The following is a 144,179-nucleotide window of genomic DNA, read 5'->3' as shown; positions in this document are numbered from 1 at the left end:
GGGGAGGCCTGGACAGGGAGGCTACTAAGTGCCTCAAAGCTATCAAGGTCTCCGCCTCTTCATCTCCCCCCCTATTGAGTGCTTCACTCCACAGCACAGTTTCTGCCTCTGTCCATTTCTGAAGATCGTACCACCAGGCTTCCACTTTTGGTCTGTGACTGTCTTCGCAGTATATATGCCAGGTCTCTGACTTTATTCACATGTTTCAACTTGCAAGACCTGGGGAACCCCCCCACCATACATGCCCACAAAGATTCCACTTCCAGCCTAATCTCCTTTTCGGTGAAACGTTGGGCCACCTCCTGCCAGTATCTCCTTATTTCCGGGCATGCCCAGAACATGTGCACCAGTCCCACGTTTTCATCGACACATTTTGGGCATTTTTGTATCCCTGCATTCTTAAACCTTGCTATCTTCTGAGGGGCCATGTACGCTCTATGTGTAATGTATAACTGGATTTGTTGCAATCTCGCATTTCTGGACACTCTTTTATGGTATCCTTGTGTTTCTATGGCTGTATCCGGCTGGCTCGCCCACTCTATTTCTGACCAAGTGCCTTTTATTTTCCACATCAGCCTGTTATACGTGATATACTGTCTTTGGTGTAGTCCTGTGTTCTCTACTAGTGTGTCAAACTCCACCGGCTTCCCATCCTGCCACACATCTCCCAGCATTGCTTTAACAACCGATTCCCAGTGCTTCCGGACTATCTTCTTTAGTTGCTCATCTACTCCATTGAGTGCCACTAGCGGTATCTGTGGGGAACACGGGTACGGGTTCCGCATGGCTCTGAAAGCCCTTCGCCATATCTTCCATCCCAGGTCTAACATTTTTGTCCCACCGCCCTGCTGTGATTTTGGTGACCATATCCATTCTTTCAAGCAAAAAGGGGCACATTCAGTCCTCAACAACCTGGACTCCGATGTGGAGTCTTCCGATAGCCAGCTCGCCATATAGTGTAGTTGGCTGGGTAGATAGAAGATTTCAAAATTCGGCAATGCAATGCCTCCTTGTTCGTACATATTTTGCAATTTCCATTGCGCTATCCTATTCCTAGTGTTGTGCCATATGAACCCCTACATATGCTCTGGATTTTAACAAAGAATCTCCTAGATATCATGTGTGGTACATTCCCAAAGTAGTGTAACAGAATGGGTAACACCACCATCTTTAACAGTGCCACTCTTCTCAACATAGTCAGAGAGAGCTTGGCCCAGAACCTCATGCTGTTCTCAATGTTAGTTATGGCCTTCTCTGTGTTTTGTTTATGTTCACCACGCTGTGATATACATCCACCCCCAGGTATCTGAAGGACTGGTCTCCCACTGTTTTTGGAATACCGTCAGTTGCTCTCATGGTATCCCTTTATATATACCCAGGGGGAATATACAGGATTTCTGGGAGTTCACTGTGATGCCAGACAGCACTGCGTATCGCCCCATTACTTCCAAAATATATTTTAGGTTCTCTTCAGGGTATCTCAAGTACAACAGCATGCCATCAGCAGACATTGATATTAAATGTTGCCCTCCCATCATACTTATCCCCACCTCCCCATATTGTTGCCTCAGATATATCGCTAGGCATTCTAGTGCCAAAATGAACAGCATCGGGGACCACGGACATCCCAGTCTAGTACCCCTACTGAGTTGCCATTGGTCTGAGATGATCGCTCCCGTCCTCACTCGAGCTAGTGGTTTACTGTACAGCAGCTGGACCCATCTCAAGTACGTGGGTCCAATCCCGTATTCTTTCAGGGCCACTATCAACCAAGGCCATTTGACAGAGTCGAAGGCCTTTACTTCATCTAATGTAATTATTGCAACTTTCTGAGGGTCTTTTTCGATCTGTTCTATGACGTGATGGAGCCTTCTGAGGTTGTCGGATATATTCCTACACGGGACATACCCGGTCTGGTCAGGATGTATGAGTTTATTGATGACCGGTTTCAGTCTATTTGCCAGCACTGCAGTGAGTATTTTGCTGTCTTGATTAAGCATGGATAGTGGTCTATACGACCCATAGTCCAAGCTCGATTTGATTGGTTTGAGGAGTGGGATGATAATCGCCTCCCTCAGGGACTCTGGCAGCGCTCTTCTTTCTAGTACCTCATTTAGCATTGCTAGTAGTGGGGGGAGCAGCTCTGCCTTGTACTTTTTGTAGAACTAGCTAGGGAACCCATCCACCCCTGGAGCCTTACTAGTGGGCAGGAGCTTGATCACTGCTTCCAACTCCTCTAGCGTGATCAGGACCTCTAAGTCCTCCCTCTCTGCTATTCTCTGTTTGGGAAGGCCAATGTCCTTCAATGTTTCTGTCGCATCAATTTCTCCTCCCTCATCAACATCCTTGTACAGTCGCTGGTAGAACTCTAAAACCCTTATTCACCCCTTCCGGGGTATCCAGCACCTGTCCATCTATCCCTTGTATAGCTCTGATCGTTTGTCTGGGTGTCTCATTTTTATACAACCAGGCCAACAACCTACCTGGTTTATCTACCTCAGCATGCTGTCTCTCAACGTATCTTTTATAGTTTAGGTTGCATAATCTCTCCCAGTATCCCCTACAATCTTGTTGTAATTGTTGTATGGTTGTAGACTCCTCTGGGGCATGCTCTTCCGTGCGCATCATTGCCTCTAATTTCTTTTCTGCTTCTTGTATCTCCTGCATTATTCCACCTTGTAGGCCTTTAGATTTGGATATTGCTGCCCCCCTCATCACCACCTTAAATGCCTCTCATAATGTGCCAGCTGATTCTATGCTCCCGGTGTTGGTTTCAAAGTGTTCCACTATTTCTTCCCTCAGATTCTCTCTAAACCCGGTGGCTTTCAAAGCTTCGGCTCTAAGCCTCCATGACGGAATCCGTGCCTTGGGCGGCGAGTGCTGCCAAGTCACAATCAATGGCAAATGGTCCAAGAGGACTCTCGCTTTATATTCTGACTGCACCAGTTCCCCTGTCAGTTCTGGTGCCACAAATATGTAATCTAGCCGCGTGTGCAGGTTCTGTGGGGCCGAATAGTGAGAATATTGCCTATCTTGTGGGTGGTGCATCCTCCATACTTCCACCAGCTGGAAATCGCTTAGTAAGGGCTTCAGGGCTTTAGCTGCTGGGAAGGGCCTCTCCATTTTCTTATCTGACCTGTCTACCTTGGGATCCAGCATGCAATTAAAGTCCCCAGCCCATATAAATGCCCCTCCAATATATGGGCTGACCTTACAGTACAGGGTTCTAAAGTAGCTGGTAGCATCCCGGTTCGGGGCATACGTATTGACAATGCTCGGCTCTTTGTTTTCTATTAGTCCTTTTAACAGCACCATCCTCCCGTCTGTTTCTGTGGTGGATTGCAACAGCTTAAAGGGGACATGCAGTGCTATCCACAAAATTAACCCTCTGATGCCGAATATGTTGCTCCTATGGTGGTCCCTCTCCATTTCCTCCCCACAACTTCCTGTTTTTCTTTTGTCAAGTGAGTTTCCTGTAGTAAGGCAATATCAATTCTCTGTCTCTTCAAATACATCATGACCTAATTCTTCTTGAAATAACTAGAGTGTAATCCGGGTACGCGGTGATGATCGCCGATGCTCTGCATATCGGCCTCATTTGCAAAAATGAATTTCTCTGTCTTTATAGTTCAAGATCTTGGAGATGATAGGCTGCGGTGGGGCCCCTGGTGGCGGCCTCCTGGACAAGGCCCTGTGTGCTCTTTCCATTGCAAACTATTGGCTTAGCGCTCCGCTCAATAATTCTTGCAGCAGCAAGTTCTCGACATAGTTTGTCAGGTCTGATCCTTCTTCACCTTCCGGAAGTCCCACAATGCGCACATTAATTCTGCGAGCGCGCCCTTCCTCTACTTCAGCTCTATTCTCAAGATTGTGCATCTTTTGTTGCAACACGTGGACCTCCTTTGCGTTAGTCATGCATGTGCTTGTATTGGCTTTCACTTCCTTTTCTAGGATTCCTGTGTGCTCGGCCAATGCTCGTACATCTTGTCGCAGCAGATTCACATCCACACTCACTGCATCAATCTTAAACTCCAGTGAGGTCCTCAATTTCGAGATAGCTGTGCCCATCTTGCTTTCCCATGATACTTTTAGTTTGGCTATGGTGCCATAGTCTCGCTTTCTCGCATGCCTTGACCTTTTCCGGTGGCCCCCTCCAGTGACTTGGCAAACTCCTCTATGGTAGGTTGTTTCTCTTTAGTTTTGGGCAGCCTGGATGCCATCTTCGATTGTGTAAAGGTCCATGAGTCACATTCCGCCCCGGGCTAGGGCTCTCCCTGCTATTGAGGGCACTTTTTCCTAGTTCTGGTGGTGTTTGCACCATTTTATTCCCCATGTAATTGCTCTGGAGACCCCCCCAGCCTTCCTTGTTGTGGGGGTTTACTTATGGAGGGTTAACAGTGTTTGTTGCAAGTTATGTTTTGTGTAAATACTTGAAAAAGTGATAACATTCCTTTTGTTCTTGGCGCAGGAATGGCATGAGCCAACCCCCGCCGCCCCACGGCAGTTTTGAGACCTGCAAGTCAATGCTTATACAGGGCTTTGCAACCCCAGCAGGGAAGGAGGGTTAAGGTGATGATGGTTGGACAGGAAGGGGGAAGTAGTAAAACTGGAATAAGCTTTAGGGAGAAGTTATGATAGGTTGGAGATGTTAAGGTAAGTTTTTGACCAATGTGCATGGTTGCAGCGTGCTGTTACACTCATACACTCATACAAACATACATCCCTGCTTCTGACTCCACATACACATACAATATCACTATAGCAGTATACGAAGATACAGCAACATAAGAAACACACGTGAGGTGGTTCAGCACTTAGCTTGGGTAAGTTGTCACCCAGAGTGTCCCTTGTCTCCTGTGATTTCGTTGTTCCAGGATGCTGCAATAGAGTTCTACAATTATTACACATATCAAACACTGCTGCATGTTGCTTTTCAAATGCATGTACAGGGGATTTAGCAAGGCTGGACATGGCTATAAACATGCACAGTAGGGGCCGTATGTGTCTCTGGTAAGTGGTAACATGTTAGTTTTGGCATGCAGGAGTAAAAAGTAAAGCCTTAGGAAGGCATTTTGAATCATGTCCGTGGCTAGGGATCCGCCATCCAATGATTTATGATGCTGCACGTGGCTGGGAAGTGCTGATTACTGGAAAAACGGATGCACATTTTATAAGCGGACTGCACTGTGCTTTTGAGGGGCCAGTAGGGCTAGAGGAAGAATACATGTAGGGAGTGACTGACTCTGACTTGCATCACTGTCCAGACTAGTAGACTACACATATCTCAGAGACACTGGCCTGTTTCTAAATGGCCTCCCGTTAAGCCAGTTATCACTGCATTAGGCAAAGGACAGTTGTATCACACAGTGCCATTCGAGGGTGATGGCCCTGCTTTGGGAGCTTTCTGTGTGTTTTTCTGCCACGGAAAGGGGCAGACAGATGACAAATTGTGTGAGTCAGTTGGGGGGGTGAGGTGGCTGTGCACTCAGGATTCCCAGAATCCTCAGTGAATTCTCACCCACACAAACCTTTCAAACTTCAAATTATCAAACATATACATATAGGACAAATATGAAAAAATAACCATGCAGAAAGAAACTACCGGGTGCCTATTCCGAGCCCCTGTAATACATCTCCAGATTTCTCCAAAACTGGGGGGCTGATGTGAATCGAGTAAGGCAAAGCAATAGTAGAGATGGTGAATTCCAAGAGGTAGGAGAGAACATGGCATTGAGATTTGTTAGGCATTGAGACAAGAAGAGAGTAGGAGTCTGACACCTCCAACTCTGCCAGTCAGTCAAGAAAAGTGAATAAAGCACAGTTTGGAGTCGTGTAGGACTGCTGTACTGGAAGTGTCAGATGGAGAAATCCAGGTTTCAGAGATAGCAAGAAGGTCTAGGGGATTAGAGCTGGAGTGAAAGTCGTCAGTGATAAAGGAAGTTTTGTTGCATAAATACTGAGCATTCCAGAGTGCAATGTTCAGTTGATGCAGTAAAGAAGAAAAGAGAAGTTGAGTCTCAGAGGAAGAGAGGCGAGTTGGATATAAGTGTTAGAGGAGGCATGGCTAGCTTGTCAACTTTGCTTGTTGGAAGGAGGTGGAAGAGAGATGGAATATTGGGAGTTTCAAGTTGTGAGTTTTATAATAGGGATAGGGAAGGAGGAATTTGTAGTGTGTCTGGAGAAACTGTAAGGAGAAGTGAGTAGCAGGAGCAGCAGGAGGAGCAGGAGTGAATGCATTATGGGTGAGTAGCACAGTGTGGAGAGACAGCACAGTAATTAGGAAGTTTGTGGTACTCACAGGTGCAACAGAGAGGGAAGCAAAGGGTCATAAGCAAAGGTGCTGGTTAACAGCTTTTCATCAACCTTCACAGTTCTGCTCTTCACTGGAACGCCCCATGCTGGCCGCCCTTAGGGAGTTCTGAAGGGATGACACATGCTCTTGTCACCTGATCACATAGTCTATCAGAGGTTGGTCTCTCTGCTATTGTCCCTGGTCTTTCGGGAATTAGATGATTTCTTCGTGATTGGGGTTCCCAGAGGAGCCTAGTGTAGCCTTGAACTGGAGATAGGGCTGATCCAAGATATGGGACATAGGGCTAAAATGGCATTGAAGGAAGTAAATCTGAATTTTTCTGATAAATAATTATTAAGCGAATCTATATTCCTGTTATTACAGATGATAGGATTGCTCTGAAAATTGATCGGCAGATTACCACCATCTTAGATGTCACCTGTTGCTCCATAAACTGGATATTTGCAGCTAATAATGACAGATCACTATGAACCTGGGGGATATTTGCCAATGTGATGTTTTCTAGAAGCAGTTTACTTATAAATATATAGTTAATAATAATGCTTTGCTAGCCATTCAACCAAGTAGGCCTGTCAGCGGCACTCTGATGTGACACATCATTAAGGAATCCCAATCCATAACTGGCTATAGAGTTAAGCCATTTCCTGCCTTAGTTTAGTTGGGATTTCCAGAAAGCTTTACTTCTGTGGTGTTTACCACCCATGTGTATTTGGACTACTGATTCATAATATGCATTTAGATCCCCACAAAATATTATTTTTTTATCATTGTGTCTATCATTCCATTTGTTTATAATTTTAGAAAGACAACACATAAAATCCCCTTTTTCCTTACCCCCAGGAGAACCAAAAATATATATATGATTAAAATGTGATCTTTTTGAACAAATGGAGCGAGCGAGAGGGTGCACAGCTCTGTTCTCTGTGTTTTTGAAGAATTATTTTATGTAATGTTCTTAATTAGGTTTAAGATATCCACAAAATTGTGAATTGATAAATGTTTGTCATTGGTTAAACAGCACCAATTTACAGCTTGCTTTTTGGTAGGCAAATGAAAAACCCTATGGCTAATGCATTTTGGAAATAATGGTTTCCTTCTTCAGAGCTGGGTAAATCTATGCAAGATTGTTTAAATTATTCTTCCTTAATGAAGAAAATCAAAATCATGCAATTGGTGTTACAATAAACATGTTAGAAAGGCATTTAAAAAGACAGGGTACCCACAATAAACAAAGACAATTTACAAATAACACAAAAAAAGAGAGAAAAAAAAGAGAAAAAGCGCATATGTCACAATTAGTTGCAAAGTACTTGTTGGTTATTGCAAGATCCACATTTCAATTAATCAATGAACTCTCATCATTAAATGGTGAAACGTAATGCTCTTATTGCGACAACATAAAATGCAATAAACCTCTTATTCTGCATGTTCTCCAATATTGTTACTCACATTACCATAGAAGAAACTATACCAAAATGTAATTATAGTCACTCTTTGTGTTATAAATTTTCACCAATAGTTATTGTTATCAATTCTTGCTTTCCCCATACGAGCAATAACCTGCAAGGTGCTTCCATTATCCAGACGCTATCAGTGCTGGTCAACGTTGTAAGGTATGTTTGAGTAACGCTGTAACTACTGAAATGACACAAACACATACATTAGCGTGTTTGTCATGATAAAGCGTGGCACTACACTTATACGGTTGCTACTTAACCGTTACTAGTGCTTACCTATAAAGTTTTCCTTCGCAATCCGTTCGTGTAGTCCTTCCGTATGCATTCTACTGAACTGCTGACTATCTCGAATGTAACTGAAAAGTAAAACGTTGTCAAGGCAACGTATATATTCAAAATGGCCATTCGTGACCAGGTATACCGGCCATCTTGGTATGGGCTAATAGTATATGTTTAATGTGAATGTGCTTACACAATCTGCTGATATTGCTTGACTAATACTCGTTTGTTGTCCCAAGGGCGCAACGTAATAGTAAAGTGTATCTACGCGAATTAAATCAATGTCAAATATTAAGAGGTACATGTGTGGATCGTGTGTTGTGGTTATATGTACAATAAAGCTGTAATGTTGAAAAGATGGCTGAGCGATGCCCATGTGCATTCTGGTAGGTATGTAGTGGATGTTCACAAAAAATCTTCCTATCAACTATTTGCCTAGTGTGAACAACTAAAGTGTTGAGTGGTAGAGCAACTCTATTACTATCACCTGTAGAAGTGCGAATGCATACTACTCTGTTTGATGCTTGCTACTCTTTTCAATGCTAACTTACGGAGTGCTCATTCGGCCAGTGATTAACATAGTTAATAAAAGAGTATGTTCTAAACATGTGTACATGTAGTGAAGTACTTATAAAAACATGATTAATTACAATCACAATTCAAATTACAATCGAATGTACTCAGACGCATTATCAAAGGAAGCAATTAAGGTCAAATTCATCGTTAATTCCTTGTGGTGATAGCGCTTCAAGCCGATCGATCCAGTATGCCTCTCTCTGTTGTCTCTTCCTTTTTGCATCTCTGGAAGTATTATCAATTAATTCTAGCACTTGAAATCTAAGTTGGGAGATATTGTGCTTTTTTTCATTGAAATGTTTTGCTACTGCGGAATTGGTATTTTTGTTGCGTATACCTGATTATGTTCATTAATGCGTATACGTAGTTTCGGTCCTGTTTCACCAACATAGTATATGCCGCAAGGGCACCGTGTGCAGTAAACACAATTCTCTGTATTGCAGGTTGCATGGCATTTTAATTTTATCTGTTCGCCCGTGTAGGGATGTACCGCTATTTCTCCTTTGATTATGCTATTGCAATTCCCGCAATTTAGGCATGGGTAAGTGCCAATTCTCTTAGTCAAGGTGTTTCTTCTGGGTTTGTCTTTCCGTGTGTTAACAATCAAATCTCTCAAGTTGTGTGATCTTTGGTACGTGAATGTTGGGGGAACAGAAAAAAGATCTTTGGTTCTTTCATCCTTTGTTAGTATTTGCCAATGTTTATTTATGCATCTCTTAATTTACATGCTTTGTGTTGAGAATTTGGACACATATATCAATGGTGGTGATGCTGGTTTATCTTTTGGCGTAAGGGTGCTAGCCCTTGTTTTTGTCATTACTTTCTCTGTTGCCGTTAGTATATCTTCGTCATGGTATCCCCGATCCTCAAGTGTCTTGCTCAATCTGGTTAATTCTTGTTCGAAATCCCTCTGATCACTGATAATCCTTTTCAGACATAGCATTTGTCCGTAGGGCAAGTTATGAAGTGTTTGTTGAGCAGGGAAACTCATCCGATGTAGTACATTATTTCTGTCTGTTGGTTTAGTGAATAACGATGTAGTTATCTGTTGAGTATGTACATTGACTTGAATGTCCAAATAATGAGTCCCAGGGTTCCCTATCTCAGAGGTAAATTGTATTCAATGGTCTATGCTGTAGATGTAATGAAATAATTAATCCAAAGATTCTCTAGTGTCTTGCCATATGCAGAAAAATGTCATCTATGTATCGTATCCACAATTTGATCTTGTCTTTCCACTGCAAGTTTTGTAAAATATGTGACATTTCAAACTGATACATGAATGAATTCGCGTAAGCCGGTGCCATTGTTGCCTCCATAGCTGTGCCAGATGTTTGTATGTAGTACTCATCCTTGTATTTAAAGTACGAGTTAGTTGAGATGAACATCAGCAAGGACATTATGAATTCTTTGACTGCTCCTATATTATCTTCACGCAAAAGAAGCCATTCGACTGCTTCTTGCCCCAAATCATGTGGGATGCTGGTATAAGGGCTTGTCACGTCGATTGTAAAAAGTGTGTCGTTCCCTGTCAGTTTTATGTTCTCGAGTATGTTGAGAAAATGTGTGATATCTTTAACATAAGTTTCAGTTTTCTGTATGATGGGGTAAAAAAAATAATCAATGTAGGTTCCAAGTGGTTGTAATATACCTCCTGTGGCAGCGACGATTGGTCTTCCCGGTGGGTTTATTAGCCCTTTATGGATTTTTGGTAAAAGGTAAAAATGTGGAGTGATAGGTTTCTGTGTCAGTAGAAATACTTTGGTCTTATTAGTGTTCATACCTTCTTCTTCCGCTTTGGTTTAGAGAATCTCTAAGTTGTCTCGAATGTCGTTAGTAGGATCTTGTTCAATTTTTGATAAACTGCATTCCTGTTCATAATCATGGGTATTTTGGATCTCTAGAGCACCACCTTTATCTGCTGGTCTAATAGTAATTTTGTCATCAGAATAGAGATTGCGTATTATGGCCATTTCACTTCTACTTAGGTTTTTGTCTTTCGGAGCTCCATACTTGATTTTCTTTAAGTCAGAGATTACCATACGTTCGAAGATGTCGATAGCAGGTTCACTAATGGGTGGTGTAAAGGTACTTTTTGGTTTAAACTCAACTAGTTCTGTAGTACTTGCTCTTCTCGTTGGCTCAATATTCGATATGAGATGTTTACCACTAAGTTGTTCGGGCTTGGAATCGTGTCTGTACTCCTGGTCCATTTCCTCTTCCCCCTCCTTGTTCGCTTGCACTTGGGTGTCGGTCTGAAAAAGAAGAAGCCGGATGTGGCACTCTGCTGTTTGTACTTGATCTTTCGGTTCCTCCTGCTACACTCTCTGATTCTGTTGCTGCTTGTGATTGCTGTGTATTCTGTCCGTCTCTGCTAGAGTCCGTGTCTAAACTGCTGTTATCTGAGTTAGGATTGGGATTCCTCGGTCTTTGTGGTTGGTTTTGATATTTGTCCACCCCCATGTAGACTTCATCTCTTAGATAATCCAGTGTGTCCCGAATGAACGTTCTTATTTTTCTCGCTTCCAAATCTGTTTTGTACCCCTCAAGTTTATTATTGATGTCTGTTAATATATCCTTGAATGTTTCGCCACTTGTTAATTCTGTTATTTCTGTGGTGAGATCTTTAATTTCTTGTTCCAGACTAAGTAAATTCGCTGAAAGTTCTTTGATGGTCAATAAAATTAAATCAAGAGAGCACTTGTTCAGTATTTGTTCCCACTTATGGACACATTATTTGCTTTCCTTGCATAGGGTGGGTTTTAACCCAATTCTTAATGCCTGTAGTATTCTTTGAGCCTTGTAATACCGGCCTAAAGTTATTGCATGTAATTTGCGATTGATAGTTTTCCTGATGATGTACTCCAACTGTTTGATTTTCTTGTTTGGATCTGTATCTTGAGTAGTGATGTTAGTCTCCTTTATGAGACCTAGGATTGCATTTGCCTCTTCAGCTGAAAAGCCTAATGTAGTGGCTCTTAGTTCAGTTAGTTTCTCAATATCTTCATACGACATAGCAGTGTGCTACTCCTCAGTTATTTGCACAGAAGTGAAATTCCTGAAAAAATGGAGCGAGGGAGAGGGTGCACAGCTCTGTTCTCTGTGTTTTTGAAAAATTAATTTATGTAATGTTCTTAATTAGGTTTAAGTTGCTTAATAGGGTGCAGCCCACTGAATAGTGCCTCCGTGCTGGGCTCCAATAATAGACTGTAGAAGAGAGGACCTAGTCTAATTAGCCATCGGTGTGGGCCGCACACCTTGTAATTCCCACGAATGGTTAAATATTTTCGTACTTTACTTGGTCGACAAATGTATAATCATAAATACAAACAATTCAATTGATGTATAGATGATATTCTTTAATCCACAAAATTGTCAATCGATAAATGTTTGTCATTGGGTAAACAGCACCAATTTACAGCTTGCTCTTTGGTAGGCAAATGAAAAACCCTATGGCTAATGCATTTCGGAAATAATGGTTTCCTTCTTCAGAGGCGGGTAAATCTACGCAAGATTGTTTAAATTATTCTTCCTTAATCACGAAAATCAAAATCATGCAATTGGTGTTATAATGAACATGTTATAAAGGCATTTAAGAAGACAGGGTACCCACAATAAACAAAGACAATTTACAAATAACACAAACAAAAGAGAGAAAAAAAGAGAAACAGCGCATATGTCACAATTAGTTGTAAAGTACTTGTTGGTTATTGCAAGATCCACATTTCAATTATGGTTATTGCAAGATCCACATTTCAATTCATCAATGAACTCTCATCATTAAATGGTGAAACGTAATGCTTGTATTGCGACAACATAAAATGCAATAAACCTCTTCTTCTGCATGTTCTCCAATATTGTTACTCATATTACCATAGAAGAAACTATACCAAAATCTAATTATAGTCATTCTCTGTGTTATAAATTTTCACCAATGGTTATTGTTATCAATTCTTGCTTTCCCCATACGAGCACTAATCTGCAAGGTGCTTCTATTATCCAGAGGCTATCAGCGCTAGTCAACGTTGTAAGGTACATTCGAGTAACGCTGTAACTACTGAAATGACGCGAACACATACATTAGCGTGTTTGTCATGATAAAGCGTGGCACTACACTTATACGGTTGCTGCTTAATCGTTACTAGTGCTTACCTATAAAGTTTTCCTTCGCAATCCGTTCGTGTAGTCCTTCCGTATGCGTTCTACTGAACTGCTGACTATCTCGAATGTAACTGAAAAGTAAAACGTTGTCAAGGCAACGTATATATCCAAAATGGCCGTTCGTGACCATAGTAGTGTAATAGTAGAGTGTAAATGACTAACTGCAGGCATTTCTAAGTGCTGACGCGAATCGAGTTCTGAGGTTCGAGGATGATGTCCATATATGGTATAGAAGGGGCTTTGTCTGGTTCCAGAATGTACTTATTTAGTTATTGTGTGCATATTCGGAAATCCATAAAATATCCTTCCAATTGCTTTCGGTCTGGTGCAGCATGTAACGTAGGTACTGTTCAAGGGTCTGGTTGGTCCTCTCCGTCTGACCATCGGTCTGGGGATTGTGACTGGTTGATAACCTCACGTCGATTTGCGCCAATTGACAACATTTCTTCCAAAATTGTGAAATGAATTGACTGCCTCGGTCAGAGACCAATACGGAAGGACATCCGTGTATTCCAACAATGTTTTCGAGGAACTCCTTGGCCAAAATTGAAGCGGAAGGTAATCCTTTTAAAGGAATAAACTGGGCCATCTTGGAAAAAAGATCCACATTAACTAGGATGGTGTTAAATCCATTACATGGAGGTAGATCTGTAATAAAGTCTAAAGACAAGGTGTGCCATGGTGTAGGTGGAATATCCAAAGGTTGTAAAAGGCAAGCAGGTTTTTTCTTCTGGCTTTTGTTTTGGGTGCAAATGCCACAAGACATCACAAATGACTTTATGTCTTTTCGCCAAGTGGGCCACCAGAACTGTCTCTTAATTTTCGCTTCAGCGATACCTGGGTGCCCTTCCATCAGGGTGTCATGGTAATTTGAGATGACTAGTTCTTGTATTTCCTTGTGTGGTAGAAATAGTTGTCCTTGACAGTAAGGTAGTCATTGACGACTGAGTAGTCCGGGCCTTTCTTTACCCAGTCCAGGGTTGCTGGATCGAAGAGTTGTTGGATTTTTGAATGAATATCTTCTAGTGTCTTTAGAGTAGTTATGCCAAGAATTCTTTGCTTGGGAATTATTGGCACCGGTTCCGGGTTTGCATATGCTTCTCCCATCCCTCTTTGGGATAAGGCATCTGCTTTGCCATTTTTGCGGCCTGGTCGATAAGTGATCACGAAATCGAATTCGGCAAAGAACAATGCCCATTGAAGTTGTCGCGATGATTGGGCTTTGGCTGTTTTTAAATACTGCAGGTTCCGGTGATCAGTGATTACTGTAATGGTATGCCTGGCACCAAGAAGGTAGTGCCGCCATGCCTTAAAGGCGGATTTGATAGCTAATAGCTCTTTATCGGTAATCGCATAGTTTAACTCAGGTGCTGAGAACTTTCTGGACCAAAACGCTACTGGGTGAAGTTGACCGTTTTCAGGATCCTTCTGGGACAGGACAGCTCCAATGGCGAATAGTTTTCCCATGCTCCTTTAAAAACCCTGAAAATCCAGGAGAAGAGGATCATCCTGGTTGACTAACGGAATGGATCAATCCGCTGCGCTGACACTAAGATATGACAATACAAAGGCTACTTTGGCTTGGTCCTTTGGAAATTCCCGGTCTGCATAAAAAGTGCAAGCGGCATTGGTTCATAAACACGGTAAACCTTTTGGGGTCCCCAGCAAAGCGTTCGGGTGGAGCTAACGGAATATTTCCTGGTAAATCCACTTGCACAGGATTGCTTTATGAAACAGGGGTTGGGCTTCCCCCATATCCAGGTAGGGGCGCTTGCCCAGCTTGGTTTTGCAGTAGTTGCCTAGCCAGATCATCAGTGCGCTCCTTTGAGACAATCAGTTCTCTCCTGAGGGCATTAGTCTCTTGGCGAGCGGCATGTACTTCCGCCCTAAGTTCCCCAATAATTGGGCCAGTTGGTCAGTTTCTGAGGTTTCCATAACACCCGGGTGGGTATTTGTAGAGAGGCTTTGCGTTCTGTTACGCTCACCTGGACCCCACAGGGGTGTCGATCGCACCCGAACAGCTGCGTTCTCCGTCAACGTGATGCGTAGTGCAGAGATGACTGTGTGGACTGGCCCGCCTAGTCTTGTCTGCTGGACCCGAAGAAGTATTTTCCTGCAAGTGGAGACAGGGATTAGCCACCTGTGGGTTTTAGTGATGGCCTCCCAACTGTTCTCGCTCTCCCCCACTAATAACCTCCGATATCCCCTTAGTAACCTCACCTTATGTTTGTAAAAGATGAGCTCTCCATCCTGCGTGTCTTTCAGGGGCGCGTAGATACCAGTTACTTCACTGGTTTGAAGGCGTTGGGAGAGTTCCGGTAAATATTGACTCTGAGGTCCCAGGCGGGATTGGTAAGTATCAAGTTCAAAGAGTTCAATGTGCCCGATGTTCACTCTTGTCCCCTTCTTTCCTTAAGTTGCAACTGAGTTCGTGAGAAGAAGGTCTCGTAGCTGCTGCTGGTGTTCAGGTAAGAGTCTGTGTTACCCAACGCTGTCCGGTAACTATTGCATGCGTTAACGTGTTGTTTTTCTCCCTCTTTACAGATGCGGCATATGAAGATATGGAGAATAATACCGCCGGTGGTAAATCAGGTAAGTCTATGGTGGTAAGAGGTATTTGATGATTCCCTTGGCTCACCTTGTTATTCTTGTGCCCTTAGGTGCCGGAGTACGGCGAAGAAATGATGGAGACAGTGCCGGATCGAAAGATGCTGTGAGAACTGGTGAGTATGGCACCGTGCTGGAACTGGCGAAGCGACCCATGCAGGATTGATGTACTTTCCAGGTCGGGAGATGAAATGGATCCGGAATCAGGTGAGGAATTTGAAATAAGTTTGTTTTCTAACCTTGTCCTTTTCTTCCTCTTTATTCTAGGAGCTCCGGATTCGAGGCGGGCGTGGCAGAAGACTGGATGCTGGCTGCAGGCACGCAGGCGTGGCAGAAAACTGGATGCTGGCTGCAGGCACGGTGAGAGTCACGCTGCTGGATGCAGAATAACACGAAGCATGTGCTGCTGTTCGGGCGTGGTTTGAATAGCCTCCAAAGTAGTCCCAGGAAAAAGGTTCCCCAGGACCACACCCAATTAAAAAATAGTCCCTGTAGTAAAATAGTCCCATCCAGGCCTCACGTTGGCTTGGATTTATTTGCAGCATGGTCTGCATGAGGTATGTAATGTCTATGAGCCTGGCGCCTATGGCGCCAGGACTGATTTTTATTATGAGCCTGGTGCCTACAGTGCCAAGACTGAACCCAGACAGCCCCTAGCTGGGGCTGCTGGGGTTTTTGTAAATGTCTGGATGCCTGCTCCCGGGGCTGATGGGCTTGATCCGGATGCCCGGGGGTAGGCATCATGACACCTAGGTCCATTCTTCTAAAATGTGATCTTTATCAGCATCTGCATCCTGCATTTGGCCCATGGCACTCAGAATACTAGGATAAGCAATATCAGGCAAGTACTCAACAACTGAATAATAGGATTTAACACTAATGATGAGGCCACCCGCTGGTCTAACCATTTTCCACTTGGTTGCCATCCTTTGAAAGACACAATATCCATAAGATAGCAAGCTTATACTCTAACCATATTTCCTGCAGAGCAAATATATCCTACATGGTTAATGTGGCACGGCTCAAACTTAGGCTAACTAAATGGGTGTGGCCTTGTGCATTCAGAATTTGGAATAGTTCATTTGGGAGAGTGATGAAGCGCTGAGAGGAGCTATATCCAATCCTTTCTAGGTCAAATACAATTATTCAAATTCTTTCCTGAGGTCACCAATTCTACCCTTCTCCTCCTTCCATTATGTGTAATCCTTAAGCTATTGTTATCAATTGCGGAGGATGTTTGATTAACATATGTTGCATATGCAAACTCAAACCCCAATTTCAGACAATTTACAAGAAAATTACATGATTGCTTCAATTGTTTGTACAGTGGTAAAATGTCTGCGAGAAAAGCTATAATTTTTTATAGAATCAGCCAATTCGACTATGTCCAAGTCTTTAGAATTGATCACCCTAAGTTTCGGAATGTTATGGAGCAAGATCAGTAGAACTGATTGGCTCATAAATGGAATCTGTTGTGTGGCAAATAGGTAATTTACTATCAGAATCCCTGGATCCCTCTTTGGATGTACTGCTGGTTGTAAAGTTTGCATCTATAAGCCACTCAAAGGTATTTTAGAGACCTGCTACGACCCCTTAAGAAATTAGCGGTTTGGCTGACCATTTAGTGTATTCTCTGGGGTTAGGGGAGTTCTGTCAATTGAGTGCCATTTTCCAAGCAAAGTACACCCTCTTCAGGTACATCTTCTATTTTAGAAATCATAGCAGAAGAGTTAGGTTTCAATAACCAAGCATCCAAGGATCCTGCTGTGCATTTATGTTTTGAGCGTCTCTTCCTTGTTTTCTTGGGCTGATTGATAATTTTATCTATTTCAAATGTGTTTTCTGAGGTCTCCTGTATTTCATGGGGCTCTGATGAAGTAGTCCAGGACTGCTTGATTTTCCTCTGCGCTCTTCTTGAGGTAACTTTGTTGTTCTGCTCACCTTTCTTTTTTGCTTGATGGCTTTTTTCCCTTTCTTTTGCCGCGTTTCTTGCAGATGGTTTTGCTGCCCTCAGATCGATTTGAAATTAAGGGTGCCTCTGTGGGGCTTTCATCTAGCTACACCAAAATATTAGCTCCCCGCAGGGCTTCTTGTTGTGTTTCTACTACAGTTATTATCGGCTCCTTATAGTTTCAAAATGCGCACAATCACACCACAAGACAACTTAATAATGTCAAAATACCCCCCTAACCATTCAAACCTGTACCGAAACCACAACCCGCACCATGTGAATGAGGGCCAGATTCTTGCTTAGATGTTTTACAAACATTGTGGCTAGACGACATGGAATAATCATCAAGAATGGACACCTGGCAACAGCTACACAGCCAATTTGGTTGTCAGGATGATGGAAATGAACCACCATTCCACGCCTGTGTTACGAGTAGCCCATTGATTGCTATGGCTGTCACAACCTCTCCACTGTCTTCTGCCTCCGCTCCAGGTCTCTGACACCCCACTCCACTCTATGCTGTACTATCATTCACCAATAAATAAGGGAAACACCTTTTGTTGAATGTAGTGGGTTTAAAGTAAAATGTTTTACGTCAGTATTCCCAAAACTTCCTTATTTCATTCTTCTGATTTTTCCATTAGTTAGAGTACAGTCAATGAATAACTAACTATACATGGAACTCACAATCCAATACCACATATCTTATTTTTTGGTAGACTTTTCACATCTAGAATCTAATCTTGTTTCTGGTTTACATTTCCTTCTCTGTAAACATTCTTTTACTTTTCAGCACATCGTTGTCAGATAATTTCTTTCATACACATTTGCATTTTTATAAAATCCGTTTATACTAAACAAAACATGATATATACAACCTTATTCTGAACATAATATTTCTCTCAATCACCTTGTGTTGTGCTACCTCTTTGTCCTAAGCATCAATTTGTAAAATGTACATATAGCGCCAAATCGTTCTCCATCTGTGTACATATGCGCAATTATAAATGAACATATAACGGGGTCTACATCATGGAGATAACGTTATTGCAATTGTTCTTGTTTGATTGATGAAGACTAGCTGGAGGACCTAGCTGTAGACTTCAGTTAGTCTGACGTTTCGGTGGAATTGAAATTATACCACCTTCTTCAAGACCTCTTGCTACTACTCATCACTGAAAAAATATAACATAAAACCATGTGTAAGCTAAATCTGTGTTTCTCTGAGTAACGTTATCATAAGTGTAACATTTTGTTTCAAGTGTAAGTGTGTGAAGCACATGCCTTGTGACCTGTTGGGCCTCTCCCCTTCCAATCCTCCCTTGTTTTTCTTCTTCCCATGTTCAAGCTTCTGTGTTCTCATTTGCATGCTGTGCAAATTAATTAGTAAGGTCAGAGTTTGAGGGTACTGAAGAGTCTGCAATTAACCCCCATCTCCCCATCCTGTCAGCTTGTCTATCTAGACCTTGTGAACCTTGGATTAATAAGTGGAACTAATTGCTTACCTTTTGAAGGTTTGCGATCAGCTGTGTCTGTGCCATTCATGGAATGGAGTGTAAGCTTTGTCCATCCTCTACGGTCAGCTGTGTTTATCTTGGTGGCGTCTGGATTTTCAATAATTAGTGTATAGCCTGAAAGACATATGTTTTAACCATTTTAAAGGAGTTCTTTGTGTTTGTGCTCCCATCCGCCACTCGTGTCAGGGTATATTTCTAATGGTTTGATGGTGTCCATGGACTGTTTTTTTTCTTTTGAGGGATAATGTTGTCCAATGCCTGCTTATTGCTAGGCTCAAGCGAAAGTTTTCTAGCGGTTTGTAATTTTCCACATGCCGGAGTAGTTCCATCACCATGTTGGGTATTGTCCATTAGTTTTACCACAATTCATCCCCCTTTGTCTGCGGCTTTAATTGTTAAATTTAGATTTGCGCTTTGTTTTTTTGAGAGAATTGCATTCCAGATTTGTTAGGTTATTCTGTGTATATTGGTGGTTTTCAGAACCTCCATTTGCTTTAGTATGCATCTCTCGAAGGTCACTATTTCCTTTGGGGTGTGAATTTCTGTGGCAGTAAACATTGATTTTTCCCTTAATCCAGTGTCTTCGACTTGGGTGTGCTCGTCTTGATCTTTGAAGAACACCTTGAGTCTTATTGCTCTGAAAAACATTCTCATCTCAGAGTCTGTGTTGTACCAGTCAGTCGTATTGGTGGGGACAAAGGAAAGTCCCTTTCCTAGTATTGACAGCTCTTCCTTAGATAGGACCTGGCCTGATAGGTTGGAAACTGGTAATTGCAGGTTTGTCTCTACCATTTGCTGTGCCTCCTGCATGGTCTGGACCATCTGGCCCTCGGTTTCGACATCATGTCGTTCTGGGGGCACTGTGATATTCCTCTGGGGTCCCACAACCCTAAAAAAGGCCTCCATAGACATCTAGTGGGTTGTTGGGTACAGTCATGGTAGTCTCACTGATCTTCTGTTGTTCAGTTTGAGCTTGACGAAAACCAGAAATTGTTATTCACCATTTCAGTGGTCTCTGTGACTATTGTTGTGTGTAGGCATTGTCCTTTACTCTATTTTCTAAACAAACCAGCTCTCTGTTAGACAGGGAACAACTACATCCAGTTCAAACTCTTTGATGTCCTAGATGAGTTTTTTTGATTTTTTATTTTGTATGATGCTTTTAGATTGATCAATTTGCATGTTTATTTCTTTTAGTTTTTCTTTTGCATTGGTCAATGCTGTATTTTCAATGAATTTTCTTTCTTCCTCATCCAACTGCCTTTGTATCTTTTCACAGGTTCTCTGGGCGTTAGTGATTGTTAACACCACAAAGTCTATACTGCATTTAATAGCAATCTGGCTAAATTTGGTTCGATTTGCTAGATTGTCTAGGAATAATACTGGTTCCTGTCACGCCGCCTGTCCTGGGGTCTCCTTACCCGCTATGGCGCTCCCCGTCCTGGAGGTTGTATCCCCACTTTCGGCTTCGGGGTCCGGGGCTGTACTGGGTCTCGGGCGCTTCCGGGTCTCCTGTGCGCACTGCTTTGCGCATGCGCGGGCGTCCGCTCTCCGCGCATGCGCGGTGCGCAGGATGCTCGATTCGGGGAGATCTGCTGCTCAAGCCTCGTTGTGGGTTATCCAATGCCTGGGAGGCGGTGCGGCTTGCGTTGCAAGCCTCCCAGGTGCTGGTGGGCCTATTTAAGGAGCCCTGATCCTTTTCCAAACCGCGTCTCAACGCGGTTTGTACGGATCGTGTCTTCGTTGCCCCTTGTGTTGCCTTCCCGTTTTCCTGTTGTCTTCCTCCTGCCCTTGTTCTGCCTGGGGCACTCCTGACTCCTTATCTGTTCTGCCTCGCTCCCTTCTTCCTGCTTCCATTCTGATTCTGAGTTCCCGTTGGCCCTCCTTGGTTCTGGTCCCTGTCATTCCTTTCCTGCCTGCCTGGCTCAGTCCTCCCTGCTTCCATTTGGTTCAGAGTTCCCACTGCTCCTTCTGGTTCTCGTAGCTCTCCTCGCCTGCCAGCCAACTCCTCTTGCTGCCTAGTCGTCGCTCCTGGAGGAACTGTTCTGCTTCTGGACTCCTGATCTTCATCAGCATTCGTCGGGATCACACTGCCTCCTGTGGACCTTGAACCTTCTACCCAGAGGCTCCCCCTGTCAGTGCTTGCACTGTCCTGACGCCACGCAAATCAGGGGTGAGCCAACCCGTGTGTTGGGAGCCAGTTCACCTCCAATCCGGTTCCATTCGGGCTGGTGTTGGGCTGGTTTCCCGCGCCATCAGTCACGTCTCCACGGATCATCTGACAGCTTGGCCTCATCACCAAGGAACCCAACCGGACGAACAGGTAGGCAGCGTTCTTGTGACGCTATTTATAACAGATTGAGACGCCTGTCTTCAGACACCTCGGACTCTGCGATGGAAGAGGATCCGGGTCTTCGTAATGAGCTTCAAGCGCTTCGTGCTGAGATGGCTGCACTCCGTCAGGAGAACGTAACATTACGCCAAATGGTGACACAGAACGTTGGTGCCATTCCACAGCCCGAAAGTCCCATGGCTCACACTGCTCCCATCAAGTTCGATGGAGATCCCCGCCGTGTGGGTGAATTCTGCAACCATTGCCGCATACACTTTCTCTTCCGTTCAACTCACTTTACCAATGACAAGGCCAAGATCGGATACATATTGGGCAACTTGTCTGGAAACGCGCTTGCCTGGGCAACTCCTTTGGTCGTTACCAATAACCCAATCCTGAATGATTTTGTAGCCTTTGAGAAGGCATTCTTGGATGTGTTTCAATCTCCCAGTCTGGCTTCAGCAGCACAGAACCAATTGATGGACCTACAACAAGCCAATACTGACATCATCTCTTACATCAGCCGTTTCCGTCAATTAGCAACTGACTCCCTATGGCCAGAGGTAACGCAAAAGACCTTGTTTCGCCGGGGAATAAGAGAGGAATACAAGGATGAATTGTTACACATTCCTGAACCTGACAATCTGCAGAAACGTATTGATCAAGTTTTGAGGATAGACCAGAGATTGGCTGAGAGAAAAGGAGAGAGACGACGGTTTGAGAAGGGAAACCCCAGAACACTGACTCTACCTACTGGGATGTCAGCACCTTGGGATTCTGCCCAGGAGCCAATGCAACTGGGAGCTGTTAGGGGTCCTTTATCGGAAGAGGAGAAGAAGCGCAGGAGAAGTCAGCGACTGTGTTTGTACTGCGGAGGTGCTGGTCATTTTCTGGGTACCTGCCCTCTGCGTCCTATCAAGAAAGGGGGAAACTAGAAGACCTGTCGTCTAAGGGAAAGGCTACGACAGGTCCTTTCTTGCTTTCAGACCTTTCCAGTCCTGGGTTACAACTGCCCCCCATGCAGCCCGCTGTCTTGATGAGTCTAGAGATCACTTTGAAGTGGCTTGATAAAACGGTTGATGTCCATGGTCTATTAGATTGCGGGGCCTCCGGAAACTACATAGACGAGGCATTCGCCATCAACATTGGTATGCCTTTACTTACCAGAAGAACTGCTATACCGGTAGAGGTCATCGATGGTACACCTTTGGCTTCCGGTCCCATCCGGTTGCATACAGTCGGCATGCTATTGCAAATCAAGGGGCATGAAGAAAGGATAGCCCTCGACGTCATCAAGTCACCTTCGTATCCAGTGGTTTTGGGACTGCCTTGGCTTTTGCAACACAATCCTACAATCAATTGGGAGTCCCGCACTTTGATGTTTGTTTCTGCCTTTTGCCTCCGTGAATGTTGCTGCCACAACACATCCTTGAAGTCTACAGCCTCGATCCCTCTAGTCCCGGGAGGGGACTCATCTGCTTTATGTTCCTTGTCCCAGATTCCGAATGTTTATGCCGACCTTTGTACGGTGTTTTCTGAGCCCGGAGAAATACCTCTTCCTCCTCACAGGACATTTGACTGTCCCATAGACCTGATTCCTGGTGCTGTGATTCCTCATGGGAAGATATACTCGCTAACTCAGTCTGAAAGACAGGTGCTCCGGGATTATCTGGATGATTGTTCTAAGAAGGGTTACATCGTACCTTCCAAATCCTCCGCCGGTTTCCCGCTGTTCTTTGTCAAAAAGAAAGAGGGGACCCTGCGGCCCTGTATCGATTACCGCCAATTGAATGACATAACACCCAAGGACAGGTACCCATTACCTTTGATTCGGAACATCATGGAGTCCTTACGTTCTGCCAATGTCTTCACTAAGTTGGATCTCCGGGGAGCCTACCACCTGGTTAGAATCAAAGAGGGCGACGAGTGGAAGACGGCATTCAAGACACCCTTTGGGCACTATGAATACAGGGTAATGCCCTTCGGGTTGTGTAATGCCCCAGCCGTCTTCCAACGGTTTATGGACAACGTCTTTGGCGACTTGATTGGCATCTCGGTCTGGGTTTACCTGGACGACATCCTGATCTTCTCGGACAATCTGAAGGAACATGTCTCGCATGTCCGTGAAGTACTTCTGCGACTGTCATGTAATCATCTGTACGCCAAAGCCGAAAAGTGTTTGTTTCATCGGAATAGCATGGAGTTCCTGGGATACGTAATCAGCAATGCAGGTATACACATGGATTCGGGCAAAGTGAAGGCTATCCAGAACTGGAAACAACCACATGATTTGAAATCCCTTCAGCGGTTCTTGGGGTTCGCCAACTTTTATCGGCGTTTTATTCCACAGTTTTCACAGGTCACGGCCCCATTGACACGTCTGACCAGTGTTAAGATACCTTTCCTTTGGGATCAAGAGGCATCAACAGCTTTTGATTGCTTAAAGACAGCGTTCAGTACAGCTCCTGTTTTGCGTCATCCTAATGATGAGATGCCCTATGTCATCGAAGCGGATGCTTCCAACTTCGCTGATGGAGCGGTCCTCTTGCAAAAGCATCCTACGTCTGGCGACGAACCCCCTGTGCCCTATTACTCACGGAAACTCACCTCCAGTGAGCTGAACTACGCAGTCATTGAAAAAGAACTTTTGGCCATCAAGACGGCATTCGAAGAGTGGAGGCATAATTTGCTTGGTGGTCGTTTCCCTGTAGAAGTCTGTACTGACCATCGCAACTTGCAGTTCCTACGATCATTGCAGTGTCGCACCGCTCGCCAAGCCCGATGGGCCTTCTTCTTCTCTCACTATGACTTTAATATCACATACATTCCTAGCCCCCAGAACCAGAAGGCTGATGCCTTATCCCGATCCTTGGAGAAGGAAGAAGTGGGAGTCGGTTTGAACACGCCTATGATATCTCCCAAACACTTTCTACTGACCATAACTCCGCATCTCCAGAGGATCATTCAAGAGACCTTGAGGGATCCGGAACGTGTCAATCTGCTGAAGAAACCCCAGATCTGTGAACGCGACAGTTTTCTGTTCTTTCTGAACCGGTTATACATACCGACGACTGCCCTTCGCTTGGACATTCTACATGGTTTTCACGATTCTCAAGTAGCTGGTCATCGTGGTATCAAAGCTACCCAGGAGTTGATCTCCAGACAATTCTGGTGGCCTGGATGGGCCAAAGAAGTAAAATCGTATGGGGAAAGTTGTCCAATCTGTGCTCAGACGAAGACGCCCAGAAGAAAGCCTTTGGGGCTACTTAAGCCTACTGAAACACCACCCTACCCTTGGCATACTATCGCCACGGACTTCATTGTTGAGCTTCCGCCCCTCTGAGGGTCACACTTGTGTCATGGTGGTCGTGGATTGTTTCACTAAATATGCACACTTCATTCCTTTCATGAAGATCCCAACTTCCTCCCAGATGGCTTTGGCATTTCTACACAACATTTATCGGTTACATGGACTCCCAGAGAAGATCATCTCTGATCGTGGTTCACAATTTCTTTCTTCTTTCTGGCATCAGTTGTGTAATCATCTAGGTATCCACAGAGCCTTGAGCTCAGGCTATCACCCGCACACCAATAGTCAGACCGAAAGGACGAATCAAACCCTGGAGCAATACTTACGTTGCTATGCCAATGCCACTCAGTCAAACTGGCTAAGGTACCTGGATCTGGCGGAAGTTTCCTATAATAATGCGGCCTATGCTGCCACCGGCATCAGTCCTTTTTTTTGTTCAGCCGGACAACATCCCAAGCTGGTTCCCTTCTCACCTGTGGTGCCCAGCACTGTTCCGTCTGCGGATCAATTGGTCTTCAATATTCAGAAACAGCATGACCTGGCCCGGAGTACCCTTACGGAGACACGAGAGCGCATGAAGGAGCAGGCTGATAAGGACCGAACCACAGAGCCCGATTTCCAGGTGGGCGATCTGGTTTGGCTGTCTTCCAAGAACCTGCCTGTTCGCAATTTACCCACTAAGTTGGCACCCCGGTTCTATGGGCCTTTCAGGATTGCCAAACGTTTGTCTTCAGTGGCTTTTCGATTAGTGCTGCCCCTCACTTGGAGAATACACCCTGTATTTCATGTCTCCCTTTTGAAGCCCTATGTGAAGGATGTCTTTAGGCGCTCTGGTCCACGACCCTCCTCTGTTCTGGTACAGGGGGTTCCTGAGTTTGAGGTTCAGGAGATCTGTGATTCACGGATTCGTCGGGGTGTACTCCAATTCTTAATCGATTGGAAGGGTTATCCTGCTTGTGATCGCACTTGGGAGCCGCGCTGTAATGTGCACGCTCCCCGGCTTATCCGTGAATTCTTTCTTTGTTTTCCCTGGAAACCTGGGGCCCCGGGTCTTTCTGGGATGGGGCATAGTGTCACGCCACCTGTCCTGGGGTCTCCTTACCCGCTACGGCGCTCCCCGTCCTGGAGGTTGTATCCCTGCTTTCGGCTTCGGGGTCCGGGGCTGTCCTGGGTCTCGGGCGCTTCCGGGTCTCCTGTGCGCACTGCTTTGCGCATGCGCGGGCGTCCGCTCTCTGCTCTCCGCGCATGCGCGGTGCGCAGGATGCTCGATTCGGGGAGATCTGCGGCTCAAGCCTCGTTGTGGGTTATCCAATGCCTGGGAGGCGGCGCGGCTTGCGTTGCAAGCCTCCCAGGTGCTGGTGGGCCTATTTAAGGAGCCCTGATCCTTTTCCAAACCGCGTCTCAATGCGGTTTGTACGGATCGTGTCTTTGCTGCCCCTTGTGTTACCTTCCCGTTTTCCTGTTGTCTTCCTCCTGCCCTTGTTCTGCCTGGGGCACTCCTGACTCCTTACCTGTTCTGCCTCGCTCCCTTCTTCCTGCTTCCATTCTGATTCTGAGTTCCCGTTGGCCCTCCTTGGTTCTGGTCCCTGTCATTCCTTTCCTGCCTGCCTGGCTCAGTCCTCCCTGCTTCCATTTGGTTCAGAGTTCCCACTGCTCCTTCTGGTTCTCGTAGCTCTCCTCGCCTGCCAGCCAACTCCTCTTGCTGCCTAGTCGTCGCTCCTGGAGGAACTGTTCTGCTTCTGGACTCCTGATCTTCATCAGCATCAGTCGGGATCACACTGCCTCCTGTGGACCTTGAACCTTCTACCCAGAGGGTCCCCCTGTCAGTGCTTGCACTGTCCTGACACCACGCAAATCAGGGGGTGAGCCAACCCGTGGCGTTGGGAGCCGGTTCACCTCCAATCCGGTTCCATTCGGGCTGGTGTTGGGCTAGTTCCCCGCGCCATCAGTCACGTCTCCACGGATCATCTGACAGCCTGGCCTCATCACCAAGGAACCCAACCGGACGAACAGGTACGCAGCATTCTCGTGACTCTATTTATAACAGTTCCTTCATGACTAATAATCCCTCCAGGATAATACTGCTTTTTAAATATTCCCTGAGGAAGTGTTCATGGACCTCAGTCCTAAAACATTTATTTTTTATTTTTATTAAGTAATCTCCTGGGACTCCCCCTGATTGCAGGGTATTGCACCCGTGGGGTTAAATAGGGATGGTCCCCTGAATATTTCAAGTGTTTGTTCCTCAGTATAACTTAACGTGTTGCCTTCTGCAATCAAATGTTCTTGTTATTGCTATATGATTATTTGTTTCCCTGTATCTATTGTAAAGTTGGATGAAGCTAGGGTGCAGAAACAAGTTGTAGGAGTGAGTGGAGAGGTGCAGGTCACTGTTGTTTTACACTTATATGGTAATATTTCTATTTGTCAACACACATACATTTACATTTTCCCTATTACAGACATCTCTGTAGTTTGGGTATCATTACATAAGGAAAAACCCCTTTGTTGAGTATAGTGGGTCAAAACTAATATTTTTTACATCAATATACTCAACACTTCCTTAATTCATTCTTCTGATTTTTCCATTAGTTAGATTACAGTCAATAAATAACAACTATACATGGAACTCACAATCCAATACCAAATATTTTATTTATTGGTATACTTTTCACATCTAGATTCTAATCTTGTTTCTGGTTCACATGTCCTTCTTTTGTAAACATTCTTTTACTGTTTAGCACATCATTGTTCATTAATTTCTTTTATACACATTTGCATTTTATAAAATCAGTTTATACAAAAAGACAGACATTTATTCTAAACAAAACATTACATAGACAACCTTATTCTGAGCATACTACAGATCATATTTCTCCCAATCACCTTGTGCTCTGCTACCTCTTTGTCCCTAAGCATCAATTTGTAAAATGTACATATATAGCCAAATCATTCACCATCAGGGTACATATGTTTCATTATAAATTAACATATAACAGGGTCTACGTCACAGAGATAAAGGTATTGCAATTTTTCTTGTTTGATTGATGAAAGCTAGCCGAAGGACCTAGCTGTCCACTTCTGTTAGTCTGACGTTTCGGCAGAATTGAAATGATACCACCTTCTTCAGGACTACTACTCAACCCTGAAAATAGTTTACAAGAATGTACATACATTTACAATAAAATTACATGTAAGTTAAATTTGCATTTTTCTGAGTAATGGTATCATAAGTTCCAAATTGTGTTTAAAGTGTAAGTGTGCGAAGCACTTGCCTCGCGACCTGTACTATCATTCACCCACACACCGAAGAATCCCAGCAATATGTAATGGACAACATGCCACCTCTACCGCAATTGGATGCACTGTGGCACACAGTTGTCATGGAAATAGAAGATGCCCTCCAGATGACTAGCCACTATTTCAATGGCAGCTCTCAGTTTGTTGTTGTTTTTTTCTGGACAGCCTTTTCCCTCCAGAAATGGGCCTGTAGCACTGGGGATGCTGAACATTATGGAGTTATTAAAAGCTTCTACTTACATATTATTATGCCTCACAAATGATTGGCGATGCATATTGTAAAACACACTGGAAAGGAGGACTATCATGTGCAGTATGTTGCTCTCAGTCTGAATATTTCACTATTCATGATAAGGGCAGTAGTTTCTATTTCATGCTTATTTTGCAACAGACAAGCAAGGGGAGTGTAGGGACACACAACAGATACACTTGTATATAATATATTATTATGAATATCGAGATTGTGTTAATTCCAGGTGCCCCAGACACGTCTCTGGCTACAGAGAAATATATAAATATCAAAAAAAGGTTATTTGAAATTCGAAGAAATGTTTTGAACATTCCCAAATACTTCAATAGCTTTCATAATTTTTACTATAATGCGAATATAAATCAGCTTTACAGAATAATGCTACAAAATGCTTTCATGACAAATTTGTAACCTATTACTTTTACTGCAGACAAGGTAATATTAACATCCTCCAAATAAATGCTTTTCAAGTAAACAAAACTTCATACAGTTTCCACATAAGTATTGTCAAGACTGATAGTCTACAACTTTCAAGATCAAGAGTGTTCCATGAGGCACAAGAAATGTTGCATTATCAATTATGCTCTTGTGTCTACTATGTGTTTCAGGAAATGGATTCCTTCTTCTGGTGGGTACATCATGTCTTCCTATGTTAAAACAAACTATGATTGAATATGTATGTTCACATTAGTTACATTTCGTCACTAGAACTCAAAGCTTCAGGATCTACTAACCTTAAATGGTGACCGAATGTAGCAGCCCAGGAAATTGCAAGTACATAACTTGGTTTATAATTATTAACAATCCACAGGTATTTATGTTCAATAACTACTCTGCAAGTAGACCAAAATACAAGTCTTAAGTTTACAAATCACCACTGATCTTGTAAAGAGGAAATGTGCAGTATATGCCGTCCTCTTACCATTCAACCTGTTTGTACTGTGCACATGAAATATCATCACTTCCTACATGACCTGATCTTACATGTGAATCCTCCAATGAGTGTATTATTCAAATAAGCCTGTAATCGAAACCAAAGCACAGGTTTTAAGAATGAGAACGACTAGTAATGGTAAAAATAGTAATGTAAAAGCTGTATGATCCTCTTACCATTCAAAACAATGTATCACGAGTGCAGGCATTAGGAATGGATGTAGAAAATAGCGTTCTGTCCCATGCTCGGATTTGTACTACATAAAACAGTCACGTGTCACGTCATCCGCAGTCATGCGTAATGACAAGTGATCACATGACTGTAATGCAGGGACATTAACTAATCATTCAAGTTTGTTACTGGCTGTTTGAGCTTGTAAAATGAAATGTTGCATGATGTATTTCACAGTTATATTTTGGCAAATATCTTTGTTACCATAAACCTAATATGTGTGAGTTTACTGATATCACCTTAGATTACGAGTGTTGAAATGCTTCAATGGTACTCGTTTACAGCATTTCAATATGACAGTTATGAATATTATATCACTCCATGATTCTGAACAAAGTTATGCAAACAAATATGACATATAAATTAACAGTGTTGAAATGCTTCTACAGTACTTTGTTACCCATTTTCAGTGTTGCAACATAAGTTACAAGTATTGTAACATTCCATGATTCTGAACATGATTATGTAAACAACTATTACATATTGCATTCCCAAAAAGTCATAATGCAGCTCATCATATCCCTAGAGAGTGGCATGTATTATTCCAGCACATGTTCAAATATCTAAGTTAGAATTAACATAAAGCATTTCTAGATAGTAATGTCATACAAACAACAATATGGCTGTGAAGCATGAACACCAGTACATTTGTATATATTCTAATCAACAATACAATCCAAAACTGAACTGAACTTTATGGCATGTTTGATCCAGTATAGTTGTCGTGCCTGTGCCACTGGCGCACACATTGGCAACCATCATGGACTATTTGGAACTCATTTATCTTCATAATACTCTTTGAACAACCCCTATTCACACTTTGGTCCTTAATTTCCATTTGCACGACTTTGGTACTTTCTTATTTAATTCAGCTAACTACATGTACCATAATGCACCTTGCTATAGGTATCAATTCCTGGCTATTCCCATTCATCAGTATTGGAACCACAATCCCCAGAAGCCCTAGCGATCAGTGCTACTTCCACCTTCTCAGGACCAGAGAGGGAGGAGGCAGATTACCTTCAGGTGTGTTGCTCCAGGTGCTGCCAATTAGCCTGCCTAAGAACAGGGCAGGGTTGTATTTAAGCATCTGCCAGCAGGAGCTCAGTCTCTTGCATCAAGAGTTCTCCCAGCTCCTTTTGCCTTGAGCCACGGATTGTATGCTGTTCCTGTTGCCGTATTATCCTGCTTCTGATCAGTGCCCTGCTCCTCTGGGCTCCCTGCCTTGCAGCCTGCTACACTCCTCTGCCTGCAGCACCGCTCCTCTGGGCTCCCTGCCTGGCAGCCTGCTACACTCCACTGCCTTCAGCACTGGTCATCTGGGTTCCCTGCCTCGCTGCCCTGCTCCTCTGGGCTCGCTCCTTGCTGCCCTGCTCCGCTGGGCTCTCTGTCTGCAGCCTACTACAGCTCTCTGTCCGGCTCCTCTGGCCTCCCTGCCTTGCAGCCTACTACAGTCCTCTGCAGTCCACAACAGTTTGCCTGCACCTTGTGCCATCCATTACTGCAGCCTACTACAGCTCTCTGTCTGGCTCGTCTGGACTTCTTGCCTTGCAGCCTACTACAGTTCTCTGCAGTCCACAACAGTTTGCCTTCACCTTGTGCCATCCGTTACTGCAGCCTACTAAAGCTCCCTGTCCGGCTCCTCAGGACTCCCTGCCTTGCAGCCTACTACAGTCCTCTGCAGTCCACAACAGTTTGCCTTCACCTTGTGCCACCCGTTACTGCAGCCCTGCTTCCTTATTTGCAGCCCCCCTGTTTCCTGGCTACTGCTCCATTGCTCTCTTCCTTGTTTGCAACCCCCTGTTCTTGATCCCTATTCTTCTCTTCCTTGAGTCTTCTGTCCTCCTCTTAGGTTATCCATTTCCGTTATACTGTTTCCTTCTTTTCCTTCTGCTAGCTTTCTCTTGTCTCTCCAGCCCTGAGTTACTGTTCTACCTTTCCGTGTACAGTTTCCGGTCACCAGTCCCTACAGTTAGATACTAGGTTGCTGCCCTTCCTTTCTTCCGGATTCTGTTCTTAATCTTGTTCTCTTTGATTTCCTTTTCCCTGGATATTTCTGTTTATGTCTTCACTTGTGTCTTATGTAAATCCTTTGTACAGAACTTGACTGTTGGTTTCCAGCAGGCAACCTCTCCCCCTTCCCTTGTCGCGTTTTCAGTGTTGTACTTCCCTTGTCGCGTTTTCAGTGTTGTACTTCGTGTCATTGTTTGGTTCCTGCTGGACCCGTACAGGCTTCAGTCTTGTGAAGTACTGTTACCTTATTCGTGCCTTAGGGTTCAGGTACAGACACCCACTGCTGTTGTTCCCAGCCATGAGCATACAGAGTGGGCCCCTGTTATAGCAATCTGTGCAGAAGTCTGGAGTTTCCAAAGGTCCATGGAACACTCTTTTCCATTTCTGCATACACCCCAAGAAGGAATCCAGTTTGTTTGTACCTTTGTATTCCCTGCCCCTTTTTGTTCACAGCTACTTTTGCCTATTCTTCTTTCTTGTTAAGCTTCCTGCTGTGTGTGCTTATCTGTCACCTTACATCAGCACAGCCACCCAAAACCTACCTAAGTGCCCTGTGCCACTCTTGACAGAGTGCCATCCTTGACAATAGTACACTAATGTTACTTGTGTACAGAGGTATGAGGTGTTGCACCCACTCTAAGCCATCATGGGATCTTAATGATTACTGGGAGGTCTTTATTACAATGAACATATAAGATCGTATTCAATATTGATGCATTTTGGTGCTAATGCATCCAGTCATTCAATCCATTGTATTTCTTTCTGGAGGAGAGTGGTATTAAGGTCTAAACTTCTCTAGATTTTCGAGTATGATTACTTGTATCTGAACTACTCAATGATGTACAGATGTAAAGTGTTTTGCGACTGGAGACCTCTCTTACTTAGTTCAGATGCTTGACTTATGCTCTGTACTGTGTGGTTTGGCTTATCAAATGGTCATTCTGACATAAAGGATTCCACATGGACATGTGGCCATACACCACATTGGTAGCATCACACATCCTGGAGTGTCTCAAGGAAATTCTTTGACCAGTATAGGGATGGTTAGTGGAATGTCATTGTGGACTGTTTAGGTGCACCCAAATTTGCTCTGATGTGGCTATCTCATATGGATTTACTTTTCCAATATGCAAATATCACAGGGTCATGAAATAATAGAGCAAGAGTGGGATCAAGCTGTAATATCTTCCAATTGTGTTTTACAATTGATTTTATTTTGAGGCTCTGGTGTGAAAATGTGGTTACATAGACTACCCACATATTCCTGCATGGAAACCGCTCTTCTGAACACCTGTGAAAACCTTCTTGCATCTCTTGACTCCAACTCTCTGGCTGTTCTCATTCTACTTGATCTCTCCTCTGCATTTGATATGGTCCACCACTCCATCCTCATTAAATGACTTCACCATACCCTAGGTATCTCGGAGCGGGCACTGGGCTGGCTAACCTCCTTCCTCAAGGACCGTCCATCCCTTGTCAGTATGGGATCCTTTTCCTCCCCTACCTCTATATCCACCTGTGGCATTACCCAGGGCTCCAACCTTTCTCCCTGGTTCTTTATTTATTCATTTATTTTAATTCTTATTACGCGCCACATGCCCGTGGGCTTCAGAGCACACAGAAAACAAAAACAAGACAAACAAAACAATAAAAGACTGAAGCAGAGGACATGTGGAGAAGTCGTAAGATTACTGTATGTTAAAAAGGGGAGTCTTTATAGCTCTTTTAAAAACAGGGTAGTTTTGAATCTGCCGTATTGCAGGTGGAAGTACATTCCATAGTAGAGGACCCTGGAAATCGAGAGTGGTACCTCCAAATTTAGCGATTTTGAATCTGGGGATAGCAAGTACTGTAGCAGTAGAGGAACAAAGGTTCCTGCTGGTTGTCTTGACTTTGATGCGTTCTGACAAATATGAGGGACTACTTAAGGACACACACTTGTGTGTCATTGATAAAACTTTATGTGTTATTCTGTGTTTTACCAGAAGCCAATGTAGCTTCTTTCTGTAGGTGGAAATATGTGTGCAGCATTATTCTGAGCCACCTGCAAAAAAATTGTATGTTGGCAGCGGTGGCTGTTACCATAATCTAATCTAGAATTTATCAACGCGGTGGACAGAAGTGCACAGTTTTCAGTTGTTATGAATGGGTGAATATAGTGTATTCGCTTATTAATCAGTCCACAGCTAGATCGAATGCTGGAGACGTGGGGCTTCATGGATAATTTGTCATCTAGAACGACGCCTAATGTTTTTACTTTCCTTTGGACCATGATGACATTGTCCACGATAGTGAAGTTGGCATAGTCTGTGGCTAGCTTGTTTCGGATGTTCTTAGAGGATACTATCATGAGCTCTGTTTTAGTGCTATTCAGGTCCAAGGAGTTGTAGGCCATCCAGTCCTGGGTGGCTTTATAGATGGTATTGATAATTTGAGCATCATTTTTATAGTGACCGCTCAGCTGGATGAAAATCTAAGTGTTGTCTGCGTAGTTTGTGTATTGAACACCTAATTCATTTAGGAGATCCAGTAGTGGTCGTATATACAAATTGAAAAGGAGAGGCGACAGGCATGAGCCCTGTGGAACACTGCAGGTTTGAGAGATGGGGATGGAGTGATTATGACCCGCACAGACCCTTACCATGCGAGGGCCCAAGAAGGACACTATCCATTTGGAAGCCAATCTGGAGCAATTTGCGACCTCTCCGAGCCTTGTCACTAGCAAGTTATGATCATCAATATCGAAGGCTGCGGAGAGGTCGAGCAGCATCAGCAATGCAGCTTGATTTTTATCCGCTAAGCTGGCTAGAGTAGACTTTAAGTTGAGCATTGTGGTTTCTGTTCCGTGACGAGCCCTGTAGCCTGAATGTCGAGTGCCTAAGACGTTGTGCTCTTCGACATGGGCCTGAAGTTGGATGTATGCAAGTTTGTCAACAAATCTTCAATATGAAGGGTACATTATTTATTGGCCTGTAATTGTCTTTATTGGTGGGATCTAAGTTCTCTTTTTTCAACAAGGGGGTTATCCAGGCAGATTTAAGTTCAACCAGAACGGGCTTTCATCAAAAGATAAGTTTATTACTTTAGTAATGCAAGGGACCAGTAGATCTGTTGATTCTTTGAAAATATTGGTGGGGTAGTCATCTCCAGGGAAACAGGTGACTTTTAAATCCTGTATCACTTTGAGCACATCCTTTTCCGAGTAATGAGAGAAGTAGAATTGTGATATATTGCTCTGAGCATTGGTGAGATGCGTTATAGTTTTTGTGGCAAGCGACGGGCCACGTTGTTAAGGGATTTCTTATTTTTTTTCCTTATGGGAATTGATTTTAGTCAGAAAACCATCATGTATGTCTTGGCACCATTCTGAATCCTTTGTTATGTTGTTAGATGGTGGAGGCTGGTCTTGAAATTCTGCCAGAATCTTAAACAGCTCTCCAACATTAGATTGAGCGTTAACAATTCTTTTGTTATAGTTTGTCGCTTTAGTGATGAGTTTTTTCAATTCTTGTATGGATTTATTGTAGGCAGATAAAGTATTATTGTTGGGATTCTTCCTCCAAGTTCTTTCTAGGGCCCTTTTGGATTGTCTGGCGGCGAAAATTTCTTCAGAGAACCAGGTGTTTTTAATGTCTTCTGATTTAATTACTTTAACATCTATCCTGCTCCGTTTGCACACCTAATCTCCACCTTCTCCCCTAACTTCCAGTGATATGCAGATGACACACGACTCTTCTTCAAACTTCCGTCAGATCTTCTCCTTACTTCCTCCATCACTCCTGACTGCCTATCTGCCATCCAGTCCTGGTGTCCCTCCAATAATCTCTGCCTTAATGCCAGCAAGACTGTTATATCTACAACTGTCTCTCACTAAATACTCTCCCTCCAGATCCTTATGTTCCTCCGGCACCAATTCTCTATGTGTGTCAAGCACTTTGCTAAACAGCCAGCTGGTGGCCGATCTCTTTCCTTGGCTGGCTCCCTCCTATGGAACAGCCTCTGCCTTCCTCTTTGTCTTGAGACAGATTTCCCCAAATTGCAGAAGCTCCTCAAGACCTTCCTTTTTGCCTCCTCCTTCCCTTCATCCCTACACTGCTAAATCCCACAGTTTCTGTGATTGGTGACCAGGGCCCGTCTGTATTCACCTGGGTCCTGGTCTCACACACCCAATCGCCTTCAGCCTCCAACCTCTCCCAGCACTTGCCTTGACACCCATTGGCCTGTGCTATCACAGGCCTGCACTTACCTATGTATTGGTAGTTGACCACTCTCACCAAGTCACTTAACAGATGCCTACCCCCTAGCATTTTCTCCATTGTACTCCTATCACTTACCCCCTCCCAACCCCTCCCTTCTCTCTCACTGCAATTGCACGTTCGGAATGCTCACAAGGCCTAGTAGTACCACCTCTCTCTTTCATTGTTATATTTGCATCTCACTCCCATGTTACCTCCCTGCTGCCCTGTGGGGCTTTGAAACACAATTTACTTGCTGTATAAGCGCCTTACAAATGCACAATAAATAAAAATAAATACAAATAAATAAATCAGGCTTAGGTGGTTTGCTTTTTGGCATTAAGGCAGATTCTCTTGTCACTGATTCAGCTTTCTCTACACTCAAGTTAGCTTAGTGTTATGGACATCCTCTCTTATGAAATCTCTCCTGCTGATCAATTGTCTTTGCATTGAATTCCTGGACCTCTGAAATAATGATTCTCTACCGTATAAACTGGCTGTATGGTATGCTCTCTATCGTACATTTTGGGTGGAAGCTAGATGCCAAAAAGATACTGGTTTTATCTGTGAGTATAGTGTATACTGTGGTTTTTCGTGTACCATTTTCTATGTAAAGTTTAACATCTATCAATTCCATTATTGTTTTATGTTATAGTTTGAGGTGAATTCGATCCTTGGTGCCAAGTTGTCCATGTGCTTAAAAAAAGTAGCCAATTCTAATAATCTTCCTGTCCATATTCCAAAAATGTCATCTATATATCTATAGAAGCATTTGAGGTGTTTAGACCAACATCCAGAATTAAGGACATGTTCTTCCTCAAAATATGCCATGTATGGAGGGGGCGTGGCCAACGAGCACACGATGAGGACGTGATTCCCCAGTGCTCCCAGGGCTGTCAGCTATATCCTCATTACATCCTGAAAATTGAACAGTCATTTTCACAAAAATGATGTCTACGGGCAGCGGAATCTTGCCGTAACGGTCTACCGAAGTGTGGACCACAACCAAGGTGCAGGTCGTGAGATATACGCTGCGGAAGTGCGGAGGCCATAGACAGCAAAGACTACCCAAGATGTCTGGCGCGACTCTTTGGCACCGAGGAGCGGCGTACATAGACTGGGTCTGAGCCACGGCAGTCACCCTGTAACTCCACCTCTCAGATTGGCGCTGCTGTGCTATCCTGGGGTAGATGACCTGCCGAGTGCTGATGAAGAGTTTTGTAAGCGGGTACCTTGAGACCCCCTAGAAGCCAGCAGATCTACGGAGCCACTGTTCCATAGCGTGACAGCACAGCTTGAAACAAGGACATCGACTGAGCCAGGCCTCGGCACTGATAATTGCCAGCAGTGAGACGCGGGAAAAGCCTGATCGAGCCTCCCCTGCTGCAACGATTCAGCATCGGTGAGGAATTGAGACCTCACCGATGCGCATCCTGATGAGAGTGTTGATCCTGTGGGGAACCAAAGCCTAGCACGGCCTGATTCCTGGGCTGCTGCGGGAATCTGGCTCTGCGGAGTGCACTGCAACATCTGACAACATGCTCCGGGGTGCGGAGCAGGCCCATGATGACACGCGAGCGCCAAAAATAATAGACCCGTCGATGATCCGGAAATCAATGAATGGATCTCCTTCCCACCTCCTGGGCAGGCAACCGTAAGACAAGCACGGAGTGCCGAGATGGCGATAGGACTCAGTCAGAACACCCGCATCCCCTGGAGCGGCACGGATATCATCCGCGACCAATCGAGGCGTGCTTCAGAGAAAGATCGACTGAAGGTAGGCAGCCTGAGAGAAGGACATATCTGACATCAGGCGGCTGCACCTGCTGCGTTGGCGCTGCTGTGCATAACAAGGCCCAAGAACTCTTGACATACCGTGTTGCTGTGCTTCTAATAAGCAGCACACCGGACAGTCAAAGGAGGGGTTACCCACAAACATTGCACCGTCCAAACAACACGAGCTGCGCACCTCTGTGGGGATACCTGAACGCCCTGAATACCTAGTCTTGCACTTGTCTGATCACATAACTTACAGGGTACTGTAGAAGCTTCTTTAATACCTGTATGGAAGGTGGGAGGCGCATACCTGCGTGTCGCACATTTATGATGCATCTCAGAGCATGAACCGCTGAAACAAAACATATCCTCATAGTGGTCCATAACCCTGCCACCCTGCGACCACACTCGTCGCGATTATTGACCCAGTGACAGGCTACAGACAGGAGAGATGGAAAAATAGATATGATGACTGAAAGAAGACCACAAATCACCCTGCAAATAACAACTGCAAGACAACACAGAAAATAAGTAATATTGATAAGGGCTGCGGTGGCATCTTCCCTGCGTGAACTAAGGGCGACACTAGAATCTGCGCATATATTTGCGATACTGTCACCACCGCACTCAATTTGCCACCTATGTACTATCGACGCTAGCACATAGTTCTACCTTATAGTTAACTACAACACCCTGTCACAAGCACCCACTCCGTGACTCAGGAAGTAGCGCTGTTGCTACGGACTGTAACCCATTGTTTACTAAGAATCTGGAACCAGAAGGTGAGCTGCCTACAGAGAAGGGATAATTAATATGACGCAATTACATTCGGTGCGTTATCTCGGTGCTGTATCATTCTGCCAATAAGACTGTGATCTGAATACATGTTCGATGGCTAATCTGCATGTCATTCAACGAACACCTGGCACACAAATCCCCAGAGTGGCGAAACACTCGACACTCCATGCTGGATGCTTACCCGGCACTACCTGTAAACCCTGCGTATTAATACGTACTGCCACATGCTTATAAACGAACCTCAAAGACACGCTGGTTACTTTTCGGAATAGCGGAATACATGGCAGAGGCTGCATGCTCAAATACAATGAACAGAACTAAAGATTTCAATTGCTGAGTGAGACTGTTGGTCCTTACCCGGCACCACCTGTAAACCCTGCATATTAATACGTACTGCCACGTGCTTATGAACGAACCTCGAAGACACGCTGGTTACTTTTCAGAATAGCGGAATACACATCAGAGGTTGCATGCTGAAATACAACAAACAGAACTATACACTTCAATTGCCGAGTGCGACTGTTGGCACTACCTTCCTGACGACTGAAACACTAATGCAAGGTTCAATTCACCGGACCTGGTGCCCAGCCAACAGACTCCCTGGTAGGGGTGATAAACAGAAATAGATCACAGCCTGATCCAGAAACAGAAGCTCACTGAGTTGTCTGCAGGCAGCAAAAGGGAAGTAAGGCAAAGCCAGACACATGATTCAATAGACCTGACGGAAATACTCCCCCTGCAGACGTGAACGTGAAAGCTAGACCCATATTCAGGCCACAACGGTGTTGATATGCTTGTACTCGGCATAACAGTGCGCTAGAAATATTCCTGGACTGCAACCCTTTCTGGGGTACTGCTGCGCCCGGTCACGGGCTGCGGGCCATGCCACTATCGGCTACATAGAAACAGACTGTGCTATCTGTCACACTGAAATGCTGGCATGGGGAAGGATAAAGTGAAGAAAACCGCTACACAAAGCACGATGAAACAATATACAACACCCGCCCCAACCCCACCAGTAGAACAAAACAGAACTGGTGATGTACAAGACAATGAGGACAATATTTCTCTCCAGGACGTGATGAATGCCATATCCAGCTAGCGGACCTCCATGGAGAAGAAAATGGACAGCATTAGCACGGAAGTGTCCCTTCTGCGCCATGATCTGTAGAAACTCACCTCCCGCACGGGAGAGGCAGAAACCCGTATATGTGAGGCAGAAGAAAGTCTGCGGAGCCAACATATGAATGGTGTAATGGAACGTATTAAGTCACTGGAGGAGCATGTGGAGGAGGGTGAGGGACGATTGAGACAAACTAATATTCAGATCCGTGGCCTGCCTGAAAAAACTGAAGGACCAAGCATGGAACTATTTCTCAAGCAATGGCTATCTTTTTCTCCGTCGAACGAGCTCATCGGATACCGACTGGCAGACCGATTCCTGAGGCACAACCACGTACAGTGATTGCAAACAATCCTGAACTACAGGGCTCGCGATACTGTGCTCCAGATGGCCAGGACAAAAGGCTCCATAGCTTACAATGGCTCAGAAATTGTGTTCTTCCCAGACTTTACTAGGGAGGTACAAAAAGCACGACAATCCTTTGATCCACTCAAAAGGCACCTACAGACGATGAACATGAAGTATGGACTACTATTTCCTGCACAATTGAAAATATATCAGGCATGGCATTTCCCCACTCGAAAGCCTATAAGATGTCATGAGCCGCCCTCCTCCCCGCACAATGGCAGCCCACATAACCCAGATCTGCCTGGAGGCACACAAACACATAGTATGGGGCAACAAAATCACTATGATACAGCCACTATGGAGGAAACATTTCTTTCTGAACTCCATAAACTTCTGAGATGGCCAAACTGGGAAGCGGCTGGTATATTGAAAATTAATGATGTGATAAAGGAAGGCAAACTTGTACCCTTTACTGACCTGTCGACCTGCTTTGGCCTCCCTGCGTCTGAGCAGTACCATCACACACAGCTGTCCCACGCACTTAAGACACATATGCCAGACCTCTGCAACCTACCTAAATTCACACCCATGGAGAGAAACATTGTTCTGGATAGTGTGAATGTTAAAACTACTTCTGTCATGTACAATGCAATTTTCTCTTTTTGCCACGAAAGTACTTTGTAGCCTAAAATTGAAATGAGAAAGGGATGTTGGCCCGCTACTGCCTGAGGACTGGACCACGACTCTAATCTATCCCCGGTAAACTGCAATATCGGCCAGAATCAAGGTAATACAACTAAAAGTGCCTCGTTGCCAGTGGGCTGTAGTGCGTTTTACAAATGCTAAAATAAAATAAAATAAATTATCCGCGATTGACACTCTATCGCTGGGGTAAGATCACGACACTAAATGCCTACGATTCAAGCAAGAGGAAGGTACCTTCTTCCACATTCTGTGGCAATGCCCGTGCATTCAACCTTTCTGGCAGAGATGCTGTTATAGACTGTCGAGAGTATTGGGTCGAACAACTCCAAATGAACCTAAGCTGTTATTGTTAGGGATTGAAGAGGAAGTGGAAATGACCCACCTTAAAAAACTCTTACTTTCAACAACTACGGGACTGGCCAAAAGGAACATTGCACAATTATGGGGCTCAGAGATCTCCCCACAATATGATCAATGTGGATTCCTGTATAGCGATGTAGCATCAAGTATATACAGCTAGAGGCTGCCCTGGAAAATCCCATAAAATTTGGCAAAAGTGGGAAAAGACATTATAACAAGCAAACCATATTTTGTAAGATACTGTTGTGTGCAAAGCGTTGGTGTGCTGCGTATCTGAAGTATTGACTTATAATAAACTGAGCAGCGAAATCAAATCATGTAGCTGATTGTAATACCTGTGTTGTATGTATGTGAGTTATTTCATATTGTATGTTGTTTTCAACCAATGAAGTAATACATTAAATTGTGTTGTTAAAAAAAAAAAGATATGACATGTATGTATTTGCATAACGGGGCTGTTGCAGCCCCTATGGATGTTCCTGATATTTGGACAAAAAACTCTATCCTCAAATCTAAAGAAATTGTTACTCAAGACAATCTTCAAGAGAATCAACACAAATATGTTATGTGATTTGCACTGACTGGTCGATAGTAACAACCATTCCATTGCCTCAAGACCTGCCTGATGAGTAATGTACAAGTACAGGCTGAAAACGTTAATTGCAAATAGACTGTGATGGTTTTCTTAAAAAATGTATGTCTCTATATTAGATAGAAAGTCATTTGTGTCTTTAATGTATGTCCTTAGAGAGTGAAGAGAAGGTTGAATGACTACATCTATATATTGTGCTAGCGGTTCTAGCAAACTGTAACTTGCCACTATGATTGGTCGTCATAAGGGATTTTGTATGTTTTTGTGAATCCTAGGTAATATGTATATTACTGACCTGGTGGGATGGAGTGTAGTGAGAAATGTTTCAGTACGATGTGTTATGTAACCATTTGCTTCTGCCTCATCAAGAAGTGTTTTAATGATAGTCCTCACTTGGTCTATGAGATCATTCTAAATTTTCATATATGTTTCAGAGTCTGACAGTTGACTCTCAATTTCTTGGCACTACTTTGATTTATCCATGATCACTAAAGTGCCTCCCTTATCTGCTGGCTTTAGAATAATGTCTGGGTTATTCCAGAGATGAGAAAGTTCCTGTTGTTCACGACTGGAAAAGTTACCCCTCCATTTTTTTCTTGAATTTGATTTTTGGCGAAATCATACAAAACATTTTTTTAAAAGGGTTCTAAGATAAAATTCTGCATTGGAAGCATGAAATTACTTTTGGCCATTATTTCTAAACATTCTAATTCCTTTTCTGTTTCTGAAAAATCAATAGTGTTAAAAAAAGATTTCAATTTCATTTTTCTGGACAAGCGAAAATGGTAAATGTTCTCTTTTAATAAGTGATGTGCCCTTCAGTCAAATTCAGTCAACTGTAGTTCTGAAATATTGAAAATTAAGTCTTCTTGGCTGGAAATATAACTTTCTGTGGTTGTTTTTCTGTTTGTTGCTTCTTCTTGTCTTGTTGTGTCTAAAAAAGGAGTTGTAAAGTTCGACCCTGATGCTTGGGCTTGTGCAGAATCTGACGTACTATGTTGGAATATTGGACAGATGTTTAAAGTGGACACTTCTTTTTCTGTGCTGGAGACTTCAGAAGATGTTGTGTCTGAGTGTGGATTGTGTTTCTGTCTAGGGGGATATCTCTTGTTGTAGTGATTATATCTCGGATGATAGTATTCCTTCCAGGTATGGATTATATCCAATTTCTAATTTAAAGTATTCCAGCTAACCTTTCTAAATTTCTTACTCTCAATCTCTTTCTTGCATGTGTACAATTTTGTATTAATGTGCTCTGATACTTTTGCAATCTATTTGTTCGTTAATAACGATGCATGGAGACATTTTCTGGACTCAATGTCAGCTTCAATAGAATTTAAAGATTTTGGCATTTCTTCTATTTTCAAAATGATAAGGTCTAGAGGGCATTTGTTCGAGATCTGTCTCCACTGTATGTTATGGCCCTCTGACATTTGCATACCAGAAAAGTAAATCCTTACAAGATAACTTCATCAGAACAGATTTGGGCACACCTAAACAATCCACAATGACATACCAAGGGACATTGCCATGTAACAATTGCCAGCACTGTCACAATATCATTAAGAGCAATTCCATTAACCATCCCTAAACTGATCAAAGAATTTCCTTGAGACTCTCCATGACGCATGATTCTACCAACGTGGTGTACAGAATAAGATGTCCATGTGGAATCTTCTATGTCAGAATTACCATTCGAAAAGCCAAAACAAAATGGACAGAGCATAAATCACATTTCAGAACTAAGGCAGAGAAGCCTCCAGTCACACAACACTTTAGATCTGCACGTCATTCAGTAGTTCAGATGCAAGTTATAGAACTCAAGCATGCAGTATTACCACAAAGAGGTGAAGACCCTAATAATAACATTTCTTCAAAAAGAAATAAAATGGATCAAATGCCTGGATGCATTAGCACCTAGAGGCATGAATATTTAATGGATTCTAACATGTTATCTGTAATAAAGACCTGCTAGTAACCATTAAGATCCTATGATGGCTTAGAATGAGTGCTACACCTCATACTACTTTGCACAAGTAAACCAAGTGTACTATGTCCGGTCCGATAGTACAGCGAGTAGAGGGCTCGCTTTGACATTTGTGCAGAGCCTGCTGGCACAGGTTCGAATCCCGGCAGGGCCAAACTCTGCTTTTCATCCTTCTGAGGTCGATAAATGAGCACCATATACTGTGGGTAATAATAAGCAGGACTCAGATGTCTGGGGGTTCATAGTGCTTTATAAATGCTAAATCCTTATTATTATTATACTGAATCAAACATGTCATAAAGTTGCATTTTGGAGTGTATTGTTGATCAGAATGTATGCACATTTACTGGTGTTCATGCTTCACAGCAATATTGTTGTTGTTTATATGACGTTACTATCTAGAAATGCTTTATGTTCATTCGATTCAATTGAGCTGCATTATGAGATTTTGGGAATGTAATATGTTATAGTTGTTTGCATGATTGCGTTCTGAATCATGTCATAGAGTGTTACAATATTTATAACTGTCATGTTGCAACGCTGTAAACAAGTAGCATTGAAGCATTTCAATGCTCGTAATTTAAGGTGATACTAGTAAACGCACAAGTATTAGGTTTATAGTAGCAAAGATATTTGCCAAAATATAGCTGTAAAATACATCATGCTATATTTTATCTTACGAGCTCAAACAGCCAGTAACAAACTTGAATGATTAGTCAATGTGTCCACATGATGGTCATGCGATCACTCATCGCTACGCATGATTGCGGATGACGCAACACGTTACTGTTCTGTTTAGTATAAATTGGAGCGCAGGACATGAGGCTGTTTTCTACATCCATTCCCGATTCCCGCTCTCACGATACTTTGTTTTGAATAGTAAGAGGATCATACAGATTTTCATTACTATTTTTACCATTGGTAGTAGTTCTCATTCTTAAACTCCTGCGCTTTGGTTTCTATTATAGGATTATTTGAATAACACACTCATTGGAGGATTGACATTTAAGATCAATTGATGATATTTCCCACGCATGGTACAAACAGGTTCAATGGTAAGAGGGCGGTATATACTGCACATTTCCACTCTACAAGATCAGTAGTGATTTTTAAACTTAAGACTCATATTTTGGTCCACTTGCAGGGTAGTTTTTGAACATAAATACCCGTGGATTATTAATACTTATAAACCAAGTCACTACTTGGATTTCCTGAGCTGCTACTTTCAGTCCCCACACATTTAAGGTTAGTTGATCCTGAGTAATTTCATTCTTGTGACGAAATGTAACTAATGGCAACATACATACTTATCATAAATAATTTGTTTAACACAGGAAGACATGATGAAGAAGGGATCCATTTCCTGATACGGGTAGCAGACGCAAAAGAATAATTGATTTGTTCTACCTCATGGAACACTCTTGCAAGTTGTACACTGTCAGTCTTGGCATTACTTATGTGGAAACATTATGCCTTCATCTTTGAAGTTGTGTGCACTTGAAAGGTATTCCTTTGAATTATGTTTATATGACCTTGTCTGTAGTAAGAGTAATAGGCTACACATTTGTCATTAAAGCATTATGTAGCATTATTCTCTAAACGCTGTTTTATATTCGCATTATAATAAACATTATGAAAGCTATTGAAGTATTTGGGAATATTTAAAACATTACTTCAAAATGTATCCAGAGGTGAGTCCCCGTAAGGGTGCCCAGACATGTCTTCGAATTTCAAAGAACCTTTGTGTTCTTAACATTCAATAGACACCCATACAGGAGACACCAGGGTATTGGAGACACCTGTACACCACAGGCTCTGCTTCACTCTCTGTGTCGGTCCTTGAGGTCTTTGTATAAATAGGGGAACCCCAAATTAACTCACAACTAGTGAGTGCTCTACTAAGGACTTGAAGTATAAACCGAGGTAGTTAGCTAGTTTAACAACAGTTAGACCAAAAGATACAATTAGTCCAATATTAGTCAAAGTACAAAATATTCATTTATTTAACAATCAGTTCATTGATTTAAAAGACATTTCAGGATAACAGTATAGTAATAAAAACATACCAAAACACAATCCTAATAGTGACAAGGTGTCATTTTGAATAGAGACAAGTGTTGAATTAATAAACACAACAGATTTATAAGCAACATGCAACACATTTGCTAATTTTCTGTTAACATACTCTGAGAATGAGTCTAGTTTTTCAATCTAGTTAGTTAATATACTAGGGTTTGGGACTCAACATTTTTCTGTTCTCACAGGCTGGTGTTGGAACATTCGTCAGGAGGTTGGTCACATTAGTTGTGATAACTTTAAAACACATATCGCCTATTTTACACAGTTGGCAAATGGCGAAGGTTAGATAGTTTCCTTAATATGGTGTAACTATTGAAAAACAAAGTAAGGGGACCAAAAAGAGAAGCTTTAGGTGCTGGATTACTTGTCTAGATTATTCTTATTATAAACATGCTCAAATAGGTAGGTATGTTACCTGTTTGTGCGTAAGGTTAGTCTCTCGTGGATGTTGTCCCTTTATATATTAGGACTATTCATCTTTGGTCAGTTGCGGCCATCTGTGCCAGTTTAACGACCTAGTGAAGAGTGTCAAAGAGACTTGTCTTAACTGCACTCGATCCCACTTGTTCCTGTATCTGCGTATCCTTAAAGTATAAGTAAGTGATGTGTTCACATACCTGTATATTATGTCTTTGTATCCCTTGTGTGTATTCAGGCAGAGAGATTTCTTTGTCTATTGAGGTGGAGTCTGCATAATTCAAAGTCTCTAGAGGAGTCAAAGAATGGACATAGAGCAATATTTTTGGGAAGACTGATCTTCATTACATGGCTTACCGGTTATCTAGATTGAATATAAATGTTGAAATATCTTTTGGTTTTACCTTCAGTTAGTTGGCTTTTGAATCAGGAAGTCTTTCAAAAACTTATAGATATCTGGGTTCTGATTATACTGTGATCCACGTGTCTTTAGGTAAGATGTAACCTATGTAGAGACAGAGATAGATATAAATGCCTTTCTCTCTATATATGGGTTGCATTTTCATTTAGGCTTGGTAGCAGTTTTTCCACCCATCTCTTTTGTGCTTACTGTTTGTCTTACTATGTAAGAGAGGGTATACCCAATCGTGGGTCCCTTGCTCGCTGCGCCATAGGGAACCAAGCTTCACCTCACTGAGGAGGCCCAACAAGGCCGAAACATGTCTGGGGTTGCTTGTGTTTCCGTGCAGAGGGGACCTGGCCTAGCAGTTTGGGCTGGGCTGCTAGCATTGGTGGTAGTACCTGACTGATTTGCATATGGCTGACCCCTTTTGCAATGGCGCAGACGGGCTAAAAAACGGTGGTGTGGAAGGTTGCCAAGAGCAATGCCAGTGGCTTAGATTCATTCAAAAACTTACACCCATCACTTTTGTGCTTACTGTTTGTCTCACTGTGTGAGAGAGGGTATGCCTAGACGTGAGTCCCTTGCTCGCTGCGCCATAGGGAACCAAGCTGCACCTCACTGAGGAGGCCCAACAAGGCCGAAACATGTCTGGGGTTGCTTGTGTTTCCGTGCAGAGGGGACATGGCCTAGCAGTTCAGGCTGGGCTGCTACCATTGGTGGCAGTACCAGACTGATTTGCATATGGCTGGACCCCTTTTGCAATGGCGCAGGCAGGCTAAAAAACGGTGGTGTGGAAGGTTGCTCAGAGCAATGCCAGTGGCTTAGATTCATTCAAAACCTTCCACCAATCACTTTTGTGATTATTGGTAGCAGTTTAAGACAGTTTTAGACCTGCACAGTTCTTACCTTAAATTAAGGTTATCTGATAGGTTCTTTTCCCGGTAGGGTTGCAGTCAAAAAGGTGTGCTATATAAAATGATGCACAACTCCTTGTGGCGCAATGTTTATAAATGTACCTATCGTGTTACTAGAGAAAGAAGAAAGAAAACATCTACCTTGCAGCAGTGGTCGAAGTGTACGAAAAAAAGTAGTGGAGCTATGTTCCCTGCTGGCCTGCACCCACTCCCCACAATCCCTATCATCGCGTCCCTTCCCACACACAATACACATCACCTAACACTTGCAACTGCTGTTTAAGGGAACGTTCAGTGCAATGCACTGAAAGGGCAAGTTTCAACTTCTTCCTACACTTTTATTTTAAAACAAAACCATTCCGGAACGGTTTCTTTTTAAAATAAAAGTATAGGAGCTGTAAAAGGTAATTTAAAAAAGTAGAGGAGCACCGCTCCCGATCGCTCCCGCTCACTTCGACCACTGCCTTGCAGCCAATATAGCAGGCATATCTAGATTAAGGCTCTCTATGGCTCTCTGCATTTCTTGAAGCTATTCCACAGGTGTGCAAATTACAATATCTTACCCAAGATGGTGTACGCGCGGGTCTGTAGGGTAGTGTCACCTCGGTGTTCTAATGGAGCGACATCCACAGCGCTTTGTCTAGTACTGTAAGCTGAAAACAGCATGTGGCACCATCTTGGGGGTGTCTATAAATGGATTAGTCCTTTCTTTACTTTTAGTTTGCCCATAGAGGATGGCGAAAAAGCGGCATCTTGGGGAGTGTTATGGATACTTGAGTCCTTTGTTTATTTTTAGTGGAGTTAGTTCTGAGGTTAAATCGATGGTGCTTTCAACATAATGTCTACCTCATGCCGGTCTACTGTTTCTTATCAACAACAAAAACACAAGACAAGCTGCATATTTTTCTGTCTAACCTGATGGTGTGCTCTTATTTCAAGCAACAACAGCCTAAATGGCAAACCCAATTCAAAATAGTCGTAGAATCGGACCAGTAAATTGGTGCAGGTCTTCTTGCCAGTTGGTCCCAAGTGAGTCACCAAAGATTAAGTATTGTCTCAGCATTTTAATTTCTTGCTCCACATATCATCTTTTTGGATCCTAGGAGATCCAATTGCATCTTTAGGAAAAGGGTTTTGCCAGTAGGGAGTCTGGAGAAGTGAACCAGTCTCCAAGGCCAAAATAGTTTTAGTGTTCTTTACACAAATAAGCGAGGGGATATGCCTGGCATGGATTGAAGAGCACAATAGTAATGGGCTTAACACGATTGCATCCAAAAATTATGTATGTCCTAACTCAACATGGGGGGATCTCACAAGGTCGCCCGAGACACCTCAACCATGGAGTGTACAAATTAATTCTCTTCTACTATGGCAGGGTGGACATTGGCGAATGTCCTGAGATCACCTGAAGAAGTAACCCAGGCTACTACTGTTTTTGCCTTGTATAAAGTGATGTCAGGACTCACCATTCGGCCTCTGTATCTGCCCAAAAACGTCTCCATCCCATTATTGACCTGATTCATGCCTTTGCTGCATCTGTTTATCTGTGGGGTCCAGCTTGAGTGTTGTGAAAAAAGGACCCCGAAGTAAGCATAGTCCTCAACTCTCTTGATTACTACAACAGTCACCAGAAACCTGGGGGAAGCTGTGCGAAGGCCAGTGGTAAGGTAAGAGTCATCACTGCTCATTTGACTGTGTTTACCAATAGGCCATTGCCCAGAATTAACGTGTTATAGATCTCAATTAATTTTTCTACAGCTCTGGGTGAACATGAACTAAGAACTACATTGTCCATGTCGAATAATATGGATAAAGGTTTATTTCCAAATAATTTCAATAGTTCTAGGGTGCAAGCAATCACTGGTGGTTCCAGCTCTTTCATGGATAAACTAAACAACAATGGGACAACCGGATCTCACCCCTGTCAGCTGTCTCTGCTCCAGTACCATGCCCTCTGATACTGACTGATTAAAATCACAGGGGTCACAGTGACATTGAGGGGTGGCAAGCAGCACAGTGGAGGCCACGAAACAACTCCTGCTGACCCCTAAAGCCTTTTGGTGTTAGTTGGGTGCACACAAAGGTGCAAATCATATCAGTTGTTATTGCTCTTTTGGATGACTATGGCTGCTGTTGAGGAGGACTGACACTTATTCCTGATGCTTCCTGAAGTCCTACGCTGCACTTCCCTGGCCATATCTAAGATTGTGTAAGCATTACTCAGGATAGGATGACAATGATGAAAGTACCCATTTTAGAAGGTGGAGCAGCTCGCCTATGGAGGGTCATGAGACGCGTCCACCATCTATTCACATAAGGGTTCTTATGATCACTGATTGGTCATAAAACTAGGATGCAAGGGATGTTGTTTCTAGCAGCAAGTACTGTAGATGGGGACAACTTCAGGAAGTCAAATACTGGTTATAGTTGTGATGGATGAAGGAGTAGTATGGGGTGGTTTTATTGTCAGCAGGAATGGGAGAAACTGGCCTCTAAACCAAAAATATCATTAATCAGTATTATCAAAAGCAGTGAGAGATCTATGTATGTAAAAGGGAATGTTTTCAGGGGCTCACACTCCATTTTGTTTGGCTTCCCACAAAATTCTCTTAACTAGAACACAAAGCACAGGACACTTCCAAAATGGTGCATGCTATTAAATATAGCCAAATAGACATATTTCCGAAATCTGTGTGCTAATGTGTGTAGGAGAGATGGCAACTGGCTGCACTTGAACTGTTCTGTAAAGGCACCTTGACCAAATGCCTACTAATGGTCTTGCATTATTTATTAAGCTTAGCGTGTGCTTTAACCATAGTCAGAGCTGCACCCTAAGCTTCACTACAGTATCCAGATGATTACGAGCATTGCGATGAGTCTGACAATTGGTTACCACCATTAGGGCTTCCCCTCATTTTAGTTACTCGATCATGTGAGTAATACTTGCTCTAGCCCTCATTGGGTGGCCTTAGATTGAACAGGCTGTCCAATAGTGATATCAGTACTTGCACTTTGAATGTTCCCTCAAGCTGCATTGGCTCCTCATGAGTGGCCATAGTACCAATATAAAGGTCCTATTGGCACTGCTCGCACATCTGGCTGGTTTGATAGCTGAGTCGGAAAGAGTCAACCTGTATTTTCCAATATACATGTTCTCATTGTATTTCCATTCTAAAAGAGGGAATGTCCTTGACTTAGTGCAAGGAATTCACCTCCACAACTGATTAAAACTCAATTGAAAGAATACATGCCTATGGCTAATACTAAACTGTTGGAGGAGTCATGCTTGCTCATGCTTGCTCAGGGAACTGGTCATTAAGCCATCTCAATGGTTGCGTACCAGTCGGCATAACTCTGCTGTCCAAACAGGACCCCAGAAGGCCAACACATATTTGGGGCTCCATGCTCCCCTGAAAAGGGGGCTTTGTCAAGAAATGTGGGCTAGGCTGCTTTCCATAGAACTGTGCCAAGACAGATATTAAGCAGTATTGTCACAAGAATCTATAGCAACATCTGATGAATTAAGATGAAATGTGCTAAAGCACACACACACAATGAAGTTGGTGTGAGACGTCTCTCTTAAACTGGGTGACTCATGAGCCACAACATTAACATGTTATGGGTCAGTGCGTTTTAGTTGTTAGTAACAATGCTTCTACGTATTCAAGTGTGAGCTCTTGGAAGCGTTGCTGTCGCCAAAGTGCAAGGTAGACTTAAGTCTGAGCCTGTACACGTAGTGTTGTTACCACAGCGTGGGAGTACACAACTGAGTTTGTAGTAGATGTGTCTTACATGCGTACCAGATGGATTGAAATGTGAGTGCACAAAGGCATTGTTGCTACCAGAGTGTGATGCGAGCGTGTAGAAGCATTGTTGTGACTAGAATGCAAGAGCGTCTGGAGTGCGAATACACAGAAACATTGCTGTTGCCAGGGAGTGAGACGGAGTGGAGTGAGAGTGTGCAGAAACATTGCTTTTACAAGACTGGAATGTGACGGTGCAGAAACATTGCTCTTTCTAGGGTGCGAGATGGACCGAAGTGTGAGTGTGCAGAAGCGTTGCTGTTACCAGGGAGTGAAACGGACTGAAGTGTGACTACACAGAAGCATTGATGTCACTAAGAGCCAAGACTGACTGAAATGTGAGCGTGCAGACGAATTTCTGTTACGAGAGGGGAGTGTGAGTGTTGTTGTTTCTAGGGTGCAAGATGGAGTAAAGTGTGAGTGTGCAGAAGCATTGCTTTTACCAGGACGTGAGACGGAGTGAAGGATGAGTGCGCAGAAGCATTGCTGTTCCCACATGGTGAGACAGACTGAAGTGTGAGTGTGTAGAAGCATTGCTGTTTCTAACGTAGGAGATGACTGAAGTGTGAGTGTGCAGAAGCATTGCTGTTACCAGGGGTTGAGACGAAGTGAAGGATGAGTGCTCAGAAGCATTGCTATTTCCAGGCGGTGAGACGGACTGAAGTGTGAGTGTGCAGAAACATTGCTGTTTCTAGGGTGCAAGATGGACTGAAGTGTGAGCGTGCAGAAGCATTGCTGTTCCCACACGGTGAGACGGACTGAAGTGTGAGTGTGAAGAAGCATTGTTTTTACCTGGGGTGAGACAGACTGAAGTGTGAGTGTGTAGAAACATTGCTGTTTCTAGGGTGTGATATGGACTGAAGTGTGAGCATGCAGAAGCATTGCTGTTCCCACACGGTGAGACGGACTGAAGTGTGAGTGTGAAGAAGCATTGTTTTTACCTGGGGTGAGACAGACTGAAGTGTGAGTGTGTAGAAACATTGCTGTTTCTAGGGTGTGATATGGACTGAAGTGTGAGTGTGCAGAAGCATTGCTGTTACCAGGGGTTGAGACGGAGTGAAGGATGAGTGCGCAGAAGCATTGCTGTTCCCACACGGTGAGACGGAGTGAAATGTGACGGTGCAGAAACATTGCTGTTTCTAGGGTGCGAGATGACTGAAGTGTGAGTGTGCAGAAGCATTGTTTTTACCTGGGGTGAGACAGACTGAAGTGTGAGTGTGTAGAAGCATTGCTGTTTCTAGGGTGTGATATGGACTGAAGTGTGAGTGTGCAGAAGCATTGCTGTTACCAGGGGTTGAGACGGAGTGAAGGATGAGTGCGCAGAAGCATTGCTGTTCCCACACGGTGAGACGGAGTGAAGTGTGAGTGTGCAGAAACATTGCTGTTTCTAGGGTGCGAGATAACTGAAGTGTGAGTGTGCAGAAGCATTGTTTTTACCTGGGGTGAGACAGACTGAAGTGTGAGTGTGTAGAAGCATTGCTGTTTCTAGGGTGTGATATGGACTGAAGTGTGAGTGTGCAGAAGCATTGCTGTTACCAGGGGTTGAGACGGAGTGAAGGATGAGTGCGCAGAAGCATTACTGTTCCCACACGGTGAGACGGACTGAAGTGTGAGTGTGCAGAAACATTGTTTTTACCTGGGGTTGAGACAGACCGAAATGTGACTGTGCAGAAACATTGCTGTTTCTAGGGTGCAAGATGGACTGAAGTGTGAGCATGCAGAAGCATTGCTGTTACCAGGCCGTGAGACGGAGTGAAGTGTGAGTGCGTAGAAGCATTGCTGTTTCCGGAGGGTGAGACGGACTGGAGTGTGAGTGCGCAGAAACATTGCTGTTACCTGGAGGTGAGACAGACTGAAGTGTGAGTGCGCAGTAGCATCGCTGTTAACAGGGTGCTATAGACTGACATGTGAATGTGCAGAAGCATTGCTGTTAACAGTGTGTGATAGAGGTGGAAGTGTGAGTGTGCAGAAGCATTGATTTTAGCAGTGGATGAGAGGGACTGAAATGTGAGAGAACAGAAACATTTCCGTTACCTGGATAATACGGACTGAAGTGTGAGTGCACAGAAACATTGCTGTTGCCAGGGGTTGAGGCAGAAACATTGCTGTTACCTGGGCTGAGACTTACTGAAGTGTGAGTGCGCAGAAGCACTGCTGCTTCTAGGGCTCAAGATGGACTGCTCTGTGAAAGTGAATTTGATTTAGTGGTCAATTTGAGGAATTCTGAGTGGGTAAGAACAACTGCAACAAGCATCTCTGTCACTCCATAATGTTCTAAATGATGTGAGGCAGAGCACCGGGTAAATGGCAGTCTTCCATCAGGATAGCAGTTCAAATTGGGTAAAACGTAGAAGACACAGAATATGTGCCATCACAGGCGACCTAACCCTCGAATGCCACGGCCCTCAGAACTTCCGCTTCCTGTGCCATGTAGATGCAATGTCTACCACAACATTCTTTATTTTTCAGACAACAGCTCATGTGCAATAGCTACTCTAACAAAATCCTCTGGCATATGGAGCGCCGAACGATCAACATGCATTTATATTTTAACACCGCGCCTGACGACTAGGATTTGAGTTGCTGTCTTCATAACTGCAACCAGAAGGCAACCAAATCTGTTGGAGCTCGGCAAAATGTCACAAAAATGCATTTTGATTTTGGTCTGCCACACTATGCTTTGTTTGAATGAGATAAGTTGCCTGCTATTCTGCCACAACGCTCCCACCACGGTGCAGTACTGCAGGAGAAGCATTGTCACCTACGCTCAATGTGTGTGCGCATTAGAACTTCTTTCACTCAAGCTGCATTATTCAGAAAACAAATTAGTAAACAAAGACACATATTTACCACACTGATGTCTAGACATATGGAAGCCGGGAGGGATTATCTGTGCAATTTTGCATCCGTGCCTGATAGTCTGGATAAGTAGTCATGCCATGAGGGGTTTGTCTGCTCCGATTGTGTTTGGCACATTAGTGTATGTCAATTCGGCGGCCATGTTGGATCATGTCTGCTTCAGTGCCTGAGTGCCTCTGGGCATACCTTGCAAGTCTACATCTAGCACGTGCTGACACAGGAAGATGAAAAGCTCCAGGAAACTGGCGTATATTGTGGGTAGATCTGTTAGTAAGCGTGCGACACGATTTGCCTGCTCACTATACCCTACTAGATCTAGGAGCGCCAAAAAATTATACATTTGTACAATAGCCTTTATGAGAACTTGTACCCATTCTCAATCAATATTGCCTGTGCCCAAATACAAGCATGGGCCACTGAGAGAGAATTCTGTACACAAACTAAAAACATGTGTATCGCATAGTTGGTTTAGGGCTGAATAAGGTACGTGTTTTCCTCTGTTTGTGGTTGCGTTGCTTTCTGATTTGTCAGTGCCTTTATGCACAGTGAGGTTCTTTTTTCTCAGATGCCACTGGTTAGAATAACTGTATACCTGCTTTAGATGCCTGCAAGTGACCACTCCCTTTGCAAACCTCAGCAGATAACTCGCAGATAGGGAAGGTGCACTGAGTGGAAAGTTGAACTGCCATGGGTGCCTTATCAGCAAGTCACAAAAGTCTGCTTAAAAAAATGGACGCTACTTTTTCCCACAATTTACACATCTCCTTATAATAGCTCCTTTTATGAGTATAGCGGTAATGTTAAAAAAGAACAGCATTTCAATACGACCTAGTTTTACTATCTGCCAAATTACACGTCTATGAGCTATTTTCCTAATAGAGCATTCCCAGAGTATGAGTTTGTTTTCAATGTATCTCTTGACAAAAGGTGAAAGTAAAATTATTAAAACTCACCCTAGATGTTTACAGAGTTTGTTGCCTGGAATGATACGGTGAAAAACCGAGCATCTCAGATGACTGCCTTTTAACCCTATCCTAACCCCCCCTTGTCATATAATTCACATAAAGTCATTACTGGTACAGTGGTGGTTTGCTCCTTACCCTACCTAAACTAGTCCCAACCCTATACAGGGACGGTAATGGATTGAAAACTATTGCAAGTAAAACTAAATGCAGATTTGTAGACATCCACATAGTTCACCAGCAGTAGGCAGTGAAGTAGGAACTATGCATAGCTCTCGAATTACGGCATGTGATAGCGATACGTAGCGCTTTCATTCATTTATAGGAAAACTCAACCTCCAAATGTCAATTGGCATGAATGTCTGGAGCTCTGAAACCTCACACTCCCTTGTGGACTGGTCCCAAGCCAACCACATGCCTTTGCGGCGAATTGATGCTTGAAGTGGATGATTTATAACAAAAATGGGAAAGGAAGGTGACTATGTGAAAAATGAAAAATGTGTAACATTTTAATTATTCAATGTAGCCGCATATTGCTGGCCAATGACACCCACGTTGAAAAACAAATGCAGACATACATGCAAATCAATTAATCAACACAAAAAAAGAGAATAATTGATTCAATGCATAACACAGGACAAAGACACTTTTTAAAGAACATACCGCATAGCTTCTTTCCCTCTTCAATGGGGTTCCCCAATGCATAACCCTCTTGATTCACAATCTGGCTATTAATTCCCAATTTGGTTGAGGGTGGCTTGACATCAGCGTCGCTGATCTCCAATAGGACCAGCTAAACTGGGTTGACCTTAGTGTGTAGTCATGATCCTGTTGTACAGTCTACTAGGTGAGACAATCTGGATACCAACGATTGTGTATAGAAGACAAGCCCCACTAGGCAGTTTTGCATCTGCACTTGCCATACCTGTGCACCCCATAGACTAGATGAGGTTGGTATACGGATCCTGTGCCCTAAAACTGTGAAATGGTTGATTGGCAAAGCACTATAAGATATTGACCGAAATATGCCAGCATCATATGGAAAATAGGCATCTAGTTCCCTGTGTGAATAGTTCAAATTGCATATGAAAACATTTGGATCAAGTATGGAGAGTTATGATTGGTCCAGAAGCAGACCTCACGTGGCTGCCAGATAATGCCTTATTAAGAATCAGCATCTTCAATAACAAAAAATTGTGAGGCAACAGACCTCTGAAGAGAGGGTCCCCGGAATGGCCCTCATGTCCCCTATGCACATGTTAACCTGAAGGATGAGAAATGAGAGATGCCAATCGCGGTTTGGTCAATTCCCAGGTGGACCAGTGTATTCCACGTTTGGGAACAGATACTCTCTTACACAACCGTTCAAACCCTATCCAGCTGATGTCTTTGCGGATACAGGAGCCTCATCAATGGATCAGGTTAACTGATAATAACAACCAGCCGTGCTGACGTCACTAGTGACAACACGACATAGCCACGTTAGTCATGAAGTAAACTTGCATGCCTGCGCGAAGTTACGCAGACAAACATACACACACACACGAAGAACATGCTTACACCGTTCTGTAGATAGAGGACAGATACATACACATACAGTCAGAAGCGTTTTGTTTTTAATAGCAAAACACAGAAATGCAAGAGAACAGAGCACATATCGAATTAGGTTGCACCCGCTTTATCAGAAATAACTATGAGGAACTACCGGGACGTATAAAGAACCTGTAAGACCCTGATCATTACTGATATATAAAGAAAATATTAGAACACATAGGGAAACCACAGAAGGACTGTAGTGAATTTGCACGAAACCATAGGCCTCAAAACATGGAAGAAGAGATGCAGCGCAAACCACAGAGCCAGTGTTCGCAGCCAAGGACAGGTGCGGGTGGAAAATTCCTGATTTCCAACGCAGTGGGCAACCTGCGAAAAACAGAATAAAATCCTCACTAATTGCAGACCAAAAGGCTCCGTTTCGTGGTCCTTGCCACGTGACCCAGCCAAGCTGAACAATGGTGGGAAGAGGCGCTGTTCCCATAGTAGCAGACAAGACGGATACATGCGTTGTCCACAGAACATTGCAACCTGCAGGCACTCTACCCGGCTAGGTGTCTATGTCAGTGCCAACAATGGGGAGACACAGTCTTTCCCATTACCTTGAAAAAGTACACCGAGCGCTGTGAACAGAACAGGGTCCCAGACCTGGGGAGACCCGCTCTAGCCAATCCAGACGCTCCAACCCGGGGGTGGTGTATGATGCTGCGGAGGCCAATGGTCATCATTGATTTTCATTTATGAATGTCATTATTAAAAGTGTGATAAAGCGACCCTGCAACAAAGTAAAAGATAGTTTTGGGGAAGCCTCAGGCAAACCCACCTGACATGGAAAGACCAATGTTTAAAATAATATATGGTACTTCCATAGATAATATCACCCAAGCTACCCAAGGGATACGTCCCATAGGTTTTTGGAATGGGTTGTTGGTGATGGCGTCACTAAGAAATAAAACCAAATGATGTGGGCGCAGGAGCTGTGATTGCCGGAGATTTTGGTGTTTCCTGTATGAACCTTGTCTTTTGGAGAATAAAGACGGTTTATTTGCCCCATGTCTGAGTGCTCCATAATTGTCGGGGTAAGGGTTCAGATGGGCCCCAAATACTCTGCTGACTTGTAACAGTATCAATATGAACACCCTCCCCGTCCTCTGGTCTATTATTACAAAGTGGTAGCAGTGGATGGTTCGCTACATTTGATCGGCACAAAGCCATCTCTTCTGTTGCAACGTCTGGAGGGCTGTGAGGTGTCCCATGGAGAGTGAGAATCACATGGAAGGTGCACCCCGTACAGAGCCCGTCAGGAGCCGCCTTGCAGAAAAGCCTGCTCGCGGTCCGTGGGACGCCCAGCAGACCAGAAGGGCGCAGTGGCAGATTGGGGGAGAGCTGGTGGCTGAGGGGCTTCAGCGGATCATGGATTGTAAGTATAGACTCAGTCATTTGGAAAATAGGGGAAGCAGTGAGCAGATATTGGGTGTGGGGTGGTGTTGAATATTGTTGGGCGTGAAGACACAGAGGTGGATGTTAATTGTTTGTGGTTAGGGAGAATTCGATCTTGATGTGACCATTTTCGCAGTTGGATTAGATGATTGGCTCAAGTGTATGGATGAGAGAAGCTATGTAAATATTGGAATTCCTGTGGGCTGGGCATTGTAGCTCGGGTCATGGATAATGGTATCACTGTGTATAGGGATTCACAAGCAAAGCTAGCTTCCATAGCAGAAGGTGTTCTTCTGATTAAGTCTCACGTTTTATCTACAAGTTGACGCTGTAGGTACAGATTGAGCATGTGAAATATTGGTATCCCCTTTTAGTAGGCAGGAAGATGGCCATGGATATATGTTGTTTGTATTTGTTGGGGTCTTGTTGTCATTGGGAAATGTTGGGGTCAAATTTGTGGGTGAACGGGTGGGCATCGGCGATCTCTGTTATTTTCCCTTTCCTTCTGCATTATGGTGACTTGGAAACCACGAGGGGTGCAGGAGTTTCTTATAACGATCAAGGAGTAAAAGAGTTGTGGTGTTATGAGGTGATGCATGGAAGGCGCATGAGCAAGATTAGCTTGTGTGCCTGAGAAGGTGGAGAGTTGCAGAAGGGCAGTGCACGGAGCACTCCCGTGATGTTGGCTGAGAGCCGGAGAGGCTTGCGATTTCATGGATTGAACTGTTATTTGTATATCTGATATCAACATAAAGTAAAGTGCATTTGTTTGATAACAGCGGAAGAGTTCAAAGCCCCAACTTGGGGTCAAGTAAGTATTAAAGTAATATATTGTGCAAGCAAAGTGGGTGACACACCCCTACAGCACATGTGCAGGTCCCTTCCGCGATGTAAGGACAAAATGAGTAAATATAGCGAGGAATGGACACGGAGCAAAGAGGGTAAACTGCCTAAGCCATGGCCAAAAGGTGGCAGCTTCTCCAAATGTGTGCTGCAACCATTAAACATGCATATAGAGATATCAGGTAATAATATCCCCATAAAAAATATTTGAATCTATATGGTCGCCGGGAAACGGCATAGGCAATATTATTTATGGGGTAAATGGGAGCAGGGGCTGCAGGTGTGTACCCTGCTCCCTTAAAAAAATATGGGTGTTGCGGGGGTGTCCTCCGCAGGTTCCATATGTAAATGTCACCACAAAAACACATGGAACCCATATACATGAGGTCTACAAGAGGAAGAAATCGAATAAGCGAATGGCTATATCCAAGCTGTGGAAAATGTTCCAGGATGATGGAGGGGATGTGGTGCGGCATCACTGGATGCTGAACCAACTGGATGCTGCGGGTGAAAAAACTTCCGCCCCTACACCTCGTCCTCCTGAACATGAGAGTGAAGGCCCAACAGCGGGGCCTCAGGGATTGTATCCAGCGAGGGAATTAAGGCCAGCAGCTGTGTATACAAATCCAATATTCGCATCTCCAGCATACATCAAAAGGGTGGGGCAGGACGAGACCGGACAATTGGGCGAGGCAGCAGAAAGGGCACAGGGTGAAAAGAGAGAGTGTAGCGAGATCCAGGCATGCCTAAAAGAGAGCGACATGGGGATGGAAGGGAGACAGGAAGGACCAGAAAATATAGTATCGAACGAGTGGGTAAGCAGACAAATATTGCTCAAACTAGATGGGAAGTCAGCAGGAGAAGTGGAAGGTCCTAATAAGTGTTGGATTGTAAGGACACGCGTGATGCAAGTTAATGGGCAGCGATAATGGAAAAAGTAGTGAGGCGGGAGAAAGAGGAAATGGAGGAGCACGAAAGAGTACAAAGGGAGAGACAGAAGGCAGAAGCACGAGAGCACGAACAGCGAGAGATGCAGAGACAGAGAGAGCTCGAAGATATTGTGAGGAAAAGGGCAGAAGAAGAACAGGAAAAGCCGGTACAGATAGAGAAGGAGAAGAGGACATTGGAAGTAGAGCGGCACCTTAGAGAGCAACAGTGCAGGAAAGCGATGAGCGTGCTGTGAGGGAAGTGTGAGTAAAGTTGGTTTTAGCACGTTTTTGTCACAACAAAGAGAGAAGGAAGCAAGGAGAGTGAGGCCGAGGCAGGAGATACAGCAGGCAGCTACGCTGTCAGACAGGGACAATATCGGGTCCTCCATGGAGGGGGGGGTGCTGAGCATGTTAAACATAGAAGAAGGACATCAGGAAGGACCAGTATTAAGGAGACTCAGCTTCCAAGATAATATTGACAGCGATGGTGGAGATACAGGATCCGATGATGACTTGGCAGGGAGTGAGGATGAGGAAGTGGGGCGATCTGCTCATTGTCCTCTGGGGAGGTGCCGAGATCGAGGCACAGTATGGGGAATAGATAAGGATGCGGCCAGACTAGGGGGTGACAAGAGGGAAAGGCTGCATCGCTCCAGGGATATATCGTGCAGCACAGATAGCATCACTCCATGCACACAGCTCAGGGACCTTCCAGCATGAAGGAGGGGAGAATTGGTGAGGGTATCACCACCACCAAAGACACTGGGAGACATGGAGGGAAAACTGGACTGACGCAATGGCTACTATTGGAGAAGGGAGGGGGCGACCTCAATACATACCATAGCAACAGATGACAAAGACAACTTGTGATGTAAGTTACCCTTGTTAAATGGGAATAGAGGTAGAAAGGCTAATGGCAGGCACAACATTAGCAGTAGGGGACATGAAAAGCATACAGTTGGCCATTCTTGGGGAGGTTGCCAATGATGTATGGAAAAGGTCTGGCCACCCAGCAGTGGATATAAGTGATTTCACCGAATGTACTTCACCAAAAGGTGAAATCTTTTAATGTTTTTTCAAGTTTTTTCTTTGAATTTCTTTTTTTAATCATGCGGGGTGAGACCCCTTGCCCCTCCACTTCCCAGTACCTTATCCTATCCCCTTATCCCACCCCATCTATGTTTTAAAATGTACCGACTTACCCAACCAAATTTGAAGAAAATTAAATTCAGAGATTTCTCATTAGGTGAAACTGTTTCGATGAAATGCAGTGATATGCCCCAGGAGTAACCGCATAGAATATGGCGCATGATGGTTTGCCATTTAACAATTTCCGAGCGGCCGTGTGGCACACTCTGTTTGAAAAGTCCCCTGACACCTCAGACATTTGTGTGTTTATGGCATGCCAAATGGGGGAAGATGAAGACCCCTTGCAGTATATTCAAGCTATTCAAGAAAAATGGAGATTTGAAATGCAAGAAACATGGGACAAAATAGTAGGGTTGTTTTACCATATACTATGTCAAGGGTTGCCGGAGCAGGTGCAAAAGCAGCTTATGAAGTGGTGGGGATGGAGGCTAAACCATGGTCTGAAATTCAACTGAAGAGGGAGTCGGGGTCCTGAGACCACCCCTCTGCCCCACTAAGTTCATGACGAGACGAAAAGTCAGAAATGCCTGCAGCCACTCAGCTTATTTTCGACTGATCCAAAACGTGCCAATGATTGACAAGTATACCGAGAGGTACCCTCTCAGTCAGCCATACAGACCAAATGCAATACAAGTCTTTCCATGTGTGGGGGAAGAGCCCATGACCGTGAACAGAGACACCTATATGGATATCCTGGACTGAGCACCAAGAAGCCATGTTACTGACATCATTAGTGACACCCTGACATAGCAGGGTTAGACATGTCGCAAACATGCAGTCCACACAGCACCACACAAACACACACTCGAATACATGAAGAATATGAGCACACAGTTCTATAAATAGAGGGCAAATATATATACATATTATAAATGCTTTTATTATTTTGTCATTAGCCAAATGCAGCAACGCAGAACTGCAAGACACAAGAGATCCTGAGCAAGCTTACAGCTGCTTAACGCAAATAACTCTATGGAACTGCAGGGATATATATGGAACCTGGCAGAACCAAGTGTGACTAACCTATAGATAACGTAGTATACTATAGACAAGGTAGAAACCGTATTATAAGGTTTGATTCAGGCTGCAAAGAGAGAAAGACGTGTGAGACAGTGCCCACAGCCAAGGTCAAGAGATATGGAGACACATTCCAATCCCCAGATGACAAAAGGACCAGCTGCAAAGAAAGTAGATACATTCTCATAATTAGGAGCTGCAAAGCTCGATTTTTTGGTCTCTAAACACGTGGTACAAGCGAATGGAACAATGGACAGTCTTCCATGGTGGGAAAGAGAAGCAAGTCGCAGTAACCGGATGCAGATTGCAACAAGAGTTGCTTCTGTTAGGAGGAAATTCTCATAAGGCAAGGTGATGCACACAAGTTACAATACATACACGTAATTGTTCACATTACCTTGAAAAGGTACACAGTGAGCTGAGAACTCGTTCGTGTCCCAGACCTGGGGGAATCAGCGCTAGCCAATCACAGTTTAGTATTCCCGGGGTAGATGGCAACAGACAAGAATCAATGGTAAGCCCACTACTCTGAAACAATGTAATAGATAGTGAATTGGGGATGGGACAGGCCTGCCACCTGACATGTAAGAGCCAGTAGAATAACGAGTATAGGTGACCATATTGGTTATTAGACTCCTGATGGCCAATCCCTCACACTGAGAGAAGGGCCCAAGTGATGACAGAGTAATGATGCAATTGTGTAGTAAAACTGGCCTGCGAGCTAGGAGACGTCAAGAAGTACTGGAATCCACCTGTTTTCTTGTATCGATCCCTGTTGGTGTTATTTGCAATAAGCCACAGTTTGAACTTGCCTTTTACTGAGTTCTCCCTGCATACTATGGGAGGGAGTTGGGCTCTCCAAGTACGCTGACTTCTAGCATCGCTCTGGCATACCTGGGAGTTCCCCCAACAAGGTGGTAGCAGAGCTGATGGTTTGCTGCGCCAGCCTAGCACAAGGTCACATCCTCCACTGCGGAATGTGAGAAGCTACAGGACCCTTGCATGTTTTGAGAATGACGGGGACACGTACCTCTTGGAAAGACCGTCAAGAGCCAGCTTGAACATTCTTCTGCCCAAAGCCAGTGAGGATTCCAGGCAGACCAGGATGGGGAAGTGGCGCTTTCTGGAGGACATTGCAGCCAAGCAGTGCCAGCAGACCACGGAGTGTAAGTATTGACCCAGTCAAAAAGCAACTGTGGGTGTGAGGGAGGGCATTGAGTATGGTGTCATCAAGTATTGTCAACATATTGTCTAGCATTGTCAAAGTTAGTAGGGACAGGAGCAGAGGTATATGTCCTTTGTCTATGTATAGGGCACATTCGAGTTTAGAGGTAAATGGTTCTGGTGAATAACCTAGACTATTGACTCGAAGACACAGATGATAAGATTTATGTAAATTGTGGATTTCCTGTGGGTTGGGTGTTTTAGCTCGGGTTATAGATGATGGTATCCCTGTAAGGTTTAGCAAGGAAGCTGTGCTAAATTGTGGAAGGTTAGTTGACTACCTTGTTTAGTAGATTGGTGACATTACCCATAGGTTTGCACATAGGACATGGAGAGCACGAGACGGTGAGGAGCTAGCATTGGAAATTCGAGATTGGCAGAGGAGGTGAAACAGTGGTGGTGCACGGAAGGCGCATGTGCAAGATTGTGGGTGTGCCTGAGGAGGCAGGGACCATAAATTTGTAAAGGGGTGGTGCGCGGAGCATGCCTGATAAGTTGTGGAGCCAGAGAGGCTTGTAGTAAAATCAAAACGCATTTATTATTACATTGTACCTTTTCACTCAACAGCAGATTGTCGAAACCCTATATTTGAGGTCAGGTAAAAGACAGAAGCCATTCGGAATGTATCAGGGGAAGTGCCGGGATGACACACCTCTACAGCACCTGTGTAAGACACTCCCACCCTAAAGAGAAAAAATATGTAAATATAGCATAGAATGGTCTAAAAACACAGAGGGAAAGTTAACTAAACCATGGCCATCGTACGGAAGTTTCTCCAAAGACGTGCAGCAATCACTACTGACACACATACAGGGTGTGTACAAGGGGAAGAAGTTAGGAAGCCGCGTGGCCATATTCGAGTTGTGGCGCATGTTTCATTAGGGCAAGGGGGAATGCAGCGAGGCGTCATTGGATGCTGAGCCAGCAGAAGGTACCTGGTTCTACAAACCCGCCTTCCGCTCCCCAACACGTACCTTCCGAGTGTAGTATCTGATGACACAGATGACGAGTAAGGGATGTACCCGTTACAAGAAGTAAGAGCATTACGGTAATTGAGAACAGCAGAAGGGTATTCAAATCCGACATATCAGCCACCACCATATACTCGGGAGGAGGGGTCGAGAAGCGCAGGATAGCCGATCGCTGGGAAGGGAGCTGACAGTGAGGTGCAGAAGTGCATGAAGGAGGGGTTCAGGAGCATAGCCACGAATTAATGGATAGAGGGACAGACACTCCTGAATCTAGAAGGGAAGACAGACAGGAAAGCAGAGGGGATGGCTAAGACAATGGAAGGTCTGAAGGGGAGCAGTGACGCTTCGGATTGGGCTAAGATAATGGAAGAAACAGACAATAGGGAGAAGGAAAGTGAGGAGAGGCTAGAGAGAGAGGCCCGGGAGAGAAGAAGAGAGGAGAAGCTATCAAGGGACGATAGGAGAAGGAGAAGGGAGGAAGAGAAGGAGCAGGTGCAGAGAGAAAGAGAAGAAAGGATAGCGAGAGATTGTAGAGAAAGAAAGTGCGAGGAGCAGGAACAACGGGACAGAAGGATAAGAGAAGTAGAAGAGATCGAAAGGCAGAGTGAAGTAGCAGAACAGGAAAAATGCAAGTTGATTGAGAGTGAGCAGAGGAAGTTGAAGGTGGACAGATTGGCAAGGGAAAACGCTCGCAGGGAGGAGGACGAGCGAGGAGTAAAGGCGTTAAAGACACAACGGACAGCTGACAGAAGAAACGATAGCCTTGAGGATGACCGACACGCAGAGCCAAACAGCATGACCTCATCGGACAGACGTCACAGGCCTAGAAGTCTGGGGGGATGCAGCAGATATGATATGACTTGAGGGATATGGACCTTAGCCTGAAACCCAACACGGATACGATGACTAGGAGACTGAGCTTCGCAGATGACTTTTATAGTAAAATGGGCTTGGGATCGGACAACGAAGGATGGAACAGTGGGGACAAGTGGGGGGAAATACGTCGGCTCCAGTCCACAGGAGCGGGTGCAGACAAGCGGGTGACATGGGAACAAGGGACACACACAGGAGGAGTAGGAAGCAGCAGGGATGAGTGGGCACCACGGTTAATGGATTACTTAAGTGACTTCAATGATGTAGCAACCTATGTAGAGAGGCTCAGAGACCTCCCAGGATGAAGGAAGTGGGAGACAGCAATAGTATGCTCAAGGGGAAGGTTAGCAGGGGAAGATGACAACATTGTCCGGATACCCATACAAGACCCCTTAGACGTATACGCTGGCATCGAAAGCTAGAATAGACAAGCTAGGCTGACCAGAAGTGTGCATGGGGAGGAAGGGTTTCCACAACTGCACTTACTGGAGAGGACGGAGGGGTGCAACCTCAGTATAAACCATGGAAACACGCTGACAAGGAAAACGTGAGGTGTAGGCTGCCATTGTTAAACGCAGGTGCTGTGAAATAGATTTACAAAATTGAGAGAATGACAGCAGGACATAGGTCAGCAGTGGGAGACGTAAAGGGGCTGCTAGTGGCGATGCTGAAGGATGCTGCTGATGACGTATGGAAGAGGGTGGGTTCCCTCCAGTGACAACCCAAAACACGGCGTACAATGGTTCACCGTTTGCAAACTGCAGAGCAGCTGTATGGCGAGCACTAAGGACACAATACACAGACACATCACACATTGGGGCAATTATGTCCCAGAAAATGAGGGAAAATGAAGACCCCTTACTGTACATTCAGAAGATTCAAGAGTTTTGGCGCATTGAAACTTGAGAACCGTGGGATAAGACAGTAGCAATATTCTACCACATACTATGCCATGGGCTGCCAGTCCCATGCAGAAACATTTAAGGAAGCTGGCAGGCATGGAAGCAAAGACGTAGCAAGAAACACAGTTCACGATAGTTCACCACTGTAGGCTATGGCAATAGAAGCTTAAGAAAAAGGCGGAAGACAGGAAGATAGACAAAGCGAAACTAGTACAGAAAAAAACTATCATATTACGCAATGGAAGGGGCAGTACTAACTAGCCCGAGCACACAGGGGACGCAGCAACAGCAGCAGTCACAGCAGTTCACACCACCCATGGGGGGAGGGTTCATGGGGTGGGGGAACCCACAGCATAGGTTTCGAGGAAGAGGCGGGCAGCCAAAGGACAAGGGATGGTTTCTACCACAGTGCTGGACTTGTGCACAGGTGGGACACATTTCGAGGGTGTGTAGGAGCAGAGGAATGCAGCAGAATTGGGGAGAACCTGGCCAGCAGCCATATCAAAGGGACCAGGACGAATACTATGCACAAGACCAGCAGCAGCAGGGACAGATACAGAGCACATATCAAAAAGCCCCAGAGATGCAAGCACAAGAATCAGAGATGCAAGCACAAGCACCACAGATGCAAGCCCCTGTACCACAGTATTTGCAAGCACTGCAGGTTTGCGTGAACACATAGCAATTGTCACAAATACAGAAAAATAATGCAGTGGCACACATGGACTCCACAGAAACGGTTCCCGTCAGACAACTGGGAGAAGTGACCATAGTGGGGAACAACCCTTTTACTGGGAATGGGATGTCCCTATACCCTCAATAGGAAAGCCCGCAGACTTACTTGATGTGTTTGATCCTGTCGATCACACCAAACCCTGCAGAGGAACCTAACATAGGGTTGCGATAGTTGACAAAACCTTTTCCTTTCTTGTATATACATCGGCGACTAGATCCTGCATTCAGGAGGGAGCATTTAAATAGATTGTCAGGCGATTCCATGAATACTCAAGGATTCTCTGGGGCTCGAGAATTGGTTCCTTTCTCAGACAACATTTCTCTTTCTATAGGGCAACACGACTTATCTCTGCCTTTACTGTACTCTCGACAGACACCTGTAAACATACTGGGATGAGACATTATGAGCAGACTAAACATGACCATTTCATTCATGGACAAGTGGATAATGTGCTCCACACTAGGAATACACATGCTCAATGTAAGAGAAATCATTCAAGCCTATTGTGGATAGAGGGCTCAGAGGGGTGTGCCAGTGGACCAGGAGAGGTTCCAGTACTGGACTGACATTGCCATTGCATGGCTCCCAGACAGCAGGGACAATGTGGCGGGTTCCAAACGAGTATCTATTCAGACCTTAAATACCATTGGATGAGGAAGAAGGAACAATAGTGCCAATAGAAATTGAGGCAGTGGTCACAAGAAATGATTAGATAGCAGTACATGGGAAGGGCGACCATGGTGAGTAGTGATTGCGGTGGCAGAAGGGTGCAGGTTGATCACAGTGACATATGAAAGAGCTATTCACGGATGAAAGATCAGAGACAGAGATGTTGTTCGAGATTAGTGTGACGTACTGGTTGCGGATACACTACAGAGAGGTACCACCGAGGATGGCAATGGCAGTGGAAGTGCCACTACCATTCTGTGAGGAGGATTTGGCCAAGGTGCACAGCATATAATGGCCAACAAGTCGCTATAATGCAGGGCTTTTAAAGAGCATAGGCGGATTAAAGATAAAACTGAAACCAGGAGCAATTGTACCAAAAATAAAACAATACCCACTCACAAGAAGCAGATGAGGGCCTTTCTGGGACAATGGCAGCACTGATAGAGAGAGGTTTTCTTGTACCATCAGAGTGCCAATGCAATACGGCCGTGTACCCAGTGAAAAAGGCAAAAGGAGGGTTGTGGCGTTTTAATCAGAATTTAAGGCCTCTCAACCACATTGTAGAAGCAGAGAATTCTTTGGTTGTAAACCCTACGTCAATTCTATGCAGCATTCTGGTGGAAGCTGCCTGCTTCATGGTCATAGACTTGAAGAATGCATTCTTCTCAGTTCCATTACACCCAGACTCACAAGACTTGACCTCCTTTATGTACAGAATTGGAAGTGGAAACATACAAGACTTCCTCAAGGGTACTGCGAGTCTCCTTCCATATTTAACAGAGTGATGCAGATGGACTTGTGCAATATACAGATGGAAAGCACAGTTTTAAAGTATGTAGATGACATTTTGATTTGCAGCAAGACAGAAGATGAGTGTAGAAAGAGCTCAGTACACACGTTGACAGTGTTAGCTAACAAGGGATACAATGTAGACAAGGGCAAGCTACAGTATTGTCAGACGGAAGTGCTATACATTAGTCAGACAATCTCCCAAAATGGGCAACAGATAACACCAGAAAGGCTGGAGACAATATGCAAGACAGCCAAGCCCACAATTGTGAGAGAAATACAGCAGTACTTAGGGTTGTGCAACTACTTCAGAGCATGTTTTTTTCGATTACAGTACATACGCGAGGCCGGCACTGGGCGCTCTGAAGGAAGCACAGAAGGGACACAAGACATTGACATGGACTACAGAGATCACTGATGCATTTGAAATGCTGAAGCCGGAAACATGCACAGCCCCAGTATTAGGGACCCCAGACTACAAAAAAGATTTTTTCTATTCTCACACACTGATGGTGTGGTGATGAATGCAGTACTGACACAAACCCATAGGCTACTAAAGTGGGAAGCTTGATCCAGTAATGAGAGGGCATTATCAGTGCAAACAAGCTTTGGCTGCTGCCGCATTTGCGGTGGAGAAGTCAGCAGCAACCACCATGGGGTGCACTACCACTCTGTACGTGAAGCATGCCCACTTTGCAATACTGTAGAAGCCAAAGGGCCCACTGACGACACAAAGAGCATCAGGGTATGAAGTCATACTATCAAATGCATCTCTGAAGATATAAAGTTTCAGATTGATGATTGTTCATGTTACCCACTGACTACCACCCTGATACATTCTCAAACCAGTTTGTCCACACTGTGAGAAGACCCAGTAGGTTCTGAGCACGATCTCCCAGAGTACATTACCTTGCTTTTGTACAATATTTGGCCCAAACCTACCCACAGCTCGAACACACAATCCTCCTATTCTCGCCACACTAAGAGACCCAGCACTAAGGACAGTGTGGGAAGAAGTTTTCGTCTTTGCTATTAACGATTATTTACTTTTCAGGACTTGAGGAGTTACTTAAAATACTAACACAGTAAGGCATTTCTTTGCACATTTCAGGTGGGCAACTACACTTTCAGGCTGCACAAGGATCAAGCAGCGCAGGTAAAGATGAGTGAAATAATAAAGAATGTGATTATCCTATTGTGTCTCCTTATTCCAAGTGGATTTATTGCATTTATATTTTGGAGGATGTCATGTGTTGCTAGTGCTATCGCTGTATCCTCTACTAACATTCCCCCGACCCAAGCAGGTGAAACAACCATGTCAGGTGGACAGGAGAGCACTGCAGACATGGTAAGGAGAGGTAAGCGCAGTGTTGACACAGACATGAAAGGGGTAAACCTCTATCTTATTGACACTGCTCCAGTGTCTAACAACATGTTGTACAAACACATGACAAATGTAGGTAAGGAAACCACCGGGGAGAGTTGTTATGTCCGCTCATTAATCCCCTATGCCATGAGTGCCTCCAGAACGTTCATAGCAACTGAAATACCAGCAGCAAGAGCCAAATGCCTTATATACCTGTCCATGGTTACAACTCGAGGAAGATTCCAAGGGAAAACAGCAACATTGAGATGGATGTCTAGAGCAACGTTCCCGTATGAAGACAGTAATATAAAGACATTAGACGTGATGAACAATTACTGGCAATTAGATGAAGCTATACAATACATAACTGATGGACCCGAGAAAGGAGAAACAAAGACTATAACACTGAAAGAATTGCCATGTCCATGGACAAGAGTGAAAGAGATAGGAGGAGAGCCTAGATGCTGGGAAAGACCATAGATACTTGTGTATGGCCAAGTGTACACTGAGGACGGATGGAAGGATGGAGTGGCAGGGAGCAAGGCACTCACACTAGCATAATCACCAGTGAACAAGGTACAAGAAGAAAATGACAAATGCCGAAAGAATGGGACACAAGCGCAAAATTGATCAGGTAGGTGGAAAACAAAGCTGGACCAATGCCTATAATACCCCTAAAGGAACCTGCACTCTGATACCAGAATAACAGTGAGGTGGAAGTTGGAGAACATTTAGGATGCTAAAGCATAGAGGAGCATGCAGCAATGAAGGCAGGCATGGCAGTACTGATGGATCACTACTGGGCGTGTGGATCAAAGGCATTCGAGAAGCTGCCGCCAAACTGGGGAGGGGTTTGCTTATTAGTACACATCAATATGCCATCAATGGTTGTGCCATGGAAAGATGTGAAGCACAATGAGTTCCTGAAGATGGATCTGTGAAGGAGGAACAAATAGGCAAGAAAGAGAAGCAAGCAGAATTGAGTAGTGTAAAGAGAGGTGGAATGCAAGATAATGTGAGAAAGACGAGTGAGGAGAGAATGCAGGAAGAGGCACATTTAGAGTAGAAGTACGCAATGGAGGGGCAGTGTTAACAAGCACAGAGGACCAGGTACCTCGCATGTGCAGTACAGACCGCCACATGTGGCAGAGGCTTTCATGGGGTGGGGCGACACATACCACATACCACGGTTTTAGAGGAAGAGTGGGTCCACCTAGGGGAAGAGGGCATGGATATGAGATGCAGCACTGTCAAGAGGGGTTCACAGGGGGATATCAGAGACAGATGGGAGTACCACCCGAGTGTTGGGTATGTGGACAAATAGGACATATATCTCAAGTGTGTTGGAGCAGGGGGGAATGCAACAGAATGGGGGGGATGCAATATCAGCCCACATACCAAGGTGAACAGACTGACTACTATGCTTCGGACCAAACACAGCAACCGGGGCAGCCATTGGACACAAACACATAGGCCTCCCAGCCTATGACACAGACACCTCAGTTGCAGGGGCTCATACAGCCATACTCGCAGGCACCACAGATGCAGAATAACACAATAACCATACACGACACACCAAAATGACGGGACACTAACTTGCATGGACTCTGAGGGAATGAATCCCATTCAGAAATTGGAAGGGATGACTGTGGTGGTGGGGACTTGTTCACATGGAACGGAATGTCATTGTACCCACAATAGGACAGCCCACCGACAGACCTGATGTGTTCTTTCCCATCGATTACACCCAACCCAGCAGAGACTAGACCTTCTCCTTTCTCGTAGACACAGGGGTGACAAGATCCTGTATCAGGGAGGGAAAGTATGCAATGTCAGGCAATGCCAAGAATGCACAGAGATTTTGTGGGGCAATGGATTTGGTTCCTTTTACAAGCGATCTTACACTTTCTATAGGAGAGCATGATTTAGCTGTACCATTGTTATTTTCCCGACAGACACCAGTAAACATAATGGGGAGAGACAATATGAGAAAACTCAACATGACCTTCTCATTCACTGATCAAGGGATAGTGTGTTTCACACCTGGGATTCCTCTTCTAAATGTGAGGGAAATTATTCAGGCCTACTGCTGATGTACTGTGCAGAGGGGGTCTCAGCAAATGAAGCGCTGCTCCAATATGGAGTTGAAGTAATAAAAGCATGGCTCCCAGGGATTCAGGGAACATTGTGGCGGCTTACAAATGAATACATATTCAGAGCAAAGCTACCATTGGACGAGCCAGGGGGACGGTGATCGCACTAGGACTAGAAGCAGTAATAGTGGGGTAACACAGGATAACAGTGCATGGGACAGATGACACCGGACAAGCGTGGTGGACAGTGAGTGCAGTGGGACAAGGGTACAGATTAACTACCATGACTGACCAAAAATTGTTCAAAGACAACCGCTCACTTCACAAGATTGTGTTTGACATTAGCATTACATAATGGGTGGAAATACGCCAAGAGAGGTACCAGAGAAAATGGCGATGATGCTACAAGCACAGCCATCATTTCTCGAGAAAGACTTGACCAAGGTCCCCAGTGTTTTATGGACCACCAGTCCCTATGACGTGGGGCTGTTGAAAAGAATAGGAGCAGTAGAGATAAAACTTATGCCAGCAGCCATTTTACCAAGTCCAAAGTAATACCCTCTGTAGAGCGAGGAAGATGAGGGCATTCACAAGACTATTGTGGCCCTAGTTAAACAAAGCATTCTAATACCATCTGAATCACAGTGCAACACTGCGGTGTACCCTGTGAAAAAGGCAACAAGGGGGTTGTGGTGTTTTGTACAGGGTTTACACCCTTTGAACCACATTGTCGAGGCTGAATTTCCTCTAGTTCTGAATCCAGCAACAATTTTGTGTAGCATTCCTACGGAAGCTACCCACTTCACGGTTATAGACTTGTAGGATGCCTTCTTCTCTATACCACCCCACCCAGACTCACAAGATTTAACTTCTTTCCTATATAGAAATAAAAAATGAAAACACACTACGCTCCCACAAGGGTACAGCCAGTCCCCTTCCATATTCAACAGGTCCTCCAGATGGAGTTAGGCAATGGACAGTTAGAAAGTGTTGTTATACAGTACACAAATGACATTTTGATCTGCAGAAAAAAAGAAACGCTGTGTAGGAATGACTCTATTATACACATGTTGACTGGGTTTATAGTCACTATTTCGAATAACATTAGCTCAAAAGTCAAAATGTCAAAAAATAATATAGAAAAAAAAATGTCGAATGTCTTTTTTAGTTTGTTTTTTGTTCAAAATGGGGGGTTCCCCTCCAACCCTCCTTTTTTATTTTTTTTTATGTTTTAACCCTTTTTTTTACTTGCGGAACCAAAACAAAACATGTAAATAAAAAATAAAGCATTCTAAAACATTTTTTAGACATTATTTTTTCTACATTTTTGTCATTCAACCAAATGTTTTCGACATTTTGACTGGACACCTGTTGACTGTATTAGCAGAAAGGGGGTACAAGGTAGACAAAGCCAAATTATAATATTGCCAGATGGAATATTATATATTGGGCAACTAAGATCGCAGGAGGGGTGAAAAATGACACCAGAAAGAGCAGAGGCAATTCACAAGACCCCAAAACCCGGGATGATAAAAAAAATGCAGCAGTTTTTGGGCCTTTGCAATTGTTGCAGAGCATGGTGTTTGACTACAGTACATACACAAGGCCTTTATTAAGCGTGCTGAAAGAAGCACAAAAAGGGCAGGGTACATTACAGTGGACAGAAGAAATGACTGGGGCATTTGAGGAGCTGAAGGCAGCAATATGCACAGCTACAGTGTTCTGGATCCCAGACTATCGGAACGAGTTTTACTTATTCTCACATTCCAATGGAGTAGTGGTAACCATAGTACTGACACGGAAGACAACCATGGGTCACAAACCATTAGCGTTTTACAGCGGGGAACCAAACCCAGAAATGAGAGGTCATTACTCTTGTAAGTCTGCACTGGCTACTGCCGCATTTGCAGTGGAGAAATCACCATGGGATGCAGCACCACTCTTTTTGTGGAGCATGCTCTCTTCGCAATGCTAGAGTGACCCAAAAGCACAGTGAGTACACAAAGGGCATCAGGGTACGAATTGATACTATCCAATCCAGCCATAAAGGTAGTGAGGTGCCGGCTTGTCAACCTGGCGACATTCGTCGCCGAGCCCATAGAGGAGGGAGATTATGTCCACGGCTCCACCACAAACATAGAAAGCTATGACGACATCCCGAGGGTAAGGGAAAACCCACCTGAGGGGAGAGAAGTGCTTTACATTGACGGGTCGTCAACAATAGACCAGACCACAGGAGAAAGACATACTGGGCTGGCAGTAGTGAGGTTAAAAGAGAATGGGACAAGCAAGGTCATAATAAGTGCACGCTTACTGGCACATTTTGCAGCACAAGCTGCAGAGCTAGTAGCTCTAATACTGGCACTTAAACAGAGTAAGAACCAGGAAGTGAAAATATATTTAGATTCAGCATATGTTGCCTAAGGAGGGGCTTCCAACATTCTGACGGGTTGCCGGTGCAGCACACGCTGTTATTGGGAAGACTGATAAAAGTGCTCTGAATCCCAATAAGCATAGTTATTACAAAATGCCCGGCCCACGAGAGGGGGGAGGTTCCTGTTTCCAAGGACAACGAGGCAGCAGATGCGGAAGAAAAACGTGCTGCATATTTTGATGACTTTTTAGATGTGGACACCCCTTCTCAGTCATGTAAATATATACAAACAATTATATTGAAGTAAGGGTACAATGCATTACCAGTAACGCAAATAATGGAGCTGCAGGGAAATGCGCCAAAAGAGGAAAAGGAATGGTGAGTGAGAAGGGGTTGCTCTATATCTCCGACAGACGCCCTATGGCGACAAGAAAACACTGGGAAGGTAGTAATGCCATTATCATTATTACACACAGCACTAGCACAGCTACACCATCCTACCCATATTGGAGAAGATTGGTTCTGTCCCAACATGGTGGAGCATGTGGCAAAATGTATGATTAACTGCCATGTCTGCAAGCAATTTACAGCAGGCCATACACTAAGGGTAATGTGAGGAGCCAATCCTCGCCAACTGCGTCCATGCCACCACCTTCCTGTCGATTATGTAAACATGCTCCAAGTATGTCAGGGCTACCGCTATATGATAATAGTAGTATGCCAATTTTCTTGATGGATCGAAGCTGGCCCCAATTTCCATCCTGAAGCCTTGCGAACCGCAAAATTCCTGGTTAGAGAAATGTTCCCAAGGCATATGTGACATCCTGTGGTCTTACAACGGCCCTCGCTTTGCCAACAAGATGTTCCATCACAGTACTGCTTTGCTAGGAGTAAAAAACACATTCTCCTGTGCATACCACCCCCAGGCCAAGATAAAAGTAACTTTAAGTAAAAGATGACTCCACTGTCTGCCTTTAGTATTATTCGCGTTGTGCAACAAACCATGGTCCAGCCGCCATTTGACCCCACATGAGGTGGTAACCGGGCAACGCATGCAACTTCCCCTGGATCCTCCCACTAGGGCTCTGACAGATGCAGAAACAATGACTAATATACTGGGAAAGAAAATGTATGATTACACCGATGCCTTGATGGCTAGTGACTCTTTTATTTCTCGCCAACTGCAGACACAACGGGAGAGGTCCAAAGGAAAAGAAGAAGGCAAAAATAAAGAAACAAACAAAGAACAACTGAAGCCACCACAACTTTATCCAGGGGACATAGTTCTTATGTGTGATTTTGCTCGTACCTGGTTCAAACCCAGATTTACAGGCCCACACGAGATCGAGGAAGTAACAGATGGAGCAGTGAAGATAAAGGGCATGAAAGCCTTGAATTTCATCAGTTACATCAAACCCTGTCGAGCAGCTGCCTCTCATAGCAACGACAGCAAAAGGGACAATGTCCCACATGAAGAAAAACAGACAAATAAAAAAGGAGCATTGCAGTCCAGCAGAGGCCAACCTATGATCACTCACTCCTGAGCATGAGAGATAGATGAAGGATTTCCTACACATCCAGAGTGAGGACACAATGTTTATTTATTATTTTTCTTTTCAGACACTAACAGCATTCATCGTGAAAGTAGAGACTATGATTTCCCAACTGTCCCATGCTCCCCTAAGACCTTCACCCAGTGACCTTTCAAGGCCCATTAGTCCACTTGTTAGAAGGCCCAACAATGCAAGAAGACCCTCTCCCAGTTTATTCTTTCATATTTTCCTGGCTTATTTGTCCCAAACATACCCACAACTTCATTGAGAAAATCTGTCTGTACTTGAAGTTCTTCGTTACCCCGGAATACGCATTGTGTGGGAACAATTATTCCTTATCGCAGTAGAATGACATTGCAAACGTTGAGCTTAAACTAATATGTATTAACACCGAAATAACACATTTCTAAAGCAATGCAGGTGGTTCATCAATATCTTCAAAGCTGCACATGGTTCCGAAGCTGAGCAAGTTATGAATTATTATGTCTATTATTACACCTCCACTCCATAATCCGGGCTTTTATATCCCGGATACTCATAGGTGAAAGCGCAGGACGGAAACCCTGTTGTGCCAACCTTTACAGGTGTCTGATATGGCGTGGTTTGATCTAAACTTGGTACAAATCTAAATAACCCGAATTTTGGGTGATATCATGATTTGGCCCACAATGTTGAAGTAGGAGGGCCTTTATGGGGAGGAAAAGGTTCCAGAACTCTTAAACAAGCTTTATACCCTAACAGGTCACTGTTAAGGCACACACCAGTATTGGAATATTTTCAATCAAAAATCTCTATTGCAGGTGGGACACACAACGGAAATATAAAAAATACTATTATGAACGTTCTTCGAATCATGCTGCAAAACAAAATATACCTGTTGAAGGTGGGCCTTTCCATCAAAATCAACTTAGCAACAATTGGGCTTTATGCTACAAATTCTACAATGCCTGCCCACATGAGAAAAATGAAAAAAATTTATGTGGTTTTTAGTAAGAGGTTCGACCAACCTGAAAATAAAAAAACAGTGTCTTTAGAATTTAATTCCAGAAATAGCCCTTTTCCTGTATAGGCACGCCTTGTGTGCGAAGTAGCATTTTTCCAAGCAATGCCATACAGAGAAACTCTCAAGCTTCTTTCCATGGTCAGGAACCAATAAATCTCAATCTCTTTGTGATTCTCCTTTCAACCTTTTCCAGAAAAAAATCTCAAGACCTCAATGAACACCTTGCTGCAAAACTAATAAGAAATCCAAGATCATAGCTCTCCCTCTCCCCATCCACCTCCACCAGCCCCTTAGGAATGACCATTAACTTCTCACCTATCTGGGGCTAGTACTTATGTCAACAAGGAAGGCGAGGTAGTCCGCTGATTCCTACCCCACCTCAAGGAAATACTACAATACACCACAACTATCGACCTGAGCCTAAACATCCTTAGCACCTCATCCCAATTAGGACTGGTTCAACAGAGCTCAAGTTCGTTCCTGTAAGTACTACTCAATAAAAGCAGTTTCTATCCAAATACCTAAACAACTACAGAGGTATTGCAAATGGGCACCATCTGATCAAACAAATTAAAAGAGCTGTATGTCTCCAACTCCCATTTAGCTTGCCAAGAATGTACTTGCTGATGCCAAAGCTGTATTATGCATACACCAGGCACAGAATCAGCTTTCATCACCAGCCAAAATGACCTCAAGAATCAGGCAGACTGCAAGAGAGCAGATGACTCATCTTATACTTTTCAGCCATCTTTAATTGAGTAGCCTATGTAACCTTTAACAACTGTCTATCCCAAATGGGAATCCAAGAGTGACCGTGGGAATGGGCCAAATTGAAATCATCTCTCATCTTCCTTAATATTCTACCATTCACCTGGCCTCCTCCGGGTGTACAATGGCCAACCCTATATTACCTTATGTTCAGCCTATATTTAAACCCCCTTCTGCCACTTGAATCGATGGTCCCAGCCCATTAAGATGAGGTAGCAATACCCTTCAGATGAATGGTAGATGTAGAAATTATTCAACCTTCAGTAATAGAAACGACTCGGGTAGTTGGCAAAATGATAACTGTTTTAATATAATGTATCTAAAACAGGGAGTACAAACGAATCTGCTCGATCTTCTCACTCAATGCATTTCATAAAAAATCATCATAGGTGACGTTAACCCACGTATTAATAACGACATCCTACGTGGCAAACTACAAAAACCTAGTGGCAAGTGTGATAGGGTCTAACAGGATCATCTAAGTATACAAACCATACTCGTCTAGGGCTGTGAAATAATGTGATAGGCTTCTTAACATCAGGTGGGGCAACTAAGCTCTTCCCTTAAAGAGGTCACTATGAATCTCACTAAATACACAACGTTCCATTGGCTAAATAACTACAGGACCCTTAATCGTGCGGTCCTCTATTATTGGTTGGCTTCTAACCTCAGTCACTACTTTCCCACATACGTATAGTAGCACACAGATTGGGCATCCAGGTGCTGATGAGCTTTGTCTAAACCATAGCTTCCCACCAATTAACATATCCATCCATCATCACCTCAGTGGTCTGCTGTGAATTGTGACTATGAACTTGTCATTGGGAGTGTTCTTTGCTCTGGAGAATTCAGGGGAGTGAAGGCACACTCTGCCCTCGTGCATATGTGTGACCATCATGCTTCTAATGTATTAAAATACTATTTTTCTAATAGACCTCTGACATCTTCTTATATGTCTCCATGCCTCCTGAACAGGAGCTCCATTCTTTCACACGATTTGTATCAAATGTCAGCTCACCCCAGCCTGACACGGCCTTGGTTTCTTGGCTCATCCAGCCTCACCTTTCTGAGATTGGCCTTTAATTCACTTGTTTTCTGACTGCGACACACTGGAAAAACAGGCCTTACTTCTTCAGCTGAACTCTGCTATTGTATATAGTGGAAAAATCTATTCTTTACTGACTTCAATATATCTGTACATATTGCTGCATGCCGCAATCTATTCACTATAAAGCTAGCCTCAGGAATACTTCATCTGCTTGCATTTTTTTGCATGTGTATAAATGTAAAACAGGTTGATATCTTCATCTATCTTGTAGCATGAGCTTCTTCATGTTGATCCCAAAAGTCACTTATCTTTGATACCTTCTTAATGCCTTCTAGAATTTCCTTCATTTTCTAGTCTCTGCATCTCTTCTATGCACATCAGCTCTGTTTTGTATGATGTCACCATTCATCTTCGCCATTCATTTGTCCTGTTTCTTCCGGAATTATATTCAAATGGCCATCGTATTTTCTCGTATGCAGGTATGGTTTTCTCAATGGGAACTTTGGTTCTCAGATTCTCCTAGGTATCAGTATTTTCACTGGTACTGCATGTGTCTCACACTCTGGTTCCCAACATATAGACCCTATGGGCGAGGTGATTGAGGTGGGGGTACTTGCCTCCTTCTCTACACTCCCCCCTTTGGGCAATTTATCGACCACTCTCCCATCATTCTTCACATCTAGACATCCTTGTCTGAAGAAATCCTTCTTAGGGATCCATATCTTTATGTCTACCTTCAGGCATCCTGCTGATTTCACATGCTCATCCTTGTTCCAAGTCATGAGCATGCACTGTCCACTTGGACTGTAATAGTTCCATCTTCCCACATAATTCTTATGGTTCTTTGGATACAGGAATTTCATTCCCTCAGGTGGATGGATACTGGCTTTCACAAAGTCTCTGATCTCTTTGTTCTGTCAGATCTCTGGCCTTTCATCCTGATTCAACATTGATCATGATTTTCATCCCTATAGATTTCTTTGCTGTCTTCTTGCACCGTGTGATTATTATCTTGATCACACAGAATCCCAGCAACACTAATACGATCAGGGCTCCAAGGAACATGAACATGTCTGCCATCCACTGTGGATCCCAAGAAGATAGTGATCCAAACCAGCTGTCATCAGCAATGTCTTCTACTTTGTCTATCATCTGGACGTGTAGTCTCATTAGCATCTCTATGGCCTCTGTCAAGGTTCCATTCTCGTCATCGTCAGAAGGTATGAATGTGCAACATGATTCTCTGATTTTTGCACGAACACCTCCATCCATAGCTGAATCATGTCCAGGACATATCTATTCTGAAGAGTCATCAAACATATGGCTCTCGGCTCTTCACTGATAGCATTCAATCCCGTTAAGGTTGTGTTGATCATCTGGGGCAATTCCCATCTGGTAATCTGCAGCCATTTGGTGTTTGCTCCAACCTGGAATCTCGGCATGAAGATCAATGTGAATACTGACAAAGTCTGGCTGAACAGTCTGTGTTCGTACCGAATGGAGTCAAAGGCATCTATTAACTTGGTAGAGAAACAGTTCTCCCTCTTCATTCGATTTTTCAGCTCCACAGATGTTTTCTTCCTCAGGTGAGCATCTGCTTTCGGGAAACTGTCATGGTTCAAATCGCTTTTAGGAATCACCAACGCAGGAACATGAACAATCACCAGTGTACATTGTCCTCCCCAATCTTTGGGCAGCTTCATATAAGCTTTGGATCCACAAGCCCAATAATGATCCATAATTACTGCTGTCCCAATTTTCATTCATGTTACATTAAAAATAAAACCACAGTTCTTGGTCTATCCAACATTTCTTGTACCATTATTTCGTAAGCACAGCTTTGAACTTTCCAATGGCACTATCTGTAAGGGTGCTCCTCTGTCTTCGACACAGGTCAGTGGTTTAGCAAGTCTCAGCCATAAGGGCTTGCATCCATTCTGTACTATGTCATGCCGTTCCGATAGTACAGCGTGTAGAGCGCTCGCTTTGACATCAGTGCAGAGCCTGCTGCTGCAGGTTCGAATCCTGGCAGGGCCAAACTCAGCCTTTCATCCTTCCGAGGTCGATAAATGAGCACCACACACCGTGGGTAATAATAAGCAGCGCTCAGGTACCTGAGGGTTTTTAGCGCTATATAAATGCTAAATGATTATTATTTTTTTATTTTTTATTAATGGTTGGTTTGTAGGGTCCAATGACCACCCATGCTCTGCATTTAACCACTCCGTCTTCCCAGCCATCTGGTGATAGCACAGATCCCCAAATCTGCATCTGGCCTCTGTTCTTCCATCTAAGAATTTGTTCTGTAGATTTTCCTGCAACCTCAAGTTTTCTATTTGCTTCTCGTCTGATTTTAGCTCCTTTTACTCCAGGCTGTTCATATCTGATAACAATATTCTTGGTCTGCGCCTTATTTCTTGTCTTTCTATCCTGGACATATCGTCTTCATCTGGATCGGTCCATTCAGTTGCCCAATTGAGATAGGCATCTCGACCCATGACTTGCCTCTTGTTCTGCAGAGCGCTATGTGTGACAGACAATGTGTTGTCTGCACATCTATTTCAATAGCTATGAAGATCTTTGACTTACCCATGCTATAAGGCAGGAGTGCACACGCAAAGCATTCCTCTTTTGAGGTTCTCCTTCCCACTTCTTTCATATGCTGATACCAAATGTTATTCCCCAAATGTACAGGACTGTCCAGGTAATCATTTAGCTAATGATCATCCTCCCTAGCACTTCTCATGGGTCTCGTTCTTTTTTTCCGAGCTTCTTTAACCATCTCATGAAGTATGTCAGCATGGTTTCTTCTTACTGGACCAATCATGGAAATATTCATCAGTGGACTGGGTGTATTTACATATGCTACCTGTGCAGGAGAACGTTCTAGAAGTTTTTGCCTATCCAACTGCCTTTTTGTAGCAACAGCAAATGATGGCCATAGAGAATCTACTGTAACCTCCATGCGTGACCTCCCTCCAAAAGGTAACCTCGGTACATTTATCGTAGGAACAGGTAGTTCCTAGTAGTTGCGACATCTGTACCCTTCTCCTGCACAGAGGATACACAGGAATCTTTGCTTCATGTGTCTCCACATAATAAGCTGTTCTTACTGAAAGTGAGAGTAATACTACTATGAACACGATGCAAGTGTAGATGACACAGAGATAGAACCACTTGCAATAAGAGCTTTTTGTACATCATGGACGTCTCTCATGATCTGCCATAGTGAAGTTGCTACTGATCCTGCCCATGTTACTTTTAAGGAAGGAAAAAATTATATTTAATGGGGCAACATCATGCACTATTTCTGGAATCAGCTGAATCGACCCAAAAAGTTCCTTGATCAGCTTCAGCTGGCTGACCTATTCGATGATGAACACAAATTCCCAATGGATGCCACAAATTGGCCTCTCACCAGATGACATGATGATTTTCTTTCAGCATGAAACAAACGTTCTCAATCAGTAGACTTTTTGATCTTCTTTCTTGAAAGTCTAATTCAGTTCTCAGCATTCTCTCAGAGTATCCATTCACTTGCAATATAATATCTCTCAATATTTTATTGAGTGCTGCATTATTTCTCAGGTCTCTCTGGAAAGTTCTGACATCAGTTTGTCTCCCAACAAGATGAGGACATTCTTCAATCAGGTAGTAGAATACCAAACCAACCAGTCTATGTGCATTATCCGGTGACAGGGGCATCTGTGTTTCCCACACTGAACTCAGGAAGCTGAAGGATCTGCTCAATGATAGCTGCAAGAAATCTTCTCACAAATGGACCATTCTTAGGATCTTGCAGGAAAAGATGAATGTCAGTAGTTCTCCCCACCAGTGCAGGATCCGCAAAACGTTGTCATCGGGGACCACCATAGGCACCACCGAAAAGAAAGTCAGTAGGAAAGGAATCAGGGTACTGCTCCCTCTTCCAGTCGTCGAATAGGAACTCCAAGTCTGGCATACTCTTCTTTACAATCAAGACTTAAGCATGTCTTAGTCCAATATCAACAAACTCCTGTGGCTCAAGAATAGCAATCTTCCCTGAACACCTTTTTCAGTAACTAAAAAGAGTGTCCCGATATAAGCCACAGTCCAATATACTCTTTATCTTTATACAACAGCTTCTACGTCCTTCCTCATCATAGATCTAGTCTGCACATGCTGTGGTTCTTCCCCGATGCTTGCTACTGATGGGTGTGGTTGTGCTGAGGATTCTTCAGTATAGATATATACGTCACCAAAGAATATCCAAGTGCATCTGCCTTGCACCTTAACTGCAGACAGTGTTATGTCCTTTACTAGGAAGGGGCCTTTGAAACGAAGCACGTGCCACCTTATTGCAACGTTTGTGAATGATGACTGAATTTCCGGGGAAAAGTTTGGAAATACAATGCTGATCATCTACGGTTGCTATAGCTTTACCTTCTGTGTTCTGCGCTGCTCCCCACCCTTGTCGCTTGAGCTGATCTGAAATGACAGAGATACTTGAAGTCATACATGTAAGGTAATCACGTAGCTCCTTTCCTAACAATTCTACTGTTAGCTGGACACCACTTCTATTACTAGGAGGTGTGAGAGGTATCCTCATTAGCTTTCTTGTCATTCTTTTGTGAAATAAGATGGTGTTCTGAATCTGGCTGATTTCTTAACGCATACAATGAAAGTGATAGGTAATGCACCCATCCTTTCTTCAGGGTCACTTTCAATTCAACTACTCTCTCTTTAAGCAAGTGTTGGTTCTTTCACAGACCTTGTTTGCCTGCTGGTGATATGTCAATGAGAACTTGTGCTTTAGCAACAAGCTTATGTATCCACAGACCTTCTTTAATGCAAAATAAGGGTCATTATCTAATTTCAATAATTCCCATATTCTCTATCTAGGAAATACTTTTCATACTAAAAAATGTTTGGCTGCACAGGTGGCGTACATACATGCAGCATGCTGATTTTAGTCGATATGCAAATGCTAAAAGAGGCCATTAAGTCTTGGAACAACTCCTCCAATCGTGCGCAAGTTCTGCCCAGCAGTAAAACTTTTTAACAGACCGTACACTTCAACAGACAATATGCAACGTATTCTACTATATGTGAAAGGAACCAATCCTCTGCACTCGCTGCGTTGAGGTTCTCTCTAGTAACGTGCGCAAGGTAGTGTAGCTGTTCCAACGCCACTGTTAATATGGCTTCAGGCATCACCAGTATGTCAGTGTTGTCTTGTCACCACAATGCCTTAGAGGGGTTTAAAGAACACCCTATCCGCGTCCACAAGTCTTTCTTATCTTGGTGCACTTCTCTTTAAATCCCTATCATCAAGTTCTAAACAAAATATATTTACAACATTTTAACCACACTCGTCATCGCCATCATGCTTTCATTCACATCAGGCATATCAAATAGTATAATCACTTCTATACATACAGCACGTTTTTACTTCCCCGTCTACTTTTTGATTTCTGCATAGAATCAAATCTGCTCTTTTAATGTGATCTGCACACTTTAGCTACTGTGATGGCTACTGGGAGTTGTAGTGCTCCAATGAGCCTATCCAATAAGACTGCACCGTAGTGCGGTCCGCTCGCAGGTAGCCCCTCCTTCTCCAATGTGCTAGCCCTGCATGTACCTTCAATGTCACCTAGGCAGTGTCACTATACACCATTACTTCCTGGTCTGCAGGATTCTCAAGCGCGAAAATCAGCCCACTAATTCTAAAGCTTTGTGTCGAAAAGTGAGACGGTAGCTGTGCACTTTTATCTGTATTTCAAACTCTTCATTGGCCATGTGCTTTACTATGGAAGCACCTGTATATCTTTGTCCATCGTTTTGATTGATTCTAGAAGAACCATCAGTAAAGGGAATCTCCCCAGCTGCCAATGCATTTTCCTTCACCCTCGGAAGCTCATCGTACAACTCCTCATAGTTCAAACAATCATGTGCATGCTCACCATCTGCCAGTGGTTCTGCTAAAAACATGGCAGTATTAACTATTCTGCATCTGACTATTTCAATCACTAAATTCGATATGACCACCTCATAGGCAGAAGTCCTTTGAGCTGTCAACACGCTTTTAGGTTTGCACTTATTGATGTTACTATTTGATGAATTCATGCGCCATAAATAAAGTGGACTCCACACAATTCTTTATGTTGAGAAATGGTGTTTTAGTATTTCTGTACAGTTGCCCTTTATGATTACACGTGTTTCGGCGGATGCCACTGCCTTTTTCAAATCAGGGCCAGTCGTTCTGCCTTGATTGGTGAATATTCTTATATCATATGAACATAGCTATGGGTTCAATCCCAACCTGCAAACTCAGGTTAAACACCATTTATCAACACAAAGAATTGTGTGGAGTCCACTTTATTTATGGGGCATGAATTCATCAACTAGTAACATCAATAAGTGCAACCTTTGTTGAAAACAGAGTAGAGGAACCGCATTTCTCCGTTCAGTTACCAAATTCGTGTGACAAAAACCTATTCACAACGGAAAGGAGGGCGCTGAGGTTTACCTTTTAGTATCCACAGTGAAGGGTTCCTCATTAAGCATGCTTTTAGGTTCTTCCAACATGGCAAATAATACATATTAATCAAATAACGTCATAGAGCATCCCTTTATTATACTTGCTGCCTTTTTTAACGGTGACCACGACATCTGCCAGAACGATTTGCAATAAACATGATCTTTTACTACTGGGTCCAGAATCCCTTTGTAATGTTCAAGGGGCTTGTACCCCATAGTGAAAAATCATTTTAGTCCCAATGGAACTCTTCCTTGGATCATCCCTCCTGTAAATGCCAGCATAAGTTCACTGTAGTTTAAATAATGCATTCCTAGCATTTGAGCCCATTATGCCTTCATCAGTAAATTAAATCATCACACTCAATTTGGTCCTTAAATCTTGACCCAATATATGGACATATGTCTGCCTAACACATAACAATAACGGCCCATATATGTCCCTCTCCTATACATGAGCGTGTTACACCTGTGTATATTAAACGCAAGAAAATTGGCCTCTATATTATCGTCAACCCTCGGTTCCCTCATGAGGATTCTTAGTCATCTCCAATAACATTGATCACATTCAAATCTCTCATTAAGCCATTTTATTGTGAATACATTCCTATCCCTGAATCTATAAAACGGATTCCCTCCATCAACAGTGACTCCTCTTATTCTGTGAGTCATTACTTTCCTCGTGTTTTGTGCTTTGCAATGTATACATAAGCGGCTGCTATGTTTAACAGTCTTGCTACACTCTCGTGCTTGTCTACTGCACTGTTTGATTCTGAGCGAACCCATCTCCATTCTGCTGTGAATATACATGCAGGTTTGAAGTCCCCCCTCTTGAAATGTTGCCTAGTCTGCACGACTCTTTGACTTTTACACATGCACAAAGGCGCTCCATCATACCACATGTCCACCATATAGGAGGAGGTCTTCTCATTTACCCCTCCTGAATGCCTTGATTATCATTCGGCATGTTCTGAAACCCACCTTGATTATTCTATGTGTTCCTGATTTTTCTGGAAGCCCCTATCCTGAAAGCTTCCCCTTCCCTGTGGTGCAAATCCACTGTTGTTTCGGTCGAACAGCCTTTGGCTCTTCGCCTGTGGCATGTTTTTTTTCTCGCTGTGGACCTGACGCATCTCCACTAATCTGCATTGCCCCTTAAATGGCGTGCTTGGATTGTTTTTCCTATATTACCCTTGCCTCTTTGCTTTTCCGAACATCATCCTTTTTGCGATTCTTTTCTTGCATGAAAGCCTGCAAAAATGCGCAATGGTCAGCTGAATCTCCAATCATGGTGTTGCTTCTATGCCCACCAATTTCTTGAGCTGCTTCTGTACTGGGTCTGACAGCCCTTGGCACACTTATAACTCTTATGTCTGATATGTCCAGATACAGCACTCTAAGCACTTTCCAACCCACCATCTTTTAGTATAAAACGACTCTCCACTATGAGATGTGTTTACCATGGTAACATCATAATAACCTGCTCTTGACCAAACGTAATCAGCCCTCTTCCCAAGGATAACAATCAGGAGACTGTTAATGTCCCCTATAGATAGCATACTTTCTTCTGTTATTTTCTCTAACTTTTATTTCTATTTCCCAAAGCCAAATTTTAAACTAACAAGCCTGCACCTTAAATTATCGTTATATATTTATGGCCAAAGTACATATTGTGGTCTAGCCCCTCTCTTCTCTTAATAGAGGAAACTGTGAACTCCCAAACTTGCATTCGTCACCCCTCATTTGTCTATCAGTGTCAGGGACAATGGTTCCGTACCGCCTTCTACCTGGCATTGACCTTAGCCTGCCCATATACTGTGGGCAGTCCTCCCTCTGATCATGGGAGTGCTCTTTAGGTCGATTTAGCCGCATCACTAATTCTGATGCCCGAGATATAAGGAGGACTAAATCCGACCGTCTTACTTTCTTTACTCATTGAAAAACACCCTTCACGGCCACATGTTTTACCTTCCTCCTCATGAATAGGTTCTCTATTCTCATCTGACATATCCTGTCCCCAAATTGTGTGACTTCTATTTTCATCATCTCTTTTCAGAGTCAGTCTATCTAAAGACAGCTCCTTGGGTTTTAACACTGCATGAGGCTGCCTCTTTGTCGTACAGCTGCGTACTCTTGAGTCGATAATTATTTCCTTTCTTTGTCTTCATCTCATGATAGACCTTATCGATTGTGTCCCCAATGTTTCTAGAGTCAAACTCATCTTCAGAGCATTGCCAGTGGTACATATTCATTCAAAACCTTACACCCATCACTTTTGTGGTCACAGTTTGTCTCACTATGTGTGCCATAGGGAACCAAGCTGCACCTCACTGAGGAGGCCCAACAAGGCCGAAACATGTCTGGGGTTGCGTGTGTTTCCTTGCAGAGGGGACCTGGCCTAGCAGTTCGGGCTGGGCTGTTACCATTGGTGGCAGTACCTGACTGATTTGCATATAGCTGGACCCCTTTTGCAATGGCGCAGACAGGCTAAAAAACTGTCACTTTTGTGGTCACATTCTAGGGTCAGAACATGTACTAAATCATCCACATTGGCCATTGAACTTAAGAATGTGGAAACATTATATAGATTATATTTTCATCCTGAGGAAGGGGGACCTAACAGAACTAGGCGAGTACTTAAAATATTTGAATACCTTAAATAAATGCATCCAATTTACCATGGAGGTAGGCATGCCCAAACTGCATTTTTTGGATGTAGAATTAGAGTTTAAAGAAGGCAGCCTGAAATGAATATTTTCCACAAACCAACAGACATTACCAACTTTCTACATTACTGTAGCCATCATCCCTTTCCTTTAAGGAACAACCTTCCATACAGTGAGTTTCTTAGAATAAAACGTATAGTGTCAGAAGAAGAAAAATTGGGGAGCAGAGAATTCCAAGATGACCTAGAAATATTTGCAAAGGGGATGCCCAGAGGAGGTAGTGGACACAGCTAAGATTAAAGCAAGTAACCTAAGAAGAGAAAATCTCCTCACCCCTAATACCAAGGCAAAAGAAATACCTTTTTGTATGCTCTGAGATAATCGAGTCAAAGTCACTATATAACTAGACTAATTAAGAACAACTGGAGATTTATACAATTTGATCCTCAGTTCCAGACGCTGTTTCCTAAACCCCCGATTGTTTCATATAAAATAGGGCATACTTTCAGGGACCAACTTGTGAGGGCAGAGAAACCGAGGGAAAAAAAACAACTGACTCTTCAAAAGAAAAGGACTGGCACATTTTCATGCCCCAATTGTAATAATTCCATAACATCATGAGGTGGAGCACTGTAAGACATCCACATTCCTGCGTGAAGATCAAATTGAAGGACTTTGCCACATGTGACTCACAGTCTGTCATCTACGGATTTAGCTGTCCATGTGGTATCTTTTATCTAGGCCAGACAGCAAGAAAAGCAAAGGAGAGATGGAACTAACACAAAAACAACATAAGAACCAAAGAGATACATTCCCCGGTAGCTAGACACTTCACGGAAAAAAGACATACAGCGGCCCAAATTAAAATGATGATATTGGAAGTTGTCAAAAATCGCAAGGGGAGGAAATTTAGGAAATAAATTGGATCAGAAGGAGTTGTTTTGAATAGAAATGCTTAACAGCTTAACCCCAGGTGGCATGAATGAAGACTTCTATTTGTGAGCCTTTTTGTAAATTGTTTACAAAAAGTACTGTATTAGATGCAGTGTACTTTGAAATTAGTTGGTAAGCGCAGAAAAATGTCTGACTACTGTGTAAAATGCCCACATTATACTGTCAACTTTTTTGAAAACTTATCAGATGTAACCTAATACTGTGTAACCAGTGTGTTACATACACAGCCTGATATCTGGCAAGAAGTATAAGTAAGGACTATGAATGTTAATGGACTGATAGGAGAGAACATTACAGAAATGAGCTGATACTGGGATGTATACAGTGGAATGTATTATTTGATACTAAGAACAGTGGGACTGCGGAGGCGGTTCTGGGATCAAAAAACATTATAATGGAAGCATGATGTTCTCATTAATATCACACCTGGAGAAGTCAACATGTCAAATTCACAAATAAATTTAAATGTATATATGGTCAGATCATTTCCCAGGGACATGATCCTTTAATCTTGATGTGATACACACTCATTCAATGGCTACATAGGCCAATTGATTTAACTCACAATCGATTGAAAGCCGACATACTGGTGTATGGGTGTTTTTTGAGTGATCAATTTGAGATGTCTAAAACATTTATCTAAATCTGCCTTTTTTTTAGAACACTATTACCTATTAAATAGGTACAGCTGTAAGTTAGTAATGAAATAGGTTAAACTTTAAGCTGTCCAAATTGTTTACATTACTGGAATGCACTGAGTGCTTCTCTCACGTCTTTATGTCTGATTTCATCACGTTGCAACATGATGACGTCACACAATAAATAGCATCCATTTTAGAATCGGCCACGACTCAATGTAGAAAGGCTCTGGATGTGAATGGACGACATATTACTTACTGATGAGAATGATTATTGAAAAGGAAGGTATGTGATTAAATCCAGTTATTGTGACAATTGTACATGTTGATTATATTCCATTAACAATTTAGTGTGCAGGGGCCGCCAGTGTTCTACGCATTTGTGGACACCTGTTTGTTGGTCTATTTAGTAAGACAACCCAGTGTCCGGGTTGTTTTTCTCCACCAGACCCTACTACTAGTCCATAGGATGTGTTCATGTGTTCAGCTACCCCCAGGGCACCTCAAACTTTAGAGCTATAGTCAGCTGCCACAAAGCCATTTGCAAAGGAGCTATGTGATTACTGCGACCCCCATCACTGCAACGTCTGAAAATGGTGACCTTTTTTTAATTTCGACCTTTCATCACATATATATTCAGGGGGAGACCCCCTGCAGCCTCCCATACCTGCATTATATACTATACCCACCCCCACATATATATGGGGTGTAATAATAGGGAGTTGAAATAAAATAAAGTCGTCATTTTCGGATGTCGCAGCAAATGAGTCGCAATAATCGTTTGCAAACCATGAGGAGTGAGTCAATGAGCTACAGCCTTCTTTATTTTCTCTCAGGGATCCACTCCCCTGTGGGCCTTGCTATGAAATCCTTCCATGCACAAGGTACCCTGCTGGTGAAGGACACTTGGCGGTTGCTGATGTGGGCTTTTGCTGAGGAGAGGTATTGTGCCCAATAATTGCCATGCAATATGTGCCTGCAGCACTGGCCAACATGTCATTGTTAGGTGGACTTCTTACCCTCACAGTAGTACCGTGCTTCCCACTGTTTCCACGACATGGTTGTGGAGTTGTGGTGCTGAAGTCTGAATGAGCTAGTGCTGACTCAGCAGGGATCAACAAAGCCAAGGAACAGTCTGAATCCATGGTTTTCTACAAAGAAACATGGCAGTAATTCTATTGCCAAGAGTGCAGTTGACATTGACTAGACGCAGTCTTTTCTGTCTTTTGTGGTAGTTTGCATGCTGTTCCATCCGTAGGCAGAAATGGTGTTATGCCAGAGTTTGTGAAAATCTGAACATCACCAAGATTCCATGCTGGAGAGCTGCCGGATGATGGTCCAAAATGTGCCCATCTCATGCAGTTGATGGGAGACGGGAGTCTGCCCTGTCCCCCTTTTCCCTTTGCCAAGCATGCAGATGATGCCATCTCATGTAGGCCCACATTGATGAGAGGGCTGTATTGGCACCCCACCCACCTTGTCATTAACTGTTCTTGCAAATATTTTAGGTGGCAAGATGCTTTTCCAACATAAAATAACAGCACACCGATAATTGCTTGAGAGGACTAAGACTTTCCTTTACTTCTTCTTCTTTGAGTTATCTTGGTGCACACTGCAGAGGATGCTGCATGGGTGCTGTTGACTGGGCGGCTGGCGCTGTTGGATGTGAATGACTTCAAAGTTGTAATACCCTTTGAATTTTTCCGGATCGTTTCTTACATACGACTATACACTGGCGTACTAATAGTGCGTGAGGCTTTCTGCTTTTGTACACTGCTTGCTCTTGGCAATTGGATAGGTTCACAAATGTCTGCACCCTCTTCTTCTGTCTGTTCTCCCTCTCTACCTACGCAATCATCAAAGAAATGGTGCATGAGTCTCAAACTTTAATTATAGGATGAAGCAGCTTAATCTATGTCATATTCTTCTTTGTCCTCAGTTTCCAAGGCAACCAGAAGTGGGGGGATCTTCAGGATTCACCTCTTCTTCCTCATCCGTAGATGTGTGTCTGTGTTGCTGAGCTGATGTCATATCTTCTCCATCTTGTGCCTCCTTTGGTGTTAGTGCAACTGCTTTCTCCTCCACCTCCTCCACTCCATCCTCTTGCATGTAAAGGTGCAGAATGCACTATTACATTTCTTCATAGTGCACTAGTTTCATTCGAGACAGATATGCATGTTTCTTTTAAGAGGAAGAGATTGGCAGATATGGATTGGCCAGTGTAGCTGGCACAGACATCCAATGGACTTCTCTAACACAAATGTCTGGTAATGCAGATACAGATACTTGTCTCGCCTGACCATTACCCAGTTCCAACCTGGTTTTGGTGCTGCAATAGATTCAGCAATGTTAATGTAATCCACCACTCCCTTTCAATAAATACATTGAGGATTCTCACTACTAAATACAGATTGGGGTCCTCAGTGCTATTGTCTCCTCTCCCCACTGAATGCACTTGGTCTTCTCAGTGCTTTGGCCTACTCCTCTGCCTACTAAATGCCATGCGGTTTGGTCCTGCTAGGGCCTTGTCATCTTCCCACTAAATTACTAAATGCACTTGGAGTACTCAGTGCTTTTGCCTTTTCCTATGCCTCATAAATGCACATGGGTTCTTAGCATCATAGCCTTCTCGTCCACCTACTAAATACACCTGGGGTTCTCAGTGCTATTACCTTTTCCTAGGCGTAGTAAATGCGCTTAGAGTTCTTTCTGCTTTGGCCTTCTATCTCTACTAAATGCATGTGAGGATCTCAGTGCTATGGCCTTCTCCCCTGTCTACTAAAAGCAAATTCGGGTTCTCAGTGCTAAGGCCTCCTTGGCCTACTAAATGCAAGTAGGCTTCTCAGTGCTTTGGCCTCCTTCTTTGCCTACTAAATGCCATGGGGTCTCAGCGCTATAGCCTTATTTATTTATTTTATTTCTATAGCACTGGAGACAGGGCCTGGAGGCATGAGAGCGCTAGAACAGGACACACAAGACAATTAAGCAGGGTCTTAAGCCAAGAGGAACATGGCCATGAGGGGGGTTATTCGAATAAGAGAGTCTTCAATTTGATTTTAAAGATTGTGAGGATGGGACATAACCTCAGATTAGGTGGAAGGGAGTTCCAAAGATACGGAGTAGAGGAAGGAAAACATCCCTCCTTCACTTCTGACAATTTAGACTTCGGTGTCTGGAGCAGGCCTGTGTTATTAGATCACAGAACTCGTCTGACTGGAAGCCATTTGAGATGTTTCCCCCGGGTAAAAAGGGCTCTTGCCGTATAAACAGGAGTGTGCAATGCTCAAGGTGCGTAACACAACTTCCTTGGCTATGGGCAGCCAATACAGTGATCTAAAAGCTGTAGATACGTGATTGGTTTTATGAAGACCTACCACAACCCTCACTGTGTTATTTTGGACTACTTGGAGGCTATTGATTTCTGCTTTACCCACTCATTGGAGGATACTGGCGCAGTAATCCAATCGGTTTCCGATGATTGCTCTGACTAACGTGGCACAGTTTGGGACATCAAGAAAACTTCTGATCTGTGCCAGAGGTTTGATGGGGTGGCTACCAGGCTGCTGATATGAGCAGTCATTCAGAGTTCTTGGTCCAAGGTGACTCCCAGAGTCTTCACTTTCTTAAGGGTTGGCCAAAGACACTCAGCGATTTGCAAGGACAATTAGGCATTGTCCAACTGCGCAATTTGGCGCCAGTACTCAAGATGATGATCTCGGTTTTTGCATTGTTAAGAGCTAGTCCATTAAGCAGCATCCAATGGTGTATTTTGCTTTAGGCGGTGTTGATAATTTCCGTGTCTTTGGCGTACTCGCCTGATAGTGGAAATAGGCACTGTGTATCATTCGCGTAGTTAGCATAACATGTTTATTCGGCATCGAATAGGTAGAACAGCGTGAGCATGAAGATATTGAAAAGGGTGAGGGAGAGACAGGATCCCTGGGGTACTCCACAGTTCAAAGGGGCACCCTCAGATATTGCCTCCTCGTGTAAAACCCTGGCCGTTCGATATGATAGGAACTAAAGCACCCAGCTGACTGCTTCCTGTGAAAAGGGAGGCTCTTTTGTGTAATCTACAGGCTAGGATGTAGTGGTCCACCAGGTCGAAGGCTGCTGTAAGATCTAGGAGCATAAGCAGTGAGGCATCCCCTTTGTCCATGAGTTGTAGGATATTTGTCTTCAGGTCAACTAAAGTGGACTTGGTACTGTCCTCTTTTCAAAATCCTGACTGTTCGGGCCCAGTATGTTATTAGTAGCCAGGAGTGCCTGAATTTGCTCATGCACAGTTTTATCCAGAATCTTCAAAAGGAAACAGGAGTTCTTAATTGGGTGAACATTTCCAGCTATGTCTGAATCTAAGGAGGGCTTTTTTAACAAGGGGGTGATCCAGTCCTGCTTGACATCCAGGAGGACTGACATTTCCTTGAAGGATACATTGACAAACTTAGTGATCATAGGGGTCAGTATTTGAGCACATGCTTTAACTATTTTGGCTGGACAAATGTCACCTCTACAGTTAGTTTGTTTGATTTTGATTAGCAGGTCAAGCATCTTGGCCTTGGTCACTTCTGAAAAGGAGAAGAGATCTGGTGGTGTATGCCTATGCTGAATCTGCGTTGTAGTAGGGGATGGAGACCCTTTAGTTAACCTGGATTTAATATCCTCCTTAATCACAGAGATCTTACTCGTCATAGCCTTTTCAATTCGGATACACCAGTCTGTGTCTTTCACGACTAAGGAGTTAATAGGAAACGGATTTTCGACTTCTTTCAAGATCGTACAAAGTTCTCTTGTGACCGATGCTGCTGTCTAAATCCTGTTTTCATGGGCAAACCTTTTCTCGGCACTAATGGCCTCCTTATTTGCTTTAGCTACTTGACTGTAGCTGGATGTATCAGTCACGGACAGTGTTAGTTGCGATTTCTTCAGAGCTTTATTTTTTTGTAGTTTTAGCTCCTCTCCTCTGCCTACTAAATGCACATGGAGTACTCAGTGCTTTGGCCTACTCCTATACCCCTTAAATGCACATAGGGTTCTCAGTGCTTTGTCCGTTAATACATGCACTTAGAGTTCTTTGTACTTTGGCCTCCTATTTCTAGTAAACACATGTGAGGATATCAGTGTTGTGGTTTTCTCCCCTGCCTGATAAATGTACATCAGTGATCTCAGTGCATTGGCCCCCTCCTCTGCCTACTAAATGTCATGGGGTTTTCAGTTCTACGACCTTCTGCCCTGTCTGTTAAATGCACATTGGGGCTCTCAGTTCTATGTCCTACCTTTACCTACTAACTGCATGTGGGCTTCTCAGTGCTTTGGCCTCCTCCTATGCCTACTAAATGCCACGTGTTCTCAGCACCAAGTCCTTTTCCTCTGCCTACTAAATGCACATAGAGTACTCAGTGCTTTGGCCTTTTCCTACGCCTTGTAAATGCACATGACCTTCTTAGTATTATGGCCTTCTCGTCAGCCTGCTAAATCCACTTAGAGTTCTTTATGTTTCAGACTTCTATCTCTAGTAAATGCATGTGAGGATCTCAGTGCATTGGTCTTCTCTCCTGCCTACTAAATGCCAGGGGTTCTCAGTGCGGTGGCCTTCTACCCTGCCTGCTCAATGCACATTGAGTTTGTCAGTGCTTTGGTGCTCTCTTTAGCCTAGTAAATGCACACAGAGATCTCTGTTTGTTTGGCCTTTTGCTGGGGGCCTAACATCATTAAGTTCATTGTAATCATTTCTGACACAATGCATTAATTTCTGTGAACACTTTGCACTTGCATTTGGACAGTTTACAACACCATTGCAATTTCAAACCGAACACAAACATGAAGCACTTTGCACAAAGAACATGCAGGTGAGCTGTTGAGAGAAACCTGGCATGCCAGAGGTATGGGGATGGCTAAGAGTTTACCCATCCAGCTCCTAACGGCCCAAAAACCCTTTCCCCAGAATAAATCGAGGAATCAGCCAAGGGCAAGTTAGAAAAGTAGTTTATTACAAAAACCGACAGAGACTATACAGGACAATCACAATTCTCCAGTAATTACAATTTCATAAGACCTGGGCCCTCCCCCAAAAACCCATCCCTTCATCCTGTTGGATGCTTGGAGTGGTGGACCCTATAGGGGGTCAGCATAGGTCTAATTCTACTGGACCTTCCATGTCAGGTGCTGACCTACCCCGTCCCCAAGAAACTATCCATTAAATTGTTGCAGGTTTGCAGACTTACCATTGGCCCTTGCCCTCTGCCATCCACCCCTGGATTTCTGTCTCCTAATTGGTTGGAACTGGTCTCCCCAGGCCTGGCACCCAGTTCAGTTATCAGCCCTCTGTGCACCTCTGCAAGGTGATGTGAATGACTATGTGTCCCAAATGTATCTGGTAGTAACACCACCTTTGCCTCTGAGATTGTGCTCCATGTTGCAACATTTGTTTCACTTCTTGTCTGGGTTGCTGAGAACGGTTTGTCTTCCCCACCATGGTTATAAACCCATTGACTAATTTAGCCGCATCACATGGTTGTGGACCACAGAATTGAGCTCTTCAGGTCTGCATTCATGAGGATTTATTCTGCAGCTGGCCCATTGTCGTTTGAGCTTGGAATGCGCTTGTTAATCTCTGACCTTGGCTGTGTGCTCGGTATTCCAGCTCCGTGCGGCCTAAGTCTGCTTCACTTGTCTGGTTTCCTGCAGTTTAAGGCCTTCTGTGATTTTCATTAGCTTTATAATATGATTTCTACACGCTTATATTGTGCCATATAACCCATAGGTTAGTCATACGTGGTCCTACCAGGCTCCATATATACGACTGTAGTCCCATAGTTGCCATAAGTATCTGCAAGCTTGCTCTGGATCTCTTTGTTGCCTTGCATTTAGCTTGGCTGCACTTGGCTAATGAGACACATAATAAAAGCTTTGACACTATGTATATGTATCTGTTCACTATCTAAAGAACTGTGTAAGCATGTTATTTGTGAATACAAGTGAGTGTTTGTGCAAGCTATGCAAGATTGTAAGTGTTCTTCATGGCTAACACAGTTATGTTGTGGTGTCACTAATGACGTCAGCCAGCGGTTTCTCTGCATTTAATCAAGGAAGTCCATTACGGTGTTTGGATCCATGATCACTGTCGAGTCACCTGTATCCGTAAGGATATGCACTGCATAAGGTTGAAATGACTGTTTGAGGGACTACGTCTCTGCATACGTGTCAGTCAGTGGTACACTTGGGCGTGTCGAAATGATAAGTGACTTCGGCGTTCTTGACTCTTCGGGGCGTTATGTTCATGGGGGTGAGGAGGGGTATTCTTGGGACCCTCTCTTTTGAGCATTGCAGCCGCCAGTGAAAAATAGCACTTAAAAAGATTTATAACATGGTGCAGTGTTCCACTCCATTGGAATACAAGGTGAAATGAAAATAATAATTTGACATCAATATTGGGTTTACATTTTAAAAATTAAACCTTTCCTTCTCATAGAAACATTGTGGAGGCTGCCTTTTTGGCTCATCGTGACCTGCTGCAACCCTTTCCCTGCTGTTATGTTGAACTTTCATTAAGTTAAAGCATCATCTGTGGCTTTGCGTTGTAAGATTACTTTTAAAAGGATTACATAAAACCGTAAAATGGCTGATCCCTGCTGAAATGGTAATGAACTTTTAATCCTATCCTCATGCCCGAAGTACATTTTTCCAAGAATAATTTATCTTAAACCTTTATTAAAACAATTTAACATAAAAAACAAGACATCACCTGTAACTCTTTATTACATAACTGAAATCAAGACCAAACAAAATATTGAGCCCTACTGTAAATGAAAGGACTGTGAGTTCTGATGCAAACCACAGTGGTTTTGCGATTGGCTCAAATATTGGGTCCTGTGATTTATATCGTATTAATTCATTAATGACTGACAGACAGCGCCCAGATGCCCTTGGGTTAGGAGCGCTATATAAGCAACAAAATCAATCAATCAATTAATTAATGAATTAATTAATTAATCTTTCATAAACGCGCTTAATACCGCAGAGCAGTCTCTAAGCATGCAACTGGGATTCAAACCTGTGTTGCTCTGCGCTGTCTTGCTTCCAAGACAAACGTGTTGCCCCCGAGTTACCCTCCTGCTATCATCCTAAACACCAACAATCTAAAGTCGTGCAGGCGTCCTCGGCACCTGACGGCACACCAACAGCTCTTCTCCACAGCCCCCCTCTTCTCCCGGTTGCGGCAGTGCAGGCGGCCCCAGCGTTGTCGCCTGAAAAGGATGCCCCTGCCACTCCCACAGCACCCTGCTTCAACCCCGGCCCTCCACCACCGGTGCCCCCATCCATACCCCCATCCTCCCACTCATGCACACTCATGAAGACACACATGCACATGGGCGCCCTCACAAATGCTGGAGATTCAGTGTTGAAGTGCAGCCCACTTTTGCCTCTGATCATGACCTTTTGTGGCCTCCGACGCAATATGCTCCATGGAATGCGCCCCTGTCCTGGATTGATACCCTTGCAATCAGACTGCTCTCCTGAATTGCCCTTTGCCCTCCGTGTCCTGCACTGAGAGCTGCATCTACTGCTGCTTATATCAGGAGGGGTCAATGTGAGTTGTGGGGGAGCGGGGGTTATACAGAGATTCACAGTGACAAGTATTCAAAAAACTCTTGCACACATGGATTCTTGAGTAAACAATTATTAATATATTTACCAGTCAGTTATAGTAAGCCTTCTTCAGAAGAGAGCAATATAAAACCACACACACATACACTTCAAAACTCCACACTCTTAGCTATCTAAATCCGCAAATACCCATTTGGGATGACACCCAGGCACTGCCTACACCCTCAGGTGGCTTCAATAGCTGGGGTGCTGTTGGTATTAATATATTACTGTTGCATTTAGAATATTCTTGGGAGTAGTGTTAAAGAGCAGAGAGTTCAGAATAAAACAAGTATTCATACAGTCATTCTTTAGTAGATAAGTACTTTCAATACACCCCCTCCCCCAAAGCAAAGCCAGTTAACCCTTTCCTGGAAGGAAGGCAAAACACATAAGCGGAAGAGAGAAGAGTCATTCAGAGAGCCAGGCCAGCCAATGTTAAGTTAGCAAAAAGTCAAGGTGAACTGAGGCTCTTCTTGCAGGTAAGTAGAAAGCCTTTTCCAATGTTTAAAAAGTCTTGGTAGAATAGAAGAAAATCAAAGCAGGGTCACAAGCTGATTAGGCTTGTGAAGTAAAGAAGCAGCAAGTAACTCTACACATATAAATAGAGGGCTGCTGCCAAACCAGCAAGGCTGCCCCATGCTCGTGTGGTTCGCTATTGTAATGAAAAGCAGCTGTGCCGGAGAGCCTGGCACCTACACAGGAGCAAGGCGCATTTGATTTCATTTCAATAGGGCGCCTTAACCGTGCCAGCTCGGGGCAGCCTTTGAAAGACTCCACCGAGCTAGCATGGCAGCGGGACTAATGTGGCGCGCCGGGTGACCGCCTGGGTCGCCCGTGCTTAAAGCCAGCCCTGACTGGGAGATCCACTGGGGGAAAGGGCAGGTCTGGGTTCCGGTATGCGATGAGGCTAAAGCTATGGTAGGCTGCGCAATGAGCCAAGGGGCTCTGTTGGGTTAACAGCAGGCATAAAGGGGCGTAGTGGTTGTGTGAGTGTGCGCTATTACATTGAAAGGTTTGTCTGTTATGTGTGGAAGGGGTGGGTGATTTGGAGCACCTTATGACTTTTAAGACTAGACTGAAGTGGTGAAGTACAAGTCATGTTATCCATCGAGATGAGTTGATGTTACTGTTCTGGGTTTCATTTCATGAGTTGTGATTATTGAGCAACCAGGCTATCATTTGTAACAAAAACGACCTACACAGTAGTCAATACAGTAAAAAACAGAGGTGGTCCTTGAGTAGGGCACAGGGTGGGGAAATTCTATTGAACGAATGGGTCATTATGGGATGCGTAAGTGGAGCAAATACTGGGGATGGAGCAAGAACAGACATTAATCTGGTATTCAATAAGGACAGGAGCATGCAGTTTTGTACATATTTACAGTGGTGGCATGGTCCGGGATTGGCAGGGGTCAGTTGGTGGTCTGTGCAGGGTGCATCTTCACTGACTAACGGATGTAGTTTTAGTCTATTCTTGAGTACTTCCACTGTTTGGCTATCCTGGATGTCACTTGGGAGGGCATTCCAGTGGGGGGAGAGGCTATCTGTGATCATGAGCAAAAGTGGGTGGATGCACAGGGGCAGAGCGGTTGAGGAGAGGGCAGGACTGAAGTGTGCGAAGGGGGTTAGCGGAAAGGCAAGAGATATGCAGTTAGTGAGATAGCAGGGGCAAGCCTCTAGATAGAGTTCTCGATAAAGAGAAGGTGCTTGCATGTAGAGCGATAACCAATCCACACAATGACAATGTGGGGGAGCTTCTCAGCAAGTTGATAAGGGGTACGAGTGGCAAAGTTAAGAACTTTTTGGAGGGGAGTAGAGGAGGAGACTAAGGAATAGGATTGATCAGTAGTTAATCCAACTTGCTGAGGATGGGGTAGATAGGAGATTTTTGGCTGAAAGATGTGTGAGGTGGGGCAGCATTTCCTCGTGTTGAGTATGTTTATGCTGGGGAGACACAGCAGTACGCATTATTAAATGGTGGAGACCTAGATCGCTTTGAAATACGACCCCCAAGGTTCTGAGCTTTGGGTGATGGAGTAAGGAGGTTGAGTAGAAAGGAGTTGGGGGATTTGGGTTGGTGTCGGAGGCAAGAAAATTAACCACTTTCCTATTAGAGGAGTTGAGCATTGGGCAGCAAAGAGTCATCACTCCAAAAAAAAAGTTTGGAAAGATGGGGGAAATAATTGGTTATCTGGGAAAAAGGTGAGAGAGAAAGCCAAAGGATGAGATGAGCTCCAACATTGGCGGCTCCAAGGTGAGCTTGCAGGTGTCCGCAGGGGATGCCAGTGGCCAGCCATCAACCAGAATCTACCAGGACCAGTACGGTAGGAGCGGTCTGGGTTGGGAGTAGAGCAATTGCTCTACCCTGGAATCCTAGCCGCTTAAGCAAACTTATCTCAAACACTGTGATTATATTTCCACTGCCTGCCTCCCTCCCACACTCTCAAATCTAACTGTGCATAGCACTGTACTCAACTATTCAATTGACCCTCAAATCTAGCCATGCTTATGATTGTACTCAACTGTTCTGTTAGGTGTAGGGCTCTCTACCACCATACAGGATTCACAAATTTAGCTATGTTTAGTACCGAACAGAACTTGCAATGTTAGGTCGCTGTGTTTAGTCTTGGACACAAATTGCATTGTTAGGTGTTGGCCTCTCTCCCACTGTACAAGATTCTCAAATCTAGCTGTGTTTAGTCCAGTACACAACGTGTATTGTTAGGTTGCTGTGTTTAGTCTTGCACACAAATTGTATGGTAAGGTGTAGGCCTCTCTCCCACTATACAGGATTCTCAAACCTAGCTGTGGTTAGTCCTGAACACAATTTGCATTGTTAGGTCACTGTGTTTAGTCTTATACATGACTTGCATTATTAGGTGTAGGCCTCTCTCCCACTATACAGGATTCTCAAATATAGCTGTGTTTAGTCCCGAACATAACTTGCCTTGTTAGGTCGCTGTGTTTAGACTTGTACACAAATTGCATTGTTAGGTGTAGGCCTCTCTCCCACTATACAGGATTCTCAAATCTAGCTGTGTTTAGTCCAGTACACAACTCGCATTGTTATGTCGCTGTGTTTAGTTTTGCACACAAATTGTATTGTTGGGCGTAGACCTCTCTCCCACTATACAGGATTCTCAAATCTAGCTGTGTTTAGTCCCACAAACAACTTGCATTGTTATGTCGCTGCACTTAGTCTAGCCAATGGACTCTCAATTCCAGACCTGGACAAACTAGCAACTCTCGCAGCCTACGGTATGTATTGCTCACACCACTAGCGTGGAAACAGGCCGCAGGCACGGCCAAACATCCATGCACGATAGAACACACTACGGCTAAGCACATCCGGCCTAGTTCACACATAGCTGTCCAGACTGAAACACCTGACGTACAACAACATTGCTGCCACTAGCATACAGCGACCACCACCTGGTATAGCTGGCCTCACATAGTCTCCCAACAACAGCTATATATCTCTAAACTCGATCACCCACCCACGTGTCTGACTGCTACTAGGCTGCTTAGTCGAGCATTGCCAGCCACCCAACTCTTAGAATGGCACACATGCATCTAAGCTAATCCCCTAGAATCTCTAACCACATCGACTACGGTCAACAAGGGCGTTCAACCAAGGAAAAAGCGCATTGAGGCCACACAAGTGGGGAAAGAGCACTATATAAATAACAAAATACAATACAATACAATACTCACTGCAGCACCCGGCTCCCTGCCTAGGTGGTGGAAGTCCTCGGGCAAACGCCTGGCCTGTCTTTTTTGCTACCCTTTACTATCGCACTGCATTCTCGAAGGAGGAGGAAGAGTTGGAAAGGAGTACCCTCTGGTGAAGAGCTCCTGGCACCGGTGGATGAATACTGAAGGAACATTGCACCCTTCATGATGAGATCTCCACCAGAAACCTGGACTAGCATGTGGGAAATCACCTGCACTAATATCCATGTGGTGACCATCTCTCCCTACAACTTAGATGCTTATGTGTTGGAATAACATGAAAAGTGAATCCAAAGTCCGGTCTCTGAGCATCGGTGTACACCGCTAAACACAGGAGCTGGCTCGCTACCATGTCTTGGGGTGCAGACTTGGGAGAAGAAGGTCTTTTCTGTCAAAGACCCTTACAGCTCAAAAGCTCATCATTATTCATGCACTCAATCACTTTTCAAAGAGCAATTATTTGGACTTTATAGTATTCATTATAATCATTCTGGTTTATAATAAACATGCTAAGAACCATGTATGACATGCGCAAATAGACATGTGTTTCGCTTCATCTTTGTACGTTCTCAAGGATTACAAAAATTCAAATTCAGTTCATGAGTAGGTCAAACAATTAATGAAAACACCGAAATAAAAAGAAAAATTTCAATTACTAGTCAACCATCACAAATGGATTTATCAATCGCTACAAGTCTGATTATTATGAATGTGTCTTTTAATTGGAATTGCTTTTAATTGCTTCCAAAACCACCCTTAACCCTAACTTCCCATGCATGCCTAATAACCCTTCACCCTGAATCCCTATATGATTTTATTGTATTGTAAAGTTTGAATTGACACAGACTTGAGATCTGTGGACTGCAACCCCACGGAAAGGCTTCCAATGGGGTTATGGTTTGAAGGCCGATCATACTCAATGTTGAAAGATGAGCTGGTAATTTCAGTAGACCACGGGCAGGAATGTCTATGTAATGGCACATAACATTTGCTGGATCTGGCTGTTTTGAGAGATAATAATTGCTCCTCCCCTTTTTTCAGATCCCCTGTTCTTGTGGATCATCTTGAGCTCTGCTTGTAGTAGCCTGTCTACGAATATGTGACAAGTGTCCGAGGACCAGGTTTATGTAATGACAAGAAGGTCCATAGTTTCTGGCCATGTAATATAAAGACATGTGAAGTATTGCCACAATAAGGCTTCATACTCCCCCATATATCATGCATTGGCATTAACTTCATATGTTTAGGTGTTAATGAATATGCACAGATACTCTAGCTGCATGTCTAGATGTTTAAACTGTATGAAAGGCATTGGCCCTCATTCTGAGTTTGGAGGTAAGTACTGTCCCTTAGTGGCAGGGCGCAAATAGCGTGTCCGAGCTGGCAGCAGCCTGCTAAAAGCGGACTATTATGACTTTGTGGGCACAAGCTTTGCACCATGCTGGTAAGGTACCTAACGCCATGCCGCAGAAGGGCCCCAAAAAGCCCTTACCAGCATGAAGCGCACCGTAGACAACACTAGCGCCATAGTCCAAAGCGGCATTAGCGGTGAACAAAATTAGCGGTCACTGCTATTTACAGTCACCATTAAATAGCAGAACCGGAAATAGTGTCATCGCACAGGAACGGGAAGGAGCACGGCGGCCATCTTTAAAAACACAATCCATTGCCATTCTCACCACACAGGACCCCTGGGACACTGGTGATCGACCAGGGCATTTAAACCAACCACCCAGGAATACCTAAAGCACCCAAGAAGGGATCTGCACGCCTCCGGAAGGAGCGCTTCACCAAGATAAGCTACAAATGCTCGTAGACACCCTATACAAGCATGCTGGGACTGTGTTCAGCAGCAACATGAGGAGGGAAGTTGCGGAAAAAGGAAATTTGGGCACTAGTGTGCCAGAAGGTCAGCGCAATGGGCAACACCGCCTGCACCGTCAAGGATTGCCGCAAAAGGTGGGATGACCTGTGGCTGAGGGTGCGGAACATACTTTCTGCAAAACGTGCCCAGGCCTTGGAGACCGGAGGAGGACCAAGTTCTCCAATTAAGCTCACACCGTGGGTGGAGACATGTGCGAGCATGATTGGGACAGAATCCATAGAAGGGGTCGGAGAGATGGAGTGTGGCACCACGTCATCTGCAGATGGAGGTGAGTGTCCAAAGTAAAAACTGCTTAGCCAAATGTGATGAAAGTCAATGCCAATGTCCATCCAAAGAGTGAGGCCATGGTCGGCCACACACACATACTCCCTGTAAAGTATGCCAAAGCAAGTGAGACACAAGCCGGTGCCTGTTGCAAGGCTGCAACGTGGCTGACACATACCACACAAAGTAGCAATTCGCATGAGGCACACAGCGTCCATGACCTAAATAGTGTGCATGTCAGACAGCACAGTACCTGGCCAACATGAGTGACACCGACATATGCCTGCATTTACCACCCATGTATGGAATGACGTGCCGTTCACCACAGAAATGCCTATTACCCTCAATTGTGTGGATGTGCAATCGTACCAATGTATGTATGCTGGCTATCCAAACATCACTCATGCCGTCCCTCTCTTTCACCCCCACAGGCAGTGAGCATGGCCATAAGGAGCAGGACAGCAACTGTCCCTCCACATTCCGGGGCCAAGGCAGGGGGCACCGTGTCCCAGCAAGGAAAACACCACTGGGACATATACCACCAGTGACAGCAAGGCTTGTGGAGGGCACACCACCCCCCACCCCCACCCCTCACTGAACTGCCTGCAGACACCTGCCCAACGCCACTTTCTGAGGAGTCCAGTGTGGCTGCGGAGGTTGCAGCATGGCCCCCCTCGCAGTTGAGGATAGCCCCAATGACATCTGGGGCACCATTGAGGACGACGCAGTGGAAGTTGTCCAGACCCCAGCAGAATTGTCAACACCCCAGGTATCCTTGAGTGACACAGGTGATACTAACCCACCAGAGCAGTCTGGGCAAGAACAGACACAGTGACATAGCAGTCCCATATACAGTCCCAGGGAGGAAGAGCAGCCTGGACATGGCAGCCCAATCCCCAGCAGGGCCACTGGTGCAGCCACAGAAGCACAGCGGGCTGACCAGCTCACTGCCCTAATTTTGGAATTTCTGCAGGACAACCGGAAGGCCAGGGAGGAGTGGCGCGGGGATTTGAGGGCACTGGCCCAGTCCATCACAGAGAACACAAACCACCTCTGCAAGGTGCTCGGGCGCATCGCCAATGCTTTGGAGGCAGCTCTACCCGGCCAACAGCCTCAGCATAAGGACACACCATCCACAAGCAACTCCACACAGACCAGCCAGCTCCGCCGGTCTCTCCGTGCGCTGCGCCGACGGGACATGCCTCCCCCTGGATGCGGGAGCACAGAGTGACTGTACTGGCAGCCTCATGTGGGCTCCGTGGACCCTATGGAATTTGTGTGGGGTAGTTGTGGGGGGACAGGGTAGTGGAGGGTTTGTTATTCACGTTCACATTATTACTTTCAATATACCGGTTGTGTTACAAGAAAAAAAACAGAGTGGACATTCATCATTGCTCATGTGTCATTTAGTCTTGCACAGTGCATAGTGTACATGTATCCCTACACCCAGTGCCCTATGTCATAACATTATGTCACCCTCTGCTGACTTGTGTGTCAGAAATATTGTGCGATCACTGACTGCCGCATAGCACGTCCCTCCTGTGCATCGTCACTGTGATGATGTCCTGCCACTTCTTTCTCCTACACTTCATCATCATCAGGTGGTAGCAGTTCTATGTCAGGGGGCAGGGGCACCTTCCGGCGGATGCACATATTGTGCAGCATTACACATGCCATGGTGATCTTGGACACCTTGTCATGGCTGTAGAGGAGTGCCCCACCCGACCGGCTGAGGCAGCGAAATCGTGCCTTCAACAGGCCAAAGGTCTTCTCATTTACCACACTTGTACGGGCATGGGAACGATTGTAGTCCTCCTCATGCCTATTCTGTGGGTTTTGGACAGGGGTCAGGAGCCACGGCTTCAAGGGATAGCCACCATCACCTGCATGAGAGGGGAATGAAGGTTAATGTTCGCACATTCATGTTAGACAACTGTACTAGTCTAACATGGCTGCAGGTAATTTGTGCCCACATGCAGATGTCCCTGGATGCATTGACCCCATTTCAGGTCCCCCTATGTGTCCTGTGCAATGCACTAATGGTGTGGGTTGCATCTTCAAGATGATTCATGGTGTGCAATGACATCTTGTTGCACGTGCATCGTATATGCATACAGCAGTGTTGGTGTAAAATTAGTGATGTGTTGTGCTCTGTGAGATTTAGTAGTAGGGAGCGTTGCCTGTAGTGTGTACAATATTGGGCATTCTGCACTGATCATTTCCATGGTGACATGCAGCACTCCTATGGGTGTGCTGAACCAGTGAACACTGTGGAATCCCTGGTTTCCTCAGTTCAATGCACTCCTAGGGATGATTGTCCTGTGTGGTGATATGCTGGAGACAGCAACATAGTGCATATGCACTGCATGGTGCAGGATGGCCTCACGGTGCGTGAGGGCCACTGATGAGTGGTGCATGTGTTGTGGGATGTGGCTGGTTACCTGTTAGTCATGTAGTGATAGGTGTCGGCCATACTTCATCACTATGAGATTTGGGTGTCATGTACCGTTTCTGATGCTTTGGGGCACAGTGTTCGGTGATGTGCACATCGTGCACTGACATCAACATTTCCACCCAGGTGGAGTATGCATCCCCCCCTTCCCACCCAGGTGGAGTATGCACCCCCCTTCCCACCCAGATGGAGTATGCATCCCCCCTTCCCACCCAGATGGAGTATGCAATCCCCCCCTTCCCACCTAGGTGGAGCATGCACCCCCCCCTTCCCACCCAGGTGGAGTATGCACCCCTTTTCCCAACCAGGTGGAGTATGCATCGCCCCCTTCCCTCCCAGGTCGAGTATGCATCCACTCACCTCACAACCCTGATGCACTGTCATAGCCCAATCAGGCAACTCACCAAGCAGCCAGGCACGTGGTCCAGCATGTCGCTCCATGAAGCATGGTAGTGTAGAGTTCCGCAGGACCAAAGAGTCATGAGTTGATCCGGGATATCGGGCACAGCAATGTGTGATGATCTTGCTGGCGTCGCATACCATCTGCACATTGATGAAGTGGTATTGCTTGCGGTTGTGATACACCACCTCCATGGCATGCGGGACCACCAACTCCACGTGGGTGCAGTCGAGGGCACCTACACTATTTGGCATGCCTGCCAGTGCATGGAAGGCAACTTTTGTATCGAATATCTCCTGGGGAGTCCGTGGTGGGGATATGTAGTCCTTTGTGTGCTTGAGGAGGGCATCCAGCATTTGGTGCAGAATCCGGGAAAATAAGGGTTGTGATATGCCATGCATGTGCCCCACTGTGTGCTGGTAGGTGCCTGTGGCAAGGAAGTGGAGCACAGACACTACCTTCAGTAGAGGGGGGATGGCGGTGCGTATTTCTATGAGGCTCACTTTGTCGTCGCGTATCAGGTCCACTATGGTGATGATGGTGTCCCGGTCAAGCTGGTACAGGGTGTGGATCTGCTCAGGGGTTAGATTGAATGGACTGGCTCTGATGCGAGGGATTGTGTGCTGCCGGGGTGGTAACGGTGGCTGCACTGGTGGGGCATTCTGGGCCTGTCTCACCATCCTTCTCCTCCTGCGTCTCCTCTGTGGTGTCGGCTGTTGTTGTTGTTGACATTGAGGCATTGCAAGCAGGGCCTCCAGCTCCAGTAATGCTACTAGTATTGGTATCATCTTGGTGTGGGAGGGGGTGTGGTGTGTGGGTGTGCTCCTTTTGTGCTAGCCCTGACTCCATTGCCTCCACCTGTGCTGATTGTGTGCACCTTTGGCAGTTGGTAGCACTGCTCAGGGCTCTTTACACCTGGTCGTCGGTGCCGGTATTTACGCCATGCCGGTATGCAGTTTTTCCACCTTAATGAGGCCGTTATTTGCATGTCTGCCTCACTTGTGATCCTCTCCTGTTTACGGCATGCCCCTAATTCCGGCATGGTGTGTTGCGCGCGCGCGCCCAGACCGCTATTTACGGCATCGTAATTTTTGATGTCGTTAATAGCGGTCTTGTTGGTCGGAATAGCCCGTAGCGGCAATCGATGCCTGTAATCCTTTACCGCCATCGTTTTTCCCTTACCTCCATACTCAGAATGAGGGCCATGGGGCCTCATTCCGAGTTTGGAGGTAATTATGGTGCTATGACTACCTCCAATACCGGTACCAAGTCCTCCCTCGTTCAATGGGGACTTACCGGTCTATACCGACCTTTGCGGGACCGGTAAGTCCCCATTGAAAAAGCCATTCCCCATTCCCATACGGCTCAATGGGAAGCGGGAAGACGCTAATAACTTTACCGCAAATTGCGGTACCATTAGTAGCTCTAAAGTCCCTTAACGGGTCCCGTCCTTAATGCTAAAACCAAGCGTTAAGGAAGGGACCCGATAAGGGAACTCGGAATAGGGCGCAAAGGGATTACTGGCACCGGTGTCCTTACCGGTACCCGGTATCCCTTTGCGCCCAACTCATAATGTGGCCCATTGACTTCCTATACCCAGGTCTAAGCACCAAGCAGGTATTTCCATGATGTGCCCATTAAGTCACACCATATGCCAGGTACCTTTGTTAAAGGTCCTGGAACTCACAACATATGTCAGTTATTAGCCACATATAGTATAACTATGCACTTATATCATATGCGAAATCCCATGTCCTGACACGCAATACATATGTCTGGCATTGCCATCATATTCCCAGGTTTGTCTCTTTACTCCAACCAAAATCACTCTTGCATTTTACACACATTAACACATGCACTCTCACAAAAGCAGTCATAACCGCACGTACCACTCACACTGGATCTCACATGCAGACTCGCACAAATGCACACACGCACATGCCCCACACTCACACACATACTCATATGGACATGCATTCACACATGCCCACTTCTGCCCTCCTAAACATAGATGTAGGCATTCTGATGTGCATGCAGACCCACATGTTCACTCACACAAATAAACAGGTATTTTCACACATGGACTCCTACCAATGCATGCATACACAAACAATGTCATGCATACCCATCAAGACACACACATCGAGATGAATACACTCCTGCACTGAAGCACCCCTATTCACAAACATGCACATATATCTCAACTACATTAAAAGACTTGGGTGCACCGGGGCAATTAATAGTTGCTCAGTTGCTGATGCACCTACTAAACTAATAGACTTCCTGGCATCCACTGTGCCCAGGGTTGGGTCTAGAAACGTGAACTTAGTGCCTTTCATACCCTGGGTTAGAGGAGAAAATGTAGATGTTCCAGGGGGTGGTATGGATATCTGATGAAGCAGAATGTGGTTGGAAAGTGGGGGTAGGGGCATTTCCACCAATACAAGGTAGTAACCTCCCAAAGCCAATAGAAGGCTATGATGTCATTGGAATGTGACTGATGGCAGTCGGCAGACAGGAAGGTGTCACATGTTTGATGAACATGCTCAGCTCACTTTCTGCGGCAACCTCGTTGGCCAGGCTCACCTTGCCTCTAGTACGCTGCTTAGCAAGAAGACATTGCCACTGTTCAAAAAGTGGCCAATCTTTCCATTCTTGGCCAGAGCGACTGACTTCTCCTCCATCTCCTCCTCCTCACCACTGCCCCACTGAGATGCCAAGTACTTGCATGCAGTCCAGAGGGAACTCACTTCCTGGAGTCCTTGATGTCTCCTGGCATCTTTCCTCCTTTTCCGCTCTGATACCACACTGTCATAAACACAGATATAAGCCATACCAATTGCCAACATGACAAACCTGTCACACTCTAAACCCAGAGCTGATATGCTGTCTATGCACTGCAAATGCAAGAGCTCCAGACCACTTTATTTTACAGCACTAGACACTGGATGTGGCACTATTGCCGGGGGTCATGTTGGGTATAGGTAAGCCCCTAGGACATTGATGGGTTTCACAGAGCATGATTGCCTCTGGGGGTACTTCCGGGCAAAAGTGCATCTGGAGACTGCAAGGTCTGTTAATGTTCATCCAACAAAACTAAGGTGGTCTTTTTTCTTGTGACAGTGGAGTGTACAGTGCATAAAAACGTGCATAAAGTGTTTTAAGCATTTTTTTAATTCACAATGTGATTTGTGTTGATTTGTGTCACAGATCTGCGGCTCAGATTAGAATTACTGATTCCCCACACCCATTTGCTCCATGACGCCAATCTGACATGCATCTCTGTCTGCACTGAATGAAGCACTAGAACCTGAGGAGGGAGGGCATTACCTGTAGGGTAATGAACACGGGGCGAAAGATAGAAGCTTGAGCAAAGCGTGGGCTGTAGCGTAGCCCCAGGGACATTACCTGACCGGTAATGCACCCCCTCCAAGAGTTCTATTGCTATTTTTATGCAAGTTGAGAGACGGCGATGTGACCATTTCCCAACGTGAGACAAAAATAGAAAGAAATCATCACCAGGGATCGGGAAGGAGGGACTACACGTAGTCATTCCTCCCTATCCATGTCGGGCATTAAAAAAAAGGAAAAAACATGTAAATAAAGAAAATGGCCGCTATGGATTGGGATGAAGGGACTACACGTAGTCCCTTCTACCTTTCCATTGTAGATGGGGGGCCAAATCTGACCTACATGCCCCTCCGTGACTCTCGACACAAAGACAGAGAAGCAATAGACTTGCCTCACTCTTAGGTCCATCACCGCAATCATTGATGTATCACAAGTGTGAAAAGCGATATACTTTTAGACAACCATTCAGACCCTACCGAATTAATGATTTAGACGACATGGAATTGACAACAATAGATCAGGTCGACTGACTGGGAAACCAAAACCCATTGACATCATCAATGACATCACGACATAGCTTCGCTTATACATTAATTACATAGTCATCGATTCATGAAGCTACACAAACCTGCACTAGTTTGTTGCATATAGGCATGAAGCACATGCTTATGACCCACGTAGGTAAGAGGACAAATACATATACATATCTCTACATTCATATCTTTCACCAAAGCTGAAACCAGACAATGCAAAGAATTCATATGTTTAGCTTGAACATACTTGACTGCCACTAACATGGAGAAGCCAAAAGGAACGCTATAGAAGTTATAGGCCTCTGAAACGAACAAGAAGGGAGAGGAAAATTCAGGAAACACAGACAAGATGAAGTGATTGCCACAACTCAAGGTGTGCGGAGAAGAAGATACAAGAATATGCCTTTCGCATGAAGAGCTGATCCATCCTTCTGACCTTTCGGAAAATCCTGAAAACATGACTCTTCGTGCATGGTCTGTAATGTATTACCGCCTTTTGTCATCCATGATTACATACGCTCTGCCAAAGGTGACCGCTGACACTATATTAATTTGCCATGTATCAATAACATAAGTTGACTAGATGCACCTGTTTGTCAACTGAAATGTAACTGTAATGTATCATATTGTCTTTGTTCACTGTAACTTCACTGAATAGTCAAGAAATGCACCTTGATACCTTTGGGTCAGGTGTGCTATATAAATGCATAAATAAATAAAATAAATAAATAAATATGTGTTTCCCACGATTATTTAACTGACTGTTCTCTCACAGGCTTAGGTGATCAGAGAATAGCAAAATTACAGAACGCGTCACACCTCCATGTTCTTTCTTTCTCATTACCTTGAAAAGGTACATTCAGTCTGAGAACTGTCTAGGATACCAGGGATGGGAGGATACATTCTGCCCAATCCAAATTCACCTTTCACTTGGGGATATCATTTGTTGCAAGGCCCAATGGTCTTTTGGTGAACCTGCAACATTGTAGATGGTTGCTAGTAGAGGCGGTCCTAGGAGGAGCCACTAGATATGGCTAACCAATAATAAAAGTAACCTATATACACTTTACATGTAATTTACCCAAACTGACCAATGCAAATGGCTAATGGGTTACGCGGGGAACCTGGATTAGTGACGCCACAGATAAAACCGGGTGGCACATGCTTAGAAGCTGAGAGCACTAGATGAAACTTGTTTTCCTGCTGTGAGGCTTGTTATGTTTATTTGCTAATAAACTACAGTAACTTTGCCCCATGGCTGAGTCTTCCATTCTTGTGGCGGGGAGTCTTTGAGGGACCCAAGTGTACTCTGCTGATAATTGGGCCGACAGCTAGAGGACCCCGGCCACGCTATACACCATGGCGGCCAGACAGAGAAAGGAAAGGAACAGAGAGGGACGCAGAACTGATCCCTCACACAAGGAAGTCCTACCCGGCCGGGTAATGACCCGGCGAGGGCAAATCAGATTGATTGTAACATTTCATCTCGGAAGGATAGATCAGCGGCAACATGCTCACCTTGGAAGCAAGACGACACGAAGCACCACAGGTTTGATCCCCGGGTCCGCGCTTAGAAACCTCTGGGTATTAAGTGCGTTATAAATAACCTATCATGTGATATCATGATCTGATTGTTCCTTGTTGGGTAATAATTTTCATTAAGGCTGAAATGCTTTGGATTCCTAAGGAATCTGCATGTATTAAGCACCTTCTAAAAGCAGGAGGATTCTTTAGTAATGCATGTAAATGCTGCACACTGTGCACGGCATGATGGCCGGCATTCACAGCTGTTTTCCAGCCTGATTAGGTGTAAATAAGCATGGCAAATCTGGTTTTCTGACCATAATTGTCACCAACACATGCAAACAATCCATATTGCATGGACTTAACTGCTTAGCCATCTGCATGTAAGTAGTCCTGTCCATGCTGTGTATTGATCATACCAAAATGAAACCATAAGTGTGCTTCACGACTGTGCTATCAAGCATTTATGCTGTTTACAGTAGGCTCCCGTAGAGTGCAACATATGCAATATGTTTAGTAAATGTGCAGTAATTACAGCCCCTTAAGGGGCAGACGGTGTTGACATAAGAAGAGCGCGAGGTTTCAGGAATGGGCAGCTTCAGGCCCAAACTAAAGACAGCAAGTGCTTTCTAATGTTTTCTTTTGTTATCTTAGGTTTTACCTAATTTTTGTATAATATTTAATTGGTTTTGATGTGTGCTTTTATAATGGAATTCAAATTGTAACTATAAAAATGAATTACATTGTTATAGATTAAAGTGTTTTAACCAATAAACAATAAACAAAAAATAAAACGTTAAACTGCATTACTTATCTGAAGCATATTATCAGCCATGTCTTAGTTTAGAACATGAATTAACACTTAAATGGCGGCCGAATGAATTTGGCAACGGAAGCCGTTGGTTAGTCTGGCACATGAACACTACCAGAAATGGCAGCTGCATTAATTTTGATTTATATATAGAACTTTTTGGGCGAAAGGGCACGTGACACTACCAGTGCTTCTTCCACTTATCCACACTGCACAACACAACAGCGATACAGAAGGCCCTAAATGCAAAGGGCTCATTAGAATTCCTCTGGGCCACACTGAGCAGCTGTTGGACTGAAGACAGATGCAATAGGTTTGCAAGAGAGCTAGCGCCTTCCCTAAATAAGTCTGAAAAATGTCTTCCCCTGAAGAGGTTCTTCTTTAAACTATGCAAAACCAAGCATAAGTTTACTTTCTTTCTAAATTACCACATTATTATGGAAAATTGAAGACGAGAAATTGCAATGAGCAGCAGTTATCTTTGTCAGTTATGTTTTACTGATTTCAAATGGAGCATAATGTACTTTGTACTTAAGCACAGTAAAAAAAAAAAAAAAAAGATGAGGAGACACCAGAGGCTACGGTGACAAAATAAATCCCTTTCTAGTTAAAGGAGAACGCATTTCTCATGCATTATATTTATTTCTTAATTTGCATGTGTTCAAGGCAAAGCATCAGGCAGTGTAGTAGGCAAGACTAGTTGACTGAGTAAGCTCCACATTGAGCACAGCACGGACTCACACCTAATGACTGTTGCTGGAGAGATTCTGCACATTGGGCTTAGCCCTACATTACGGTGTATCTGGAGAGTTACATTGTTGCTACTCAGGTGCATCCCAAGTCAAACCATCAATTTTCTCTTTTTGAAAATGTCACCAGAGGGGCAAGCCTGTGCTTAGAAAGTGGAACATACTGTAAGGCGTTGCATGGCATGGGCCAGTGCTTAATTTTTGAGGGTGTTTGCCAGGGATCTATGTGATCCGACTGCGGCTGATTTTCCCGCAGCCGGAAAGTTTGCAAATCACAAAAGGTTTGTACATTTCCCATGCAAACACACGTTCAATAGCCCTACATACCCACACCCCCACCTACACCCACAACACACCCATGACACACACCCCACTCCCACACACTCCCCACTCACACCCTCAACACACCCCCACTCACACCCCCCACATAAACAAACCCTACCTACTTTCTCTTCACTCTGTGTGCCTGCAGCGCCAGTCCCCTTTAACTTCCGTGATTAGACACCGGCTCTGCAGGGTCCTTTTTATTTATTATTTGGGAGCTGCAGGGGTTTACCCCACAACACCCCGGTCACTATACCACACAGTACAGCATTTTTCCGACTTTCTGTCCAATCGTACAATTCCGTTTACCAGAGCTCAGCCCAAGCACTTATTTTTTAGACCTGGCACTTAGTGTCTCAGAGTCACTTTAATTATGAAGTGGTGATAGTGCATCCATCAACCACAATGAACTGGTGGGGGCTGCAGCGCAACCCCAAGTATGCCGATACTGTAGGCAGCAGCTATGGTAGTGGCAGCAGTGGTGCCCACCAGCAGTGTCATGGGAGTGCTAGAAAATATTTGGGCCCTGGTACTTATTTTTTTAACAAATTAAGCCCTGGGCCATCGGCTGGACTAATGGCGATTTTCTCAGCTGTGATCTTTGAGACACCCACTGTGATTCTACACTGCATTAAATAATTGCTAAGCAAATCACCAATAATCGTGCACTGTTCTTTGAGAGCTTGGTAGTGCAGTGTTATTGTTTTTTCTGCAAAAAGAAAGCTGTTTTCAGAGAGAAAAAAGTAATTATTTGCATGAGGGTATAATGGAAAGGCAGAGCAATTTCCAGGAGATGCAAGAAGGGATCTCAAGCAGCCAGTCACAGGGCCACGAGAACAGGCCAGAGAAGGCTACATGCTTCCTAATAACTGTCGTTTGACCACCTTTGATAATTTCCTGGACCCAAGGGCCAGGGGAGGGCCCTGACTTTGTTACGTTACCAATGCTTGATATAACACAACTATTCCCCAAGGGTATCTTGGTGCTATAGCAGGATAATCCAGAAAGGGTCACGAGAGAAGAAAAGAACACAAAAGAACAACAGAATACAACAACTATTGAGGGTAAAGAAATGTTTTGAGGGTCCTTCATGGATCATTCTTTGATAGTCTTGACAGTGGATGTAGAAGGGTTCCGCCCAAACAGAGAAGCAGGAGGCCTGGGTGCTTGGGCACAATATTTTTGATATAGGTCCACCCGCACATCACTTCCTCCACTATGTCCCTAGTAACTGTTTTAAATCTTAGCAAGACCACAAAATACTCAGTTGGTTTGACATTATTAGAGGCAAACTTCCATTATATTGGCCTATATTTGTTAAGTGTGAGTTTTATACATTTAGGCGGGGATCAGGAGTGCAACTTAACAAAACAACGTCATCCACATATGCTAGGGCACACATGTTCTGGTCAGCAATTTTACCCTAACACGTATTAATCTGATTTAACTCGCTGGGTAAGGAATTAAAATAAAGGTTGACTAAAAGGGGGGACAAATTTGCAACCCCTGCCTCACCCCATGCATGCCTGTATGTGGACTCCATAAGCCACAGTTCGATATTCATGCTGCAATGTAAAGCTTTCATAATAAACCTGTCTTTGTTGGCATAAAAGAAAAGCTTGTATATACTATGATCATTTTCATTGGGCCTCATTACACGGTAGGCGCTAAGGGATTACCGGCACTGGTAAGGTCACTGGTGCCGGTAATCCCATAGCGCCCTACTTCAAGGTCCCTCAGCGGGTCCCGTCCTTAACGCCTGGTCTGACTAGGCGTTAAGGACGGGACCCGCTGAGGGACTTCAGAGCTAATAACGGTACCGCAAATTGCGGTACCGTTATTAGCTCCGTCCCCATTCCCATTGAGGACCTGTTGGGGGCTCAAATGGGAATGGGGAATGGTATTTGGAATGGGGACGTACCCAGTCCTCCAGGGTCGGAATGACCCGGTAAGTCCCCAATACCGCCTACCCGGACCTGGTATGCGGTAAGGGAGTAGACATGCCGCTAATAGCGGCATGGTTACCTCCTACCGTGTAATGAGGCCCATTGTCTTTTAACCCATTCCCTGTCTCTCCTTTTGGGTATTGATCTACTTTACACTTTCTCTTTCTGTGACTCTTTTATCCTCCCCTCTTTTACCAAGTCTCTTTCACTCTGTTTTACCTTTACTATTTTTTCTCTTTAAGCTTCTCTTTCATACTTTTTTGTCTCTTAATGTCTCACTATTTCTTTGGTGTTCAAATGTTCATTTACTATCACTTTCAAGTGCATATCCACCTTTATGTTTTGCTGTTATTGATTTTTTCTGTTGCTCCTGCTCTGTTTCTACATCATTCCATGACTGTCTCGAGCTCTCGCTTACACTGTGTGCCTTCCTCGCTCCTATCTAAACCCCACTCTACTTGCTTATATTGACCAGTCTCCCCTGTCCCTCTCCCCTTTGACACACACACACATCACACACACACACACCCACACACACACACACACCCCCACCCACCCACTCTCTCTCTCTCTCTCTCTCTCTCTGAGATTATCACCCTTTGGAACAAGCATTTATTTATCTATTTATTTATGTATTGGTCACTTGTTAGATGTTTATGCAATTAGCAACATATGTTTCAAAGCGCCCACAGGGCAACAGGGTGGGGACACGACAGGGAAGGTAGACAATGAAATGACAAGATAAATAATTGAATTAATAGTGCAAAGCAAATAATGAGAGTAACAGGGAAGGGGAACAAAACTACTATGCCTTGTGAGTGTTCAGAATGTGCAAGTGCAGGGTGGTAAGGGATGGGTACTCTGGTGCTCATGGTGAAGTGCTCGGAGTGAAGCGCTGATAGGAGAAGAACGTAAGTGCATCCTCGCGTGGGGCAGAGAGCCTAAATAAGTGCAGTAAATAGACAGCGGCTGGGATGAGAGATGCAGGGGGTCAGGGCTCCGAGGATAAATAAGGGCCCCCTGCACATCAGTCAGGATACTGTTTGATTAGCAGGGAAGAGAGGAGGAAAAGAGAAAGGCCTTGATGCTTTTTCAGAACTTAAGGAGGTCCTGCTCAAGAACCCGCTGAGGAAAGTATTCGACCACCAGAACTCTGTTTAGCAAACCGCTTCACACATAGGGAGTTGGTGCTGGAGGAATGCAGGAGTCTCGAAGGGGAGCATTTGGTAAGGAAGCGTTGAAGATATAGTGGTCGCTGGCCCCAGACAGCCTTGTGGATGACACAGATGGATTTGAATTTAATCCTCGCTGAGACAGGGAGCCAGTGAAGGCTGTGTAGGGAAGGAGAGATACAGTCCCTAGACTTGAGGCCAAGGATAAGTCTTGCTGCCCTATTCTGGTTTAGCTGGAGGGGTCGCAGGGTGAATGAAGGACGATTAAGGAGAAGGCTATTGCAATAGTCAAGCCTTGAGAGAACCAGAGCTCGTGTAACATTGAGTCTCTGGGGGAAGGTGAGGAAGGGAAGAGTTCCTTTGAGAAGGAAGAGCTGAAAGTGGGACTTCTTGACAATGTCTTGAATATGAGGGATGCTGGAAAGGTGAGGAATCAAAGATTACTCCGAGATTCCTGGCTTCAGAGGAGGGGAGCGGGGGTGGCATAGAGGATGGCCAGAGTGAAGGGAAGAAGTAGGGTGCAGGGGACCCAATAGGGAGAATCACTGTTTTGCTGGGAACTGAGGCAGAGGCCATTAGCATTGCGCCAGGCCTGGATGACAGAGAGGCAGTCAGGGATGAAGGAAGATGCAAGGGCATCAGTAGGAAGTTTGAAGAAGAGTTGTGTGTCATCACCGTAGCACTGGAAGTTGGGGGAGAAGGATGAAATGAGGCATGCCAGCAGAGAAAGGTAAATGTTAAAGAGCCAGGCTGAAAGAATTGTGTCCTGGGGGACACCACAGGTGGAAGAGGAAGTAGGGGAGGAGAATGGGCGAAGAATGGTTTTGGAGGAACTGTCAGTTAGGAAAGAGGTAAGCCAGGCAAGTGCCTGATCCGAGATACCAAGGGTGTCCTGGAGTCTTTTTATGAGGATGGAGTGATTTACTGTGTCAAATGCAGAAGTGAGATCAAGGAGGATGAGGACAGCATATGTAATCCCAGCCATTTTATATGTAATGGATGGGATTACACCAGAATAAGTCCAAATAACCGGACAAACTCAAGAAGATGATAAGTTACTGTTTTATTAACAATTATCTAAAACAGGGAGGTTAAAACGAACATCAACGGTTGTATGCTCAGTCTCTCAATGTTCTCCACAAAAAATACAGTTCATATACTCAATTATGCATCAGATTGGCGTCATACTACGTGGCAATAGTGAAGAACCTATCACGTGTCAGGATTGGTTAAGGCAAACATCTAGATATACACTTATATAGAAGCTAGGTTTGTTATTGGCTATCCTTTATCAGGTGGATAACTTATGCCTACCTCTTAAAACATGTAATTTCAGAAACACTACATACACAGTTTCTCATTGTCTTATAAGCTATACGGTCCTTCGTTATACAGACTAATACAATTGGTTGGCATGTTTGTGCCATGTCTGGAACTTTCAGTTCATTTAGCAGCACGTAAGCCCAGACCCAGTTGCAGGGAGATAGGGCATGAAGCTACCTCACCACCCAATAAGCCCAGCATCTCTCATAACCAATGCATTCTGCTATGAAATTGTCTTTCTACTTGGCCTTGTAGAGTATTCTCGTCTTTGGGAATACACAGGAGTGAGGGCACTCTCTATCATGTTTGGAACTCCAAGTTCAAGCTCTATTTCAATCCTCGGCTCACGTGACAGAAGACCACAATCTGGTCCATTTTGCAGCTTTTAAATGCTCTAAATGAATTAAAACTTGGCATACTTGGCACAACCATGATTTTTACAGTCTTCACTTCAGGCCAGGCAGCCTTGCCATGCAGTTCCATGAGCATTGGACTGTGACACAGCTTTTCGATTCTCCCTTTATGGTTTCTGGCTTATTTAATTCATGATACCAATATCCAGTTTCTATACACAGGCGGATTCGCCTGCATTCTATTTTCTACTAGCCTCTCTGATGACTTGATCTCCTTGCGATTTGGCATCTGTACATTTATTGAACTTCTGTTTTCTGCAACACTTGTTAATGTGTAATCTTCTTCTTTTCCACATTGATTAGTTTACTAAATTCTTTACTTCATCATTCTTCCTCTAGTTTCCAAGCATTGTTTTTAGTCAGTCTCTCAGGACGTCGTGCACACTCTCTTATGACATCATTGGTCCATGTACTTAGCTCTTTCTCATATTCCTTCAGGGAGTTCCTCCTGTAGGTTATCATCACTTCAGGGGTACATTCAATAAGGTTGTCTCAATGGGTATCTCCGTCCAAAGACCTGCTACGGTGTTGGTACAATGTTAGGCAAGGCACGTTCTCATTTCTCCAATACAGGGGAGGTAGATGGTGGGGTCTCCTGCAGATATATACAGCTGCTCCTCTACACAACTGTACCTTCATCTTTCACTAACTGTATGATGACTATATTTACCTCCATCATGTCCCTCCCACTCACACTCTCCCTCTTTCTCTCACTCTTTGCCTCTCACAATTTGCCTTGCTCCATTTATGCCTTGTATCCCTCTCTACTGGTGTAACTTCCTAGTTTGTCCCTGTTGTGCGTTGTTTGTATTTTTCTCTTCATAAGCCTCTATCTATTTGTTTCCCTGTCTTGCCACCTTTACCTTTCTCTCCCTTTCTTTTTATGTCTCTCTCTGTGTTATCATTGTCTATTTGTAGTATGTCTCCCCCTCCATCTTTCTGCCCTTCTTTTCTTTTTTTCACACTCCTTGGTATCTAGCAAATTGTATGATATATTGAGAGACCACCCTTAACCTGAAGAGTTCCTCCCCCAATCTATGTGCCCAACAATAATTTGTTTAAGATTTTTAGTGCTAGCCCTATTGATGACTCATATAGAGCCACGTAAATCCCCCCCACGTCCCTCTGTGACAACAGTGAGCCAAGAACCAAGCCGAAGTAATAGAAAGAATATATTTAGTTAAATTATAGCTCAATGAATAATGACTTTAACGGATCACACCTTCTCTGTGGCAGAAAACAAAGCTTCAATTACAAAACACGCTTTTTAGGATGTTACTTTTAAAGATGCTTTTTCTGCATTTTACTTTTTGTCTCACAAACATGCAACACAGGCTAAACAACCGGTTAAACCATCTTTTCTCCCAAACACATTTTGACAAATTAAATAATACTTTGTTACATGACTAGAGCACAAACATCAACACTTCTTGATAAGGGGTTGTGTTTAATCACATACACATTTTGATTTTCAAAGCAAACTTACAGCAGCATTGGATAGGTTAATTTCTCTGCCCGCTGGAAAATGTATGCAGTTTTGGAAACACAGATTGAGACAAATGCATGTGGCAAATAGCACCCTGTTTCCTTTTCACCTCAAGAAATCTAAACTAATTCTGCTAGTAGGGTGAATTACTCACTCTCAGGAAAGAATGTCTGTTGTTCAATGGAAATTACACTAGTTTCATTTTGCAAAGTGCCTCTCCCCCCAGCAAAAAAACCTGGGCCACAGTGATATGCAGCACCCTTTTCTTTAAAGGCCAGGTCTAGAGAGTGGGGACAGATTAGGATTTTAGTTTGGGGCCAAAGGCACCCCCTCTGTTTAAATACAATGTTTGAGTGGTGACAATTATTTTAGGATAAGTATACCCTTTATTTACACAGACGTTTTGTGCAGGGGTATCAGTTGGGAATTTTATTTTAGGGGCAAGGACCATTTTAGTTTTAAAGGCAAGGTTTGGGAATGGTAACAATTACACATTTCATTGTTGTGACAAGAACACCCCAATTACTTTATGTGACTATAACATTATTCCCGCTAGGAGAGAGGGAGAACATTTCAAACTCTTCCAAGCTCACCCCTGCGTCAATCTATTTGGGAGTTAATTGAAATAATATACAGTCAAATATGCTAAGGGTCTACACAATTTCCCCCCCCCCCCATCCATTATGAAGGGAAGATATTAAGGCAGTCAAATTCCCCACACACTTGGTTTCAATGGATCAGTTCTACTTGCATGGGACCTCTATTTTGGGGTGCTAGAGAAGACAGTCAGACTCGTCCTTGGACAGCTCAGGGTCTTGTTTCTTCAGTCAGAGATCGTCACCAGCTTTCCACCCTGATCAGGCTTTCCTTAAGAATCAGGGCCTGGTCAGTTTCTCTATCGCATGCAATATTTCATGCCTCTAAATGTCAAGGCCTCTCCACCCAAGATGTAAGGCAGCTGTCTTGGGATGCCCCCAGGTGGATTAAGGGCAAGTCCTGGAAGATCTTCATCAGCTCTCCCTCAAAGATGTTTTTCGGCAGTTTTTCTACTTGTCTGATCTCTTTCTGCATAGAGCAAGTGCTTTTTAATGTATAAGCCAGGTTATTGGTGCTAACTTTCCCAATGGATTATCATTCTCTCGTCCTTCTCCCAAGAGCCAACCCCTCCCTGTGGATAGGCTGCAGGAGTTCTGTGATTGTAGTGAAGTGACGAGGTACACCCCTTCTGTCATTTACACATTTTATAGCTGACAGCTTTTTACCCAAAAAGTCCACACATGGCAAAATGTTGTAACTGACCAATAAATGCCATGATATGTAGATATTAATATTGCCCTCCTCATGGCAAATCGACGAAGCTTACTTTCATTTTGCCACATTATTGCACGGGTGCTATGGTCTTTCACCCTTTCTCTGAAAACGAACATAGTTGGGAATATGAAACTTCATAAATAAAATATTTAATTTAACCAGCCAGTAGCTCCCCAACTTTCAAGTTTCCAGCATTTTCGAGGCGGCTAGAAACTCTTTTTTGATTACCACAGGGTTATAAACAGGTTTATACACAATTGAATCCAGGTACAAATGACATTGGCCTTGACAACAGGTTTCAAAGGTGACCTGTCCCAAGTCTGTAAGTATTATGATCCCAAAGTTATTGAATAAAAGGACATTTTCAATGAAAGTAAAGGACCACATAATGAACATGGACAAAGGGTAGTTTCTGTTTTCCATTTCCTTGTACCAATATAGTTCAGGGCTGTGCATTAAGCTGTTGGTTCAGACCTCAATTAAAATGATCAATCACTCTTGTGGAGCCCAAAAGCTAAGCTACGGTCAGAGCAAAGGTTGTATCTTTGCTTTATTGTATGCCATCCCCCAGTGAAGCCAGGCAGTCCACAACATTTCTAAAATTTGGAGTATTTTTCAAAGTTCAGCTTCACTTGATCACAGCCTCTGCTCATACAGCCCACCAATAAATACCGGTCACGCTATGGCTACATTGTTCTTCTTGTACTTGAAAGGTTTAAATCAATTGTTTATCAACTGGTGATGCCTTAGCAAAGCCCGGAGTGGGGGAAATTGTTTTGAATCTCTGTCTTCAAAGTCAGCCCCACTGTCCATTAGACATTTTCATTTTGGCTAATCCAGAGTCTTCCTTTTGCTCTGCACACATCAATTTCTATTAATGTGGAAAACTAAATTGAAGGGCTTCTGTTCAGTTTAGTCACTCACAAAGGTATTTTCTGTACATAAACGATGTCTGTTGATTTGCTGAAAAGTGGCCCTAGTCACCTGAAATGAAATATCCTAGCATAGTTTTGAATTTTAAAAGTGAGGCCCACTTATTTGCTTTCTTCCATTGTACAGTATTTTAATGTGTGGCAGTTTCAAAAAAAATCCTGCATTTATGTCTCAGCCAGCAATATGCCTTCTTTTCAATTTTCAATCTAATTACACCTTTCAGCATACTGGGTGTTTCAACTGTAGAAAGACACACACTTTCCCTAATGCACTGTTCCTTGTGTCTTCTTAAGCAAGACACCTATCTTCACTCACCAGGCCCTTTCATTGGGTTAATGTTTTAGGCCTGTCATGTCATGTATATTTCAGTGCATCTTGCCATTGGAAAATGTATTTCACAGTAAGGCCTAACCTGGCCTTGAAGTTCATTTTTCCTGGGCTGAAAATATCCCACAGCATCCTCCCCCTGCTTCTGCTCGTTGATTCCATCTGGGACAGAGCAGGGAAGAGTGGGATTATTTTCTTTTAGTTCTTTTCCTGGAGCCCATCCTGCTCCTTTCCCCTTCTGTAGTGAGTGTGCGTTCTGGCCTCCCTTCTCTGTTTTAGGTTGTGGGGTATGGGATGGACCTCCCTCCTTTTCTTTGCTGGATCCCAGGGATCTTCCGCAGACTCACCTCCTGACCCAGGCTGGAGGTAAAGGAATTTAGTCATTCTGGAGATAGGAACAAAAAAAGCAGTTCAGTATTTAGTACAATACTGGTTCGCCCGGAAACGATACAGAGAATTAAAGACACAATATTTGAGAAACACAAAGAACAATATCACATAGCAAAAAAACATGCATGGACAGCAGCTTCAATAGATATAAACTATAATTTTCTTTTTACTTCATGACCTTTTCATGGGTATTAATTAAATTACTCCCTGATATATGTGTTGTGGTCTCCATCCGGGGTTTCCTCCTCACATCTCATTCCTCAGATGGCTCCTCAGCTCGACCTTCATTGGGCTCCTCAATCAATCGTAAAGCTTGTCTGACTGCTTTTCAGCTGATTGTTGTGCACCCATTTTTGTTCTGTCAGGTTCATTTTTGGGATGCAGATTGTGTAGGCAACCGGTAATATTTTATGTACAATACTAAAGCTCCCACGCCAAGATGGCAGGAATTTCTGTTCCTTGGTCTGGTTCATCTGAACAATTGCACAGGTAAACTGTATCACCTACCTCATTTTTCTTTTTTGTAGTCCTGAGATCATAATATATTTTTACCAGCTCAGCTGACTTTTCTAAATTGCGCTGAGCATAAGCAAAAGCTTCCTTACATTTTCAATGTACTCATGAGTAGTGGACACATTGATCAGTGTCTGCTCTTGAGTTCTGTAAAGCAGATGCTGAGGTAATACCATTTTCCATCTGGTCATAAGCACAAATGGAGACATTTTAGTTGCAGAAGATGGTGCACGAGTAATGGCCATCAGGACAAGCAGTAATCGAATGTCCCAACTGGGTCCAGAGTCTGTCACAAACTTCTTTAAGATACTTACACTTGTTTTGTTGTACCGCTCTATCCCCCACTTGGGGGTGGGTGGAAGGCAATGTGGAGGTTTCTTTTCAACCCTACAATCTCCCACATGTTCGCCATCAACTCACTGGTAAAATGACTTCAATGATCCGACTCAATCTATTGTGGTAGGCTGAAACAAGAGAAGATTTAAGTGATCATTAGTGAGGCAGATGTCTCTGCCTTACAATTCGGGGCTGGAAGACATTATACAAACTTTGTGAACAAGCATGTTACAGTTAACTCGTAATTGTTAACTATAGAGGAGCAAATCACTGACCTGATGAAATTGACTTGCAAATCTGACTACGGCAGTGTCATTCCCCTTTTTTTACGTGAACTCTGGGTGTGAGATAATTGGGTTAAAATTGGGCACACACAAGACACCCCTTTTGGTAAATTTTGAGGTCCTGGGCCATATGTGGCCAGTAAGCAACCTCACGCAAAATTTCATATCTCATATGAAACTCTCTATGACAGCCAGTGGCTGCATCATGGATGTGGTTTAACATCAGCGCTAGGAGGAGGAGAACAGCAGTAAAAATGCAGCATAAGGGATCTAACCCTGTGAATATTTTTGCAACATTTGGGATCCAACCCTGTGAATATTTTTGCAACAATTGGGATCTAACCCAGTGAATTGGACACTTTGGGATTTAACCCATTTAATCTTTTTCCTTTTTCAGGTAGTATATTGGCCAGGAATTGGAGTGCGCGCCTCACCCCTCTTTTTTTACATGGTTTAACATCAGGCTTCAAAATTAGGTAGGTACCACCTACTGGTCGCATCCAGAGAGGGCGCTATGTACCAACAAACCGTCTTGGATCCAAAACATCTTGGAAAACTTTATCAGCACCCAGATATCCTCTTTACTGGCATAATTGATTTCTGTTAGAGGAAAACTCTATGGTCTTCAATGTGTCGATAGAATTTTCTGATCATCAGGTCCTCTTTCTGTGCAGTGAACAGATTTGCATCTGGGGTATCTTTACTGCACTGGGCAGTCGAGAGTTCACTGGTGACAGGTGTTTGTGACCTGGTGACAGCAGCAACTTGGATTTCAACCAGCAGGGATTCTGTTTCTATGAAATCCCTCTGCAGAGCTCCAGTTTTAGCCAACTGGTCAGCCTGGTCATTCACAGTCTTATATGGTCCCTCTATTGTGAAATGACCTCTTATATTCTTCCAATCAAGGTCACCAGATTATCAAGTGACTCAATCAGTTTGCCATGCTTTAAGGGTTTGTTGTTGGCACAAAGCATGCATTGATTTTTCTAGTTAATCAGGTGTTCCATGAACCCATTCTTGACATAATCAGAGTCAGTGATTATGACCAATTATTTGAGTTGGTGGTGCACTGCAGTGAGGATGGCTTGATAAACGGCCATCAATTCTGCCACTTGACTACTTGGGGATCCTTTTTTGTAACCAGCAGAGGGCTCCTGGGTATCATTCACCCAGGCATTACCAATTCCAGACACTAGTTCTTTTTTCATCAACATGGTAGGAGGACTCTTCTTCATAGACCTTGTGCAGTGAAGTTAAGTATGCCTCCATGTTGTTATTGGTCATTAGACTTTCGTCCTCAAGATAGTTCTCTTGAGCACAAGCATGCAAGTCCACCAACCCTTGCGCTACGGGACACTTCTTGTTTTGGCCACATCTGACCTCCACAGGAAAGCCTTGCATGGACAGTATCCAGCAAAAACAAAGAGGTGATGGCTGGAAGGTTTAGACTGAATCTTAACCACTGGCATTGCTCGGGGCAACCCTCCAGACCATCGTTCTTCACCTGCCAAGCCATTACAGAAGGGGAAAGACCATATGCAAATCAGGGCAAAGAACGATGGTCTGGAGGGTTGCCCAGAGCAATGCCAGTGGTTAGGATTCATTCTAAACCTTCCAGCCATCACCTCTTTGTTTTTGCATGGACAATATCCAGGAAGTAATTTTGAAATTATTGACTTTCCCCACTTGGATTCTGTCTCTTTGTAAATATTGCAAGGGTTGGTGAGGAGTCTTTATGATGATATGCTCCCGGTGGATGAGTGGGTGGTGATTTTTCAATGCCCACACTGTTGCCAGGAGTGCCTTTTCACAGTCATTGAATTTTTCCTCCACTGAGGACAACATTTTGCTCACGTACGAAATGACTTTGTTCACCTTATCATGCTTTTGTTCAAATACTGCTCTAAGGCAATTATCTGAGAACCCTGTCTTCAAGAAGAACTCCTTGTTCTTTATGGTAAATGCCAAAGAAGGATCCTGGTAAAGGGTTATTTTAAGTTGTTTAACTGCCTCGGATTGCTTCGGTCCCCACTCCCACTTGACTCTGGCCTTTGATAAATGGACCAAAGGTCGAGTGACCTCCGCGTAGTCTTCAATGAACCTTTGAGTATAATTAGTGAGTACAAGAAGGCTCCTTAATTCTCGCAGAGTAGTAGGGTCTTTTAATTTCATTAAGGCATCCACCTTCTTCGCCTGGGGATGAAGACCCTCAGGGGTGATCTCGTGTCCTAAGATGTTCACTCGGGTATCACACCACTGTGCGTTCTGAAAGGACAGTTTTGCTCTGTCTTTCTGCAACTGGGTTGGAACATATTGGATGTCTGCTATATGTTCTTCCACACTTGAGCTCTTGATCAGAAGATCATCCACACAAGCCAGGTTTCCCCTTTTGCCCAAATCAGGCATGGCCTTATGCAGAAAGATGTTGAACTCATTGCCAGAGTTTATGTATCCAAAGGGGGTTCAGATCCACACGTATTGCAGCCCCCAGAGGTAAAGGCCAGGTCTTCCCTGCTCATGAGTACTGTCCAGTAACCATTGGTCAAGTCGATGGAGGTGTACACCTTTGACCCTTGGATCTGTGCCAGTCCTTGATCAATGTAGGGAAGTGACCATCTTGACATATGGACCCATTTGTTCAACTCCCTCAGGTCTGTGCATTGTCTCCATTGGCTGTTTATTTTTAGAATCCCCATACCAGTTTGTTAAAGGTACTGTGGATCGGACTAATTATCCCATGACATTCTACGTTTTTAATAATCTCTGTGAGTGACTCCATGGACACGAGAGGTAACCAGTATTGTTCGATAAATACTAGAGTCATCTTGTGGTCCATGGGGTCCATGGGTATGGTGTTTGAATGAATAGATGTGTGTCCTCAATTATATGAGTCAACTCAAACAATGTCCTGGTATTCCAGGAAGACCTGTTTCAGCTTTTGTCTCTGCTCCTCTGTCTCACAGGCATCAGCAATATTGATCTGTTCATCGACTATCTGCATGAAATCCTGGAAAGACATGAGGCTTGGCAATTTCAGCGGTATACTCCAGTTGGGTGGAGAGATGTCTTTGTATTGTGTTAACCTGGACAGAATGTTCCAGGGATCGAGGTAGTGGTCCTTGACTTATAGTACTACTTCATCACTCCTGATGTCACAGGTCACCTCTTCCACCCTGTAAGGGCTAAAAGAGAAAACCAAGTAATTTGACGTGGAGCAACACAAGCTCGATCGTTGGGTCCGCGCTTAGAAACCTCTGGGTATTAAGCGTGTTATAAATAACCCATTACAATTACAATTACCCCATGCTTGATAAAAATGTTTTTGGAGGAATATCATAGCTTATGTCGAAACAGTCATTTGGGATTGGTCAAATGATTTAATCACCTAAATCTATAGAGTATTGTTGGGCTTATTATTAATTAATTCTAAATTGATTGCGAATCAGCTGAAAATGTCACTACATAAATAAAAGTCGGAGAGGACATCTCTCACGACCCAGCAATTATGTTCTATGCTTTTGTTGCCAATAGACATTTTTAGCATACACCTGCTAGGCAGGAAATGTTTGGAATTTGGGGTTTCCAGACTTACTTCCCATTTGTCAATTAATTTAAAGGTGGGAATGGTCTGACCTTTTGGGAGTTTCCTGAAAAATCCTTCGCTGATGAAGCTTCTTACATTATTCAGGCATACTCTGGCGAGCACAGTCTCCTCCCTCTCATTTATCTAAATGAGGAAAAACAACTGTTTGCCCTTTTTTGAATGTCTGTAAGACTTTCAGCTGGTTGTTCATTGTCTTGTTTTACGAGACTCACGGTTGTCTGATTCTGGACTGGTGTCAAATTTTAGATTTTTACCTTCCATTGTGGAATGCCACTTAAACCTGGGAGGAAGGTTGATTTTCAAGAATGGAGAAGGGTTCCCATCACCAGTTTGTTCTCCTGCAGAGATGACGGTGTCTGGGACCTGGTTATTCATGAAATGGCATTCTACTTTCTCTGAGTGTTGGTCAAGTAAATGACCAGTACAATTCATGCTGACATAATTGAGACTCACCTTTTATTTTATCGCCCAGTTAGTCTGGGTCCCAATAACTTGTTTACACAGTCAATCAAAGGTGATAACCTCCTCAGTAGATCATTCCCCAGTAAACCAGGTGTGCCATCTGGAGTCACGACTATCACCAGATATCACTAGATGTTTCAACCGATGTCGCTCAACTTTTGTTTCCAAATCGTCATTCCCTTCGATAGAATGTCATTCTTGTCACAATTTTGGAATTGTCTGGGAAGAGGTGTGAGGGGAATTTGGTGACCCAGTCACCTCTCTGAGTTCAGTTGGTCAAAGGCCTTTTTGGACAGGGGGTGGCTTGGGATCCAGTGTCCGCCAGAGTTGATAATTCACACTGATCTTACACATTGACTGGCTCAGACAATCTGCCTTCTTTCTCCTCAGGGGCAAAGAAAGTGTGAGTTAATTGAAAGCCCAGAGAGGTCATTTTCTTAATATTGAACTCGGACACTGTGTGACCTTCGGCGATTTTCCATGTCAGAGATCAGGAATCAGTAAGGAAAATGTTACAACAAGGAATGGGCAGATTTGGGGATTCCTCTTTCTCCCCCAATTCTTTGGTGTCCCCTTTTCCCTTTTCCCTGAAGACCGTTAGGGGGAAGGACATCTCCTCTGTTTCTACTTTGTCTGGAATGTATTTTTATGGTCGAATAGTTTCTTGTTCTGGGCCAATCTCCATACTTATCCTGTCCAATTCAGGATCTTTTGGGACCCATTTCTCTTTGGGAGGTATCCCCACATTCCTGAAAGAGAAGGTTTGCTTGCCTGAATCCTCCAGGGACTAGTCTCTTTCAAGCAGATGATCCCAATTTCGTTGCGTTTTCTTCTTTTGCCTCTGCTACTTACCCTTTGCTCTTTGGTTTAATTTCCTGGTGGTAGAAGAGTCACTTTCATGCTTTCTGGATGAAATAAGAAACTTCCTCTAGGGCTTGATATCTCTCCTCCACCCACTGCCCTCCTCAGGAACCTGTAGCTTGTTGCAGGTTTCCTCCTGTCATTTCCTCCCCGGGGTATCATACCTGGTTGTTGGGTAATTATGGGAAGCAGGGTTAGGTTGAGAGTTGCACTGAGCCCTCACTATTGGCCCTAGGTCGTTGGTCAGTTGTTGAAACTGTTGCTCCAGCTGCAAGACTTTTTCTGGGTTAATTGGAGGTCTCGAGTCATACCTCTCCTGCTCCCGAAAAGGGTAACTGTCCCTTCTCCTGGAGTAACCCTGTGCTTTAGCACCTTGAAGCGTCTCTTGTGCTAGATGGAATTGCCAATAAAGATCTCAAAACAAATAACCGGACAGACTCAAGGAATATAGCAAAGTACTGCTTTATTCTCAGGTTAATAAAGCAGGTTTAACTGGCAAACTTTGGATGGATGCTTGCAAACTCACACACAAACTTGATTACACAGAGGTCTTATACCCCAATATGCGTCATCTATGATGTCATCCTACGTTGCAACCATAAAACCTATTAGCAGGAGGGACATGTCTACTTATACAAGGTATACGATTAATATTTCATTGGCTGTCTTTTATCTGTAAAACAACCCTCAAACTACCTCTAAATAAATTTTATATTGATTATAGTGAACAAAGTGACAGCGGATTGGTCTATGCAACATTATATAGCAGGTTGCCCCATAGACCCACTGATTGGTTGGTATTCTCCCCCAACCTTGGACTTTCGACTCGGCTAGCAGCACGTAAGGAAACCGAAACCCAGGTGTTTCGATCAGATCGGAATACTGCATACTTTTGCAATTAGTCCACCATCTCTCATCAGTCCGGCCATGAGCCAACATTTCCCATCTCTAGTTGACCTTGTAGCCTGTTTTCTGGGACAAGCAAGTGAATCAAAACACATCACTATCTTCATTTGAGGCTTAATCAATAGCCCTAGTTTTGGACTTCTGAGTCACATGTGAAGATACCACAAATTTGTCAATTTCAGCCTCTTATTTTGCTGCTACTTGATTTAATTATACTGGGTGTCATTGCTCCCCTTGGCGTCTAGAGACTTTCTCACTCTACCTTGTATAGACTTTATACACTTTTAATTGCCCAATACTTGGCTCTTGCACATGTATTCTTCTTCTTTTTTTTTTTTTAAACTTTATTTATTCAGCTTGACAACACACAGAGAAACACAGGTTAGCAAAAGCACACCGTGACATCAGTTTGCGAACAAAAATACAGAGGCATCACTGTACAATGCATCATTACCAAACAGAGCACAAGAACATATAATAAGGGAAGAGTTGCAACCAGAGTGAGGAGGGTATACACCCCATAGAGGGTCACTGAGGGGAGTGGGGCGGAGAAGAGGCTTCCGAGTCTGAGGCCAGGGCAGACATGTAATCACGAAATCTGCGCCATATGTCCCTTGGTCTTGAATGTGGGTGTTGTGTTGCCCCCCAGGCCTCCTCAGTGTCATGTGCCCAGGTGACTGCCCGGAGCCACTGCGCATATGTGGGCGCATTGGGGCGAAGCCAGCACAGTACTATACAGCGGACTGCCAGCATCATACAGAGACCTGCCAATTTCCTAGAATCACGTTTCAAACCGGGAAGGTCATGAAAAAGGCATCGCATTGGAGAAGGGTCTATGGTGCAGTCTAATATGTCTGATATAGTGGAGCATATGTCCTGCCAGTATTGTGTTAGGTGCAGGCAGTGCCATATCATATGAATGTAATTAGCTTGGTCAGCGTCGCATCTGGGACAGTTAGGAGAGGTCTCATGAAACATGCGATGCAGTCTAGTCGGTGTGTGGTGATACCTGTGCAGCATCTTAAATTGCAGTAGTTTGAACCTGGAGTTGTACGATACTTCTTGGGTTCGCGCGCACATACGGGCCCAGCGCTCATCATCAATCTCAACTCCAAGATCTTCCTCCCATTTCACTCTAAGTTTAACAAATGAGGGGGTGGCCCTGATCTGTAGTAGATTATAGAGTCTAGATACTTTCCCTCTGAAGGAATCGGAAGTACAGAGTTCAGCTATTAAAGGGTCATCTGGTGGAACTGTAGGAAATTCAGGGAATTTAGCTTTTAGGACCTTCCAAAGTGAGGAGTACTGTAGCCATGCTGATGGTTTATGCCTGAGGACAGGGGGGAGATCCGACCACTCCAGGAAATTGCCCCGCACAAAGACATCCCGAAGAGTCAATAAACCTGCCACCGTCCAACGGGCAACAATGGATTGAGGAATGTAAGGGATATCAGGGAGGAAATTCCAAAGTGGGAGGTCACCATGAAACGGATTAGGGGTTGCAACCACTGCCCACATTTTGGTGAGAGCAAGTGACGTACTTATCACAGGGTCTGAGGAATCGGGGTCTGGTGGGCCTGGCTTGAGAATGAGGGAACCAATCGTACGCTCTCTGACCTTCAGTTTTTCAAGGCGGACATGAGGAGGGGGATTCGTTGTGCTAAACCAGTAGGAGGCAAATTGGGATTGAGCAACTACCCAGTATCTGAAAAAGTCAGGGGCACCGAACCCTCCCAGTTCCTTGGGAGTGGTGAGCGTATTCAGTTTGAGTCGGACCGCCCCTGAGTGCCAAAGAAAGGTGTTAGTAATGCTGCGCCGCGTCTTAAAGAATCCATCGCCTGGCCATAGTGGAATGTTTGTGAAGCGGTATAGGAGTTGGGGCAGCACGACCATTTTTAGTATTCCTATTCTACCAGCTAGGGAAATGGGGAGTCGGGCCCAACTTGTGGTTTTGGTGGTCAAAATAACTAGGTAATTCTGATAGTTATCGACGCGCAGTTTCTCAGCATGACGGGAGACCGATACTCCTAGGTAGGTGAAGGTGGATTGGGACCAAGTAAGGCCCAACAGGTCAGAGGGTGGTTGTGTGTTGTCTGTGAGTGGGAATATGGACGATTTAGAGCAGTTAACTTTAAGACCAGATATATGCCCAAAACGGGTAACGTCATTGAGAATTGGAGCGAGGTTTGTTTCTGGAGAGCGGATGTAGAGCAAGGCATCGTCCGCGTACAGGGAAACAATATCTGCCTGTCCAGCTGAACGTAGGCTTCTGTGAGAGTGTGATTGGCGCATCATGTCTGCGAAGGGTTCAATTGCTATTGCGAAGATCAACGGGGAGAAGGGACACCCCTGTCGCGTCCCTCTGGCTATTTGAAAGAGGATGGAGCACCTATCTTCAGTACGGACTCTTGCCACTGGGTTTGTGTAGAGTAGTCTGACCCAGGACCGAAAATTGGGGCCAAACTTACATTTTTCCATAACTCGCCACAGATGCTCCCAAGATACTGAGTCAAATGCCTTCTGCATGTTCAGCGTGACTGCTACCGCCTGTGTTTTGGGGTTAATTCTACTGATCACGTTGAAAAGTCGTCTAAGGTTTAGGGACGTGGACCTACCCGGCACAAATCCTGCCTGATCAAGGTGTATGATATCAGGCATGAATGCAGCCAGGCGGTTAGCCAATAGTTTAGCAAATATTTTTACATCACAATTTATTAACGAGAGGGGACGGTATGAACCACACTGGGTAGGAGGTTTACCAGGTTTAAGAAGGATTGTTATCATGGCCTCGCAGAGTGAAGGGGGAAGTGTGCCTGTTTCGCATGCCTCCTCCCATAGAGCTAGCAGCTGCGGGACCAGGGCAGATTTATAACGCTTATAGAAGTCCATAGGAAGACCATCCGGTCCAGGGGCCTTCCCTGCAGCGAGTGATTCAATGGCCTCAGTCAGTTCCTCCGCAGTGAAGGGTCTGTCTAGGGAAGCAGTGGCGTCAAAGGACAGGGCCGTGAGAGGGAGTTCCTCCAGGTAGCAGTCATTTTTTGAAACATGGGGCCCATCAACCTTCGAATAAAGGGAAGTATAGAATGTGAGGAACTCTGTGTTGATGTCTTGGGGCGAAGTGGCTAGTGTACCGTCAGATCTCTCTATCGCCGGGATATTGGGCGCTCCAAGCTCGTGGTGAATTAACCTGGCTAGCACACGGCCTGGCCGCTCTCCCTCCCCGTAGCGCCTAACTGCCTGAGGGTTATCAAGGAATTTAACTTCGCACTCAGCAAGATTACGGAATCTATCCAGTTCACGACCCAATGATGCCAGTGCGTCGGGGGAGTGATCGTGCGCGTATTGGGACTCCAAGCTAGCAAGGGTCGACTCGCTGTCAGCGATATCCTCCCGGATGCTTTTTAGGATGCCACTCCCTTTGGATAAGGCGATACCCCTGATATAGGCCTTGAATGATTCCCAGAGGGTGGCTCGAAGGGGTACTGAATCTGTGTTGACTTCGAAAAACTCCTCGATGGATGACTCAAGCTCGGAGGCAAAGGTATGGTCTAGGAGGGCATGGGGTCTCATTCTCCATTGCCTTGATCTTTCAAGGTCATGTCCCCAGTTCAGGGAGATGACCACCGGGGAGTGATCAGACAAAGTTCTGGGAAGGACTGCCAGATGGGTCAGGCACCTAATTAGTATATCAGACAACAGCCATCTATCTATCCTAGAATGAGAGTCATGGACCGAGGAATAGTAGGTATACGAGCGGGAGTCAGGATACATTAATCGCCAGGCGTCCACCACTGCCAGCCGGGGGAGGGTTGTGAGGATTGTGTAGGCTGCCCTTGAAAGCTGGCGAGGTCTGGAGCCCGATCTATCTAAGGTGACATCCAGAATCGTGTTGAAGTCACCACCGCATATAATCGGGATCTGACGGTAATTCTCAAGGATCGAGGCTAGGTGAAGGTAGAATTCACGGTCGTCAATATTAGGGCCGTATATATTAAGGATGGCTACATCCTGATTCTGCAATGTACCAACAATGAGTATATATCTTCCTAGGGGGTCAACATGTGATTGGGAGCAGCTGAACTTCAGGTTTCTGTGAATTAAAATGAGGGTACCTCTGCTTTGGGTAGAATAAGTTGTGTAATACCTCTGGGATCCCCACTGCTTGGCAAACCTCTCGCACTGTTTAGCACAGGCGTGCGTTTCTTGTAGACAAAGGATTTGTGTACCGTGGCGCTCAGCGTAAAGTTGTATTTGCCGCATCTTTTTGTAGTTGCCTAGACCCCTAATATTCCAGCTCATAAAGGTTACACTACTATCCGCCATTAATATGGAAGAGACGCTCGGGTTTTGTTCTACGTATTAGGGTTGGTCCAGTCCGATGCGGCCTAGACCAACGTTCTACTCCTTCTATACCTCTGTGTTGCGGTAGTGTGCCATGTGTGATTTCTCTGGTGGCCATCAAGACTTTTTTAACATAACTTCCTCTCCCCCCGGTTCCCACCCACATCCCTCCCCAAACTTGAGGAATGAATTCCAAACCCCCCCACAACAATAACAAACTTCTCGGCATCAGCGCCTGGAGGGCTGTTAGCTGACCGAGCAGTGGCGCAACGGACTGAAGAGGGTAAGGAGAGTGTGCATACAGCTGAAGTCTCTAGTGCATACAGTTTAGAGTCCATATGTAAAGCGTTCATGGTATTACCAAAAAGAAAGGGGGGCTACCATAACATGTTAGTGCATTACCATAAGCGCTAGACATGACAGTTTATAATCATGAGCCTTCCCGGCCTTGGTATACCGGCAGGAAGCCTGCGTGCATTTAGAGTCTAAAGCACCGATAGGGCGTCAATAACTGACAAACATAGTGAGATGAAACCGCCCAAAGGGGCCATAGTTGAGAGGATCAGTACAAAAATAACAACAGATAAACATTCAATGCCTTTATGCATAGCATCGAGCAATCATGAATAAGACTAAATACGGTCTATTGCTGACCCAACCCAACTTAACAGGCAACATTCTAGACTGGACTGGTGGTGACAAGGGATTAGCCGGGGAAGTGCTCATCCAGGAATTTAGAGGCTTCCTCTGGGATCGTGAAAAAAAAGGTTTTGTTGGAGTGTTCGATACGCAGTTTTGCAGGGAACAGCATGGAGTACTTGACTCCTAGATCTCGGAGTCTTCTCTTCACAGCTACAAATGTTTGACGTCCCCGTTGCACCGCCACCGAGTAATCTGGGTAGAGGTGGATTTTGGCCGCTCCAAGTGTAAGTTCACCTTTGATCCTGGCTGCCCGTAGGAGGGCATCACGGTCCCGGAAGTTTAAGATCCTGGCTATAATGGGCCGAGGGGGGGCGCCTGGTCTAGGTTTTGCCGTTAAGGCTCGGTGTGCTCTCTCAATAGCGAACTGTGGGGAAAGTTTAGGGGAATCCAGGAGTGTCATGAGAATCCGTTCCACGTAATCCTCCATCGGTTCTGTAATATTGTCCTCCGGTATTCCAACAATACGCAGATTATTACGTCTCAAACGGGATTCGAGGTCATCATTCTTCTTCTCAACTGCCGACACACGGTCGGTGAGCGTGGAGACCTCAGCCCGTAGAGAGCCAAGTACATCTTCGGCAACCCCCAGTCGAGTTTCGACTTCTGCCACACGCCCATCTGTCTTTTCGATATGGGCTTTTATGGAGGAGATGGACCCATTCATATCGTCTAGTTTAGTGTGCAGCGTAGTGAAGCCATCACGGATATTCTCCAGCATCTTCTGTGAGTCGTCTGAGGTCGATGGGGCCGAGATGGACACGGGCTCCTCAGTATCATCGGGGGGCGGCTTGGACGGCTTTTTAGCAAACATGTTCAACGAACTTTGCTTTTTCCCTGTACCGGCTCCCTTAGTCATGATGTAAGCCGGGACAGGGGACTGGGGTCCTGGAGGAAAGTGGATGAGCAAAGTAGCGTAGTACCCGGTAGCAGCCGTAGATCAGGAGTGTTCGGGACGGTAGGTATGTGGCTAGTGGGTCAGTGTCCCGTTTGCGATAAGAATTACTCTCCAAAGTATATTGAGTTCACAGCCGTGGAGCGCACATGGGAGTTGGGCCACCGGTGTCGCCGCACCTCGGGACCGGCACTGCACAAGGCAGGCCTTAAAATTCAGGGCCGGGTTCTTCTCAACCCCGGAGCTCGCACGGTAAGTATGGAGTGCCGTGCTGACCCAGGCTCACAGGGCGGACCCGCCGGTGAGGCGCCAGAGTCAATGTGGGCTGAGGCTGGTGGCTAGTTGGTAGGGGGGAGAACTCTCAGCTCGGTGGAGGTAGTCTCTAGTAGGGGTGCCCCCAAGGCAGCGCCATCATCAGGGCTCGAGCGATCTGAAACAGGGTGGCGAGTCGCCCAGGACACAGACCTCCCAGGGCACCGCAAGTGATGGGCCCAGCAATCCCCCGCAGTTTTCCTCGGCGGTGTCCAGAGCAAGGCAGCGGCCGCGGGAGCCCAGCAGACCAAAGGGGGGGTCCGCCCACCGTCAGTCACCCGGCCTCCTTACCTTGCCAAGAGAGTGTGCAGGAACGCTCCAGGAGGGGAACACGGGCAGACGAGCGGGTCAGCAGCGCGGCGTTGTGCAGTTCAGAGCGAAGGGAGCCAAGAGTCCCGGGCACCAGCCACCAGCACGTAGCGGCGCAGGGCTATCCCAGTCCGCTCGCTGGTCTGGCAGATTGGTAGCAAGGTTGGTCCGCGCGCCTCCAGGGCTTCGGCACCACTCCCCCACAGAGGCCGCACACGCTGGGGCGCCGAGTAGCAGCACGAATCAGCAGACCTCGGAGCTCCGTCACGGGAAGAGCCGGGCATCAGCGGTGTCGCGCCTCCCACAGCAATATCAGGGCTCACAGAGGGTCTCCGGGTCCCAGAGTTAGGATGTCAGTGGACTGCAAGCTCATACCGCGGCCATAGCAGTGATAGTTGGCACAGCTGTATTTTAGCGGTTAAATCTGCAAAAATGTGCCCTCGTCGTCCGGAGCTTCACACTCAGGCGGCCATCTTGTTTTGGCGCAACAGCGCCCCCCGTATTCTTCTTCTTTAATCTTTTAGAATATGTCTTGCGTCCATGACTCATCTGTCTGCCTCCATTTGTGCTTTACAGCTATTCCTTAAAAATAGTAACATTGATCTCTTGCCCATATTGACTCCTCTTTGTTTTGCACACAAAGCTGTTCTTTCAGTGTTTTCTGAGTCTGCAACCCAGATCGGCTTCTGAGGTAGTTGAATTGAATATATACTTGAGCTGGCGTCCATTTTCCAACTATGGCCGTCCTTGCCACATTATATACCCCTCTATAACAAGCTTCTATGTATTTTTTCTACTCTTGCGTTACTGCATATTTATATTTATTGGTCAGCAAGTTACTTTGCTGTCTTTTGCATGCATGATTACTTCATCATTTCATGCATGTTTCTCTTTTCGCTTCAGTCACAACGTCACTCTTAAGTATTCTCATATCGTTTCAGCATGGCTCTGTATATCTTCGCCATGACATCACTCTCCCCTCGTCAGATTTCACTTAGCGCTCCATGATGTCCAATGGTGCGTGCTGACATCCTTCCATTCAGCATCCTTCCACACTTTCAGTGTGAGGGTGCATTCGGTACCGCTGTCTGAGTTCATATTATCTCTCATACACTCAATGAGGTATAGGCACAACACATGGAGTCTTACACAGGGCCCTTCTCCTGCTGTTCCAGTATGACAGTGTTGAGGGGAGCGGGAGTTAGGGAAAATGCATCCACCAGCTCCTTTACAGCCCATGTACTGGACATTTCCCCCATAATTTCCATCATGAGTCTCCATTCCCCATGGTTCAGGGACCTATTGTCCTGAGCCAACGTTTCCCATCTCTAGTTGACCTTGTAGCCTGTTCTCTAGGATATTCAAGGGAATGAAAACACATCACTATCTTCATTCAAGGCTTAATGAATAGCCCTAGTTTTGGACTTCTGAGTCACATGTGAAGAGACCATGAATTTGTCAATTTCAGCCCCTTATTTTGCTGCTACTTGATTTAATTGTACTGGGTGTCATTGCTCCTCTTGGCCTCTAGAGACTTGCTCACTCTACCTTGCATAGACTTTATACACTTTTAATTGTCCAATACTTGGTTCTTGCACACGTATTCTTCTTCTTTAATCTTTTAGAATATGTCTTGCATCCATGACTTATCTGTCTGCCTCCATTTGTGCTTTACAGCTATTCCTTAAAAATAGCATCGTTGATCCCATGCTCATATTGACTCCTCTTTGTTTTGCACACAAAGCTGTTCTTTCAGTGTCTTCTGATTCTGCAACCCAGATCGGCTTCTGAGGTATGGCTCTGTATATCTTCTCCATGACATCACTCTCCCCTCGTCAGATTTCACTTAGCTCTCCATGATGTCCAATGGTGCGTGCTGACATGCTTCCATTCAGCATCCTTCCACACTTTCAGTGTGAGGATGCATTCGGTACCGCTGTCTGAGTTCATATCATCTCTCATACACTCAATGAGGTATAGGCACAACACATGGAGTCTTATACAGGGCCCTTCTCCTGCTGTTCCAGTATGACGGTGGTGAGGGGAGTGGGAGTTAGGGAAAATGCATCCACCTGCTCCTTTACAGCCCGTGTACTGTCCATTTCCCCCATAATTTCCATCCTGAGTTTCCATTCGCCCTGGTTCAGGGATCTATTGTTCTGGAATCCGAGAGAGAGTGGAGGATTATTTTGGAAATTCTGGTTTGGGGGTATCTAGGGAAGAGGTGCATGTTGGGCAGTGGAATCATACTTCTCTCCTTAGGGAAGTTTGGAGGGACGTTTCCTGGGTCGGCACTTACCTGGTTGGGTTCCCCCCCTGTGCCGGGGCAGTGTATGCATGCCCCAAAATTGGCTTGGTACCCTTATACCTTATACCCTTATACCTAGGCTTACATAGGTGTCATAGGGATCATTGTTCTGGACCTCTGCGCGACTACCATATGATTGGGCCGCGGTAGGGAGTCCCTTCTGCCTTCCATTTTGCTTGTTGCCAGGAGGAATATTATTAGGCCCTGCTGTCTCCAGGTTAAATGGAGGGGTAGTTCTCAACTATCAACCAGTTATATCTAGTTTACAAAAAAACAGTTTACAAAAAAACCACTTGGTTAGGGCAAAAAGGTGCAAAGAGAACAAGGCTGTGGCGAAGGACAAAATGGATACAGTGAGGTTCTAACTGTCCCTACCGCCTATCCACACCTTTACCTACGAAGCGCTGATATATCGCTTATCAAATAGTGATAGGAAAATAAGACAAACTAATAACTTCTATCTGTGGTAATACATTCAGCCCTGTTATTTTTTTGCCCGAAAACCACTCTTTTCCACTATGTGTGCGTACTGGTAGAGACAAGGAGCCAATGAATAAAGGGGGAAGTCAGTGCATCAGTGGTTTTTGATACCGACATCAACTAGGATATTCATAAATTTTAATGACCTAGACATTGCCTTTTGACCCTGGTGCACTGAGGTTTTAAAAGACACAAACTACAAACAAGCCATGTTTGTACGACAGAAGAACAAGAAGACAATACACACTCCACTCTTCGTCTCAAAATGCTAATTAGCGAAAAAGTGTGGTTGGGTAAAAAGATTGCTCACACATACAATAAGTCAAATGAATGCCTCTTAGGTGTAGCAATCACTGTCTACGGGTTTCAGTGGCATAAGTCATGGTAGAGCCACTTTCATCAGGACAGTCTTCGGGTTCCCTGAGCTTGGTAAGTCAAAATAGTACCTGCCAAGTACCGGAACCTTCAAGGGGGAGGGGGTTATCCTATACCACCTTCTTAATAGTGTCATGGGACTGGATCAGTCAAGAGGCGAGCCTTGTGGGGAAGACCCTATTCCTAATCAGGTACAGCCCTGGTTTTTCAAATATGCTTGTTGTGATTCCGATCATCAGCGGGTGCTCTCTACTTGATTTGGTTTATAGTTCCCGACGTCCCATCCGACAGCTCACTGTGAGTTGTGGAGATGATGTGCCTGTCGCTTGTTGCGTGATGTACATAACGTCAAGTTTTGAACGTAAAACGTGACACGGAAGTCAGGCGAAGCCTGATCCAGTTCATATCGCAACGTCCTGGACTTTTTTTGTAAACTGAATACAACTGGCTCTAACAAACAATGACAGAGATGTGTTTTGCCCTATTTATCATGTTAAAAAGTATTTAGAGTAAGGGCATTACCCTGGTAACTTGCTCTATGCCCTCCCCCTTTTAGGTTAATTAGTTCTCAACTATGCCACCATCGCAGCAGCAGGTGTGTTAGATTGCTTAGGGGGTTTTCATGTGTTATAATTCTCTTAGTGGGCTTCTGGACCTTATAGATTCTGTTGGCTTGTTCAATTACCCAATACAGGGTCCTGTGCTCATGGAAAAATCAAGCACCAACTGAGTCATAATGTATTTGGGGAGCACATGCAAATAGGTTGGCACAAGCTCCCTACTATGGGTGCTCAGCCACCATGAAGTCTAAGCAAATGCATGCTTTAGTTCCTGCACAAATCTCCTAGGCACCTGATCCTCCCCACATTGTAAATTAAATGCAGCCTTACAGTCCTCTTCTGGGTTTCTGTTTGCAAAGAAATGCTTCAAAATGGCCGCCTTGTAGGTTGACCATTTATAATGACCCTGGTCCTCGAGTCCTACGAAGAGACTGGAGTACTCAGGGGAAAAAGTCCATTTAGCAAATGCTAAATAATTCACATCATTTCAGATCTGGAATGATGTCATCATCTGCTCATAAAGTGCTCAGTGCTCCCACACTGAATATTTGGCATTATTACGTTATAGGGTCAGGAAGCTCTTAATGGCCTTGATTTGTCTTATTGGGTCTTTAACAAAACCCTTGCTCTTTTTCACTGTCTTTTGTCTTCCTTTGCATGCTAGTCCATACATTTTTGCAATCTGAGCTGCTATTTGTACTACATTCCCTGTCAAGTACACGCTCAAGTATATGCTGTTTGCTGGCACCTCACCCTCCGTGGACTTTATTTCGAATATTTGGTGGCCCTGCCCTTTATTTCCCAGAAGACCTTAAAAACCCAGGGCCGCACGCATCTGCGCGCGTGCATCAAGTACACGCTCAAGTATACGCTGTTTGCTGGCACCTCACCCTGCCCGGACTTTCATTGGACATTTTTCTTGGAGTAATATTTGGTACAGACTTTACAAAAGAAGCTTAGAGATATATGTACTGTATTATATATATTATATACATTGTTATACATTGTTATAAAACACTTACAGCGTTTATTTGTATTTACTTAGGTGGACCCGCCCCTTATTTCCCAGAAGACCTTAAAAACCCAGGGCCGCGCGCATCAAGTAGACGCTCAAGTATACGCTGTTTGCTGTTCGCTGGCTCGGCGGCTCGGCGGGCTCGTCCCTTTTGATATTAGATACTTGACTCCTAAAACCCTTTCGTTCTATACTGAGGAGGAGAATGTGTCTCTGTTTTTGTTTTTAGCCATGTTCGCTTAGTTGTCCGGGACAGGAAATAAAGTAAGTCCTGTGCTTCAATCCATAATTATTGTATTCGGCTAGTTGTGAGATTGTTGAACTGGGAGTACGAGCTATTATTGACGTGAATCTAATTAAGCAAATTATTCAGGCAAAGTAAGCCGATGGCGAGTGGTTTGCGAAGTCGTTGCATGGACTCAACAGCTGCACCTATTACGAGTGCAACTATCGACTCAATGATATGCACAGGTAAATCAACATATGTCGCAACCTCCTTAGAAGATACCTTATTAGATCCTGTTAATAAAAACTTAATGGGAACGCCATTGCACATGGCTCAAATCCACAAATCAATAAATGCAAACGATGTAATGTTACTAAGTAATGAAGGAAAACCTTCTAATCATTGCCAAGTAAAAACCGACTTGAGCAAAATGGCGGACCTTGATTCTCAGATCTGCTGTGCAATAGGTACACTAACCCCCCTTGTAACTAAAGCTCCTGAGTGGAAACTTGCTTCGAAAACACAGTTTTGTAACTCCTTTTCACCGGCTCGAACAAACAATACCAACATTGACTGTGATATTAACAAGGAATCAATACCGTATACCGGTGCAAATGATCTATTCTCCAGAGCTCACTCAGCCGCAGTTGAACTATCCATGCTCTGTGGGCTCAACTCACTCCCATAGTCAGAATAATAATGAAAGCCAATCTCCTTATACGTTCCCAGTTATAATAAGAATATTGGATTTATTAGATGAGGGTCATGATCTATCACATCTGGAGCTCCGTGAAATAAAAAGCACGATGCACCAAATGTGTTCAAAAATGGACCGAATAGAAGGTTTTATATTGATGTGGGAATCTTTAATGTTACACAAACAGGAAATTAATTTAAATTGCCCAACATCCCCGAAGCGAGCCAGTGTGGAAATAAGTATGCAATGTACTAATGAAGAATCTTCGTATATTCCCATACCCAATTCTAATCCTCCACAATTTGAATCTAAGTCTGTATTGAATAATGCATTTAAGTGTGAAGCCTGGGAAAATGTGAAGGAGTTGAAAACCACTATTGAAGATTTGAAAAATATTATCACGCAACACTGTTCGAATCCTTTACAAAAAGTAGAGTCTCCTGGCAGCCCGTCAACATTACTTAAAGTAATGGCACAACTGTAAAATACAGACAATAGTCTTGTTAGCGATGAAGGAAAAAGAACAGGTTTCATATCTCGTTGTGTTAAAAAAAATACGTTTACCAGCAGCTAAGCATTGTGCTAAAAGACGTAGAGACGCGCTTCTAAACAATTCTGATTCAGCTGTTGGAACAAATGAAGTCGGTGGAAGAATTGTAAACGGCTCTATTTTGCCAAATACTGATATAGTATAGTAAATCACACAAAGCAACAAACATCAGCTTCAAATGATTGGCCTTGAAGGAACCTTGCATTCTTTAGGGAGTTTACGTATTAATCGTGCTTTCCTGCTACCGTTTTTTTCTCGCATTCCTCAACTAAGAAGCTTAAAATCTGAGGATATTAGTAGAGTCTCACTGGCACCAATAAATAACTATCAATCAGTTTGTTATCTCTCTTCTGAATCTATATTGAAATATATATGTTCATGTAGGGATGAGACAAAAGAAAAAGGACTTGTCTTAACGTCCTTTCCTGATGAAAAGACAGCTTTAGAATATATCGCGCATATCTGTCCTACCATCGTTGACAAAGATGGAATTAACTTCCAATCCAACAATGGTTTGAAAGACATAAATATTCTCACTGCTGAGCTGATGAATATGGTAGGAAAACGCAAAAATATATCATGGATTGAACTGATGTTAAAATCTCTCTTAAATGCAAAAGTTCAAACATCCAACTCATATCCATTGAAACTCGATGAGTTAAAAATAATGTCATGGAACTTGTGTGGATTTCATAATACAAAGAATTGGTTTGGCGCTGTGTCTCAAGACGCACAACCATTTATAATACTGTTTCAAGAAACCATGAAATTAGATCCACTCTTGCTCACAGGTTTCACCACATATTGCTCACCTGCCACTCGTTCAACGAGGGGGCGTCCATCAGGGGGTCTAGCTATTGCAGTCAACAATACCATTAGAGCTCAATCAGTACTTGTTTGGGAGTCAGCTAATCTCCTAGGAGTGTGGTTAAGATTGGAAAATAAAAAATATAAATCCATTCTATTGGTAAGTTTGTAGTTTGTATTGGAGTCCTTAAACAACCCTAATTGATGTTATGTTGAACGAATTGGACAAATGTCTTGAAACAGCAACTATGAAGATAGGCGATTGTGAAATCATCATAGGTGATGATTTCAACTCTGACTGTCAAACTCACTTTGAGAGCAAGTCAATATATGACGGAAACACTATGAAAAAGAGAGGTGCATATTGGAAGACATATCTAAATGATTGGGAAATGGATGCCATAGAGCCTATTTTATCAAGTTCTAAAGTAGCTTGGTGTCGGGGAACACAATTATCAATAATAGATTATATATTCTTGACACATAATCTAATGCCTGTGGCATCGCCCTTAATAATGAGCCCAATCGTACATGGGGACCATGCTCAGCTTTCGTTTTCATTGAAGCTCGAGACCCGTTTACTTGACCTGGAACCTTCTCTAGCATATCCGGAAATCGATCGCTCTTCAATATCACTTAGATGGAATAATGGTTTATGCAAACAATTTGTAGGGTTTGTATCAAGAGTAATATCTAATGATACGACAATAAGGAGCAAATCGATTTCCAGCATGGAGAGCGCATACTCCAGAGCAATTCAAAAGGCGATAGATCACTTTCGCTTAAAATATAAATCAAACTTACATCATGTCCTCGACCCATCCATCAAAATTTTGAAAAGGGAAAAAAAACAAAGAATTGATAAGTTTAGGAACCAGCAATTACCAAACGGTTACCAGACATTTGGTCGAAAAAAATTGGACGACTGGACAAATGGTCGAACCAATTTGGTCGAAAACCAAATGGTCGAATTTTTTTTTTTTTTTATTTTCCCCCC

The sequence above is a fragment of the Ambystoma mexicanum genome, chromosome 11 (assembly GCF_040938575.1).
Source record: "Ambystoma mexicanum isolate Mex_15411 chromosome 11, UKY_AmexF1_1, whole genome shotgun sequence".
Lineage (NCBI taxonomy): Eukaryota > Metazoa > Chordata > Amphibia > Caudata > Ambystomatidae > Ambystoma > Ambystoma mexicanum.
This window is presented reverse-complemented; position numbering follows the sequence as displayed.